The sequence below is a fragment of the Peromyscus maniculatus genome, chromosome 18, assembly GCF_049852395.1.
Source record: "Peromyscus maniculatus bairdii isolate BWxNUB_F1_BW_parent chromosome 18, HU_Pman_BW_mat_3.1, whole genome shotgun sequence".
In the NCBI taxonomy this organism is placed as follows: Eukaryota; Metazoa; Chordata; class Mammalia; order Rodentia; family Cricetidae; genus Peromyscus; species Peromyscus maniculatus.
Window position 1 is genome coordinate 13,097,451 of NC_134869.1, and position 144,179 is coordinate 13,241,629.

Genomic DNA, 144,179 nt, shown 5'->3' on the forward strand with positions numbered 1-144,179 from the left:
GGGTCTTTCACTAAGCAGAAGTTCACCGTCTGGGCTAAGTCTGGCTGCCCACCGAGCTCATGGGTTCTAGCTGTGTCCACCCTCCCGCACTGGTGTACAGGCACTGCAGCCATGCCTGGCTGTTGACGCAGGTGCTATGGTTTCAAACTCAAGTCCTCCCGCTCGCAGACCAAGCACCCTTACACACCGAGCCGTCGCCCTGAGCCTCCCTTCTGCTCTCCTCTCCTCTGCATTCTAAGCGGTTTTTCACCGTGTCTGCCTTCTGACCATTCATCAGATATGTTTGGTCCCTTGGTTCTAGTCTTACGTTACCTGTTCTGTCCACGTGATTTCATCTGCCCAGATCGCTTCAGTTACAACTTGTATTAGCCCCAATTCTGTGGTTTGTAAATGACTGAAAACATGGAGTTAAGCAAGAGTGAGCAAAATTAAAGACAAGACAGATGTTTTTTAACCCCTGTAACACGCCTGCCTTGATCAAAGGTCTTAAGTAAGGTCACCAGGACCTCACTATATTCTTTTTGTCTCCCATCTCTGTTTCCATTTGAGTTGGCATTGCTTTTAGTCCAGGTCCCTTTAGATGGGACCTGGAAGCTTCCAGAATACATGCTCACACTTCTGGTCTCTACTGAACCATCATCGATGTCGACAGTATAGACATGTGGACTTCCTTAAGCTGGAGTCACACCACCATGCCTGAAGGTAGGATGCGGAAAACTTTACTCACTATGTGACGAGTATTGTTCTTGGTTCTCAAATACAATGGGGAACAAAAAAGTCCATAGTCTCATGGAGCTGATATTCCAGAGGGAGATATAGATAATAAACAAAAGAAATGGGTAAATATAAGCTGTTGAATACTGGCATAGAAGGAGGATGGTGCAATGAAAAGGGACAGGAGTCCTAAAGGGAGGGCAGAGATTGCTTCTCCAAGAGTATTGAGATGGCGCTAACAGCTGGTTAATGGACTCTTAGTAGGCAAAGCGAGTAGGAATCCACTATAATTCCAAGCTCTACTTCTTACTGTTCTACCCAGTTGTCTAGTGGACACCATTTTTTCATATGGAAATGAAAACATCTCAAACTATAGTTAGTACCTTCCTTCCCTTAGTTTGTTTCATATTTCTTTTCTTGAAAAAGGTTTTTTATACATATTTAGTAGGAGTCGGCATCTCTAGCCTCTCATCTTGAAGATTATAAATATAAATAGTAGAATGGAAACTACAAAAAACATCGGAAAAGAGTAAAACATCAGGAATGCACATGTTTCGAATGTTGAAGATCGTTGGAAAAGGGTGGGCAGGGCAGAGAGAGGTCTTCCTGATAAGTCTTCTCCAAGGAAGTGTTCTGGGTAAAATCCTAAATTTAGAGACGATGGGCTTTGCCCATTTCTTCCAGTTTCCACCTGGTAGGCATATATACAGGCAAAGGTAATTGTCCCAGCTAAAGCCACTTACCAAATCCTGCTCATTTCACCTTTTTCATGTGCCTAGGATGCTCCCAGTGGCTCACATGGCTGCGGCCACTTCTCCAGTGCCTGCTCCACCATCGTTCTTTGCTTTATCTGAACTCCGTCCAGTCTTCTTTCCTCTAGTTTTGTCGTCTCTTTGAATCCTCTCCGGGTTATTCCTGAAAAGGTCTTTGATTTCTAGTTGGACTGAATGAAGGCTGGAGATATCTGGTCAGATCTCTGAAGTGAAGCCACTCGGCCAGGTTATGCTTTCTCCAAGTTCAGCTGCTCAAGTGCAAGGATGAAGGTGGCAGAAATTGAGTGGGGTTCATATTGACAAAAATGGGGAGAAAGAAATGGACAAGGTAGATCTATATAGAAGGTGGATTAAATGAGCGAATCCTGGATTTCAAGTTGGTAAACTGGCAACTGAGACCACAAGGAGATTATGAACAGGGAGGCAGGGAAGCAGCAAACAATGGGGACCCCAGTGGTGATAAAGGAAGATTGGAGATGGATTACTGTATGATACAACATATGAAGTGGGATGGATTAATTGGGGGTTTTGGAAGCAACACAGCTAGTAGTCTAGAGTATGAGAATTGAAATTAAAAGCTGAGATAGGGTGGAGGAACGGAAAATTAAATGCAAGGAGATAAAGGAGTTGAGATACCTGGCCACATGACTATGTAGATGGATACTAATGTAATCAAGAATGTTAATAAAATCATTGATGAAGGGAATATTAGTGTCTAGAGGATAAGTGTTTAATGAAGGAGGGTACTGACAGAGAAGACCACAGATAAGGGCATCTGTGGGAGGAAGGTGGTCTGTCCCAACAGCTTGCAACCCAGAGAAGTTGGAGTTAGAGTTGTAGAAGAACCAGAGCTCATTTGAAAATAGTCAAAGAAAATGGAAGACAACTATCTGTCCTCTCCAGACTCTGTATATGTGAGATACAAAAAGAAAAAAAAAAACGCAAGATGGATAAAATCAATAAGCAAATGGGTCCCAGAGCAAAAACAGGGAAGTAGGAGCAGATGAAGAAGTGGGAGATTTTGCTGATGATGTGCTATGAGTTCCAGAGAGCAGAGTGAAGAGGGCTGGGGGAGGTGCAGATGAAGACAGACTGAGATGTGCAGGATAATATCGAGGATCTCCGGGGTGAAATGCAAAGAGAGATTAAGTGACGCCAAGTTCATCTGTGTGAAGACAATGAGTGATAGTTCTGACTGCAGCCTCCCTTTTGATACTAGCACTAAAGGCAGTTTAGGGGGGAGGGAGAGGGGTGGGAGGCAGCACAGTCTTGCTAGGACACATGAGGAGCTCAGGAGTCTCCTGGGGAACACACAGCAATGTGTACCACACTCGCAGTGAACTGCAGCCTTCCCAGGGACTGTTTCCATTTTTAAGGGAGGTCGTCTTCCTGAAGTACAGAGGAGAGAAATTTGGAGCCACTGAATCCTGCCTCCTCTAGGCCCCATTTATGAGTCCACCCCATTCTTCTGCCCCCGTCTCCACTCCAGACAGCTCATCACCTAGCAGGGATGTCCAACCCTTGGCCCACAGGTTGTGAGAACATATATACATTTATTTCACATGGCATTGCAACACCTTATCATTTATGAAGTTCATGTTCAAGAACCACACACACACAAAAGTTCCATAGTGTTTTATGTATGTTCATGATATTGTACTGAGCCATATTCATAACAATGACCAAGCTAGCCTGTGTGCTATAGAATAAACTTGAAAGCATTAACAATGCAACCAAAATTATAGCTGAAACTAATAATTACCAAACTGTCAAAGTCAATGCAATAATGATCCCTATATTAAATGTCATAGCCTCTAAATTATACTAGTACATATCACAAAGGCTTGATATGTTTTTTATGATTTTGATTGAATTTGATACTTTAAATTCTTTGAGGAAACTATCAAGGTTGAATATTTAAATTCAGTGTCCCTGTCAGAGCAGTGAAAAGGACGATAGATTTGGTAGCAGATGGCACTCCCAAAGGCTTGCAGTCATATGTGTTAGCTGGATTATTTCACAAGGCTTAAATAAATTTGAAGACATTGAAATCAATTCAAACAGGTCACCTTGGCCTTGACACAACTTTTCTACCAATGACAGGTCATCAGGAAACTTTATGTACAGATGGCACATTGCAGCGGATTCCAATAAAGAGGCTTTAGAGGTTAGCAATTTGTGTTACATATGTACAAATACCCTCATAACACAACATTATTCTGTTAGCATTTTTTGTGCTAACTCTAGGAAGTGGGTATTGATATATCCTAATTTGGCAAGTAAGAAGAGTCCAGAGTTGAGATAATGTGTTCAAAGCCCCCAGCCAGTAGTTCTGTTGGAATTTCTTTCTGGTCTCTTCCTTGTTTATTTTGAGATGAGGTTATGCTATGTAGCCCATGGTGAACTCAACTCCTGGTCCTCCTGCCTCTGGTTCTTGAGTTCTGGAATTATCATCATGGATCACCACAACAGCCTCAGTCTGTCTCAATCCGAGACAGACTACAAGGCCAGAAAGGACAGCTGACTTGCTGGAGGCCAGAGAACCACAGTCATGCCTGGAGGTCTTATCCCAAACTCGCTATTACTTATTTTGGGGATCTTGTTTTTCTTTTATTAACATAACACTTTACTCTCTGTCCTTGAATTATCTTGAAGCTTGGCGTATTTCTCAAAAGTCTGTTTTAATAATTCTTTTTATTGTAATGTGGTCTCATTTCTGAGTGCAGAAATCTAAAAGAATACTTTCCCCAACAGTTCCCTATCCTGTTTTTCCATAAAGAGCAGCACTAGAGAACATGAAATACCCATTTCTTCTTCCTTGTTCTCATGCCCAGTTGGGGTCATTGTACCCAATTATTATGTGCGTTAATTCTTTATCAGATCTCCCTCTCTCCATGTCCATGAAATATGGAATTAATAGAAAGTTGGACTTTATACTGTTTCCAACTCAGGTTCCTTCCAGTTAACACTTCAACAGTCTCCAAGCATTCTGGTTTTTAAAATTAGAATGCACAGTACCAGATTTCCTTTCTGCATTTACACACATACACTGTGATTTGGTTAATCCTTCTCTCCCCACCGCCCTCCATCTCCACTCCCTCTCCACCTGTATGGTAAACCCTCCAGTATTCCTCCCTCCACTGCCATGTCACAGGTGTGCCCTACCCTCCTCACTGCCCTCCTGAGGTGTCTTTTGTCCCTCTTGTGGCCCCTTTTTAGTTCAATGACCTTTACCTACATTTGCTCCCATGTAACTGCATATGTGTGTGCACATGCGCGCGCGCGTGCGTGCGTGCGTGCGTGCAACTTAACATATTTTTCAACTTGATTCATTTTTCTGCAAATTTCAGCTCCACATTTTATTATGACTGAATGAAATTCCATGTGCATATGTACCACATTTTCATCACCCATTTGTCAAGTGATGTACATCTAGGTTGGTTCTATTCCTTTGCAGTTGTAAATGGAACAGCAATATACATGAAGATTTAAATGTCTCTGTGCTAGGGTACATAGTCCTTTGGGTATATCCCCAGTGATGGTACAGCTGGTCATGTGGTGGTTCTAAACAACTTCCACACCTACTTCCTTATTGGCTGCACCAATTTAATTATTTGCACCAACAATGAAAAATACTTTCTCCTTCCCTACAGCTTTCCAATATTTGGATTTTCCCAATTAATCATAACCATTCCAAATGGGGTGAGATGGAATATCAAAGTATTCTTACTTTGTTAAATTATGGTTAAAGACGTTAAATGCTTTTTTAAATATTTACTTTAAAAATATTCATTGTCATTGTGTTTCTTGAATTGTGAAGTATCAAAAATGTTCTGCTTGTGACATTGGCCTGAAATGATCTTCCCTGGCTGCAGGTATGGCCTTCTGCTGTTCCTGTCTCCCCAACCCAAGCAGCACAAAGGTAGGAATTGTTTAAAATGTTGGGCCTCCATTTTCCTGGGCTCTTCCTTGAGGGCAGGTACACAGGCTTCTCCCTGAGAAGGGAAGGTGGTTGTGGGTTTCAGAATTTGAAATCAGTGTTTCCAGCACTCAGGGTTAAAATAAAAAGAAGCATGCCTCTGCCTTTGTCTTCAGGGGATTTGAATTTGTTGACTTCCTCTAGCTCGGTGATTTTCAACCTTCCTGATGCTGTGACCCCTTAGTACAGTTCCTCATGTTGTGGTGACCCCCAACCATGAGATTATTTTCGTTGCTATTTCATAACTATAATATTTCCACTCTTGTGAATCATAATGTTAACGTCTGAAATGCAGGAAGTCTGATATGCACCCCCTGTGAAAGACTCGCTTGACCCCCACACAAAGGGGTCAGGACTCATGGGCTGAGAACAGATGCTCTAGATGTCTTGAGAGTTTTAGAAACTGACTGGCTGATTATCACTTAAATTGGTTTGTTGTAATTTCTTGTTTTCCAAAATAGCTATCTACCTGCTTCTAACAAAATTTTGGCACAATTTCATAAAATAAATTATTATTCGTTACTAATGGGCCAAGATTATTATAGTTATGAAGTAATAATACTTAATGTATTAATGATTTGCATTCTAAATTTTAATAAAAAATGAATCGATGACTCAAAGAAATCAAAACTACATGTTAATAAAAAGATGTCTACGGTCATAATGTGCTCAGAGAACTGACTGCACACTACTGTAGAGCATCACAACATCCACTTTTAAGTGGCACTTTGGATTCTCCACCTTGAATGAAAACGCTTAATTTCTATCCTATTGGAATCAGATGTATAGAAATTCTAAGCACTCATAAACCAACTCCCTACAATGTCAAAACTTTAAAATGTAAAATGTAAATGAAAAAATTTAATGAAACAATGGTGTGGCTGGGTGGTGGTGGCACACACCTTTAATCCCAGCACTCGGGAGGCAGAGCCAGGCTGATCTCTGTGAGTTCGAGGCCAGCCTGGTCTAGAGAGCGAGATCCAGGACAGGCTACTAAGCTACACAGAGAAACCCTGTCTCAAAAAACAAAAAACAAACAAACAAAACAAAACACCAATGGTGCGGTTAACGGAAGGAGAGAATGAGGAAGCGGTTAGCCAGGGCGGAAGAAGGAAACTGGGGGAAGTACCATGGTACCTGTGTGAGAATGAGGATGCTAAGGACTAGGGGTTCCGGTTGCTGTGTCAACATTCACAGCAAACGCTTTCCCTTTGTGTTTCTAGGAGGCGTCTTATCAGCGTAGCTCAATGCCGTGACCATCTCGGCACTTGGTAGCAGGACATGGTGGCTGAGAGCGGTACTTGTAAAAGTGTGTGGATGGAAGTGACGGCATTTAGGACTTTCTATCCCCAAACATGGTACCGTGGCCTTTTAAGAAACAGTGGAAGCTGCAGGTCTCTCAAACCCCACCAGTTTACTTGGCTAGCCTGCTACTGCCGCTTGGTTTTACTCACTCCGTTGTGCTTAGTTCTTTTTTAAATTATTTGTTTCTTTTTTATGCTTATTTTCCAGCCTCATCTTCACTACACACACACAAAGACTCAGACACACCCCCTAGACTGTACGCTGTGTGATATCTGTGAAGCGGTCCTGATCTTCATGGGATCCTCAGTATCTGCAGCTCCCACCTACCTCGTCTCATCTTTCCTCTCTTGATGGTCATGGATGAAAACCTGCGTCATCAGGCAGGAGAGTAGCAAGATTGAAGGAAGTGGGTTTCTCAAACAGGACTCAGGGCTGGCACTGGGTCACACAGTCATTAGACAGCCAGTGTTCTGGTGCCCCTCAGGGGAGGGCCTCAACCACATCACGGGGTGCTGTGAGTGTAAGATCTTGACCCAGAGTTAAGTTGCTTGCTTTCTCTCATTAAACTAGCAGTGGCCGCCACAGCTCTTCGATAGGTGGGCTATCTTGTGCCTTCAGGAGCCAATTGTTTGGACAGATACGTCACAGGGCATTGCCGGTGTGTAGGATGACTCCATAAGCACGGACTGATGAAGGTGGGAACGGTGCATGGAGGAGTGAACTGAGTGGTCACCCATGGCCCATTCCAGACAGAAAGGAATCCGTCCCACATGTTCCAGACGAAAAGGAACTGGTGGGGGAAATATCAAAAGTGGATACTGAGTGAATCTGCACATACGAAATGTAAGTAAACATATCTTTGCCTCTGTGTCATTGGTTCCTAAGGAATAGTCCCCTGTGTCCTTCCTTCTCAGGTCAAACTTTGATCAGGTGCCATTGTTATCTTGCTTAAAAGCATAAATGAATATAAAAACTAGCAATAGCAATTTGCCATAGGATATGTAGTTCACCTGACATGTATCCATTCTTTAGTACGATTAGTGAGTGAAGGGCTGTCTTCCTGCCCTGTAGAGAAAGTTCTATAGAGTAAAAAATAAAGTGGATTTTTATTATTTATCTAGCTCTTGGTATGTTGCATATTATGAATAGTAACTGTTTTGTGAATGAAACCATGGGTAAATGTATAATTGAGTGCATATGTATTTGCATACATGCATGCAAAAAGACAAGGTACAAAGAGAAAGCGATACAGGAGTTCACAGGGATAAGCCATCATTTCTAGCTTCCGCAGTACATGTGAGGTGTCTTGGGGCATGTCACAGAAGAGATAACAGGAAGTTTGATGAAACCCAGGCAACAAATATGCTAATCTTTTCATCTAGAGAACTGGAGGCCAGGTGGAGATGAAAAATCCTTTAACAAGAGCTCAAGGTACAGGTAGGACAGGGTAGTTGCAGTCCAGTTAGTCGTACAGTGTGGCCGAACACCAGATGAGTTGTGTAAAGACCTGTGTTTTCTTACGATGCTCAGGTCAAACTTAGCAGCAGAGTGGGAGATGCTGCATTGATTCTATAGTGTCGCCAACAGGAGGTGATGGAATTCAACACATCACCAAGAACATTTTGAAGCAGGTTTCTGTGGTCTAGAAATCTTCATGTCATGTGCTTTATATAAATGTGAGCATTCTTGTGTGTGTGTGTGTGTGTGTGTGTGTGTGTGTGTGTGTGTGTGTGTAGGCCGAAGGTCAGCATCGGGTAACTTTCCTTGATCACTTGATTTTTTAAGTCAGTGTTGCTCACAGATTCAGCTACTAGCCATCCCCAGGGATCCTCCCATCTCTACCTCCCCAGCTTTGAGATGAAAGGTACATGCCACCTGTCTGGCTTGTCATGTGGGTACCAGGGATCTGAACTCAGATGTTCTTGTTTGAGCAGTGTTTTATAAGCTGAACCATCTCCTCGGTTTCTTTTTTGTTTTTGTTTTTGTTTTTTTTCGAGACAGGGTTTCTCTGTGTAGCTTTGCGCCTTTCCTGGGACTCACTTGGTAGTCCAGGCTGGCCTCGAACTCACAGAGATCCACCTGGCTCTGCCTCCCGAGTGCTGGGACTAAAGGTGTGCGCCACCACCGCCCGGCTCCTTGGTTTCTAATATACCATATGCTTTTCGTTTGTAAGACAAATCAAGTGTATTTTGCCATCAGCCTATTATTAGCACACTAGCAAGAGTGTAAGAGTTAAACCTTTCAAAGAAACAGCCACATGCAAAAGGGAAGAGTCACTTTTTTATTATTTTTTTTTAAGCAGAAGCATAATTACTTATACAAAACACACATTCTCTTAGAGGAACTCATTAGAAGTTGCTTACAACTAACGGAAGACAGTCTAAAATGGAAGCCTCGAGTCCATGTATCCTTTTCTGACGGTGTGGGCCATTAAAGGGTATGCTTCCATGCTGGGCTGTCACTCAGTGGTACTAGCGAGAGGACCCAGGTCAAATTCGCTTTCCATCCCCGAGGCCTCCTTGACAATGACCACTCAGTTTGGCACCAGAGGAGAGGATGCCGCTGCGAGGCTGAGTGGGACAAAACTATCCAAGAGGGACAGTTGAGTCCTCTTGTACTGTCTCAATTGCTTCTTTCTCCCTTTTCTTCTTTCTTTTCTCTCTTTTTCTCAAAAAACCCTCCTCACTTTTTATTTGGTTTGCTTTGAAAACTTACTTTACTGGAAGAATGAAACTTAATGTTATAATCTCAAATATATCACATTGCAAGTGTGTCTCTGACTCAATTTCTGAAATCAAGCTTCCTGGCCAAGACAAAAACTTCTCCTCTGCTCCCAGCAAAGAATTATAGCATCATGAACATCTGGAATACATATTCAGCTTCTTTACATGATTCCCATAGACCTAATCCCGTTGGGTTCTCGGACTATAAAACGTGTTAACATAGTTACGCCACACACATGATTTTGTCACATAACATTTGTTTAAGAGAGCCAGCGAAAGGCCCGTCTAAGGTGATGAGGTGGCTCAGGGTTCCCATGCAGCCCCGTTGGCCTTTCCAACTCACTTTATGGACTGAACTAACTTGCAGGATCCTGGGGCTAAGTTATTCTCCAGGTAGTATAGATTAATAGCTGTCAGAGTTTGTTCTACAATGGGGTGACCCCAGCAAAGAGCTGCATCCCCCCACCATTCATTGAAGCCATGGCTTTCCCGTCCTGAAGGAAATCCCCCAGGGGAGGGTAAATGCAGTGTTAGTATTGGCATGCTTGTTACATGGGTGCCACTGAAATAGTTCACCGGGGTTCAGTAGAGTCCCTGTGGGAATGTTATCCATTAGCTGCAGAAATGCATGGGGATGGCCCTTGGTGCAGAACACCGATGGCTGTCATTGGAAGCTCTGTGTGACCTCACTTAACATCTGCTCTGGGTTGATTCCTCCCACTGGGAAGATTCTGTTCAGTCCCCAGGGCCTTGGGCTTTATGTCATGCTTGTTTAATATTGGGTCATGAGAGTAGGTTGGTTGCTCTGTTGGGCCTGTGTTTACGGGCAACACGTGGCAAGCTGCCTATGATTTCATTTGCATTATCTGCTCAGTCCCCAAGAACTAGAGATTTGGAAGGGCCAGGTGTCAGGAAGTTTGACCTGAAAAGCCCCTTGGTAGGAACAGAGGCCCCCACTTAGAAGCCTCAGGCTCCTCCCAACTCTGTAAATACTACAGTCATCTTGGGATGCCTCTTGCTTTGCCAACCAGTGGAGTGAGATTAACAACCCTGGCACCTTGCAGAGGAGCTCGCCAAGGCCAGGATGTGGGATCACTACCTTGATGGGAGCCAAAGTGGGCAGAGAGCCTGCCAGTTGGGTTGGCAGGACTGTAAGTCCAGTAAGATCCAAATCTGAAGTCACCATTTTCCTTGGGAAGAATCAGGGCTGTGAAGCCAGGGTTGATTCCAGGGAGGCAGTTGAGCTAGCACTCATTAGACGGGAAAAGGAAGAAAGGAAGGAGTCGGGTGCAGAGAGAGGGGCGGCAAAGAATACCCTGACTCTTCAACCTTAAGAAACCCAGGACAGCAAAACAAAGACGGCGTTTGCTGGAGCCTGGCTCTCTGAGAAGTGGGGTAGTCATCGAGTGAGCCCACGTGTCTGAACCAAGCTTATCTAAGTCACGTTGGGGGTCCGTGGAGTGCTGCTTAGCACTGGAGCTGCTTTGCTGAAGCTCCCGGCGCCTAGAGCTCCAAGAAGACTGCCCTGCAGGAAGCCCAGGAAAGCACAATGCTCTCTAGTCCACATGGAGCTTCAACTCAGCTTTGGGGTTGCGCTCGTCCACCTCTTCCTTCTGGAAAGTAATTGCCTAATTGCGCTGCTCTGAGCGCTTGCTTTGTTGTATTAGAGGCAGCCCAGTATGAGAGAAGGTCTGTCTGAACCAGAATGAATAACTAGACTAAGTCTGGGGTCTGTAATTACTCTCCATACATCAGCAAAAGCACTTAACTTCTCCCAGCTTTCGTCCTGTGTCTCACAAGGACTTCAGGAGTGTTATATAGTCCTAGAATGGCACTAAACCCTCTTTAGTGAAAATGAAAATAGAATATTCCATTAAAGCACACGAGAATTAAATGAGATCATTAAAATAAGATGAGATAAAGAATTGGATATAATATGCAGTCACTCGTGGTAGTGGTAGTAATTATTAACTGACCAGTCCTACTGAAGAGCCATTCAACACCTAGATGTATACTCAGAGCTAGGGATGTGTGGGTAAACAGTTACGACTCGGCTATGACTATGATATACTGGGAACTAGCAACAGATGAGGCTGCCGAAGAAGGGGATGCTTTGAAGGTTAAGGGGAGGGCTTCAATGGACCGAGGGACTCTGAGGACCCACTTCACATGCCTGAAGAAGTGTGAGACCCTTGAACATACAATGTGAGGGAAATGGCTTCAGCAATCGTTCCTTGCCTGGATTCCTTGGGTGGGAGGGGAGACGGGTTAAAAAAAAAAATCCACACACTAACGAGGCATTCATCGATCCGCTGGAGAAGGATGGAAGGAAATAGGAAGGAAAGCAATGGGTCTTAAGAGCATTACGAGAGAGTGGAGGGATACTGGGGAGGTTTGGTGAGTAAGTACCTAAGGATATCCCAGAAGCAAGCCGAGACTAGCCTCACCCTTAGAGAGGTCCAGAGCCCTTGAAGAAGAAAGAGGAAAACTGAGAAAGTCAGTGTGCACCCTCACAAATGGACTTAGCTACTAGAGTTTCAGCTCACATTAATAACAAGAGTGTATATAGCACCTAGCAGCAGAAAATATGTCTTGGTTAACTGCTGTAATACCTGCTCCGTGAAAAAGAAAACAGAAAATGCAAAAAAGCATTATGAGTGTTAACAGTCTCTTGTCCCTCTCCTATGCAGATTGTCACGGCCCAAATAAAGCCAGGCACAGAGTCATCCTCTGAAGGAAAAGGATGTGGAAATGTCTCTCTTCATTGGCCTTACCCCAGATCCTACCTCAGGCCTGCAATTTCTCTCCACTGATCCAAACAGCAGATTGTGTTATGAGGGAATGAACACACTTCATCTTGTCTAGGGAAAAAAAAAAAAAAAAAAACCTTAGCGCAGATGTTTAAGTAGATGCTTGTGTGCATGTGTTGGAGTGGTGTGAATGTGTGTGCTTTATGCATATTTATTTCCTCCTGCGGAAAAAAAAAATTCAAAACACTGTCACCAAGAAGCAGCGCCTTTGTAAAATGTTAATGGTTTAACCAAAGCAAGTGCCACAGAGGGCTTCCTTTAAGCCAAACCAAACAGTAATGAGTGAAGGGACCAAGGACTTGAGAAAAATACACGGACAAAAACTTAAAAATCACAGAACACGGGACGTTCACTTGAGATTTCGTTTGGTAACTCGGAAAAGGTTTTAATTATCTTGATGGTTCAGTTTTAGTGAGGGTACCTTTGAGAGCCCTTGGTGACATGATTAATTCTATGTGTCAACTTAGCTAGGCCACATGGTACCCACATACTTAGTCAAATGTCCTTTACATGTTACTGTGATTTTTTTTAAATTATATTACTTTTTATTTAGTATGTGTATTTACTTAGTGTGTGTGCACTTATGGGTGTGTTCACAAATGCATGAGCACATGCATAAGTGCACACACACTAAATAATGTGTGTGCATGTTTGCATACATAAGTGTGCACATGCATGTGAAGACAGCTTGAGGGAGTTGATTCTCCACCGAGTGGTTCCTGGGGGTACATCCCAGGTTGTCACGAGTGGTAGCAAGTACCTTTACCTGCTGATCCATCTCACTGGTCTTCCTGGAATTGTTTTTAAAGAAATATTAATATTTAAATCAGATTTTTAGTGAAGCAGGTTTCTATTCGTAATGTGGCTGTGCCTTATCCAATTGACTGAAGGTCTCACTAGAGAATGACTGGCCTCCTTGGATGAAAAAGAGGGAACTGTGAGATCAAACTGCTTTGCTTCAAACGTCAAATCTTCCTTGGCTTCCCAGCCTACGGATCTACCTTGTAGATTTTGGAATTCCAAACCACTACATCTTTGTAAGTCAGTTCCATGAAAGGAAAATCCTACATGCATCTATTATATTTCTCTAAGGAATCCTGACTAATGCAATGGTGTTTAAATTGCTTTAAATTAATATTAAATAACTAATGTTCATTCTATGAAAGAAGCTGAGGCCTTCACTAAGCGCCTATAAAATGGAACAAAAATATATTGTAAGCACATTTGTGTTTCTGCTCATGCTGTTGCCCATGCATGGACCAGCCTTTGCTGAGGTCTAGTTTGGAAGTGAGCTTATGCTTCAAGCCCTAACTCACTTCCAGCTTGTGCTAACATCTCCAGATCCTTCCAAAGACCAGACCAAAACACGAGTGAGACTAATGGAGATCCAAGCTATCTAGAAATGCAATTAGCTCATTTGTAGGATACCATTCTAAAACATCTATGGTCTTTGTTCTAAGTATTTGTCTTATGTCTGCATTTGTTTTTCCAACACAATAACATGTCACGTGGTGCAATTCTCAACTACCAGACTTTCATGCATCATCCATTCATTATCATAACCATCGAACATCAATAGTACTATTTACTTAGTACTATGGATGTTTTTTCTTAAGTAGACATTTTTGAGACTTGGATACATATGTTTTAATACTCAACTTTATTACTTATTTTAAGGTCAAACTCAGAAAGACGTTTTTTTTTTTCTTATAGGCAGACTCTGGATTTAACAGTGTGTAGTGTGTGTGTGTGTGTGTGTGTGTGTGTGTGTGTGTGTGTGTGTGTAGCATGAGACTAGAAAGGGCATGTATGAGAGAGAACAAAGTATAGTGATATCTATATGTATGAAAAAAAACAAAGTGAAGCCCATTACTTTGTATACCAACTTTAAAAATAAAAAATTCATTCCTAGAAGATAATAATATGTTTATTCTAAGTCCAGCATCTCTTATCTTAAATAGGAGTTCCTAAAAACATATGCCTAAAACAAACTTTTTAAGTTTAATAATCTTAAAAACTCATGTTAATGGCATTAGATACTAATACCAGTAACACGAAATCAATATTATTGAATTCTGGCTAGAAACTGCCACCTAGAAAGACTTTGGGCTTGAGATCTGCTTTCTCTTTGTTAAATAAGATTGAGGGGTGGGGCGCTTGGCGCTCAAGCCGACTAGGGTCAGATTGAAACTTTCTTCTTGGTAGATTCCGGATAGAAAGAGGGTTAAAAATGGAATCACATCTGTACCTAGTGAGTCTTTGACTCCGGGTGTTCTAACCCACATTTTGAAGACTGAGGTGTGGGGAAACCTGAAGAGCACACAGGAAGCCTGAAGCCAAGCTGCACTTGGGAGCACCTAAATTTAGGTTTCATTTAATACATCATTTTTCTACCTAGCAGTCCTTACACCCGGTGTCGCTCTTCTTATTTATAAATTGAGAGGGCTTGTCGTGTTACTCAGGGGGTTTATGACTTTAAAAAAATATTTTACTTCTATCACCATTTCTTTTCCATACTCTAGGTCTTTTAACTCGGTGTTTTGACTCATACAGCATGAAGAAGACATTCGTGAAGTTTACGGTGGTTCTTTGCCCCTCAACACTTCACCCCTTTTTAAATGACAGTAAGGCGAATATACGCATCTTTATTTAAAAGGTTTAGTTAAGTAAAGATACTGCAGCTTATGAATCCAGGACTTTTCATACCCTCACCCCCACCGCGACCCGTCCCCCACCCCCAAACACACACTCCTTCCAGACACGTCCAGTGAAGATTGAAGAGGCAGTTTCCAAAGTGCCCACTAGAGAGCGCCCACATTTTTTTTTTCTTTTTTAAATTCCCAAGGAAAGAGCCTGTGTGGGTTCTAGCCCTGAGGTTCGGAATTGGAGTGTCCTTGCCCACTTTTCTGTTCAGTCTGGGACAAGTGCAGTGAGCCCTCACGCTCGCTCTCACCACCAGCCCATGCTAACCCCCTGCGGTGACGCCTCCTCTACCATCACCAGGACTGTTGTGCTCCCAAACCCACATTGATTTGGTTTCTGTTTCCAATATTTGTCCTTTAGTCATTTTAGCAGAAATCAAATCCAAGTTTGATGCTGAAACGAAGCACTGATTTCTTCAGTGAATGGGTTTGTCTTCTCATTTCCCCTTCACTGTGGGCGAAACGTCCCTTCGAGCAGTTACAGCAGCTCCCCCGAGCTAGAGAACGTCTTTCTGGGATCAAGAGGAGCCTCCTGAGCAGAACCTTGCCGGGGTCCGCTCTCTTTAGCATGTGGAGTTTGGGGATACATCACTTTCCTCTAAATTCTGTGTTCTGTATACAAGTTCTTCACCTCAGACACAGGACTGCACGCCAGAGCAACCTTCCCTACAAAGAAAGATCCAAGAGCGACACCAAGATCTTCACCAAGGTCTCTGCATGGTGGCCTTCGGGATGCCAGAGCCCCTCCCTCCCTCCAAACCTCCACCCAGAACTTCTCTTCTCCCCTCCCCCTCCTCGCTCCTGGCCCTAAATAGTTCTTCCTTCTGCTTTCAGGTCACGCGTTCCATTATTCTCTTTTTCTTCTCTTCCCTGTTCTTTATATACTTCTCTCCTCAAGCATTCCTTTTCCACTTTCATACACACACATATACACAGACACACAGACACACAGACACATACACACATACACACATACAAACACATATATACACACACAGACACACACATATACACACACATATACACAGACACACAGACACACACACATATACACACATACACACATACAAACACATATATACACACACAGACACACACATATACACACACATATACACATACACAGATACACACACATATACACACATACACACATACAAACACATATATACACACACAGACACACACATATACACACACATATACACATACACACAGACACACACACATATACACACATACACATATATACACATACACACATATACACACATACAAACACATATACACACACAGACACACACATATACACACATACACACATATACACATACACACAGACACACACACATATACACACATACACAGACATACACACATACACACATACAAACACATATATACACACACAGACACACATACACACACATATATACACACACAGACACACACATATACACACATACATACATATACACATACATACACATACACACATACAAACACATATACACATACACACAGACACACACACATATACACACATACACATATATATACATATACACACATACACACATACAAACACATATACACACATACAGACAGACACACATACATATACACATATGCACACATGCACACATACACTGACATTAATGTCAGCAACAGCAGTAAAGACAGCAATTGTTTATATGTCCAACTGTGCAAAGATGCAGTGTGACCTTTGAAGGTGACCCCTCTCTGAGGAACACAGAGAAAATGGGATATGACTCAAGCAAAGAGAGGGGACGGGGGTGGGGGCAGGACCAGGTATCGCCCCATTTTCGGCGGCTCTCAGGCAACCTTCACTTTCTGAGAATGAACAAGTTCACTTTATTTATTTTTCAAGAAAGGTGTCAGAAGCTTTCTGGAGCTGCGGCTTTATGCAAATAGACCGCTCAGGTAGACGGCTGGAGGGGAGGGTTATTTATAACTCACAGGCATTACACATGCAAAAGGTGAAACTGTGAGCCTGCCTCTCCAGAGCGGCTGTTCTCATGATGAGCGCATCTTCGCGGCTAGCTATTTCTGTGGCACACAGTTCCCATATCTGCTAGATTCTTTCTCCAGACGGGTAACAAAACCAGCGTTCAGTAATTTCAGAATGACCACGGAGAGCCTCTCCAGGGGGATCTCCTGGCCCGACCCCTCCCTGGTACTCAGTTTACACCACCTGGAGCTTCAGCGTTAGATTCGCCCCTTGCTCTCCATTCTACGCAGGTCCCGCACCCCATCAGTAAAGGCCCCTTTCATCTTGGAATTGACTCCTGGAGTTTACAAAGAAGATGGACATTTCTCCAGGAATTATCGCCCCCTGCTCTGTTGCTAGCTCACCCTCTCTGCTAACAGGGACGATTTCCCAGTTTGAAATATATGTGAATCACTTCAGGAAATTGCTCCCCCCCCCCCCCGCCCCCCGCCTCCATAGGAAACTGATAGTTCACATCAGAATGTTTCCACGGCGCAGCTGATGACAATTACGCTGCACTGAAATTCAGTTTTCTTTGATTGTGCCATAAACTGGGACATAAATTAAAACTCAATTATCCTTTAAGGGTAATTGGGGTTATAAAACCCAGTGAGTCCCTGTGTTGTTGACAGTGCCCGAGTGCAGTGTCTGATGGGATGGTGTGTGTTCTGTCCTCAAAACAGCCTTTCAGAGGAAGCGAATAAGGTGGTCTCCTCTGCACAGCACAGCATCACTGCGCGACACAGTGCGGCTCAGCAGGGCACACAGCCCAGTGCCCAGAAAGCATCGGAACCAGAGTCACCAACTCGGAGGAATGTAGCGAGCTTCTAGAATGTATGGAGACCATTAAAGCACGCTGCCGTTGCGCTGGGGAGAGGTTTGGGCAGTGCTGGCTGGCCCAAAAAGGCACCCAGTGGTAGAGCAAAGACTCCGGCCTGGACCCGATCCTCCTGCCTGAGAGACTAAGAAACTCTTAACAGGTCTTTGGTTCCGTATTATGCCCATCGTCAAGGTCCCTAAGAGGAGGATGGACATTTTTTATGAAAAAGAAAAAGAGCTACATAAGTTGTCGTAAATCAAGTGCCCCAGGAGGCCTTGCTAGAGGATTCCTTGGGTTCCTCTGTGTGCAGGATTGCCCACACAACCACAGACATGCGGGACCACCTGGGGATGCTGCAGTTTTCTAGGTTCTCGGAGTCAAGCCTACCAGCCCCGGGCCTCTCACCCTGCATTCTCTCCTCCCCCATTCTTGATTTCCCAAATGGGTTTTCACCCCCACCTCCCTGAAAAATTGCTGCCCCTCCCACTCTGCACTGCTCAAAACATGGCAGGGGGGTGCCTCTCTTTCTGCCCGTTTCCTGCTCCTGTTTTGCTTCTCTAGAGGTGTGTGTCACTGAGCACACAGTAGGTACTCTCATCAAATGACACCTAACATCACCCACCACTGGAACAGCCTAACTCCGGGTTTCCAGTGTCTGTGTCTGAAAGGTAAACATTGCCATCAAGTATTGACCACACAGAGGATTGGAACAAGTCCAAACCCCTTGCAAAACCACACTGGTTTCATTTGAGGACATCCACCTCTCCGAGCAGATTTCCAGCCCCGGGCAGTATAACGAGGCAGTGTATAGTTTCCAGCTGACCTCTGTCTCCACTGATGTGTCAGTGTCTTCATACCCCCCCCCCCACCCCCGAGAGTCATGAGAGAGCCAGGAAGAAAGTCAGGCTCATTTCCATCTCGCCTGGGAAACCACACCTAGAGAGACATCCACGGGAAGCACAATGTCTGGTCTGGGCTTTTGTAATCCTCTTTCATAATTCACCTTCTTATCTATTCCCTCTCAAACCCACTGAGAAATAGGTACAAACCATGTCAACAAAAGATCAGAACTTGATTCTCTACGGCAAAGGCAAGTATACATTATAAATAGCGAAGCAGCTGGCTGGAAGCATGCTGCCAGCCACTTACCCAGTTGAGAGATTTGAATGACATCATAACCCTAGAGAGGGTATTGCTAGCCAGCTGGTATTATTTGGAATACACACACAAAAAAAAAAAAATGGAGAAAGAAAACACAGTTACCACACACACACATACACACACACACACACACACACACACACACACACACACACACACACACACAGAGTTATGCAGAAAAATATGGCCAACAGGGAACCAGTGTGTCCCTCATATACTGTTTCCTTGGGGTTACAGAGGTGACAGCTTTGCTGAAAAATAAGATCTTTTTATTTTTCAGTTGGTCCCAGAGCTCAGCATCGTCTTTTTCTCTGCACAAAGCATGATACAGTGTCCTAATGGGAGCCAGCCCACTGCCGCCGCCTGCCTGTCTATAGGTTTTAGGAAATGAGATCATTCCCCTCGCTTAGCAACTAGGACAAGGGGTCACCGGAGCGCTGGCTTCAAACTAGTTTAGCCTGGTCATTTCAGGGTTAACATCGTTAGACTTTCTGGAGATGATCTTCTCTTCCCTTTTTCTTCTTTTTCAAATTTTGTATTTGCCCTAAAATATAAAATTGCCCCCCGTCCCACTTAGATCCCTTAATCCTGGTAAGGTGTATTAGCAGGCATGTGTACCTTCCTGCCCTGTGGAAAGTTAATCAGAGAACAGACCCTATTTTCTATGGCAGCATCAGTATTTAATGTCTGCTAACCCTGTCAGTAACACACATTCTTTTAAGGGAAAAAAAAAATGCTTCTGTGCTCCAGTTTTTAAAAGCAAAGGTATGATGTTATTTGTCACCGTGCCCAAAAAAGTCCTTACTCGATAACTTTGCCAGAAGAGGGAGAGAGAGGAGGCGAAAGCTCCCCCAGCTGTTTCCTGTCTACAGTGTCTGTGTTTTGTAGATAAATGTGAGGATTTTCTCTAAATCCCTCTTCTGTTTGCTAAATCTCACTGTCACTGCTAAATTCGGAGCAGATAGAGCCTGCGCAATGGAATAAAGTCCTCAAAATTGAAGTGTGACATTGCTCCTCTAACATCTCCCATCTCTCTGGATTTCTTTTTGCCTCATTATTCCTGCTCACCAATTCATTTTCAGACTTTGTACTTCAGAAGCAATGGGAAAAATCAGCAGTCTTCCAACTCAATTATTCAAGTGCTGCTTCTGTGATTTCTTGAAGGTAAATATCTCTTATTCTTTGAACTCTTGGGGCATTGTATTTAAGCTGTGCGCTGTTTTCTTCTGCCTGGAATTGTTATTCGCTTTAGAATTTGCATTGTTTCAGAACTGGGAGTTATTTACAAATTGCTGAATGTGCAGTTCTGTGCGAGCTGTGAAAAGAGCTCCGGGAGATGAATGCAATTGCAGAGATATCTGTACGGGTAGAAACTATTGCAAGGTACTCACGCTAAACCCTCCACTTCCACAGGGCTGCCGCGCTGCCGTTTTAAAGAGGTTCCTTTAAATCTTGCCTATGGCTCGGGGCTCGAAAGCATGCATGTGAACTTGGGTTTGCTCTTTCTTTCACAGGTGCAGGCGTTTGCTTTTTAAGACCATGTTCCTGTGTGTCTGTCTCTATGTGTGTGTGTGTGTGTGTAATTCGTCAGGACTTTATGTACGAGGCATGTCATAGATTAAAAGTTACATTTTAGACGGTAGGAAAGCTTTTTAAATATGCTTTTTTTGGAGCCAAGAATCGGGAATTCTCGGCACTTGTGCCCAGAAAGTCAAAGTTAAAGTGAAGTTTAATTTGCTTTTCTGAGAAAGAGCGCTTAGACAACTTGCTGTCTTTGCATATTCAGAAAATTTAAACAGATCCACGCTGTGCTCGGAAAGCAGGCGCGTTCTGGCGGCTGCCTGTCCAACTTTTCTCTTTGGAAGGGGACTTTCGTGGACCGAGTCTGGGCTTGGATTTGGAGCTGCAAGCCTCGTCTCTTGCTCGGAGTGCAGTAAAGTCTCTTTAGGTGAATCTGGCTGCGGCTGCCGCTGTCAACGCACTGACTTCTCCTTTCCGATCACTGGGTCTAGTTCAAGTTTCCACTCTCAGCAAAATTATATCCTTCCAGACTTGTGTTTTTTCAATTTGCAAGCACTTTTAAGCCGCTGCCGCTGGCTCCTTGGAGGCAGTTGCCGGAGGGCTTAATTCATAAAAGATCCCAGCCACAGAGTGCAGCGTCTCTCTGCTGCTTTCAAACGCCGTCGCTAGGACTTTTCTTAGGCAAGTAAGTGGCTTGGGAGTTAGGGAGACAACCTTGTCAAGCACTTAATTCTGGCATCCTTGAGATGCCAACAGGCTCCAGCCACCTTACAGGAATGAAGTCAGCGTTCATATACGCTGTGTGGTCTGGCAGCTGGGATTGCGTCTCCCTATTTAAAAGGCTCGTCCAAGAAACCGTGGAATGTTACCTCGGCATTCACTGCAAGTTTGGAAAATCCTCTCCAAATGAACTTTCTTTCCATGCTGGGGCTGCAGAACATTTCAGAAGTGGTGCTAGCAATATGCTTCAACTTTTTTCCTGTGCTTGCAGCAGGAGATGGTTGGAGGGAGCTGCTGTGTGGCGGTCTTTGAAATGTAATTCAATGAGCACAGGTCAACTGCCTCGAGCAGTGCACACAGGGCACAGGCTGGCTTTGTACTCTTGAGTCTCGAGGTATTTCCCAGTGCTGGAGCCAGGGGAAGGTGGGGGAGGAAGGCAAGGAGCTGGAACTTGGATCACTATTCTGGGTAGCTGAGATAGATAGCCATACAATGGAAATCAGTGGCTTCACTAGGAGGGAGGGAGGGCAAGGGGTGGGGGGAGCGCGCGGGGGGGGGGGGGGGCGGGGGTACAGGGGGGAGTGGGGGGGTGACTCGACTCCCAGCTGTGCAGCTTGCTCATGGTTTGAATGGACAAAAGGCAGTTTACCCAGGCTCATAGCATACCTGCCTGGGTGTCCAAATGTAACTAGATGCTTTCATAAACCCCACCCACAAAACAGCACATGTTTTTAAGTCCTGAGTTTTCTATTCACATCAGCCTCATAATACCCACCCTGACCTGCTGTGAAAAAGACCTGGGACATACCAAAATGACTGCACCTCCAGTGAGTACCTTCTCGTGTCTATTGCCCTCACCCTTCTGCTGGGCATTTTCGCTGTCATCCAGACATCTGGAATCAATTGATATCCCACTTGTTTAACACGGGAAGGGCTTTGGAAACGTGGATTTGTGGATGGTCTTTGAGGAAAGTGTTCCAGGTTAGGGATTGGGTTTTTTTTGCCCTGTCTTTCGCAGGCTCTTCCTTGACCTCTTCCTATCACACCCCTGACCCCTCTCTATTCCTTTTCCTTGTGGTTGACGAAATAAGGGGCCGAGGAAATAATGGAGAACATATGGGAAGACTTATTTAGAACTTTTCTTAGCTCCTAAGCAAGTTCGTTATTGTTTTCTGTTTGGGGAACATGATGTGATAAACTCTGACTCTCTGTGGGTGTGCTGGACTAGTGTCTGAGCTAAAGGAAAATGTACCAGAGGTCCTAGAATTGTAAGTACTGGTATTTATCAGACAGTGTTTTCAGTATAATTCCATGCAGAAAAGAAAGGAAAAATTGGTTAAAGCAATTTTCAGTTTTTAAACTCTAGAGATGTATATGTCTTGCTGGACTTGAAATATCTATTAAAATGTAGTTCGTGACAGCTCATGACAGTCTGAGCGTACGAAGGCTGTGAGACTGAGTAATAGTTCCTGTGGAGTTGGTCCAAACTAACCATTGCAGGTGGCTGGCCTTCGGCACTATCTGAAACTCAGCAGGGATAGGGGGCGGTGTTTCAGAAATGGGTCTGCTGGAGTATTATTCATTCTAGAGCTGACCTGCTGCCAGCGTGTAGGGATGTGTTCTAAGACCAATTATGGGGATTACAGGGCTGCCCTTTCACAAAGAGCCATGGAGCCCTGTTGGGGCGGATCTGGTCAGGTTTCCATGAGAAATGCTCAAGGGGAAACTCCCCTTCATTCTTTTTACAACTAAGAGAAGTGGGTGGATATTAGCTAATTTCTAGGAAATCCTGTGCCTTTGGTTGTGTAGAGATGGAGAGCTTCCATGCCGAAGTCCTACTGAGGAAATGTACCAAGGGCTTAACTGAGGTCATACGTCCTCTATAGCTGCATGCCCTCTTTCATGATGATCTGTAAGCAGAGGGTGTTCCTTTCCTTTACAGATGCTTTACAGCACTTATTAAATATTTATCTGGTGCTATCAGGAATCAGGGACTTGGGTTCCTTGCCCCCTCCAAATGCTAAGCTGAAGATCTAGCCACAAAATTGGAAATTTGTTTAAAATAATGGAGCAAAATTTGCCAGGGATGCAGAACCATTAAGTTGAGAATTCACCCAGGACAGGGAAAGTGGTCATCAACAAAATGTCTAGGTCTCATTCTCCAAACCAGGTGGGGTTGAATGAACTTTCCTCAACCGTGAGATTCAAAAAGAGCTCTTTTAAAATATGTAGCTTCCAGTGTATTTCCATGACCGCTTTCATAGAGTAGGCTACCTAATAACATGTTGGTGACTCTTCCCATGCTGCTGAAAGCATATATATATGAAAGAGGTGAAGCTGTTCACCTTGGGAGCCTTCCTAGAAGGAAGTCCATGCTGGTTCCACAAGCAGCAATATGGAAAACTATTTGTCTGTCTTCCTATGTGTCTGCTTCTACACTTGATCTTAGCCAAAAGGCCGAGAAGCGATGTGTCTGCTTCTTAGAATGAAGAGAGACTTGAGTCACAGGAACCCTGACTTTGGCAGGGATGCCATTTGGCTATCAGCCATTGACTAACTTGTGCCAACCAGAGGTCCCTTGATAGATTTTGTTATAAAAGTGATAGAATGATACATAAATGCCTCCCGGAGATTAAGTCAGAATTCCTGTTGCTCAAGAAAAGCCTCCTGCATGATTTAGGTCCAGTGCTCTGCACATAGAAAATCACTGTCTGTATGGACCTTTCTGATGGTGGAATTGAGAGGGACTTCAGAATGTAGGCACTATTCTTATTTCCTGTTAAAGCTCAGAAAATGATTTCCATCCCCCTGACCTTCCTCCATCCTCTCCTTTCCCACTTGTCACTCTCTCCCAGGCAGGCACAGAAACTAGAGACCCTCTTCCCCAGGCAGCCATAAAACATGGACATTTGCTTCTAAACCTCCCCAGGCTTTCTGGAGAGGAGCCGGCCAGAGCAGAATCTGTTGCCTGCCTTGTCTGGGGGTAGGTCATTGGCCCCTTCTTCCAGAGAGGCCCTGAATCCAGCACCCAGGACTTAGAAATGTCTCCCAGAGGGGCAGAGAATAATCAGTAGAGGCAAGACGTGCCGGGTTTCCCACCTCAGCCTGATGTCATTAAAACCGTAACTGCTCATGCTCCATTAAACCAAAGCAGAACAGCAGCAGCAACAAACAAAAGGTTTCCCCTCATTTTGGAGTCTTTTTCTTGAAGGCTCTCTCCTCCCCTAAACCTTTAGTTAACAAATAAAGGCATCGTGACTTTCTCCTGTCATCCTGCATTTACTATAGAGGTCCAGACTATGACCTTCATGGTGTTTAAGGAAAAGCATCGGATCTTTCTGTCACTGTGCTGTGCGAGAGACAATTTCATTCCTAAGTCTTCATGTTCTTCCTCTCTCTGAATTGCTTGTTTGCTTCCCACTTGTGGCAGGGTTAACTGCTGATGTTCTCAGGTGAGCCACCTCGTCCTCTTCCCTGATTCTTGTTCTCTCTCCCTCCCTCACACCCCTCGCCCTCTGAAAAGCTGTAATGATGTATTTTCACAATACCTTTCTGGCCACTGTAGTATCTTAATAATCTATTGGCAGAAAATGATGCCCCAGTTAATTTAGTATTTTGATCAATATAAATATAATGAATATATGTGATTTGCAGAGAGCCATGTTTTAGAGCATTTAGATAAAAACAGTGTGAGCACAAAGCTGAGAAAACTGAACTTTTGGTAATTGAGATGTTTTATCAGGCTCTCAGAATTGCATGGGAATCCCCCACTGAAATAACTGCCATCCTTTGTCACCCAGTAAATGTTTGTGGCCCTTTTACCCCATTTATTTGTAATAGGAACTCATAAAAACTTCTGGAGATCAAAGGGACTAAACATAGGTTGTTTGATGTCAAGACTGGCTCAGGCCAGGACCCGCAGGGGCCCTTCATGCCACATTGCTCTTCTAGGCCAGAGAATTTTGATGAGTGATGACAAGGAAATCCTGAGTCTGTGCATCCCTGTCCCACCCTTTCTGGACCCAGAAGGATACCTGATCCTCCTTTTTTCCCCTCCGGCAGATAAAGGTACACATCATGCCGTCTTCACATCTCTTCTACCTGGCACTCTGCTTGCTCACCTTCACCAGCTCTACCACAGCGGCACCAGAGACCCTCTGCGGAGCTGAGCTGGTGGACGCTCTTCAATTCGTGTGTGGACCGAGGGGCTTTTACTTCAGTGAGTAACTCTCCCGCACCCACTCCCACCACCCTTCTCTGGGCTACTACAACAGTTCTACAGTATACGGGGTTGTGGATTTACACCTCCAGGGACTGTGTGAATAACTGAATGACTGGCCATGGCTGATAGCCAGCCTCAGCCCAGGATTCCTCCCCTCAACGTATGCATAGCATTGCAGCTGGGCTTTGGCGGGTTTGGGAGATTTAGGGTGGAATTTTCTTCCTTAAGAGTTTGGCTTTAACTGCTTCCTCATGGGCGTTTCTCCAGCTCATGGTCTACCCCCATTCTCCTATCCTTGCTAATGAAGAATAGGACAGAACAGCCCTGGAGGACAGGAGGTTTTGTTCTTAGACCTTTGGGAGCATATATAAACATCTGGAAGACATGCAGGATTACTTTGAGTGTTCTGTGATCTATAATAAAATGATAAGGATTCCCCCACCCCCAAATTCATGTGAACTTGAGAAATAAATTAAATGGAGAGCAAATTAGATGTCTCCATGTGATACAAAGTCACCGGGAGTGGACAAAAGGTGATCTTTGCCAAGACATGTTTGTAAATCTAGAGGCTTCTTCTAACTGCACACTGGAGTGGCATAGCAAAATGCTCTCCTTGGAAATTGACCTTGATATTTTGTCACTACTTCCCTTTGATGTGGTTCTTCCCTGGGTGTCATATCCACCTGGAGAGGACTCTTTGAGAAATTCAGCATCGCATATCTTATCAATAGGTCTCAGACAATAAGAAAGTCAACAGTCCGTGAAAAAGAGACAAAGGAGTCCATGTCTGTAAATAACACACACCAAGTCAATGACTACCAAGGCAAGGGATCACTTGAAAACAATCCACCCCACACACCTCCATCTCGCAGCACATTATAATGCAGTGGAAAACCGAGAGACAGATGTGTACTCTGTACATTTCTTTGGAAGTTTAAAGAGTTCCAAGAAACTGGGGCATGAATCATTCCTCAGGGTTCCTATCACTCACGTGCAAACAGATTACCTCAGTGACCCACCAAGCTTTGCATAGCTCTTGTATGATTCACATTCTAAAAGTCTCTTTTGAGGCAGGTGGTAATGGTGGTGGCGGGTGGTGGTGGTGGTGGTGGTGGGTGGTGGTGGGTGGTGGTGGGTGGTAGGTGGAGGGTGTGTGCGCGCGCGCGCGCGCGCGTGTGTGTGTGTGTGTGTGTGTGTGTGTGTGTGTGTGTGTGTGTGTATAAGAATGAGGCAAAAGTTTATGCATACAAGTCTGGAGATGGGTGAGGGAAGTACTAAGGAGACTGGTAATGCTCATTTACCATGGTTTTAGCAAAATAAAATAAAAAAGACAAGTGACAGAATATCATCAAAGAGTCAAACATGCTTTTAGCTGTTGGAATGGGAAAAATGTCCACTTTGTTCTTCCTGTCAGTCCTTTATTTTAATACATTCACTTAAAATTCTGGCAATGAAATAGTTTCATCTAGTTCTCTGTTGCAGGGTAAATTTATTGGGTGGGTGATTTTTTTTTTAATACCAGACTTGCTTCATCTTTAAAAATGTTCTAGAGGAGGTGACCATGAGTTGTCAACATGACAAATAATGTGTTGTGATCATTCTATAATTTGCTACCACTGATCCACCTTTTCACATTGGAAAGCATGAGCGGTTCTCACCTCTGGTTCCCAAGGACTTGGTCTTGCCTTGGTAACCCACTTGTGCAAGTTCCTTTCATCTGGTTCACTGATCATTCCCAAGCCTCCACGTGCCCACTCTTTAGTGCCAGGTGGAACTGTAAAACTCGTCATGATGTCCTCCAGGATTTCCATGTATGGTCCACGACTACTGGATTCTTCCATGCCTGTGATGTTTGCAGTAGATAATGAAAACTAAGACAAGAAATAATGAATCAACACTAGGTAACTGGCCAATATTTTTATATGTTCACACAGACACTTGAGCAATGAACCCTGACAATGGAAACCAATTTTAATGCACTAAAAAGGTTTTTGCATCTGATCACTACAAAGATCAAATTTTAGTAAATGTGTTTAACTTATACTTAATAACTCAAAATGAAAAGAATCCATATAGCCACTTGATATTTAAAGCAGGAGACTGGTAATGTGTATTTACCATGATTTTGGCAAAATAAAATAAGACAAGTGACAAAATATCATAAAAGAATTCTGGACAAAATAATGGCTTTGTGAAACATGTGCTATAGCCAATTCTGTCATTAAGAGTATTTCATTCTTTTTTAAAATCATATTCTGCCTTATGATCTAAGCTAAATCCCCTGCCTGCCTCTGTTCCTTAAGCACAAAGGTATTCTTGATAGCTTTGTGTTCAGTACCACAACCCTTCTACTTGAGAAAAGCTGGTTCTTTTCAATTGGTTTAGTTTACTTCGGAGCACTGGGGGAGCATCTGCCAGGCAGTAGCAGAAGGTACAACCAAAATGCCCAGAGATGAATGAGAGACTGACTGACCTTGCATTTAGAGCAAGAGTCTAGACAGAGGTTAGGGGAAAAGTGTGCATATCATATGCTGTAGGAGAAAAAAACCATGGGAGAAAAGTGTATATTCTTAAGTCTTTCCCTAAATACCCATCTCATGTATTGCATGTCTTCATGAAGCTCTGCCCTCTGAGTGAACCCCTCAAATAGCCATAGCTATTTATTTTTGAAGATGGGGTCAAGTTCAATGTCTGACTGATACAGTAGTTGCTGGTATTTATAAATTTAAACTGGCATGACTGAATCCAAGTAAACATAATAGAACTGCTTCTGTGGAACCCTCATAGTAAGGACCACGACGAATTATGACTGCCAAATATTTGGGGACAGGCTTCTCAACTCATGCCTATCCAGTTATTTGATGAAACTGTTTCACTTTGCCCCCACTGAATGCAATGTATGTATTCCAACAAGAACTTAGAAGCTGTATTTTGGCCATCCCCAAGCTACACTGATGGTCTGCCTTGTTCCTGAGCCAATTATTCTTAGAGGCAGTAACTGTTGTCAACAAATTTTATTGAGTTTCCTTTCCATCCCCTGAGATTTACTGTGTGTGGCAAAGTCAGCCCTAAGCATTTACAGTCATCAAAGCACCTTTTAAAGGGAAGCACTCTCCACATGGCTGTCCTTCCAAGACACTTACTAAGTTTTCCTCTTATTTCCAAAGTTTGCTTTTTGTGCCCATACCATTTTATTTTAACCTTTTTCAACTCTACTTTGGAAGTATATATTTCTCTTAATAGTGGAAGGAAGTGTCTGATCTGGGGTTGATATCTAAACATCTGAAAGAAATTTGCCTCCATCTTTATTTTTTGTATAATACAAAATATTTAACAAGGAGGGGTTTTGAATCCTGTAAGAATTGTTGTAAGTAAGTTTTTCATTTGTTTGTTTGTTTGTTTGGTAATTCTTGCTTTGTGTAGACTGACCCAATTTTGCAAATGAGTGTGTATTCCTCTCTAGCCCAAGTTCTGTGGGAGCGCAGCAGACACAACCTTCTGGATGATGGTGTGTGAATATCTTCCAGCAGAAGTAGAACAGTTGATCCAAAATTAATGCAGCTTCCTCAGACAGTTTACAAAATGAAGAACCCAAGGAAGAGCTAATTACAGATTCTTCCCCATGTACCATAGACAGAGCGTGTCAATCAGGCTTATGCTGTCTTGGTCCTGTGAGGAGTGGGGTGCCATTGTGGAAGCGAAAGCTCACTAGGCAAGAGCTCTGTATTAACTCACCCATGTGCTGGAACACACACAGAAGAGGTCCCACTATAACTTTGTTTTGTCTGAAGCACACCGCACGGGTAAAACAAAGTGGGAAAAGTTAAGCTTGCCACAGGTATAACTTTTGACAACTATGGTGACTATAACCATTTTAAGATGCTGTTTGGGGACTTCTGGAATTTTTCCCCTTTGAGGTATTTAAGAAGTTGACAGGCAACCAACCACCTTGAATGGTTTCAATTAAGAACAACCAGAAGAAAGAGAGGTTCTGGGGTCCTTTATAGTTTAAGAGTCTATAAACAGTCCCTTAAATAAACTATATATGCTTGACCTCAGGCGGTCTTGGGGGAAGGAGAAGTAAATCAATTAGAAAAGAAAGTTGGAAACCCTTTCTGTTACCCAGATTTATGGCTTTAGTAAAACATCCCTACAATGCATGCTTATTAAGACCAGATCTGAATAAACCAATGACATCCTTCATGTGTTAAAGCATACTGTTTTTAAAGAGTTGAAGTGAAACTTTGCAATTAGCTTTCATTGTTATTGATTGCACAAACCTTCCTAAAGTTTGGGTTATTATTATGAACTCAGGCTTCTTTCTTTTGATATACAAGAGCTCAGAAAACTACCCCCAGACCTGTCAATCATTATTTGTGTGACTTTGGCCGGCATTTAAACTTCTTGGGCTGATATGTCCTTGTCTATAAAGCAAGGGGGGGGGGTTGTTAAAGTAAATGACTTTTAACTTTAATAGACGACCTCTAGGTTGTGAGCAACAAGCGTTCACGCTATTGAAGAAAGGAGAACCCTGGATTTAACTAGGGACCCAGGAACATTTAGCTTCTTTTGTCTTCTTGACATCATTTCGGTTGGTCCCCAAAGGTAGGCAATCCGCTCACTTCAAGAAATGAGAGCCAGCTGCTCTGCTATATTTTAATTTGGGCCTTAGGTCTCCAAGGACAGAACAGAAACTCAGACATGGCCACAAACTCCCAGGTCATAAGCCCAAGGTTGTCATTTCTCTCTGTTACCGAGGACTGTCTGGTGATTGTCATCTTTTCACCTTGCCTCAACTTTCAGAAGCAGGGAGGAAGTCTGTTCATTAGCATGGAAGAGGACCCTATGAATCTACCCAAAGCCTTTTGGCAGCCCATTAGATAGTCTGTCCAACTGAAGAAGAATGGAGTATTCAAAAAGAAACATAGCGACCACTAGCTTTGCTTTGGGGCCAGTGTGGACTCTGAGCTCCATCCATATGCATTTCTTTACACAGCACCCATCTGGGGATGCCAGGCATGCATTTGTGTGAGTGCTGGTCCACGTTAGGGGTGAGTGCGGTCACTGCCTATGGAAAAACTATTCTCTTTGAAATTGATACATCTGGAATTGACCTTATAACCTTGCCCTTATTTTTACATGGAGCTAATAGGCCACAGATATGGTTTGAAAAAAAACCGCATTGGGCTTTTATCTTGACCCACAAATGCTTGCTACTACTTTTTAAAATAGACCCAAGAAGACTCGTCTGTGGGACTAAGAAAATAATCATTTCTGTGTGAAATTAGAAAATAGTTTTCAATTTTATGGCATGTTAATATTGGTTAAGACTGCCTTCTCCTGGATGGAGTGCTATAAACAGGAGAATGAAGAGTTCAAGGGCAAAAATGTTGGCCTCATTTGCCAAAAATCCAGGGTTGAGCTGGAGCCCTGCAACTTACTCTGGGAGACCTTGAGCAAGCTCCTTAACCACGCTGTGCCTCAGTTTCTTCATTTGTAAAATGGGACCTCCTTATAGTGCTGATATTAGGGTTAAATGAGCTAATGGATTATAATCGTAGTTTTGAATGGCGGCTGGCACATAGAAGTACCACACTCATTAGCTAGGACATTTATTTCACTCTCTCCTTTGACTCAGGTGCAGAATCCACTGCGAAAAATAAGATCTTTGAAAAGTCTAGTTAGCTCTGCACTCACATTTTTTTCCACTTTGGGGCAAGTGATAAAATCATTGGTAGTAACAGTTATGGGGATCATCTTAGTACTGATGACAAGAAAAATGATTTGCTTGCACCGCATTTCCTTTTTCAAAATCCATTTGCTCTTCCATTTTGTCTCTATGCCCATTTTGACAGGCAAAGATGATTATTGCATTAGACAAATAAGGAGTGTAAGATATGGGCTGTGGAAATGCTCAGCAGGTCACATTGTCACGCAAGTATGAAGATGCAAAGCCAGATGTGGCAGCACAAGTCTACAGTTCTAGTATTCTAATAAGGAGACGTGGGAAGCAGAGATAGGAAAAGCCCTAGAGGCTTGCAGTCCAGCTAGTCTGACATGTAAGTGACAAGACACCTCACACAGAATAGACACACAACATACACATACAAAATGAAATGAAAGGTATAGAGATTTTGAAACTTGATGGACCAAAAAACCAGACCTGCAGCTTCTTGTCTATATGCAATATGCTCATTTGGTCCCTTGCACAGTTTTGTAGTCTAGGGAAATGCTCCCCAAATCACAGACATCCTCTGGAAAATAAGGAGTAAGAGCCTTGGTAGAAAGCAGCTGGTTTTCAACATTTTCTTGAAATGAGGCCTGGGAGGGGATGTTCCATGTAATGAACCCCTGGGACCATTGAGAAAATACCAGTGGGATTTCCTCAGAGTAAAAAGGAAAAGTTTCCTTTGATTAGAGATAACTAGTGTACAAGAAGTTTCACCCTGACCCCCTCAGACAGTACATGGCCCCTCTCCTGTGAGCACCAGGAAGCCTTACCTATCACTCAGTGGTTGCATTTTCTTCTTCCTCTAATAGAAAACCTCAAATGTTTCCTTTCTTGCAGCTTTTAGTCTGGAAGGTTTTTGTTTGTTTGGTTGGTTGGTTGGTTTTTTTTTCCACAATGAATTACCAAAAGGCTATTTAGTTGGACCAAACATCTCTTGTGGGATACTGGGAAAGTACAGTCAAAAGTTATGAAGTACTGTGATGCACGGTGGGAGCCGTAGAGAGGTGGGAACAGCCAGTGGGTTGGAACACATGATCTCTATCTGTGCAATGAGTGTCTCAACAGGCTGTTAGAGACCATAGTATCAGAAGGTCTCACATCAGCAATGGCGGTAGACATGGTAAGTCCAAGAGCGAGATTGAGCATTATATGACTTCAGTGTTCTTCCACCTGTCTTGTCCAGACACCATATGCCATGCCAGCATCCCTTATGAACTCCATCAGAGCCAATCCCATCTCTCCAGAAGCCTTCCTTTGGATTTCAAAGCCCACAGCAAAGAACCAGATACATTGAAAACAGGCACAAGGTCTCTCTCCCAAGGAGATTCCCCAATTGTCCTCAGTAATGGGCCACAAGGGCTTTGATCTCGCATGTAGCCAGATGTCTTTGACAACCATAGTGGCAAACTGTCCTGTTTGCACTAAGCTGTTACCCTGGCACCACCCCATCCCACACCTTTCTTTGAATCTTCATGAGCTCTTACATCCCAAAGAATGATTTTGGTTGCCTGCAAAGTTCAAATCTCTGATTAACTGTTAGACCAAGGAGACGACATCGCAGAGTTTTGTTTGTCTTTATCTATATGTGAGATCATGTTTAAAACATAGCAAAGAGCTGTTATTTGACATGCAATTCCCTAACTGTAGCAAGTTATATGCCTATTTAATGCATTGTTTAGTCTCACATTGGCTAGAGCCATTTAAAGAGGCACTTGGCAAGCTCTGGGTTTTCATTCTTGGCATAACTGCTCCTCTTAGTTTTCCACTGAACCTTAGATACCAAGAGAAAGCCTGTGCTTGCTTTACATCTGGTGGATTGCTTTATGTAATTCACCAGACCCTTTGCACGGGGCCCTCTGGATTTGTCCTAAGGTAATTAATGGCTTTGCAATATTTGATCAGCAGAAGCGGAGACACAAAGAGAAATTGTGCAACCCAGAAGAGACCACACAGCCTTTTAAATTAAAACCTTTTGCTTTAAATGTTCAGGCATTCTGCAGGAATAGTAATTTCCATTTCAAAAGAAAAAAACGTATGCTGAAATCCCAGGATAAAACCCTGATAATCGATCAAATATATGTATTTCTATCCGTCTTTTAAAGCTACCTGATTAGTGAAAGGAAAGAATATTAAACCCTGCTACAAGCTTGGAAATCTTTGAAAATAATCTTATCAACATTAAAACAGAACCCCAGAGGGACGTGATGTGTTCAAGGTCACATAGCTAATGAGTGGTGGTAGGAGGTATGTTGGTTCCTTTTTTTCTGACCCCAACACAGTTTTCCTCCAGGTGATAGCAATTAATCATGCCTATGTGAAATTACCTGGTAACGTAAAACGACCCGGGGAGGCATAAAATCAAGTTCATCCAAATGAACAGTCCCAGGCAACCCCTTCATTCTAATAAACTCACCTGAGAGTTAACAATTTGTTCCCTTGTGACAGAAGTATTCATAAATTAAAGCCATCCCCTGCCTGTCTGGATCTATGGTGTACAATGCCTTCAGATGTGCTTTGGGCATTGAAGTTCACTTAAGGTTGTAATTTAGGTTATTATTGTATATTATGATATTCTGATCCTCTGGCTACTCTCTCCAACGTCAATTTTGGTAGAACTGCTTTGGAATGACTTAGCTTAGCAAAGCTGCATTCCTAGAAAATCTGAAACAGCCTGATGAGTTGTAAGATCAGTTGTCAGGTTTTTTTTGTTTTTTTTTTTTGTTTGTTTGTTTGTTTTTGTTTTTTTAGATTTCACTGTCTCATGCCAAAAAAAAAAAAAAAAAAAAAAAAAACCATTACACCTGATTTCTTTTCAGATTCTCAAGCAAATACTCTATGAATCCTTACCTGGTTTTCTTCTTTGTTCGTGGCCTTTATGGGGTGCCAGGAAAGGCTATCTGAGGGGCATGTTTAAGCTAAAGTTTGGTTACACTGTGTAAGCGTTGTCAGGCAATTCTGTGTTTCTGGGAAGATGGCCCTACCTCTGTGCCATTTACCCTGATGAAATGGGTCTTTCATCAGAAGCAAGCAATTTAGAAAGACTGTGTGGAGCCAACCACGTGGAGCCAACTCCTGACTCTCCATGAAACCGGGCGAAGGAGCACAAGAGTTAGAACTCTGGGTTAAACGGATTAGGGGACCCTGAGGATGTCTTTTCTTCCTTCTTCCTGCTACTTTATGAGCCCAGGTAGCATGTTTTGAAATCATACTTCATTCTTCAAACAGCCCTTCCTTTTCTTGGGAATGGTATTAGCAATAGGAGTTTCAACTGCAGGCCCTCCTGAAGTGTGGGATCTATAGCTTCTGCTGAAGGAGAGGCCTGTCCAGTGCATTACAGGAGGTTCATAGAAACACAATTGGCTCCCAGCAATCACAGGGGTTCCATCGTCCCAGGTGTAATGGACTCAAGTTACTCCAGATACTGCCTAATATATTTGGGGAGCAAAATTACCCCCAATTCTGAACGACGGGACTAGAAAAACTCTAGAAGAGAAACAGCTAATAAAGTGGAGGAAAATAGTGTATAAGATTAGAAATAGCACACCCCCTAGGAAGCCTTCCTAATGACGGGGTTACGAATTCAGTTCTTAGATACTGAGTTGGGAACGGATGGCCCGTTGTCTGGAGTAAGTAAGCGATGGGAAGACGCAGTGAAATTTTGAAGACTTTTCTGTCAAAACATACAGCTATTTCTATGGGCAATCTGAAATCATTTGCAGGCTTTCCTTCTTGTCTTGTAGCCATAGAACTCATTCATTCTTGGTGAGAGAAGTAAGAGCAAAAAGAAATGGTCAACACGAAGCTGTAGGCTGGAGAAGTTAAACTGAGATCACCTGAAGCCAGAGTAAAGGAAGCTGGTGACACAGAGTCAAGTCACCCCTGTGACTGTGGCTTCCCTTCTTAGACCCTTAATAAATAAGCTCTCTATTCTTCACTAGTAAAAGGCCTAGTTATAAGTAAATGGCCATTTTTTCCCTCAGCCATTGTGATGCCTTTCCTGAATATCACCAGACTCTTTTTATTGTCCAGAAAGCCAGCAGTCCCAAGTTGAGTCTGACCCAAATTACCTACTGAACAGCTCTGTGATCTTGGGGAACTCACTCTGATCTTGAGCCTCCCGTTCCTCCTCATAAAATGTGAATAAGGATATTATTCCTTGGAACCATTCTGAGACGCAGCCACAGAAGGGCTTCGGAAGCTGAAGGGGCTATCCTTCAACTACGTCATTCTTAAGAGACTGAATGAGACACTTAGCCTTCTGTCTTTATTCATGGCCGACATTCAGTTCAATGGTTTGATTTTGGTAAAACTTTCTGCAATAAATGTAATCTAGAAAAGTTAATTCAGTCATGTATTTTCCTCTAACTTCTTAATTAAAGATAACAGCATGCTGGTGTCTCCTTCTCTCTCATCTCCTTGTACTAGAAAGACCACTTGGTAACAGCTTTATTTTCTCTTGTTGGAAGAAGGAGATGAAGCCTCTTATGTTACCACGCAGAGGCTGCTGAGAGTTTGTCCACTAAGAGGTGGCCAGGTCATCACTGAAGTAGCACACGTAGGCAAAAGATGTCTGTTCCCTGGAGTCAGCTATTAGTGAACCCTGCTTAGCCTCAAAACAGAGTGGTCAGCAGAGGGGATTTATTTCCAGGCTGAAAAGTATCTTTCTCCCTCATGTTGCCCAACTAGAGTGTTTTTTTTGTTTTTTTTTTTATCTTTGTCTGACTTAGACAATGATTTAAGAAGCAGCTTTTATTTAAAGCAAGGCTTTGATGCAATAAAAAGTATGAGTTTTATTACCATGTAGACCAGTAACAAGGTGTTTTTCTTTCTCAGAAGCTTTAGAGCCAGTCATTCCTAGAGACACAGAATTGATGTAGTAAGACACTTCTGAAGCACACCATGAAGTATTGGTTACAATTGCTGCTGGATTTCCATCTTATTTTACACCACACTGGGAAAACCAGGAATTAAACTCCCATAGATTTTTTTCTGTCCTTCACAGTAGCCAGAATGGAACACTTAAGGAAATTCCTGATTTGATATTGAAAAAGTCATTCCAAAATCTATTTTCTTCTTCCCATTCCCAAAATAAGCACTTTGCTTTCCATTGGTAACTACTGTCATTGTGAATCTGAGACTGAAAAAATAAAAGAGTTAGGTCTCCAGGTCTACTTAAGGTGTCCACTCTGAATTTTCCCTCACAACTGAGAACTCAGTTCAACACTAAGCCAATGGAGACTTTTCAGAGGCTACCAGACCCTCGCTAGTATGTCTCGCCACTTTGGAAACTTTTATTCCATTCTTCTCTCCTGTTCTTCTCAGTTTAGTGTAAAGAAGCCATTCTAGACCAGGGAAGTGATGAACCCCTGTCACATAATCCAAAAGGTAGATAAGGCAGCTGGATGACCTACCCTCAGAAAACACCACGATACAATTCTATTGGCCCAAGCAGAGCTGAAGAATTGGAGAGCTATGAAGAATCACAGGCAGCAATCAGATCCAGAGAACCAGGAATCAGGTCCTAAAGCAAACCAGGGGGGTCGGGGGGAAGCAAGAAGTACAATTTGGTCATCGACATTCAGTCCTGAGAACTCCTGAACAAGGAGGCACATTCAGTGTAACCTTGAAAAATTCACGTATAATAGTCCTGGTGACCACAGTTCAAGTCCTCACAATGAACTGCTATGTCACATTTGCTGCTTCGTGAATGAAAATACTCATTGAAAACTCCAGGTCCTTCCTCATTCAGAAAACACTTCTCCCAACTTCTACCAATCAAACTTCATTGAGTCTTTTTTTCCCCATCAGTGTGACTATAATACACTACAGATATCTTTGTAAACCTTAGAAATTTGATAGATTGGAGGGTTCAGAAAGATAGGGAAAAGGTTAAAGGGTAACTTTTTTTCTGAGTCAGTTTAATGTGAAGGCACGTCAGCTGGCTGGCTACTTACCGCATTTTCTATTGCTTGCTAGTAGAAGCTACCCAAAGCAAAGAGTGTAGACACATTTGCTGCATTCCTGACTTGCCAACCTTCCATGAAGGTCTTCCCTGAAGGAGCTTAAATTTCCCTATGTATTTTGAGTCTTATATTTATTTCCGTTAAAGTCTCCAGTTGTTCATAGGCTTATTTAGTTTGGCAGAAGGTAATGTTGATTCACATAATGAAGAAATTTGAAGGCAAAGCTACTGAAAATGGATCTAATTTCTTGGGGTAATTTGGGAGAGAGAAATTGATAATTTGTCTCCTTTTTCCCTGGTTTCATCAGCTGCCATACTGCCAAACATTTGTTCCATATGGATGCTTTGCCATTCCTGAAACACATCATAACTCTTAACGGCAGCTCTTTCCTAGCATGGTAGAAGGATAAAGCTCCAGTTGTCTCATTGTTCTTGGCTGGACACCCTCCATGCATGGCTACTGAATGGAAGAAACAGGGTCAAACTGAAACCGTTTTCAGCATGTTCCAACCATTTTGCTGTGAGTCTGGCAAGCACAGCAAATGTTCCTTATTATAAGGATGAATATATTTTCAGCACAGATGCAAATGCTAGTGACTTATACCTTCGAGTTCCACTCTCTTAGTTTGGGTGTAGAAACAATTTTATGTGTTCAGGGATTCTTTCTTTTTTGTGGCCCCTTATCTCCAAGTATGGAACAGATACTTGGAGATAATGTCTTAGACAACCAATGCCATAGTTACACAGTAGGCTTCCCTTATGGCTGATTTTGAAGGCCTTATACTTTCCAAGGCTTTGAAAAGCATTAGTGCCCTAAGTCTGGTTGGTATTCCTATAGGCTCATCATGGTAATGCTTTGCATGAAATTATGGAAGTGTATTTTCATATGTAAGCCATAGGCCAGGAACTATGCCCAAGCACTGTGATGTACAAGCAAGCTAAAGACAGAAACAGGCTTATTTCTAGCTGGTTCTGAAGCAAGCACATGCCACTTGGAGCCTTAAAGTCACTGGGTGGACGACTGGGGGACTTATGCACACTGGAGTCTGGGGTGACTTGTTCTAGAAAATAGTTGGCGGTCCTCATTCCTGAAGAGAGAGAACAGAAACTGAGCAAGCTCAACTTTTACTGAAACTGGATGATGATGTTGGGGTCTACCCTGTTTGTGGTCCAATATACAAGGCAAGGCAGCAGTATCTAGCCCTGATTCCCTCTAGGCACTGGAGTTTTTCTGCAGAGGAAACACAGAAATGCTCTAGCGATAACCTTGTGGCCTGATTTTCTGTGAACTAGAAATTGGAGCTCCCAGTTGCTGTGGCTGCAATTTTCAAACCTGTCACCAGGGCCAGGACCTCAGCTCCAGACCTTAAGATCTTGCCAGTTGCTTTCCCAGTAGTCACAGTTTTCAAAATTAGCCCAGCAACAAAGCTGTGCATGTGTATATACATGCATTCATACATATATGATGTGGCTGTTCACACGTGTATGTTATATAAAATTGCATTGAGTGCAAAACCATCATGGCTCCTATTTCAGTAAAAAGAGAAACGAAAGTGAGGATAATGTATTTCAGTCACCAACCAGGAAGCAAAGGATAAACTTTAAAACTGTGTTGTAAGCACTCTTCCCTCATTAACTTTTACTTGTTACTTTAATAAAAACGTACGGAGGTTAAATTACAGCAGTCGCCAGTTTAACTGCAGAACCATCCGCTGAGCATCAGCTGCATTGCAAATGGTATCCAAGGGAAGATGAAACCCGCCTTGACAGGAGTGTAGCGGAGCCCTTGTACACAAGGACCCCTTAAATATCAATTTTACAACCCAACGATCCGATGGGAATCCTTCTTCTATTTCTGATTCCATCTCTTTACTCCAGAATGTCCCCTGCTTAGCCACATGCTGGTGACAAAAGGGTTAAGTTGGCACAGCTGGTGCACTCACAGACTTTGCAAGCACGTGTCACAAGATGCCAGTCGCCACTCATAACCCACCTGACTATCACGCATGTACGTGAATTGTCTTAAACATAGTCTCTTGAAAAATAGGGTGACATAGTGTGGCAGGGACTGATTTCCTGAGTGGCATCCCTTGTCTGGACTCTTCAATGAATGGATTGTGACCCTAGCATTCACCACAGTGTCCTTGGAGGATTGCTTCATTCATTTATATACCCATCTGCCATTAGCCTGCTGTCTCTGCGTGTGATACGCAAGATCCCTTTGTCTGGTAACTATCTGCTTTCCTCTCACTCAATCCATCACGCACTAACTGTCTTCGTACCATAACTCAGCTAGCCTCTGCTGACTCACAGGGATACCACACAGACTTTATCTTTGCACAACTCTGCAGCTCTACCCCAGACATACCAGAGGCACAAGTCATCCAGGATTTGTAAAATATCAGACTCTCCTGATTAGAAGAAGAACCCAAGTCTGAAATTCCAAACATTGAATAATTTAGAGATCATCAAAGGGATGTTCCTTCAAGAGCAAGTGGAGAATTTGGCCAGTGGCCTTGTCAAGCAGAAAAGGCCAGGTTCCCAGCCAATGCGATGGATGGTTTATGCAATCCCCCAGCATGTTTAGGACAGTGCAGAGCATCAAACCCAACTCTTTAGACAAAGCAAGCTGTAGCATTATAGTTTGTTTTGTACCAAGATCCAGAACAGCTGTTACCAATTCACTGGAATATTGCACATGTGTCCCTCCATCAAGTCCCTTCACTATTCAGAACCTCCTCAGGACTCACCAAACCTATTGCAACAGCCTCCTCAATAATCACTCTGTGTCCAATCTTGCTTGACACCAGGCATCCCACCCAGGAGATTAATCTCTGTAAACACTGTTCTAATCACTTTAGTCCTTTCCTAAACAACTTTCCAGTGACCATGCATGGCTAAATAAATTGAGCCCAAATTCCTCAGTTGACAGCAGGGCATGTTAAGGAATGCCACTAGCTGACTTTGTCCAGTGGCATTTCTTAATGTCTCCCTACAGCAGCGCTCACAAAACAGCAGTCTGTAAGTCATATCCAGCCTTCTTAAGTATTTTTCTTGGCAAAGACAGTGTTTGGATGAAAATTGAAATTATCTGCCATTATTTATTGAACGACTCTTTTCTTCAGATTGGCATGTCCTTTCTGCTTCACCAAAACCTCCACTCCCTGAACTGTCTTATTCTGGTCCATTTCTCTTCTTCATATGACATGCTGCAGTCAAGGAGTCACTGAATCAATTGACTCATGGGGTCTACAGCGGCCCCCTATATCTTCCAACATCCAACCTCCATGACTTGCTACCATGCTTTGTTTTCGTGAACTTTCCTCCTGTTCTCTCAAATGTCACCTCCTTTGTAAAATCTTCTAGCAGATGCCAACTCTCTTTTGAAAGAGGAAAGCAATAAGATTACTCTAGAAGCCTTTATAATATGTTCTATTTCATGATTTTGGTTGTTTGTTTGTTTGTTTGTTTGGTTGGTTGGTTGGTTGATTGGGTTTTTTATTGTTGGGTTTTTGTTTTGTTTTGTTTTTGTTTGTGCCTTCCACCATCTGCTTAGAAAAAAGCTTGTTGAAAGTGAGGGTATTACTTTCTGTAAGAGTTTCCTAGCTCCCTTGTACATGGAAGTCACTGTTATCTATTTTTTTCCTTTGGACCCACAGGCTAGGTTAGTTGTGCATGCCCATAAGAAGGCAGTAACTCATTTAAAATGCAGACATGGCTGGGTTGGATGCTCATTCTGGACTGTTAGGCATTTTCAAGTAGAGAGTGAGAAGTGATGAATCAAAACAAAACTGCTGAGGGAATTTAGGTAAGTAGAACATGATTCTTTTTGTTGGAAGTTTGCTATGATCGCCAGATTAAAACACTATGCCATGCCTCACAAGGAGTAACTTGTTTAGAATTATAGGAGTCAGTCCATCCCTTGGGCCCCAGCTGAAAGTTGTGTATTGTGCCAATGCCAGGTAAAACACAAATACCACTGGGAAAAGGAAATTCAAAGAGCTTTGTCTCCCACATCAGAAGGTGTCTATTTCTGTAGTTTCAAGGTATCTAGAAAGGAATTATCATCTTCACCTTCTCTGAGCACCAGGAAAGGTGAGTTATCTATCATCAAGATTATAGTCAATTTGATGTTCCAAAAATGGATTCAACACAATGAATTTTGATTTGAGTATCCAATTATAAAATGCTGTAGAAGGAGAAGAAGGAGAAGAAGAAAAAGAAGAAGAAGAAGAAGAAGAAGAAGAAGAAGAAGAAGAAGAAGAAGAAGAAGAAGAAGAAGAAGAAGAAAGTGCCTGTTATAAATTTAATTGAAGTCTGCGATATTTTGTGAAATACTATTTGTTTGTTAAAGAGTTAGAGAGGACAAGAAAGCTAAATTAATAAAGTCAGAGAGCACATTATTGTTAATGGGCACTTATCATATTGTCAAAAGTCTACCTTAAGGTCCTTCAATCAGGTTTAAAAACTAATCCTTACCTATATATAGAAATAAGCACAATAACCTAGTATTAAATAGGGTACATTAAAAGTAATATTCCTTTTCCCTTCCACCTTTATATGGAAGATTTTAAATTATATTATTGAATTTCCAAATCAATATCAAGAAATTTTATTTTACTCTCTTTATACATGATCATGTAAGAGCTTCCATTGAGTTATATAGAAGATGGGAGGCATTACTTCTGAGCATTCCTTGCTTAGATCCTTGGTGAAGTAAAGGTTTGGGTATGCTCTATATCCTGAAAGAGGCTAGAAATACTGTGTGGACAAGCTAATCTGAGTTGGAATTGATGGAAAGATCACCTAGGAGTCCTTTCTTTTGTGAACTTGCTGGGCCAATCTTTCCAATGTAAAGTCAATACCTTCCAAATTCTACATAGAGTTATAATGTTCATCTCCCACCTGATCTCTACCCCACAATACAGAGAGGATCTGATGGAGCATATGTGGGCATTGTTAGTTTCTCAAAGCATAAGGATTTCTTTTCTTTTTTCCTAAATTAAGCAGAGATCCAACTGTGTCTGTGTGCACTGAAGTAACATTTATTTTACTACCAGAAAAATGATAATGAATATGAAAAGGAACTCTTAACATGCGCTTAAAAGACCATCATGGAGGGCTTTGGAATAGCTCTCTGTGAGCTGGGAAACTTCAGGCAATTTTCTCCCTTCAAAACAGGGAGACAGCCAGGCGGTGGTGGCGCACGCCTTTAATCCCAGCACTCGGGAGGCAGAGGCAGGCGGATCTCTGTGAGTTCAAGGCCAGCCTGAGCTACCAAATGAGTTCCAGGAAAGGCACAAAGCTACAAAGAGAAACCCTGTCTCGAAAAAACAGACAAACAAACAACAACAACAACAAACCCAGGGAGACAGACATCCCACCTGCCTACCAAACCGTGTGAGGTGACAACTGTGTAGTCATTACCAAATTCTAAGACTCAAGAGTCACTGCTAACGTCTAGAAATTATTTGCCTAGCAGGTTCTCAGAACTGAAGGAATATTGGACTCTGTAGTACATGTTGAAGCTGAAAGTGGGTTAGCTAGGGTGGCCTTCGTGGCCATTTCTTTAGAGCTTGGGGACTACCGTTTCTTATTTTGGGTCATGTATGATTTCTTTTGACTAGAATGACAAGGACAAAAAAAATGGAGTCATTATATTATTGGTCACTCCTTTGAACATTCCACCACCCCTTGAGTAGGGATAAAAGGTTAATTACATATATCTCTCGGGCAACAGAAATGATCAAGGCTGCCCTGGAATACAGTTCCTTCAAAAACTAGGCTTTTGTTTCAGGAAAAATCTCCCACAGAGAAACATGGAAGGCGAAGGAGAACTATAAATAAGACTGTCATTTATGTCAATTATAAATAGATTTGTTCCCTTTTGATTAGAAGATTAACAGTAGCTGAAAGTCCACACTTGAACAGAAATGAAGGAAGAGCCTCTGACAAAATATTGTCACATGCTAACAGGTTTGATAGTATTTCTTCCTGTGGTAGCCTCTCTGCCTTTCTCTAAATGAAAATATTCCTTCTCTTTTCAATGTTGAATTCGGCAGAGTCTTTGAAGTCCATTTCCTCACACTCAACAGTTTTCTAGTTCCCTCCTTACCCGCTAGACTAGACAGCACGCTTGTACACACCCCTTATTACATAAATCAAATGCTAGTATTATGAATTCAAAAGGGGGTACAACAATTTCCTGAGACACTCCCAAGATGACAGCTATGCACTATTACAGCAGTCATCTCTTTGGTGAAGTAAATCCTTTGCCAAGTTACTATGTCCATGCGAGTCCTTATGAGCACCTCTTAGCAGTAAGTAACGTAACCAGGGGCTAACAGAAACTATCGGCAGTGAAAGTCTACCTCTCACACCTGAATGCTTGCTGGATAAGGAATGATCTCCCTTTTCTTCTGAAGGGAGAAAGATCCAGAGGGATCCCAATTCTTCATGACTGGTTTGCCAGTTCCTCGTTCTCTGCTTGTGCTCATGACTCATCTTTTCCCAGTATCAGGGTGAGAAATGGCAGCTTCTTATCCAAGCTGTCTGCTGAGGTCACCCTGGGATGAGGACGGAGCCACTGGGTGCTTCAGTCCTCTACCGGGCGCTCCTCCATGCAATGCGGGGGGCCGGGGGTGGGGGACGGACATCTCCTCTGCTGGGATAAGGGGACAGAACGTCCTGATCAAGTCTTCCCACCTTGACCCATTAAGGGGTTTGACTCCAGCCCCACCCCCAGATGGGGCATCAAAGAAGGGGCTGTAGATAAAGATAGCTGGGAGGTGGGAGCTGATGCAATGGTCAGTGATCTCTCTGGGAAACTCATACACACCTGAAAGGATCTCTTCTAGTTTCACTGTGGGATATTTTTAAATGACGTTAAGTCATCAGCTGAGAATTCACTTCTTGACACAAACAAAACAGACCGGGCATTGGAAAGCCTAGCTCCCAACATGTAAAACTATATAAAACCATTTTAAACATAAAGCCTTAGAACTGCTGATCAGGTTGCTGTGTATGAGTTCTCTCTCCAAGTGGCATTGCTCAACACCCATCAGCTCAGCTCCCATCAGAGAGCTGGCATGCTGTTGTGTAACCCAGACCCACAGCAATGTCACTTTGATAACTGCACTTGCATTCAAGGGTTGAGTCAGAAGTTCCAAGCAAGACCATCCCTCTGAAACCCAAGCCCTTCATTCCTCTTAAAAGTCAAAATACCTTTGGATCTTGTAAGTCAACACTATCAGATCCAGTATTTTCCTAATCAAAACCTAGAAATGGCGCCGTGGGTGGCTGGAGCCGTGTCCTCCATTCCTTTCTTACCCTTCCCTGACACCCCAATCCAAGAATCTTCAGGCTTTGCCAGAGCCGAAGTGACAAAGCAGTTCAAGCTCTCGTGTGGCCAACCCTCAACCTCCCTGCCAAGCACTACATTAATGGCAGACTCTGACTCAGTGGGATGTGAAGACATGGGTCTGAGTACACCAATTTGTTCCCAGACTGTTAGGTAAACAGCAGACAGGAGACACCCTCCAGGCTTCCCTGTAAGATGTCTGGGCTGCATCCAGCAGCCTGACTTTATATCCAGTGTTGACCTCTAATTTGATTGGCCTCTTGATGAGGAATCTTTCACCTCTGCTGAATCACTCATCTGGCTCTGTCTACTGGAACAGTTTTCATGATTGAGGAGGTGAGGCTTTTTTCTATTCTTAAACAAGCTGTCCTAGCATGTGCTCGGAGGTTTCATAAAGAGTGCCAAGTCCTGGCTTGTTCACAAAGGTGGAGATGGCCTTTAGACTCGGTGAGGTCAGACACTGGCAGGCATCAGTGACCAGATGATATGAGTGTTTGTCTTGTTCCTTTGATATTGCTGTCATCTTTCAGGGAAATCTAGGAATAGCAGGAAGATGGGTCTGCCCTTTCCCTTCTACACGTCCTCCTCTCTGAGGATAAAAAAGCTGTGCCTTTCTCAGATCCTGTGAGTCACTCCAGAGGGTCAGTATCAGCCTTGGTTACTCTGAAGGCAAGTTTGTGAAAACTTGCCACAAGGCTCGTGATGTACAATGAGAATCCTCATGTTCCTCTGAAATTCATGGCTGGTGGTTAAGGTGGAATGTAGGATTTGATGGTAGAGACGATCTGGTGAGAATGGGAAGGAGTGTCTAGAGATCGAAGTACCGAATGTGTGGGTAGGGCACACAACACATCTGGGCAATAGTCTAAATATTAGACTTTTTGGCAAAATAAGTCACTGATATAAGGTGGTACAGCATTTAATATTGAAGAACAGTAACTACCACATTCTGTGGGCGCGTCACATGCACAGCACTGTTCTAAGCACTTCTGTGAATCATAAGCACATTTCACTCTCATCCACCACTGTAAAATAGGAACTCTCATTATTGTTATGAGTGAGTTCACTGAGAAACACAAGCACACATTCACCTATGGGAACAGAGCAATCTAAGTGTGACAGTTAAGGTCTTCATACAGGCAACCAACTAGACACCCCTGGTGCCTGGCGTGTCTTAGATCTTTTCTCTCTTTCACTTCCTTTCCTGGATAACCCCTAAGCCTGAAAGCATATATTCTTTGCTTAGTATATTTTCTTACACCATTAGTAAGAAGCATCCCCTACATACTCCAGGCATCTCTTTATTTGTACATAGAAAAAAATCCCCATAGATACTTGTTAAGTATCCATTTATTCATAAACTTCATCTAGCCAGAATTGATGGCATAATCCTCTAGGTAGCCTTAGAATTTGGGACAATGTTTAGCACATATATTAGAAACCACACAATTAGAATTTCCTAAATTAGGCTGAATGCCAGAGCTTCTGGTTGAGGCTTCAAAAATATGCTTGACTACTATAGTGTGTCTTTAAGATTATCTTTTCAAATTCAAATCAAAACCCAAAGACAATAAGTACCTAAGAAATGCAGAGCCTTGCAGGGGATTCTTCCACTCCTTAAGTCTATAACCCATAAAAATGAATTTGGAAAGGCACAGTATAGACATTCTTGAGCTACAACCAAGTACACCATTCCAGGCTTAGCCACACATGGCCATAAAAGAATGCCATTGACCACAATGCTTCTAAAGGCAAAGCAGTGTCCACATGTGGATGATTTGTCTTACCCAGAGCTATGAGGTTCCAAGATTTTCTAGAAGGCTTCCTTCATCCTCATAAAGTTCTCAGCTTCTCAACCCCTAAACCTGAATACCCCCGAGGGAGATTAAAAAACACCCAAGTTAATTGAAACCTTTTTTTTTCCACATTGAAGTCACAAGTTTTCACAGGGTACGATGTGTTGCCAATCTAGCATTTTCCAAACTAACTCTTCTGCAAGGGAGTTGCAGTTTTCTTTTTCAGGCCCATGTCCTTAAATTGCTTTGCAACATAGATGTCTCTAAGGTCCCAATTTCTCTGAAAGATTCCAACCCATGGCTTCCCTCTTTCATCCTAATCTTCCCAGGATTCTTTGCGCTATAGATGAGGTTGGCAGTAGGAAGATGATGTCACCTCCTAAGCAGGCATTGTTAATGTTCGCCATGAGTTGCCTCAACTCAGCAAGTCAGTAACAATAGTAAGGATGTCAAATGGCGTACAATGATCTAACTAACCAGACTGACCTAACTCAAGTAGGGTTCCAGGTGTGCAAAACTGAGTACTGGTAAGGCGCATGGATGTCTAATGAACTGCTATCAATAGCAAGGGTTGTGGTGCTGAACTGCACTGACAGGGTTTCTGTCATAGGTACACACGTGGGCAGTGCTAAACAAAAACCAGAACGGGAAAGAGCCCTGTCTGCTAGAATCACTGATTGGAAAATGCACGGTCTATTTCCCAGGCTTCCTTTCCTTCCCAATGGTTGGAATACATACCTGATCAATCTCCTATCTTCTTCATCTCCCTTTTTCTGCTCATTGACTTCGGCAGCATGCATTGTTGCAGACCCACTGCTGTGGAAAGTGATTTGACTTCCTGCGGTGAGGGAGCCTCCCTGAAAGGTTCACTTTAGGCTCTTGTTTATTCCTCTTATCTCACCTTACCACACGAGACATGCCGCTCCATATCTGCAGTCAGACTCCTTCTTCCCACTTTCCTTTATACTTTGGGACGTTCTGAGTGCACTCCACTCGTCATGAGAAGGCCCACAGTTCTGTAAGTGTCAAGAAAGGATCTCTTGGCACCCTCATCTAGAACTTTGGGCATCACTAATTTCATTACCATGTTGTAGAAACATCATGTTTACCTTGCTTTGTAAACAAATAAAATAGATAATGGAGACAAGTAGTCACTCTCAAAGTATTTGTTTGAGGGATATTGAATGGAGGGCAGTCATCACACATCCTTGAAGACAGAGTACATAAAGAAGTCAGAGAGATAGATAGAACTTAACTTAACTTAACTGATCAAGTCAATCCCTACCCGGGAGTTACACGGTATGTCTACACGATTTCTGAAAGAATACAAGGTAGTCAAGGTGTGTGGGACCACTGATCAAGTTCCATATAGGAGACTGACTCACTTGATACAGCTTTGGAGTGTTTTGATCTTAGTTTATATTCTTACCAGAAGGCTTTGTGATTTTACAAAACCTGTTTCCTGTTTGTCTTTAAATACCATTAGAGCAACCTACTAAAACAGAAAAGATCCTTCAAGGTTTCCTTTAGTGCTGGTCTGTGATTCTGTTTCCCTAGTACCCAAATCCTAACTCTAATTATTAGAGGCTTAAAAGAAATGAACTCAAGACCGTTCTTCTGACAACTTACCCAAGGTATTATGGAAGTCTTATTAAAATTAGACAGAATAAATCAAAAGTAGATGAATAGATGGAAAGATACTATGTTGGCAATGAGTATGTAAATATGGGGAAATGAAACTAAAAGTATCAAGAGAACTTGCCTCAATGGACCAAATAAATTGAGATATATTGTTTAAAAAACAAATAAATGGCAATGGTATCCTTTATAGGTGTTGCTCATGTAGAGAATTAGATGGTGATATTACTCTTAGCTTTCACAGGGAGTGAAGAGGAGATGGAAGAGCCCCCCCCCCAAAAGCAATATTTTGTCAGGTCTAATTTAGTCCCAGGGCCATTGGGAGGCCATTTATCTCTATGTGGAGCATTACTCGGTGGCTATGTTTCCATTCACGGCAAAAGTTGCTTGTGCTATGGGGTAAGTGAGGCTGTACCAAGTCACAAAACAGGTCCCAAAGGAAAACGTCATCCCTGTTGTATCCAAAATAGTCACTTTGCTCTCTGTGCTATTTTCTAACTCTTTGTCATGGAAAGAGCTCATATCAAAAATAGAAGTAGATTTATTCTGGTCCAGCCAGTGTGGCAGTTGTTAAAAGAACAAATAAAAACAAATGCTGGCCAGGATGTGAACAAAAGGAGACCCATATGTACTGCTGATTGGAAAATAAACCAACCGAGATACTATGGAAATCAGGATGGAGGCTCCCCATAAGTCTAAAAGGAGATCTACCAGGTCCAGCTGTCCCACTCATGAGTATTCCCCTGAAGGACCTTGAGTCAGCATATCACAGAGATATTTGCACACCAATGCTTGTTGCAGCACTGCTCACCATAGCTAAGTTATAGACCCCAACCTAAATGCTCAGCAGCAAAGGAATGGATAAGGAAAACGTGGTGTATACACAGTATGAGAAGTAAGTCATGTTGTTTCCAGGAAAGGGATGCACCTGGGGATGATGAAGAGAGCTACGTAAGTCTTACAGACAAATGCCATGTTTTCTCATTTGTGGTTCCTAGATTTTACATAGATACATAAAATCATGCATGTATGTATGACATGAAAGTAGAAGCCAAGCTGTCTAGAGGAACAAAGGGACTAATAAAGGGAAAGGAGAAAAGCATAGTGGGAAGTCTAGTCAAAGAGCACCATATACTCACACAAAAATGCCTATGTAACATGGCACCATGTACGAAGCATATACACAATGGAAATTAAAGCAAAAAATAGATCCTCGGAATCAAAGAGTTGGAAAAGACCTTCTACCTCATAAAATACCTCTGCAGGGGAGCAGTTGCTTCCTCCACATCCTGAAAGAGGCCTGTGCTGGAACTTCTCCAGGGGTGGGGACCAGAAACAACTTCACTGCCTCTTCTATTCTGCAAACAGAAAAGCGCATCAGTGCGGTGTCTCACTAACCAGTAGGACGATGAGATGACTCAGCTGAGCTCCTCCTCTGAACCTTTCTTGCCTGCACCTGCTAAGGCACTTAATTTAATTCTATTCTCATTTTCCTCGATTATTGGTTATCTCATCTCTACTAGATCATTAACACCTTGAGAATCATGGTTTTGACTTACCGATCCATTTTCACAGTGCATAGCATTGGGAGTCAGTAACCTAAATATGGTGGGTAACCAATGATTTTGCCTGCTTTTCAACAACTACAGTTTTTAAATTAACTAGCAGCTTAGCTCTGCAAGAAGACAATTAGATTAGAAGTAATTTTTTCATGTTCACTGAGTTGGATAGACTTTGGGTCTAGTTAATTTTAGTGTGGGGTGTCTTTATTTATTTACAAGGCTTTTATAATAAAGTTTTATTTTAAAAATTTGAAGTTAAAACATTGTCACCAAACATTCAAATTTCTTTACTATTTAATTTACTGAAAATCATTCCTGACACAGTAGACTAAATAATTTTTTAAGTGAATCTGTGAGTGAATAAATAAATAAATGCCTGCTCATAGTGGTTGCTCTCCCCTTTCCCTGTGAAGCAAAGCCTGGCCCAGAATCACCTGTTTTGTGCCTCCTCTTGCTCTGTGCACATACTCTTGATCTATTGTATGTCTCCCCAGAATCTCCATATAAACACATCCTAATTCGATAGGCTAAAGCTGTAGTGGTGCCGTTTGAGGCTCCAGTAGTCTCCCAGTCATCTGCTCCTTTCGTCATCCAAGAGGTGAGCAGGAAGAGTGTCCAGAGATTACACTGGCTTCAGTAAGATGAAAGTCAGTCTCTCACCTATCAGTTTAAAGCCACATCGTTCAATACCACTGAATTACCTGTTATGCAAAGCAGCTCTGTTCCACAATATCCCCCAAGAATCCAGCTCTTGGGCCAGTGAGGCAGCAGGTAAAATCGCTTGTCCTGCAGTCCTGATGAATGGAGGTCAATCTCCAGAACCCACGTAGTGGTAGAAGATGATAACTGACCACAAAGTTGTCCTCAGACCTCCACAAGCATACTGTGGCATGTGTGAATAAACACACACACACACACACACACACACACACACACACACACACACACACACACCATAACACACACAACATACAATAATACTAATAACAAAATTGTTTTTTGTTTTGTTTGTTTGTTTGTTTACAAAGAATCCAGCTATTTCTGGTATTCTATTTCATCATCCTGTGTTGTAGTCCTCATCTACATGGCCACAGATAGTTCAGCATTCTAACCATGCTACAGCCAACAGAAAGGGGTGTGTGTGTGTGTGTGTGTGTGTGAGAGAGAGAGAGAGAGAGAGAGAGAGAGAGAGAAAGAGAGACAGAGACAGAGACAGAGACAGAGAGACAGAGAGAGAGAGAGAGAGGAGGGTTTCTGGTTGACCTTTAAGGAAGAATCCCAAAGCTTTTATATGATGCTTTAAATTTGTATTCCTTTATGTAGAAGTTGAGAAAATGGTCAAATGTAGCTGCAAGGGAGGCTGACAAATGTAGTTATCTAAAGATTAGGAGCTCTACTACCACAGAAAAAAGGGATCCTGGACAATGGATAGGAATACTGTAAGAAGAGATCTCCTTAAGTTCTTTGAGTTATATGAGTAGGATGCCCAACCTTGAGGCACTCACTGTAAAATCTGAGGATGCTTTCATGTCAGTTAGATCTATACTTACACCTTGCCTTTTGGCATCATTTATTAAGCTGTGTGATTTTTGAACCATTTCCCAGGTTACCAATAATTGAAGCAAAACCTCTTTCTTAGGTTCCTGTGGAATGATATGGGATGATCAGTGATGCCTAGCACAGTGGGAGGGATAGAGTAGATGCTCAGATCACATTTATTACTCTTCTAATTCTGCCTGTATGCAAGGCTGGCTCTGCTCCAGGCTTTAAATCAACCTGAGCATGAAAAACATTCCCAAAGTTTCTGACAGCTGTGTTTTCTTGAGTAATTTCACACCCTATCCATTCACCAGATGCATGTGAGCAAATGAGCAGCTGTTCAAGAGAGTGTCGTTATCCTCATCTACCCTTTCCTTCCCATCTTTGCTGGATGCTATTGGACCAGACAGAAGAAACTAATAGACTTCTCAGAAATATAAAAAAAAGAATAGAAATTTGTACAGAATAGGGGATGGGGCCTTTTCAGAATGCAAACAGCATTCCTTTCAATTTTACCCTCTTAATCCAACCAAGAAAACTAATGTGGGCAGTCACTATAAAAGGATTAAGGAAAATGTACCTTTTAAACATTGTTTACTATGTCATAGCAGGTAAATGGTTACAGTTATGAAGTATATCATGATTTCATTTTTTTTTCTCGTTTCATGCTAAATGACTCTTAGGGAATGTTCTAAGAGGCAGTGAGATCTTCCTATTGACTTGTAAGTAGTCAGGAAGTTTCTACTTAAGGTAAGAGGCACTGTAGTAAAATGAATTGGTGCTTAGAAGGATTCTACTATGAGTTCTGGCTTAACCTTTTAATGGGTGAGCTAGAGACACATTATTAAACTTTTCTAAGCTTCAGTATTCTCAACAATAAATGAAGCAAATAATGGTGTCTGTACTATAAGATTCTTATGAGAGATAAATAACACACTCATATCTAAACCAGATATCCTCGGGTTTTTCAGTCTCCTCAGGTCACACCTCTGTCCAGTATCTACATAAGATGGCTCATGATTTCTCTCTATTTTCTGATTTTTTTTTTAATCTTTCCAAGTCATCCCACTTTACAGGCAGATTCCCAACTGTTTTCCATTCCCCATTTTCACTTTTGACTTCTAGGACTAGCGTCATATCACTTGTCTCCTTTGCCCTAAGTTTACCCAAATGATAGGAAGAAGATGGGGGATATCACAATTGTTGTAATTTTTAAAAAAGGAATGGGCAGTAGAAAGTAGAAAGGGGTCATAAGACCTATAACAGAAGACTTGTGGTAATAGATTACCTATAGAAAGAAGTCAAATATAACTGTCAGACTTTGAGTCTGGATAAAAAAAAAAAAAAAGAAATGTCAAGTATAAAAGATTTGACTTAGGTCAACTTGGCTTTAATCAGTGGCAAAAATGTTGATTTTGGTTTTAGAGATAATGAGCCACATATTCCCATGGGTTATTGGATAATAATCCAATGCTAAGAGGGCATCACACAAGAATTGGCTTAGAAGTTTCATCATACAGGCAACAGCTGAAACCCTTTACTCTGCTCGGCAAATGTGAAAGAATAAATAACTTTTTGAAATGGATTAACATGGTCTGGGGAGGTAGCTTCATTTGGTACCATGCTTGCTGCACAAACAAGAAGGCCACAGATCCAGGTCCCCATCAGGGGCTTGGGGTGTGGCAGAGACAGACAATCCCTGAAGCTCACTGGCTAGCCAGCCGTGCTTAATTGAATCAATGAAGTTCAGGTTCAGTGAGAAACTCTGCCTTAGAGACTAAGGTGGAGACCCATTAAAGATCTTCTGCATGTTCATGAGCACATTAACAGCACATACACTACCCACACAACATAACGATGCACACATACATTTTTTTTTCAAAATAAATAAATTAGAATGAAAATTACTATTTTAGAGTCTCAAAAAGATTGATTGCATAAGTGATCTTCTAAAAATTTTTTTCATCCATTAGACCTTAAACTGAACATCTACCCATTATAATTTCTGAAACCATGACTTCAAATCACAGAAATACAACATGTTGCAATTGGTAAAGCCTTTCAGTGGTCTTGTTCCAAATGCTTCCCCTGTGTATGAGAATAACAGCACTGGCAGTAATTCTATTAAAATGTGTGTTCTCCCTTGCTCATTGTCTCACTTCCAGTTCAGCGACTTAAGATATGATTTTTAGACTCTTTATCTTCATCGAAAAAATTCTTTCTAACTAAAGCACAGACACAGGGCGCAAGTAGACCTTGTGGATTAAGGGGTTTACAATTCAGTTCCATGCAAGAAGAATCAGCTGGATTCCTTGAGAGCTGTTTTACCTTCGATGTTCTTATTCTGAGTAACACGGGGATAGATCCAGACTGGACCTCAAACGTCTTGGAGATCTGGCATCCTGTGACTGTGTCCAGTTGCACCCACCTTCCAATCCCACACAAGATGGAGAAGCAGGCTGCTACAGCATGTTAGAAGCCCCAACAGGACAAAAGCTGGCCTCTCTCTGTGGGGGCTGGAAAAGGGAAGCAGCTGAAGCAACACTCTCCATTTCCTTCCAGTACAGAGAAGAACAATTGAGCTCCTCCCAAGGGAAGTCATTCAGAGTTGGACAGTGTGGGGTCTGTCCTGTGATGGGAATGGAGGATCACTAAAGAATAGGGGATCTCAGTGGCCACGATTCTCTAAACACAGACTCAAAGACAGAAGGAAAGCCAAGAGGTCCTTAGGTCCAGTCCCCTGCCTCTATCTAAGCAGATGGTTGTCATCCTACATTTAGAGATCTCCAGGGTAGCAATTACTCAGCTTCCCACTGGCCCTGGTTCAGCCTGTTTCCCCTGTTTAATAAATTCTTCCTGATACTAAATGGGAATACATTGAATGTAGACTAAGCCTATCTATCCATGTTTAGTCCTCAGTGGAGATGAACAAGAGTACCATGGGATTATTATACCCTGTCTTATACCTCCCCACATTGATCTTAGCATCATCTTTCTAGGAGACCTACATCTTAACTTTGTTTTCTATCCAATTAATCATTTCTTAAAAAATCTTGCTGGAATATCTCCAGCTTCTCCAAATAAATACTAAAATAGGGTGAAATATGAGTTCCTACTCTCTAATTAAAACCTCAGCAATGCCAAGTTTTGTGGAAAGATAACTCTCTAGGCTTTCATTTCATAATCCCCCTCATGAGCTCACTTCAGATTCCAATGTGTTGTACTTTCTTGCTCACCCAGAGCTCACAGATATTTTGCTATAGTGCTTGTCTTTGCCAGGTGGAGCCACTTCTGTCCATTTTAAACATCTTTCTGTTTTCAATGACTTGTTCTGAAGTCATTAAAGGTCTCTTTAAATTGTAATCCTACCTTCAACCATTTTGAAGTTCTATTCCTGACTCAAGATTATCTGAAAAATACACTCTTCTATTATTTGTCATGAAGGAAGGAGTCTGGATTTGCACGAATCCTCTGAAGGGTTGGAATATCACTCATTTCTCCCATTCCCTATAAATGTGGTTTAAGTGTGGGAAATGATGCAAATCATCCCTCTCCATTCACTTATGCAATGGTCATCTTTTGAGCACTAATGATGCTCACTAGGGGTACAAGAATGAACAAATCAGCTTCTCTATCCATTCATTAACTCATCTATCCACATATTAAAATGTCTCCACTAAGCACTGACTCTTTGTAGAGCTATTCTGGCTACTGTTGTTGTAACAGTGAGCACAGAGTAAACAGCTCTAAGCTTCATAGACCTCACATTGGACTTAGGGCAAAAGGAGAAAAAGTACAAGTCAGCAAATAAATAGAGAAGATCATGTCAAGTCTTGATAAATGTGTGGAAAGGAACAATAGGATCATAGAATTGAGGGTGGAGGCTCCCTTAGATAGGTGGACAGTAGGGGCCCTTCTTTGAGTAGAATGTGATTACAATTTAAGGAAGTTCTGATATTCTGAACCAATCTCCATTAGCAAACTAACCCTTCTGTTTTCTCTGACCCAGAATTTTTAATGGGAGGTTAATGTTTGGTAACACATTGTTCCTCAGTTAATTATTAACATGCCCAATGGGTTCTTGGAGGACTTTTAATCAAATGTGGTAAACAGGGAATTTTGAGATTCAGAGCCCTGTTACTCGGAGAGGTAACATCTATTACCTCTGAAAAATGGGAGTATGGTGTCACTAAGTGCAGAGCAGGTGACATCAGATAGACTTCTTCACCATGGAACTTCCCATGAGCTAGATACTCTCGATACACATTTGCAGCTGATCTGAAGATTTTTTTGTGTGATATCTCTTGAACAACAAATACTCTTTTATGAGTGCTGACCTAAGGAAACATCTTGGATCTTTGGGTGTCTTTTAACAACATAACTGGCATTTGGGGTAGGAAGTCTGGTGTGTAGGCAAGCCCTAAATATCTTAGAAAAGATTGCAGTGACTGACAGGGTACTGACTGACTGACTGACTGCTTCAGTGTCTCTGTGAGGCTGGGCCTGTCCTTCTCCAGTTTCTCTACACAATGGAATCTTTTAAATTTTTAAGTTTCCTCTCTCTTAGAAAATCCACAGTCATGTAGTTATATAGCATGCAAAGGGTGCCTAATATAACCATAGACTAAAGGATTTCTAAGGAATTTGTATTTTAATAAGCCTTTGCTTTTGGATCATATCATCCTCTATGGGAGTACTTCTCAGCCTTCCTAACACAGCGACCCTTTCATATAGTTCCTCATGTTGTGGTGACCCCCAACCATAAAACTGTTTTCATTGCTACTTTATAACTGTGATTTTGCTACAGTTATAAATTACAATAGAAATATTTTGGGGGATAGAAGTTTGCCAAAGTGGTCCAGACTCACAGGTTTGGAACCACTACTCTAAGTCATGATTTTTTTTAGTAGCCTTTGAACATTTTTGGACCAGGCCAAAGTGTCTTACCACCCTTCAAACTCTTTCAGCCTTGGTGGAGCACTTCCATATTAAGGGATGCTCATGTACACTTCTGTGCCTATGGCAGGTCCTCCCTAGAGGGCCCTTAAAAGTCTTTGGAGAAACCAGTAAGGAAGATGTGGGAGTGTCTCAGCACAGACATGTCAGTCATCCCTGGGGATCCCTAACAGTCTTCTTGTTGAATGAATGAGACCATTTCCCTCTTTCCTATCCCAGAAATAGATCTGTGAAGGAGATGTGTAAAATATCCTGGAGAGGAAATGGCAAGTAGATAGCTAAAAAAAGAAAACCATTAAAAATCCTAATGGGTTTTTTGTTTTTGTTGTTTTGTTTGTTTGTTTCTCAAGAGGAAAATGCAAAGTGGAGCTCAAGGGAAGTTGGAATCATTGCACCAGCCACAGGTTCTGCCTCCTTTCTTCATGCCACCAGTCTGGAGTTGCTGCCCACAGGGCACTGTTTGGTTTAAAGCTATGAGAAGCTCCAAGACAACCTCGTGAGGAGGGCTTCCAAACTAAGAAAGCATCATTTGCCCCCTTCCTGTCACTTCTCTCTGGAAGCAATTAGATTAATTAATCCAGCTTCCACAGCATGACTGATTCTAAGACTTGCTTGAGGTACATCGATAACGAGATAGATAGATAGATAGATAGATAGATAGATAGATAGATAGATAGATAGATAGATAGACTGGTGAATAGAAAGTTATCGTTCTTCTTTTTGCACAATCACATGGCCTCTAGTTATCCCCAAGTTGGTTCTGTAAGTGATCACAACTGGTGTGCTTCTCTTCCAACTTTTCCTCCAGTTCTGACTGGTCCCTGAAAGGATGCTGTGATAATACAGCCCTGAATGTGTGTTGTAAGCCCACCCCACATTTTTGTATTTTTTACTTCTCGATATTACCCTAGTGGGTAATAAAGGTGGAAGGCATAGGAAAAAGTGGGCACAGGCTCTTGTGAACCCCATCTTCTGAGCTTGAGTTTACAACTGAGCAGGGCGGCGTGAATTCCCACCATGGAGTTTTGAACTTAAAAACAAATGGAACTCAGAAAAGCAGCATTCAGTATCAGCGGGCACCGCTGTGTTTGCCGATTTCTATTTGGCTAACTTGTTAATGCTCTAGCTTCCTACTCTTAGACCCCCGTACCTTGTCTTCAGGGGTTAGCTGGAATCCTGAATGGCACAGACTGTCAACGTAAAAAACACAGTGAACGGGGAAAGGTCAACATGTGTCTTTTGTTTCAGTTTCTTCTTTTAGAAGGTTTTGATGTGTTTTTCCCCCCTCTCTCTCTGATTTGCAATAAAATTGGTTCTGCTACGAGACTAACATATGGAATACCTTTACTAGGCAATCAACAAAAGAGATATGAAAACATTCTGGCATATTTTAAGTGTTCAAAATAGGTCTTTTTCAGGACTGTAGTTCTCAATGGCTCCTTCTTTCTATACTCGTTCCTGGGTCTTATCCATACCTAGGCAGCTGATGTCACACAAAAGCAATGGCATCAACTGAGAACTTGCTGGAAATGCAAATTCTCAGGCACTCACTAGCTCAGACTGGCAGAAACAGAGAACTTGGGTGTGGCCCACTGGCCCATGTTTTAGTAGATCCTCCAGGTGATATCAATGCAAGTTTAAGTTAGAGAATCACTGATGTGTGTGTGTATTGTTGTGTATCCTAGAATGTTTTAGTCCTCTTGCACACTAGCTGCTTCAGGAACTGCCACAGACTCATGGCTGTATGGATCGATAACCAGTTGATAATTGGCTGTATGGATCGATAATGCTGACGTACATTATGAACTGCAGGTTCCAGGGGATGAGGGTGAGAGGCAGAAACTGTCTCCTTTGTCCTCTTCTGCATTCAGAGCACCAAGTCCAGGCGCAGGATGGCTGATCACTGACTCTGCTGAATGACATTAACTAAACTCGTGAAGAGTTTACTGCATCCATCACTGGTGGCTGCCTCCTGGGATGAGCCCTGAGAGGTCCAGTAGTTTACTCGGCTCACATAGCTTGAATGAAACAGTAGAACCAATGTCTTGACTCAAAAAAAGTGCCCAAGTTCAAATCAGTTTCCCACAACCCCCACATTCAAGTCATAATGATGATGGTTAGAAGAGTGATTGAAATGACAGCTTTCAAGTGACTGCTGTATGCCACCTGCTGCTCCAAGCTGGCTTTGTGCCTTAATATGATTACCCATAAATACAGGTGCTATTATTATGCCTTTAACAGAAGACCTTGAAATACATACGCTGCTGGTGGTGGTGGTGGTGGTGTGTGTGTGTGGTGTTGGACTCAAACCCTGGACCCCATGCATGTAAGGCCAGGATTTTATTGCTATATTAAATGCTCAGTTCCTGATGTTAGGTTTCTTCTTTTCAGTGCTCAGATGTTTTTCATATTGCTTCTTTTTGTGTGCTATTGTGTGCCAGAGTTGCCACTACATCTACCAATGAGCACGTAGGAAACGCCCACATATCTGAAGTTGTGATTTTAGACAGAGAAGCAGAAGGATGAAATTTCCGTCCTTGAGATACTTAAAACCAAATTGGGAAAATAGGCTGGTCTTCAAAAAACAGAAGGTAAAGGTAAATACATAGTTAAATACCACTTGTTGGTTGTTTTTACATGTTCAAGGAGGTTAATGGAATTGAAACAGAGCAGAGTACACCCCGGACCTGAAAGAAATTCCTTGTGATATACTGGGGCTTGATCACTTTCTCAGAATAACTGTCATCGAACTGTTGAATTCGGCACCCCTGCCCCGCAGTAGCCATTAAAGTTGTCACCGTCACTAGGGTCATAGAGGATGTTGATCTGTCATCTCATTTGTATTTTGTATTTGCTGAGAATAGTGTCTAGACTATAGAGTATGTACTAAATACAAATTTATGAATGAAGGACCAGGAGCAGAAGAAAAATGCGGTAACAGAATAGCAAATATGGTTGCCCAAGTTTCTGTTTAGGCGGGAAGGTAGATTGTCAGCATCCCTTGTGTCCCAAAGAAGGTTGAGCAAGATCTCCATGCTTCATGGAGTGCTTCAGCTCAAAGGAGCATAAGGGCAGCACCTTTGTTATTTGAAAGGCAGACGTCCACTCCTTCACTGGGGTGTAGTATTGGCTCTGCAGCTGTGATCCGTAAGCCCTCTCTACAGAAGAAACCTCCTAGGTCCACGGTGCTTTTGAAAACTAAGAACCAGCATTTCTTGTCATCAATTTCATTTCCCTTGGTTTTCCTCCTACTTAGTAAACCTTTGAATGCCAAACTCAAGCTTGGTTCCACCCCATGCTCCCTTCATAAAAACAGCACCAGTAATTGAAAGCAGAAAGCGGTTCCTTTATTCTGACTCATGGGACACAGGTAAGCTTCCTGTTTGGATTCCTCCTTAGCTTTCTCTTTTCTAACACTAGGAGGAAATCTGGATACAATTATCTGCTTTTGGGACTAAATTCTTTCTGATTCTTATGGTGAAAAGGCAGTCTCTCATCAGAATAGGACTGTCAGATAGTATCCTTTGACTCAACAAATCCATTCCTGAGAGCTCATTCTTATCAATGACCTCTGATTAGAGCATTATCTTTACAAGAACACTTCATTGTTGCATTAGTTAAAACAATAATAAAACTGGAAATAGCCAAAACATCTAGGAATACAAAAAAGCTTGAGGAAACCAAGGATAATAAATCTACCCAATAAAATATCCCACAGCTTTGAAATTATAACTTTGAAGATCAGGTGGCAACATGGGAAATGCTTGCAATAAAACATTAATTAAATGGAAGAAATATAACATAACATTAAATTTTGGCTGTGACTGTAGCTACATAAAAATAATCTACCCCTGGATGAGAATGAGGAAAAATTATTTTAAAAATGAAGGTAATGCAATTTGTTGGGATATTTAACTTATGGGTAAACTTTCATGATTTTTACTATCAGTTAAAGTTGTTAAAACTTTTGAAATTCAGTAGGATTGGAAGTGAAATTGTCTAGCTATGTGACTGAGCTGAGTACCCCCATCTGAAACAGTGTCATAGTTTTATGAATGGTATGTGAGCATCCAATGCCTAAGCTGTGTCCTTGGTTGCAGAAGTTCAAAGACTTCTATCTCATGTCACCACATTACTCAGGAGAAAACTGTTTAATGGAAGTGCTTGAACCCTTGAGTTGAAAGTTCAGCTTAGAAGATCTCACCTATCGTCTTCATGGATATCAGCATCATGTGGTATGGAAGTCTCACTAATGGAGTCAACTTTGGGATGTTTTTATCACCAGAGAATTCTCCCACTTTTAGAGTGTCCCTAGGAGGGAAGCCTGGCTCTGTTACTTAATAGACTAAGTTACTACTTAATCTTTGTAAATCTCAGCTTCCTGTCATATTAGATGGATGCAGGCATAATGCCCACTCCATGTAGATACTAGAAAGACATAAATAAGACATGCAAAGTAATAAGACATGAAAAGTTTAATAGGAATCACTTAAAAGAGATGATGCTATTGGCTATATGTTGTTGCAAAGGCTTTGGTTTTTCAAATGTCACAAAGAAAACAGTGTTTAATGAAAACATTTATAGACTCTTTTGATTTTATCTCTGGATCATTATGTACTGTCCTCTGGCTCACTAGCTAGTCAATTTCCTCTAGATGCCAGTCATTAGTGTTCTTGTTTATATGGAAGTATTGTCTAGACTATTCTGTGTAAGTCAGGTTGAGAATTTAAACTTCAAAGGAGGAAACATAGCCTCCTTAGCAACTCTGACATTTAGAGAAAGGCAGCACTTCAAGTCAGGTAGACAGCCTGGATCAACACTCATGGGGATGCTTCAGATGCCTAACCCAGATGGGGGATATGAGAAGACTCATATGCCAAGAGCCACAGCCAAGGACGAGAGAAGAATGTGGTTTGAAAGAAGAGTGTTAGGACATCCACAGCCTGGAAAGAGCAGCAAAGGGTGATTTGTGGCCTGTTGAGTACCAAGGAAAAGGTTTGGCCAAAGAAGGCACAGATGTTCTGAAGAATGTGAGGAATTTATGACAGTTTATGGTCCCACTGCAAGAAGTGTCTGCCAAAGGGAAGTCTCAGTAGAGCAAGTCTACTTGAGAAGAAATGAAGAGCCTGGGACTTCTCAGTTGACCCTTGTCTGAGTGTCTTCTTGATCCAGAAGCAGGAAAGATGAGAGGAGTTGGATTGGGAGCAAAATGAATGGGTGAACCTTTAGAAGTAGACGCAAGTGTTCCTATTCTGTCCTTTTCCTATTATCCTTTTCTTTCAAATACTTCTTCAGTGACAGAAGCTTACAGTCCAGATGAGTTTGATTTGAATGTGAACTGACACAGCTTCACATGCTGAAGGCCTGGGTTCCCAGCTTGCAGTACTAGTGACAGGTGGTTGGAGCATAAAGGCAATAACTTCATGAATGGATGACGCTGATGATGGTACCTAAATGGACTATCAAGAAGTAGGTCTTGGTTTGAGGAAGGAGGTCACTGAAACATATGTTTGAAGGGCATATCTTATCTACCCATGTCACCATGTTTCCCTCCCCGACACACACACATACTCTTCTCCCTTCCCTTCCCATTCCCATTCTCCATCCCTTCATGAGGTGAAAACATATCTCCACCATGCCTTTCTAGCATGATGTTTTCTGCCTTGACACAAAAGCATCCTAAAAGCAATGGAACCAGCTAATCACAGACTAAAACCATGAGTCAAAAAAAAAATCCTTCCTCCTACAAGTTGCTTATTTCAGGTATTTTATCACAGCCACAACAAGATAACCAACACAGAGAAAAGAGCCTTGAGGTGCTCTCTGTCGGTTCTTATCAGAATGCCTACTACACAAAGCCAGAAGCTTCATTGTCCTCCTCTCTCTCTTATTGTGTGGAAATGGCTAGGAGCCCTTATGAGTTATTTCTAGAAGTTTACAGGTGGAGTTCTTTCGTGAATGTACATGTATTTGTCATGGTGGAGACTGTGGAGACCACACCCATCAATAGGTCCATGGACTTCAAACTGTCCTTTCTTCCAAAGATGAGAAGCTTTGTGTGGGATTAGGACAAAGAAGGTCCTGGAAGGCCAGCTGAAAAATAGAATGAGAGCTGCCCTTCTGTGAGACTATAGATCACAAGAGACAGTTAGAGCCCCATTTCCTGCTAAAGTAGGGACAGATTTTATTCCATGAGTGCCCTAAATGGAGCTTTCCTAAACCTAGATCTGAGCTAAAGTGAGCAGACGGAGGCAGTCAGAGGAAATACAATGGCCCCCAGACAGCCATTCTGGCACAGTGTCCCTGGGCACCAGCAACCTTCCAGCTGTGTGTCACAGTAGGGCTCACATTTTCTCTTCCCCACCAAGCCAACTCATTCGGCAACTGTGAATAAGTTCTGCGAAGAACTGGAAAATGACTTCTGAGGCAACGGTCTCCAGTTCTCAGAAAGGAAATTCGCAGAAGTGAGTGAGTGACTGGTCAGGAGGCCAAAAGGCCATTGCCTCAGACCAGGTCCCAGGGCAGAGCACTGTGGCCATTCTGTGTTTAGGCTTGTAACAAAAAGTACAAATAAAAATGAGATTACTTTATCCAACAGCATACCCCAAAGTGGTTTTTCTATGCTGAATTTAGTGAAATAATTAGAAGAGTCAGATTTTTTTTTCCTGGTAGATAATTATATTTGCTAAAAAGCATTTAATGAGTTTTGGAATGTAGGCATGATATTAGTCCCAGAAGAAATAAAGATGAGAACATCTTCTAACCTGGAGTCAAGCTATTACTTGACCCTCACTCTCCCTCTTTTTCTCTATTCCTCCTTTCTCTCCCCCCCCCTGCCCCGCTTACTCATAGCTCACCTCGTTTGGGTGGGGCTAGGTTGGGAATATAAAGGATCAAAGCTCACAGGCTCCATGATTGCCAAAAGCTTTCAGAGAAACCACTTTAGTTGACTCTGATTTTGTTGCGATGCCCAAAGACATTTAAAAAAGAAAAAAGCTAACATGAAGGAATTTGAAGAAAACACATAGGCCTCTTGATTATATTTAGGAAATCAAATACTAGGAAAAAGGAGCGGCAACCGTGGCAGCAAAAATCCACAGAGAAAAGCAATAATGGTCCAACGAGTCCACCTTTATCTGAAATGTCCTGAAATAATATAATTACTTATTATATGTATTTATAGTATAATGTCTACTATACTAAAAATCTGGCTTCAATCTGTATGCTCCCTTGATGCTTTGACAAATAATATATCCTGACTTGTTTAAGAACTCCTTGTATTTTTAAATATTAGTAACCTTAAAACAAGTTGGTTTGACAGAGAGAGACAGAGAGAGAGTAAAAGAATGAGAGAGAAGGAGGAAGAGGGAGAGAGAGCAAGGGAGCACTTGAAAAACCATGTTTACTACCTCCTACCTGATGTTGTCCCCTGGGAACATGTTGGATAGCAATGACGTTCACGGTGGCCTGCCTGGAAGCCGGTTCACATTACCTAAGGTGGATTACCATGAACTGTAACTAGTCTTTTCTGAGGAAACTACATGTACCCACCTGAAAAGAAGGAAGGGTCTGTCACACAGGAGGTCCATACACCATTGACAGACACTATGGAAACTGGGGAGATAAAACCCCCACTGATTACCAGGAAGTTAAACATTCTGATCAACAATATTAACAACTCTCCTGCCCATGGTAGAGAGAGCCACTTCTTGTGAAGGTGATAGTAAAAGGCCCATTTAAAAGGGAATTATACAGGCCTAGAGAGATGGCTCAGCAGTTAAAAAGTACTCAATGTTCTGCAAAGGACGGGGATTCAATTCCCAGCACCCACCTGGTGGCTCACAGCTGTCTTTAACTTCAGTTCCAGGTGTTCCAACCCCCTCCTCTGACTTCCATGGGCACAAGGCATGATTGTGGTACTTTAAAAATACATGCAGGGAAAACATTCATACACATAAAATTTTAAAAAAAGCTTTTAAAAGTTGAAGAAATTTTTATAAAAACACTTATTTTTTTGCAAATTCCCAATTAAATGAGAGGTATTCTTCTTTATTAACACCTTGGTTAACAATATGTAGCTTGTGTCTTCCTATTGCTTTAATACCTCCCAAAAAAAATGAGTTTCTGGAGGGTTCTTTCCTATTCTCCTCCCAACATACACTTGAACCCTACCTTGAAGGGCCTCCGCAATCCCCACAGACTTTCCTGTCTTTATCTGTTAATCAAGCATCAGAACTTGACATATTCCTTCATTTTTTGACTGACCCTAACTGTCCTTAAATTGAGCTGATGAAACTTGCTTGTATCTGAAATTAATAAGGCAGAGAAGAAACTTCTGATTCTCTCATTAGATCTTCTGCTTTGCTACTTTGCCCTCTTATTCCAGAACAGCATTCATGTGCCAGATGTAAACATTATTTATTCCAAACATGGGAAGCACAGCCAGCTTGGCACTATTGAGAGTCATGTCTTCAGCAAGGGTGCCTGATGTTATCCAGAGTTCAGTTTGGTCATGGGAATGAATCTCTGAGAGTCTGGGTAGCGTGTGAGTCCATGAGAAGTCTCTAAGGCTGAGATCCAGCATTACGCTCAATATACCACACCGCCATCTTTCTCTCCCTGTCTGCGTATGGCTCAGCACCGGGTGCTATGGAAACACTCCCTGGGATGTTTCAGTCTGAAGACATAGCAGGATAGGGCTGTCGTGCCCAACACAACCAGCATCTGAGTACACATCAGGCAGTTATTTATGCCACTTAACACCCAAACTGTCTCCTCCTGCCCACCCTCCTCCTTTCCTCTCTCTGTGTGTTTCAATCTGTCATTGACTCTGGCTGCCTTTTCCTCTGCCATGGTGCCAAGAGCTGTTTCTGCTGCTGCTGTGGAGGCCGTCTTCCAACAGTTTGCTCTTCTGGTGCAGGCCCCTCTTGTCAGAGCCTCCACCTCTCAAGGTTCTCCTTGCAGACATGCCAGACTTCCCTGGCAGTTATCACCCCTTTACCTGCCATCCTGACCCTGTCACACCCACCCCCCGGGAAAAGGTCCAGATGTGCCCCAAGTGCAAAAAAAAACCCCAGAAGCCTCAGGAAAGGAGACTGACAGGGAGCAGGGCCCCTGAGAATGCAGGGCAGGTGCCAAGTTGCAAAGCAAAGAGAGATGATAGACTCTAGAGTAAAACTAAAATTAAGGAGGGTGAGCTTTCATACCCCCTTGGCTGATTCATCTCTCTGTGGCACCAGAGAGAAAGGCATTGCCCTCTAGTCATGAGTGCCTTGTGTTTTGACTACAAGGCCGCTATCACAGCTGAAAGTATAGTAGGATTAACAGTGTATGCATTAGAGATAATATCAATAGCCAGGCTACTATCTCCAGATTAGAGCCAGACTCTCTGCCAATTTTTGTCTCAATCTTTCAGAGAGAGAAAGGCAGGGGAGTGGTGGTGGTGGGGGGGGAGGACACTGAAGCTCACACAGGCAATCCTCGGAACCCTTGTTATCTATCCTTTCTCTTATAGTTTCTACCGCATCCAGGCACAAGTCCAAGATGGAGTAGTGATTAGTGGTCTGGTAATACTGGATACTTGATGACTATTTATTCCCAAAGCAGACCTAGCAAGGAGGAAGCCCTAGTTTTCAATTATCCAAGGGGGAACGAGTATCTAATTCCTAGCCTACCATGAACTCAGCATGGCCTGAGCATCCAGCCTGATAGTCACTAATGAGGGGAAATAACACCATCAGACCAGGAAAAGCAAGGTAAAGGGAGGAAGGAGGTGAGCAAGACAAGAGAAGGACACCTCTCGGGTTGTGTGTTCTGCCCACACTCATCTCATGCCTTCAAACCATTTTGAAGTAAGTTGGGTACTGAAAAGCAACGGTTTTAACCAGTAGGTTATTTGAAAGAAAACCAAGGTAGCAATAGGCAAAGGTAACCATATGTGGCCTTATATTATTAGACCTGATTGGAGGATCCAACCTTGCCGTCAACTCAGGACTCGTCAGGGTGGTTTACACACATAAAGTTTAGATATGCTTCCAAGGGAACAGTTACTCATTCACCTTAATGCAGACAGCCCTTGTCTATCAAGAAAATCTGTTTTGAATGAACTTTCTTTTGGGTAAGGGAGAATGCATTTTAAACAGTGAGGAAGACAATTCTTGCCCAAGTTGCTGTGTTAATCAGCAAAACCGAATCATACAGACAGCCAATATTTACATAGTTCACTGCATGCCAGACATTAGACAAAGAGCTACTTAATCCTCACAGCACTTCTAAGATATTTTTTGGTATGGCAAATCTACTAATGAAGATCTGAATCTTAGAAGATTGGGTTCAAGCCGGGCAGTGGTGGCTCATGCCATTAATACCAGCACTCAGTAGGCAGAGGCAGTTGGATCTCTGTGAGTTCAAGGCCAGGCTAGGCTACAGAGTGAGTTCCAGGAAAGGCACAAAACTACACAGAGAAACCTTGTCTCAAAAAACCAAGAAGAAGGAGGAAGAGGAAGAGGAGGAGGAAGAGGAGGAGAAGAAGAAAAAGAAGAAGAAGGAGAAGGAGAAGACTCATGCAGTTGAATACGTGGCAGAATCTAAACCGTCAGACTCAGAATCTAAACCGTCAGACTCAGTCCTTTGGGCTTTAAGCACTCGGTCTACTGCCTCTGTCATTGTTGGGACAGGTATTACTGGCAGATCTCACTGAGATTCTGTGATTTTCTGTAAGTGGAAGAAATTTCCTAACTAGTTAATGATAGCTAACTTACATAGAAAGCCCCACTGAAATAATTTCAACATAAAAATGACCTCTTGGCATCTGATTACCTTTCACCTTAGACACTGATAAACCAAACAGTCCCCTTAGGACAACAGTTTCTGTGCAGTGAAGCATTTCTCTTGCCAAAGTATAATTTTGTTGGCTGTGTCTATCTCCTTCAAGCCTTGGAATAAGCCCCAAGCTAGTAAATTCTGCTGTCCTGGCAAGATGCTCACCCTCGAGGCATTGTATCAGGCTAAAGTAATACATCATGTTGCTTCCCATTCTGTCAGCCCATTTCTCTAAAGAGTAAAGCAACAATGTTTCTGCTTTGAATCTCAGCTGTTCTTGCCCCTAAGCCTTGCGCTTTGACTCCCTGACCTTGGAAACAAAGGGGACTCCAACAGCCTGCTTTCCATACCTGCCCTTGAGTTGGGGCTTCCAAAAGAACAGGGACTCAAGACAGGAGCAGCCTCCTGATGTTCTGTGTCATTCCTTTGAGACCCAGAGATACATAAACATTGACATGATTGGGTAACAAGGAGACTTTGATCTTTGGCATTATAGAGATTTAGTAGCTGAGACAGGGCTGCTGAGTGGTGGGGGTGGGGTGGGTCACATAGGGTCATGATTCCTAGAAAAGATGACTTCATCCAAACGGAGGAGTGGAACTGGCAAACACTGCCAATTAAAAATTAACACAGACCAGAAGTGAAATCGATGCCTGAACTTGATAGGTTGTCCAGACTGTTTCTGACACATTGTTCGTAGAAAAGAGAACATTTTCTCAGTGTCCACTTTTACAGATGCCAAAGGTCAAGCTTGGGAAAGAGCCTTCCACAGAAATGCAGCCCTGAACACCGGTATTCAGAAAAGGATCAGTCAGGCATTATTTCTAAATATAGGTTTTAAAACTTATGCAAATAATCCTAATTTGAAAACCTTTAATATTGATGAGGATTCGCTTTATTCCCTGATATGTGTGAGTCTATAAGTGCAAACCTGTGTGATCATGAATAGCAAATGATGGGAGCAACAATAAGTTGCCTTTCTCCATCTTTACTAAGCACATAGTCCACACACACCTTATTAATTTATTTCAATTAAATATGACTTCTATACGGTTTTGAAAGTTTACTGTAAGTCTTATGGATTCAGGAAATATCAACCATACAATGTTTGTTTGTTTGTTTGTTTGTTTGTTTGTTTGTTTGTTTGAGACAGGGTTTCTCTGAGTAGACCTGGATGTCCTGGGACTCACTTTGTAGAGCAGGCTGTCCTCAAACTCAGAAATCCATCCACCTGCTTCTGCCTCCTGAGTTCTGGGATTAAATGCATATGCCATCACCGCCCAGCTAACGATGTTTTATATTAGGAATCATGAAGCACGTCAGTTTTCCATAGAAAGCTATCAGAAGTAGGAAATATTGGGAAGTAACTTCCATCTCGGCAAATGAAAATTAAAATGTTGCCAGGAGTTGTAGCATAAACCGACAATCCCAGCACTCAGGAGACTGGAGCTCATGAGTTCAAGATTAAGGCCAGTCCGAGCTATGTAGCAAAACCCTGTCCCCAAGGAAACAAAGGAAGGAAGGATGGAAAGAAAAAAGGAAAGAAGGAAGGAAGAAAGGGAGGGAGGAAGAGAAGGATGGTGGAAAGGAGAAAGAGGGGGAAGGAGCAAGGGAGTAAGGAAGAAAGGATATTAAAATGCTAAAACATAAGGCCAGGGGCTTAGTTCATTGGTACAATGTGTGCTCAGCCAGCATAGGACCTTGTGTTCTATTCTCAGGACAACAAAAAGAATTTATTGGACAGCTGCAAGATTACTTCTTATACAATTTTCAGAACTTTCCTACTAATATCCAGTGCAGATTGAAGTCAACTGAATTAATTTTTATTAGATAAGTTTGCCCACAGACCAGTACTGACTTAAGAATCCAATCATTCAGACTTATTCTAAATTGTCAGTGAATCTAGAGGTTGACAAAAAAATTAACTTATATAAGAAAACTAGTATTCTGATTCCTTCAGATTCTGTGATATTTGGTTACATAATCAATCTTCAGCTAATAAAAGTTAAGGGCCAATTGTTTATTACCTAATAATTCCATCTATGTTTTCTATCAGGTGTGTGACTGAGAATTTTCTAGAAATAGCCTCCAAACCCCATCTTGAATTTTTTTGCCCCTTCATCCTGTTATCAATTTTTAAAAATTAATTTAATTTTAAAAAGAATCTACTTTGGTACCTCTTTCTCCTATTAGCAATTGTTTTAGAGAATTGTTGTATTCTTTGTAACCCAGAAAAGAATAAGCATATATCTTCAAAACTAGGTACATTCCTGTTTTGAAAATGCTTGCCTTTGTCATTATTGAAATATTGATTCATAAAATCAATGTTTCATTCTTTCCAATGGAGAGTTTAAAGAGCTTTTACAGCCAGAAAAGGGGAAATTTCACAGAGAATCAAAGTTAAGTACAGTGCTTCAAGTACATTTTCAGAAAGTGATGAGAAACACAAATTCGTGAAGATGGGTAGAGGTAGCTTTACTCGTGATGGATGGGCAGGACTCTTTGTTCTAGAAACAAAGACCCCAGTTAAATCTCTGAAGTGCATGCTTCTCCTCAGAGATGGAGATGAGTGAGTTGCTTGCATCCGTGACAAAATGTGATACTCAGCTAATTAGTGTAGTTTTGATGATACTACAGTTCTGCCCCAAACCCCTGTAACTAGCAACTTGGCTCTGAAGATTATTGAATTACTCCAATGACCATGCATTATTTAAAGGAAAGTACTGCTATTATAGAAGTCAGATCTTTAACTATTGGAAGTCTATGTGTTGGCCTATGTTTAAAATACAGCAGTGTGTTATGCCTAAACCTTATGCCTACTCAAAGCCCAGTTTGTCTGTTAAGCTGTCTTGGAGCTATATTCTAGACGACGCCAAACCAAGATATTGACAAAATAAATGTATTAGTATAAATTTTCAACGTTAAGACTTCATCAGCAAAACATCTGCAGAATGTTACCATCTAATGGTTAAATGTGTAGACAGTAAGAGAACCCTTGGATTACATCTCATTGTGAAAGATAATGGCCTTGTCACCTGTCCTTTACCACTGCATTGGGTAGAAACAAGGAGAAGTGTTTTGAGCATTCTGGAGAAGACAAATGATAAATGTTCACTTTCTAAGTTTGAAAATGCTTGAAACTCTTCCTTGAAGTCAATGTGTTTCCCAACTATGCTGACTAGCCAAGATTTTCTATAAACTCTCTGGAATAGAAAGGACCACAGTAGTCATCCACTTTCCAATATAGGATTCTGCTCCTAAGGTCAATGACAGGTATTTGTATAGCCTTTACTTAGCTGCTTCCTATAGCGAGGAGTTCATTACATTTCAAGAAAGTCTGTTTTCTTTAACATTTTTATTCAAATTGTTTTAAATCTTTTATGTTAAGCCAATTTTTTTTCTGTTAACCTGATAATTCTGATTCTGCCAATCAGAATAAACATATGTAATAAGTAGTTTTTAAAGGCAATGATGTAGCAACCAGTTCTATCTCATTAAAAAAAAGTGAATGAAATTTGCTGTAATTTAGCTGTGTTTAAGATACATACTTATATCAATAGGTGCTGGGGAGATTTGCTTGATTGCCTATATGACAAATTGTATTGCACTAGGCTTCTGTTTTAGATCATAACAGTAAATACTTTTATTCCAAAAAAGACTTACATGAGATCGTTGAAGGTAAAACCTGAAACTTTTACCCACAACTGTGGTCCCTCAATTGCTGAGAGATGATGATTGTTGAAATCAAGCCTATAGGACACTTCAAAGGATTAATTAAGCTTTAAAAAGCAGCAGGTAAACATTTGTTACATTCATAAATTCTGAATACAATACAATGGGTCCATTGTAGTCATTATGAATTGACAAAGAAAAGCATCCCTCTAAAATTGGTAGCTTGAACTCACTGGTTCATGGGAAAATCCACACATGTATACAACTACTCCAATAGCATTCAAAAAGAAGATACAGTTATAAGATAAAATCAAGCTCCTTAATGGAAAACATTACATAAAAATCCTCAAGCACTCTGCTTCAAAATCCATCAGTCTGTGGACTGGAAAGCACAGCTGCCTTTAGAACAAACTACATCAAACTCTAAGCTCTTCTGAGACATACAACAAGCTAGTTGCTATGGTGGTGTGCTATTCTTTGCTGTGGTGATGGTTATTATTTCAGAAGATGAAATAGACCTGTGGTAGTCTCATGGCTCTTGAGAGTCACCAAGAAGGGTCATGTAATGTATGGAAATGCTTTCTGCTATCCCAAGGTAATGACTGGCATCCTCTTCTTGGGGCAAGTATTGATCATAGAATTAAGATTGAGAAGTGCTTGGAATAGAAATCTTAAATAGGTCCTAGAATCCACAATCTATCCCTCTCTATTTTCAATCCATAAGCTTGAGTTATGAAAACAGTTGTATTTTATCTAGCTGTGTTTGGAAGTTTCTAGAAGGACTCCTACAACTGCACTCCTAAATATCTAATAACTATTCCATAATCAACAAGTAACTCTTTATGCATGCCTTTTAAGAAAATGTGTATATAAACAAAGGACAATCATCCTGAAGGTTACTATTGTGATAGGTATAGCAAAGAGACAGGTTCCTCTCTCCTTTCCCTACCTGCAAAGAGAATCCAAATGTATGCCCTAGTCTTAACTGGCTAGCCAGTTATAAAACTGTATAGAAGTCCTTTGTGGGTTACAAGAGCCATGTACATCCATTTGTGTCTTTCCTCTAATTTATAGTCCCAGGAAAAGATTATAAAAAACAAGAAAACAGAAAACATTGTTTACATTGCCCAGGGGATCAGCTGAATTTCAACTTTGCCAGGGCCTGGCTGGCAAGCAAAAGCCCTGAGTTCACTTCCCTCTTAGTCTTCCACCCAAAAACAAGTAAAAGCATTGCTGAGGCTCCATTGGGGTCAGCCGCCTGGTCCCTCCCCAAGCCCACAACCACAAGCAGCCCATAGGGTCTGCTGTGAGAGAGAGCAGACCCTTCCCAGAGAGAGCACAAAGGAACTCTCTTGAAGTTACTACTGCCAGCTGCCCTGAGAATAAACCTTCCTTATGAGGAAGCAGCAACGAGGTTCCTGTGCCAAGCATCAGGAAAACATTTGGGTTCTTAGAGGATGCCATAAACAGTTGGCCTTCTCAGCAGTGAGGCAGCCAAACTAGTGTGATAGTGAGCTATTGCCACGGACCTCACTCTCCCCCAGTGAGGAAGCTGAAAATGCCGTTGAAAACTTTGACTTTCAGAACCCCATTATTATTGTGTCATTATTTATGTGACTATAAGACTTTAATGCCATGCCTTCTTGGGTCAGGAATTAAGAGTAAGCATATATCAGGTTGTTAATTGGATTCTTATAGGTCAGTGGTTCACAAATTTCTTTCATGAAGCCTAGATATCAAAGGAGAGATCATAAGTAGTCTACCTCCCAAAGGATGTAAGGGAGATGAGAACAGATCAAAATTGTATAACCCAATCTAAGACAACACAGCTTCATGTTATGTATGCTTGATACACTACTATATAGACAACATTTGATTTCATAAACATTGTATGGTGACAAAAAATTGATCATTTGGGTGCATGGTAATTTCTATGTAAGCTTGTTTTACCTTTTCTTTTAATTCTGAAAGCCAGTAAAAGTGTGGTCAAAAACATGATCAAATCAAACCAAAACCTAGCCAAGTAAAGAGGTCTAATTGATTTGCAAATATCAAGGGAGGTTTGATATCAGTGTTCTCCCTGGCATTTAGTTCCTTCCATGCCAGTCCAACAGTTTGCTGTAAGGAAACAGAAATGCTGTTCCATGCTTTCTGGAGTGATTGTGCAAACCCCTTTAAGACACTGGAAAAGATACTCCAAGCACACAAGCTAATAAGTAGCTGAGATCTCTTCTGTACCAGGTGCAGTATATTATTTTATTTAATACATTGTTTCATCTTATCCTCAGTTCTGACAAGAAAGATGTTATTGCCCATTGTACAATAGATTGAGACCTACCGAGCTCAAGTGACTTTTCTGGAGTTACACAACAGTATCGTCTGGGTTCCATGAAGCTTGTGGGCTTAATAGCAAGTCAGTCAAGAGTTTAAATCCTGACTCCACCGATTACTGCATGAATGACCTTAGGCAACTCCTTCAAACTCTAAGTCTCAGATTTCCCCAAAATAAAACAGGGATATATTTCTAGATTGCAAACTTTGCCTCTATGCAATTTGATTTTACAATAGAAATGGTCAAGAAAAGAACAACTGAGCTGCCCTATGTACAAAAACTGTACACATTTATTAAAGTCATTAAGAAGACTCAATTTTTCCAGCATCACGTATTAATTGGTATTCTTGCCCAAGTGTTTGAGATAATGGAATCTAAATAACTTCAGTTGATCATTGCATAGTATATATGTGTTCCAAAGCATCATACTGTACCCTTGCAATATATACAATTACCTTGTCAATTTAACAACAAAACGGTATGTTTACAAAATTTTAAGAAACATGATCCATAAATTTTGTTTTGACTAGCACTCTCAAAGGTCTCTCAACTAAGACAATAGAAAGAAGAGTGATAGGAATGGCCATAAACAGGATCCTTGAACATGGGTTGTTTAAAACATGGGCAGAACAATATAAATAAAAGTGTATGGTGAATGAATTCTTGCACATGAGTGTGTTATAACCCCAGGGAACATACTGGAATCTAAAGGAACATATTAGCTCAGACGTTATTGGAGGTACTTCAAGAAAAGGGTGACATGTTGGAGAAGTATAGAGACCTGATGTAGAGAGAAGAGAGGCATCAGGGGTTAGATGGAAGTCTGTGAACACAGGCAAAGTTGTCTAACTCCAAGCTGCTCTGATTTGTGCAGACAAGCCCACAGGCTATGGCTCCAGCATTCGGAGGGCACCTCAGACAGGCATTGTGGACGAGTGCTGCTTCCGGAGCTGTGATCTGAGAAGGCTGGAGATGTACTGTGCCCCCCTCAAGGCTACAAAAACAGCCCGCTCTATCCGTGCCCAGCGCCACACTGACATGCCCAAGACTCAGAAGGTAAGCATGTGTGGATGGAATGTAGTCATTCTTGAGTGCTCTTCCATACAGGGGCAGGGAGGGGAATGGAAATTCTGCCCTGTGTCTCCTAGATGTCAGGTCAAAAGGCTCCAATCCTGCCAATGGGATGGCTTACAGCTCCATCCTTTGAATCACTCTCTACTCAAAATTATCTTTTTCACTGCCCTGGACAGCCTGACACTTAGAAGACGGTGGAAAGCAAGGACTAACGCTGTCAAGACTCAAGTTGCCCAATAAGGCATCTTTGGCAAATAACATCTCAAGTCCCAGTTATCAATGAAATTGTGATGATAGTATGTACTGCAGCAAGTTGTCAGAATTCAGTAAATATACTCTAAGATGTATTCCATGTCCAAGTGGAATGCCTACACCAAGTAACTGTTAGACAGGATTAACATTTGCCATAATTATATCTAGTAACAAAATTTGTACATCCTGGAGTTCCACAATGGTCCAAATACAGAACGACTCCATACTAGGACCTATTTGAAATTCACAGTGGCAAATATAAATTAAAGGAAAAACACTAAAAATGGGCACACTCTGTTTGGCTGTAGGAATGCTTACATGTTTCTAATGATCAAAACACAAGGCATCCTTTGTCCAAGCAATTGTTGTAAAGCAACCTCAAGAACACCATCTGTGTGACCAGAAACAGATAAAACATAGTTGTATGTTGGCCACTTGATACACTTGTTAATGAATGAATGAGTGAATGAACATTTCAGAGCCTAAGTAAAATCATGGTCCTTCCATAGAAATAAAGAGAAGATAAAAGAAGAAAAGGAGAAAGGAAGGAAGGAACATCCCTCTCTTAGGTGTTCTGAGGAGTTTTGCTGAAGAAAAATGGTGAACATGTAGATTCTATCATTGAAACAAAACTAGCATGTGTGGAAAGCATAAGATAAGAGACCTAAAATTTCACAATGACACCTTTGCTCTTTCCTGGTCCTAAACCCCAGCTGAGGTTGAAGGAGGACCATGATGTCTTAGGGGAGACATCACCCCAGTGAGTCACCTCAGGGGATGCAAGGGGATTGTTCGGAACTTGGTTGGTATATACAGAACACAGTAGGCACAAGAGTCAGAAGGAATTCCAGTGTGTGAATGAAGGGCAAAGAAATGTTCATTCTTTCTAGTTGAAGAGGACGTGGGTATGAGAGACAAGGTCTAAAGCTCTGGAATGTCAGCTCTGGTGCCTGGGTTAGAGACCCCTTTCCAGCACCAAAGCTGGCTCCTTTTTCCTATGGAGCCCAGGCATTCTGGGCAGATTCAAAAACTGTCTTCAGCACAGGAACCATCTATTCTCAATGCAACTGTTTTTGTGATGTTTGCAGTCCCAGGCCCTATCTACAAACAAGAAAATGAAGCCCCAAAGGAGAAGGAAAGGTGAGCCAAAGACACACCCTGGAGGGAAGGAGGGAACAGAAGCGACCCAGCCAATCAGGGGAGAGAAGGAAGAGCAGAGAAGGGAGCGTGGAGCTAGGAAGTGTGAGCACAGAGGCCGACAGGGACGTGGTAAAGGCAAGGATGAGAGAGGAGCTGAGGGGCAATGAAGAAAAGTAGGCCCGGCTGAGCTAGATAACGTCTGCGGTGGAAGGCGGAAGGACCTACTGTGGGATGTGGCGATTATACATGGAAAGAATGGAAAAGGAGAACCTAACACCTCAGAAAGTACCAAGTGACAAGGGACCATCAAGAACAAATGAATTAAGAAACATGCCAACAAGATACACCCTTCCCCTTCTTCAAAAAAATAAATCAGAATAGAAAGTATGCAAATAAAGATCGCATCAGCAGCATGCATTCCAAATTTTGTACAAATCTATTAGAAAAGAATTGCCCGTGTAAATATATGTTCAGAGTTAAAGATTAACCCTAAATTCGCAGCAACATGTATTGTGTCATGGAAGTTCCCAGATTTCTTCCCTGCATTTCATTGGTAGCTCTGCTTCTTAGTCAAGCCCAGGGTTTAGGCCAAAGAGCATCCAGTATTTACATAAAAGACTCTGAGGTAACCTCTAAAAGGTCTCTGAACTTTTATTTTGTACTTTGGTATCAGACATAAAAATTTTATGAGTTTGCTATGGCTGCCATAGCAAAGTACCACAGACTACAGAGTAAGTGGTTTAACCCACAGACGCTTTGTCTCTCACAGCTCTAGGAGTCCACATTCAAGGTGTAGTTCCTTGGAGACCTTCCTCCTGTGTCTCCACAATCTTCCCTCCTTACATATCTCAGTGTCCAAAATTTTGTTTTCATTGAGAGATCAGTGAGACTGGATTGGGGTTGACCCTAATGACCTCATTTGAATTTGATGACCTCAATCAAGACTATATATCTAAGTGCACTCTATTTTTGAGGTACTTGGAATTGGGACCTTACACATGAATTTGGGGGTAGAGGATAGCAGTTAGCCCATAATGAATATTTCTGATATCAAACTATATCATTTGACTGTATCTCCTAGGGAGAACAAAACATTTTTAATTATCCATCTATCCATTTTCTCCCTTGCTACCTCACTCTTTCTACACACACACACACACACACACACACACACACACACACACACACACACACAGAGAGAGAGAGAGAGAGAGAGAGAGAGAGAGAGAGAGAGAGAGAGAGAGAGAGCTAGATGTTGAAATCTCAAATCCTATAAGCTTTTTCTTCATTAGAAAATCCCCTAGATCGTGCTGTTAGCACTGATAAAGGCCTTGGAAGCCATTTGATTCTCTTTGTTTTAAAGACCAGGAGATCTGGACATGGGTAGAAATGTACTTGATTTCTAAGCTTCTTCTGGGCAGACAACAACACTTCATCAGAGTGAATGAAGTACAGAAGAAAGGGACATTGGAAGTCTCCCCCAATTTGGTATTTTTCTGCCAGAAGAAAGGTTGTGAGTACAAGCAAGAATGCTGAATTTTTCTGAATGTGAAGACAGTATCATTCTACTTGCAGAAAGTGGGTCCCAGTGACCTTTGCACTCACTTCCCTTGATTCAATCAGTACAGCAAGATCTTCATTGAGCAAAAAGCAAAAATCTCAAGTTATTCAGATTGTGAATCACAACTCAAAGAGGGTGTAGAAGATGGTAATATTCAGCCATGCTCACGATGACCTTTGGGCTGGTAAAATGACTGAAAGCCACAGTGAAACATTTCATCTATGAAACATACTTCAAGAAGTCCTGGTGTTAGAAAGCATCCTTTCTTGCCTAGTCCTTTATGATCCTGATATTTTTTTTCTACTCCAGGATCACCTTTTCACCATGGCTCACTGAAAATCTTGGATTTCTTCAATATTATAGAGATGTCCAGAGCTCAAAATAGGATTAAAAGGTTCAGTTAGAAATGTGTGTCAAAACCCCCAATGAAAGCTAACCTACTTCTTGTATCATTGCAAACCGATCCTAGATTATTAGGAGATACTACATTCTGTCAAGACAGCAAGCACACTTTAGCACCAGCCTCAGGTAAAAGCTGTCACTAATGCCACACAGATAGCTTTTCAAGAGACCTCAGTTCAGCAAAATAATTCAGTATTTGTGTCCTATGGAAAGGTTTGTGTGGTTGTATCTAATTATAAACTTCATTCTAGTCAAACTGAAACCAATAGGACTTTCTAGTTAAAATAAGTTCTCATAGCCATAGACTCTGTATTGGAATACATTTCTTCTTGAAATGGATTTTATCCATTTAAAAGCAATCCTTAACATGCCTGCCTACATGCCATTGCTATGTAATAGGAATTAGGAAAAAATAATCAAGCATTGTCCTTTCATATCATTTTAGTAGTAAGTAATACTCAAGGAATTAGAGGAATATGCACAACATACAATACTGAGTAGGTGGAAGGATGTATAGATGGATGGATGGATGGATGGATGGATGGATGGATGGATGGATGGATGGATGGATGGACAGATGAATGTTTAGATGGATAAATGAGTGATATAGGCAGACACACTATAGCAAAAAAAGACCACAAAAAGTGAAGAGAACTGTTGAGATTGATTCCTCCTTTTCCTATTGAGGACAGTGAGGTAATCACAGAATAAACCAGGAAAGGCAAAGGAGTTTTATTAACATCTCACATATTTGAAATGTCCTTCTTTAGCTTGAATTAAAATTGCTCAAAAACTTAATGTGACAGTTTGTGATTAGCTAAATACTTCACGGTGACTGTCATCCATCCCAGAGTATTCTTGAAGTAAACAAAGTAGTATTCCTTATTTACAATCCCCATATTTCAGCTTCAAGTGTTTGTGTTGGGGCAAATTGATAATTGTGTTTAAAGCTAATTAAAATACACAAGGAATCACAATTCTGAGACAAGTTAATTGAGGATCTATGACTGTAAATGTCTAAATGAGGCATAAAGCTTACAAGTCGGAGAAGCAGGATAGTATCAAGATTAAGGACACAGAACACCTTTAGAATGCCTTAATGCAACTCAAATCTCTTTTACTAGCAGTGTGTTTACTCATGGGCAAACCTTCTAGCTCATCTATGTCTCAGTTTCCTTATCTCTCAATATGGTAACAACTGAATCTACCCCATACAGCTGTTGTGAGAACTTACTGAAAGTATATATAGATATATCTATATTTGTGCATGTGTATGCATATAAGTATGTGTGTGTGTGTGTGTGTGTGTGTGTGTGTGTGTGTGTGTGTACTCAAAGTGGTGCTTGCACATAATAAGCACTATTGAAATACTAGCTAGTATCACTGTACTTCTGGAAATTAGAGCAATAGAAAAGTTCCCTGGAGTAGAAGTATCACATGCTGCCAAACATGTCAAGCCAAAGTCTGACAACAGTTCCAGTGAGTACATATTCTCCAACATATGACAGAAGAGAACTCAGTGGTCTAAGATTCCTCCCAGCTTGAAGAATACTTGATTCTTTGAAGAATTAGAAATGAAATGGTTAGTCCAGTTCTGCCACATCTGAAGAACTGTTAATATTTATTTCAGGGTCATACAATGGACTTTTCAGAAAAAAAATCATTTTTTTCTCAACCAGTTAAAATCAAATATAATATGTGTTTTCATTCCATGGTGCCTGGGGAAAAATTAACTGTAGCATGGATGCTAGATCTTAATAGTTTTAAGTAAAATTGCCAAAATAAATCGCAGTGTGGGCTATTTCCGGGCTCGCAGGGCTTCCGGGACACTTCCGTTTCTCGGACTGACAATCTAGCAGCACCTTTCTCCAGCATCAGGTCTTTCAAATGTCTCTTACAAACAACCCAACTTCATACAGCTTCAAATTTGTGCTGGTAAGATGTAAGCATTTGCAAAAGGAGACAAAGAACTAGCTCCCCAAGAGTAACCCCTCTTCGAGAATCTCCTGACCACTTCCCTCCAACTGACAGCGGGAAACACGGCTTCCTAAGGCAGCAGAGCCTGCAAGTGTTCAGGTCTACTGGGATTTATAAGGGAAGACAAAAGCTAGTCTTTTTATTTGCGTGCTAGAAGGGAATCAGACTTTTTTTGAAATATGTAATTGATAACACAAAGTTGACTTTTCAGCCAAAATGAAGTTGATAGCCTGAAATTAATGTGAGGGCTTTTGAAAGCAATGGAAAGACTGACAGTTTTGGATGAAGCCCAGTCGTTTTTTAAAAGTTTTAGAATACCCACCATAGAATTTCTTTCCTGACATGCTACCTCAGGGCTGAAAGGCCAGTTATTGGTCACTTTGACCTAAGTAAGAAATGACACCTGGTGCTGGTTAGAGAAGGTTCTTCAGGGGCCACCAAATAGGCAAGAATGAAGTCACCTCCCCTTTTCCTGCTCCTCTCAGAGATTGGGATTGTTGGCCACAACTGCCCCGGGCTTCTGCTGTCTCCTTCCCCTTTCCTTTGAGAAGATTTAAAATCATGTCTATTTATTCTGAGGAGAGGTGTATGCCACGGTATGTATATGGTGGTTGGAGAATAACTTGACAGAGTCCATTCCCTCTTTCCACCACGACAGTCCTGGAGATCAAACTCAGGTTATTAGACTCGGCAGCAATTGCCTTTACCCTGTAAGCCATCTCTCCAGCCCCAGTCTCCCCATAAGTCTCCAACACCCTCTCCTCACTCTGGACTATCCATTCTTATTCTACAACAGTCTAAGCATGACAGCAAATATTCTTACCCTTGTTAAAATGGCTCCAAAGTTCCAAGGGAAAAACTAAGAAATTTTAAATCAAACTTAAGCTGGCTCAATGGCCCTGACTTCTAAGCAAAGATTCATATGCCAAAAGATTTTTTTACAAAATTCTGTGTAAAGTCTAGAAATGTTCACATGGGGCTTTCTGTCTGGCCAACACTAAGAGGTTAAGTAATCAAAAGCCAACTAGCCCTGCCATCTGTGAAAATATGATGGGCTATTTTCACAGCTGTAGATAACAATTATGGCAGGATGAAAATCTCCAATAATTAAGAGCAAGAGTATGGAAGGCCGAGGGTTGGGAAAGATTCCTAATCATTTGACAATGGTGCACTTGGAAACGTGTGATGCTGATGTCATGGCAAGGCATGTTGAAAAGTTTATGGAACATTGCAAGACCAGAAGAAATGAAAGTGTAAATGTAGCAACAAATGCATGGCATCATTATTGTTCTTTCGTCAGTATTAGTTGACCGGGTCACTATTAAATGCTCGGTTTGTCTCTGTGAATAATATTCGTATTCTTCAAAGAATACAGGGCTAGAGGTAGAGGTGCTTTGGCACCACAAAATGATTTTAAAATTTTAAAACTGTTTGCATGAACTGTTCTTGTAGCTTGTTCTGCCTTGGAAAAGCACTAGCTGGCATTCTCCTTGTTTACTTTTATACGCTGAAGGCTCCCATCAACCTCAAACAGATGCAAATCACTTCAACCTGTCATAGTGTTATTTTGTTCATCCTAAAAGTTCGGGAGAGTCTTCCAAGCTTCCAAAATTTCTCTCAATTCAGTGAAAAGGAAAATTCAGAACACAGAGTTTGAATGTTCTGCCCAGATTTGTCACACACTCAAAGAATTGAGTGGAAGAGGGCAACACCCTTTCTTACTAACCCTGTGAACTCATCACTGGTACACTGAACTGACACCAGAAGACTTTTTGGGGCCTCAGGTCTCTCAAGGACATCATGATACAAATTAGCACACACACTAGCTCAGCATTAGTATAAGTCATAAGCCAGTTGGAACAATGGCATTGTGAAAGTAAGAGGAAAAATAACATCAGAACGAATTTTCAGGTGAGAGGTGCAAAAGTCAGTAAAATCACCAGAATCTGGTATTGCACTTTTGAAATGTCACATTTGAACCTTTCAGCAATTCCAAAATCATCTCCCTCAGGGAACAATGGTAGGATTAGGCTTATTTATCACCACCACCATTATCATCTTCATCATCATCATTAATCACAAATAAAAATAGCCAAACCAGTTGTCCATAAAATCCGTCAAAACGACCTTGAACCTCCAGGATTCTACAACACCCTTCGAGGCTGTTAAAGACAATATAAATAAATAAGTACTTTCTGCTGCTTAAGGAAAACAGTCCTTTAGTATTTTCTTCTTCTATTTCCCTCCATCCTTTTAAACTATTAACCAGCAGTTTCTTACATCGCAGGAAGATAGGCTGGAAATCACTTCAGGTGGTTATTTGAAGAGGGAGAAAGTTCTTAAATCAGACTAATCTTGAAATAATGGTAGGATGGATTCAAGTTCCTTGACTTCTGAGCATTCCTAGGGAGACATCATTCATTAAAAGAGAAAAGGAAGAAGAGCTGTGGGCATTCTTCCCCAGCATTCAAGGGTACTCTGCAAAACAAGAAGGTAGCTAATTTTGCCTATAATCAGAAGAAAAGGGGTAGCATTCTAGCACAGAAAGGGTTTCAGTAGTAGTGACTATTAAAACCTGGATGATAATAATAATAGACAGTATTTATTCAACACTTACCCTATGGCAAGGGCTTTGGTGAATCATTTCACTTAACCATCATAAGCATTCCTGGTAAATGCTAGCATTTTCCCCACTGTAGAGATAAGAAAATTAACTGAAAAAGGCTAAATGCCTTGTCAAGGTCTTGCTCTCACATCTGGCCAAGTCAGGACACACACCCAAGATGGACTCTAACGTGTTAGCCAGACACCTCACTCCTTCTCCCATTTCTTATTTAACATCGATTAGGCCACAGTCATCAGTGTAAGTTTTGAGACCAGAGAGAGCTCTGTTACATTTTGCTTTGTGAACACAACAAGTGGCGGTGCCATGCTTGCTGTTGACCTAAACTCTGCCCCATCACTTCTGCAGAAAATTTAAATCAATGTAAACAAGAAGACCAATTCGCTATTGCCTTTTGTTTCTTAAACACGCTGTTTGCATTTAGGGAGAATACAGAGGTAAAGGAATAAAGCTTCCCTTTAAGTGGGAGAAACAAACATGTGCAGAATTTGCTCTAAAACATGTCAGTGTTCTAACAAAGGTAGGTGCAAATGAGGTATCACACAAGCCAGGCTAGAATGATGTTGCTAAGAGTCAAGCTCAGAAAATGGATCTAAACCAAGTGTCTTGGATAGCAAGCCTTCTTGCACACAATAGTAGCCATCTCCCTATGCTTCACAGTCAATCGACCAATGTAATGAGGTCAGTGCTTTTACTCCATTCTTTCACATTATAGAAGAGGAAACTGAGGCAAGAACAAGTCAGTGGCTGTCCATAGTCACATAAGTCTTTTGAGGTGAGGGAGCTGGGACCAAAACTAGGCATGTGAACCCATGGCCTCAGGGAGACAAATAAGCAAGATGTTATTAGGAGATATACCTATGTGAAAGAAAAGAGAATAGAGTTTGGTAGCTTGTGAAAACCATCAAACAGCAGTGCCATCTGATCCCAAGTGAGAAAGAGAGAGAAAGGAGCTCAGGCAGAAATGTCTGAGGCTGATATCAGGTGTTAAGGATAGTATAACAGCCATCAGGGAGTCTTTATGACAAAGTGGCCACTAAAAATGTCTGGGTTCCAAAAGTTTGTATCCCCACTACATTCAGACGCAGCTTAGGTGAGGGGTCAGCCTGGAACAATCCAATCTGTTCAAAGGAAAAAGGCATGGGGAGGGAGAGGAAGAAATAGCCATTCCCATCATATTAAAGGCAGAAGAACGTAGTTTCTGAAAAAACAGTCAGAGACTAGACAAACTGACACAGTGTCCCATATGTCCACACATGTGCCTCTGTCTTAAAGAGTCTGCCACACACAACAGGAGCCCAGGTCTCTCGAACTGTGTTCTCTGTTCTTTCGTTTTAAAAATCACATCCTAATGTACAGAGTAAATCTTGTGATACTCACTCAGCTTGGCTACCAGAGAAGAAAGGCTGATCTGAGACTGTCTTAGAATTGGAACTTGGGATTCCTTGAAGTAAAAAGATGTCAGAGCTGATACCAAGACATCTAAATCATCCTCCACAATGTCGTGTGTCCCCAAGCCAACTAGAAAAAAAAAAAAGAATTACAGCACATCCTTTTCAACAAGTGAAGGGTTGATGTCTGGGTCACCTCTCAATCGTCCACTGTTCTTTTTTATTCCTATTTGCCCTTTTGTGGAGAAGGTCAATGCTGAGTTAGTACTTTGTGCTCTAAAGAAGCTGCTAATATTCTATGTTGGGCATTATTTCCCCAGTGCTTCTTTATAGGAGACCAGGCCTTTCCTAGGCTATGCCATACAATACTTAACTTGTTCGCAGTGAGTGGAAGAAGGCAACATGGTCCATTGAGAATATCAACACTTCCTTCCTCAAGTTTAAAGAGCCTATCATCTTTCTTTCATATTCTGCCCCTTAGGCAAAAATCCACACACACACACACACCAACAGGCGTGGTGAAAATCAGAAGTAATGATATCCAAGGAGTTAGCCCTTGCTAACTGAAAATACTACATTTCCAGACCTCTATAAATAACCATGCAAGTGTGGCCTAGCTGACACTGTGGCCTGGAAAAACACTCACCCTTTTAGCTTAGAGTCTTCTCCCTGAGACTATGAACCAGGTGGACAGCTGATGACATTATGAGCTACTGCTATTAGAAAGGGATATGGACTCTGAGGCACTAGGTTCTGTTCCACCTCTTGGTGTGGTAGGTAGCAGGCTAACAGTTCGGCCTCAGATTCACAAAGAACTGCTGCAAACCCAAAGCAGAAGTCTAGCTTAACTCTAAGAAATATGCAAGTTTGTTTTTCTTTTTTTGCCGGGGGTTGGGGTAGTTTGTTTGTTTGTTTGTTTACCCTTTCAAAGCTTCAAATTCCTTAAAGGTCAAATGGTCAGGAGGCCAGTGCCCATCCTGAGGATGACCATGAGAATTAAATGAGAAAACATGTATGTGTTTGAACTAATCCTTAGCACGTTATCGATGCTCAAGTGATGGCTACTATTATTTCTATTCTTAATTCTAACAGCCCGTTCCTCCACAGCCTTCAGCATGTCACTAAATCTTAGCTAGCCTCAGCCTGGAAATGGAGTGGCTACAAATAAGGTCACCTTGCCAAAGTGGATGCGAGGAGCCAGAGAGAGAATGTACTCAACTGTAAAGCCTCAGCAGGTGTCACACAAGATCACTGTGATGTTTATTGTTATTAACCTTTGATGATCTTTGCCCTCAAAGGGTCTATGGATAACTTTCCAGGGGAAAGTTTGAGAGCTAGGGAAAAAAGCAAATGGCCTCTATTACAAATTAATCCTTTTCGCAGCTCATTCCCTAATAGGCTGGTGAGCCCTTCCTTCAGAAGGGTCAGTTTCTTCCATCAACCCCAGAAAGCTGGAAGACAGGCATTTTTTTTTAAATAATCTTACCTTCTCTAGTGTCAATAGGAAATAATATTTACTCACTACTGTTTTCCTTTCAAAAATCTGTCTAGTTGCACACTAGAAACAGTTTCAGCTGGTTTGTTTGTCTTGGACAAGCTGCCGAAGTGAAAAGTTTTTGCTTGGCTGCCTGTGAAACTGTTTCATAACCCTTCAAGAAGTACATTGAAGGTGGGTGCCAGCTCCAAGGACGGCTGCTCCTAACAGGCCTCCACCTGCAGCCTATTGTCAAGGGTCGCCAGTGTAATTAAATTAAGACAATGAGAGAAGCAACAGATGTAGCCCAGTCTCTGAGTGCTTTTGTTCGTCGCTGTCATTGTCTGCAACAAAGAAATCACATGTGAGCTCCCACCCGCCCGGGAAGAGAGCCAAATGCAAGCCAGACCCAGAGCTGGTTTGAAATGGGTCCGCTGAGCCCGTGTGCTTGGGAAGCATGCCACTTAGAGCAGTGGTGGGTGCGTTTCACTCTACCATCACTCTACGGGACACTGAGGCAGACCCACAAGAAAACCACCAGGGCATGCCTTTGCTCAACCTTACCCTGTCTACCTTCTGCTTTCGGAGAAAAGCAAAACAACCAGAAGGCTAAGATCTGTAAGATGCTCAATCTAAAGCCATTTTCCCCCTTTAGTTGTGCAGAACCCTCACACACTTGAAGAGTGAAGGTCAGAAGATACCTGACTGTGTTCTTTGACAAGTTTGTAACTCAGCTCGAGAACTGGCGATTCAATCCATTATGGGATTTCTTTCACTGTTACCAGGTCATTCATGAGTTGTTTTAGTGCGTGTATTTTAGACTCATTGTTCTTTATTTCTAAGCTAGTGTGCATATTAAACAGAAAAAAATTCAAATTAGCATACTCCCCTACCTGTTGGTTAATTTGGTTAATAGTTTTGTAGACTAGTGCTGTTGACATTTCCACTATTTGAAGTGTGTAGTGAGAGGGAACAAATGGGTCCATGTGCAGCTTCAAATGGGTTGGGAGCTTTAATGATCCCACTCTTCTACCACAGATGCCTCCTTTCATTTGTTCAGAAAATGAGAATAAGGAGCAGACCTTCACTGGCAGATCAATGCTTAATGCTTTGCCCAGCAACAAAAGTACTTTAAGTGAACTTCATAAGAGTATAGACTATAAAAAGGGGAAGTCTCAATATTTTAAACTGATGGCATTTCAAGATGATGCACTCAAGATCCCAGTTTCTTCTGGCCTGCTTTTTCTCTTACAGTGAGCATGGACCTGTTATTTTAAAGAGTATTTTTACGTGAGGATGCCACCTTTCTCCTGTTTGGTCAGTAGGATATTGACCGTCGCCTCACAAAGGGCTAGTTCCCTTTCATGATTCATGAAGGACTCAGTGGTAAAACTCGTGTTCCCGGTAGGGATGATCAACATGTGTCAGAAAAAAATCACCACATGCCTAAGAGTCTTGGTTGATAGGTATTGGTTCCAAGAACTGTTAGTGTTCATCAGTATTAAATCCCCTCACCCTTCCAAGGTCTCTAAAGTCCTTTAGCTCCTAACGGTATTGAGATTGAGTGGGCATTACCCTAGGCAGGGGAAAAGTTTGGCAATTCCGGCTGCTAGTGTGAGGATGACTGTTTGGTCTTGACAAAAGTGTGTCCCCAGTGATAAGGGATACCGTGACTTCTGAAGTGCCATTCTGTACCTGTAACTGTCTATTGCATCTTCTTACAGGACATTCTCTGACTAGAGGAAAATTACCTGCAGCATCCCAAGCTAGATTCTGAGCTTTAACCACCATGAGGCAGATGAGTCTGCTCTCTTAGGACTTCTGTTCTAAATAAAATTCATATTCCTTCACTCCTTCATCATCATCATTTGTTGAGGAAATGATAATGTTAGCAACTCAAAGAACATGGTGTTTGGGCCTTAGGATTGTTACTTTCCAATTAGTACAGCATAACAAGGCCAGGGGAGATGGGTCAGTCAGCGAAGAGCCGACCGCGAAAGCATGGGAATCTGAGTTCAGATTCCTTGGCATGCCTGTAAATAACCGGCAGCCGGGCATTAATGCTGAGAGGTGGAAACAGGCAGACATCCTGAGCTTGCTGTTCAATACTCCAGCCATGGTCAATGAAAAAACTGTTTCAAAAAAAAAAAAAGATTGCAGCTCTATAGCTGTACCCACATACACACCTGCATGCACACATGTGCGTGCGTGAGCACATACACACACACACACACACACACACACACACACACACACACACACCACACACACCACACACAAACAAAGATGACATGATAAAGAGAGAAAGTTAATAACAACATCTAAAAATATGTTAATTATTATGCCTCTGCTCTAGAAAAGGGCATTCATGAATGCTAATGCCTCCGTCTTATAGATCCTGTTGTTCTATTTTGTGGACAAAGGAACTAGGACTTGCACATAAGTTCGTGTGGCTGGCCAACAGAAGACGGTAGAGTTGGAGCTCAGCTCAGGACGTTGTGATTTTTACCTGACTTCCCAATCTCCTACTTCCAAAATGCTGCCTCTCTCCATAGGGGAAAATGAACAAAAATCAAAAACAACATGTCCTTTTTATAAAACAGTAATGTAAAACAAGCTGCAACAAGACAGCAGTGGTAACCTCAGAGTCTGAGGAGTTTGGGGTTTTGTTGCCCTTGTTGTTTGGATCTGGCTTGCTTTGTTTTTGTTTTACTCACTGGGGGAAAAATAAGCTTCCAGTCAGAAGGGTAGAATTCTCAGGATCTCCATCCTGTGAATGAATCTGGGGTAGAGGCAGGTGGAAAGGATGGCATCTTTGTGTAATTATAAAGTAATGGTACACATGCTATAGAAGATCATAGAGATAGTCAAGTTTGGTTGAAGTATTAACTAAAGGTTTGTCCATCTGTGTGTTTCTCAAAGAATTCAAGACTCCAAACCCTCTTTTAGCTTGGTTGGTAGGCATAAGATACAAAAAGTTGAGACCCAGTATTAGAAATAGCAGGGCCCAGTACCCAGGAAGAATCAGTACTAGTCTCCTATAGCACAAGAACAAAGGGAAAGGGGATATAAGTATAACAGGAACTGATTATCCATCTTACAAAGAGTTACAAGAGAGAGTGGAAGTTACCAAAATAAAGAAATGATGAATCTTTAAAGGCATTGAAATACTTCTCATCCTGTTTTGGTCATTGACATTGCATATGTGTATCGAGTTAATTATCTATCACATAGTGACTACTAAACACAAAGGATAAATGAATAAATGTTTAAAGACATAACCAGATATATAAACCACAACAACTTAATGGGACCTTTTCTTCTTCCCTATGTGTAGGAAGTGCATTTGAAGAACGCAAGTAGAGGAAGTGCAGGAAACAAGAACTACAGGATGTAGGAAGAACCTCCCAAGAAGCAGAAAATGATGTGTCACGGCAGGATCCTTTGATCTGCATGAACAACCTGCAAAACATTGGAACACCGACCAAAATAATAAGAATAATAAGTTCAATAACATTTCAAAGATGGGCATTTCCCCCAATGAAATATACAAGTAAACATTCCAACATTGTCTTTAGGAGTGTTTGTTAAAAACTTTGCAACTTGCAAAAGTGGTCCTGGAGTGGGTAAATTGCTGTTGATCCTTTATCAATAACGTTCTATAGAGAAAAATATATATATAATTATATCTCCTAGTCCCTGCCTCTCAAGAGCCGAAAATGCATGGGTGTTGTACAAATCCAGTTGCACTAAATTCCTCTCTGAATTTTGGCTGCTGAAGCCATTCATTCAGCAACTGTGTATACGTGGTTTATGAATTGCTCTCTTATTTTTACTTTTCCCCACATAGCTCAAGCTGCTTGTTTTACAGAGTGTAATGGTCTTGTCTATCTCCATTAGCCCTTTCTCTAACATTGGTATTTGTTGAATTTGGCCTCCTCAAAAGCAAGAGCAAGTAAGTAGTCAATTGGCCCACCAAGTTTTAACCCTCCTGACTTCATCTGTGGCATTTGTACCAAATATAAGTTGGATGCGTTTATTTTAGACACAAAGCTTTATTTTTCCACCTCGTATTACAAGAAAAAAAAATTAGAAGGACAATAACTGCAACTTTGAGGCCAATCATTTTTAGGTATGTGTTTGAAACGTAGAACATCTCTTCAACTCTTGGTGGTTCCTTCAAATGATAAGTTAGTATGTAACCTAACTAGCGATTGCTCTTTTTATTTTTTTCCATAATAGAGCACTATGTAAATTTAGCATATCAATAATACAGGCTATATCAACCAGTATGTAAAACTCTGTTGTTGTTGTTTTTTTAGTACAATGGTGCTATTTTGTAGTTTGTTATATGAAAGAATCTGGTCAAAACGGTAAAAGGTGAAAGCAAAGCAAAGATGAAAGCCTGGAGCCTAAGATGACAAAACTTAGAAAGGGAACTGACAAAAAATCCACCCTCTTGGGAGACACAAAGGCCTCCCCAGCTATGCCTTCCGAGAGGAATTTAAGACACAAAGTCCACTGAGACACACTTGGCAAGTGTGTCCAGAGAGGAAGCTATGGCATGGGAAAAGCAAGAGGCTAGGGATTTTAGGAGTCCTGGTTTCTTTTTATCACCGAAGAAACAAGGATTTGCAACTTCTGCCACATGGACTCACCACCATGTGACCTTGGTCAAGTCACTCCACCTCTCGGTGCCTCCGTTTCCTCATCTGCAAAATGGGGGGCAATATGTCATCTACCTACCTCAGAGAGGTGGTATGAATATTAAAAAGATAGATCTTCAGATTTTTCCTCTGGGTTTCCAGGAGGGTGCAACATCAGAGCCCTTGAATTGCTGAGATGCAAGGAATTCTGTAAATAACCCATTGACAGTGTAGCTCCAAGGATTATTCGTCAGTCACTGAGGTGACAGTATGATACCCAGGTTCTAATTGGTGAAGCTGTCCAACTAACTAGTGAAGAGCTAATGACTCCGTCTCCCCAGCATGCTGCAAAGTAAGAGACATTTGATGCATAATTTGGTTTTACTTCTGCATTGAACTTATGAATATAAAGATAAGTGAAAAGAAAGAAAAAGGGAGAAAGAGAAAGATCCTTGCCAATTAAAGAGTATTCCATTTATCTACTCATATTAATCCTTGTAGACACTTAGTATCTAGGAATAACTCTAATATTATCAATGATAATCTATTCAGTTTGAAAACCACATTTTCATTCCCTTTAGCATATAAAAAAATAAATACCCTAATAATAATATCTATTAAAAACCACAAGTTACTTTAGTGGATGTACTCTTATGCCCTTGCTTGCGTATATACGTACTTACTTTATTTTGTGAAAACGTGCTGGCCAGAATTGCTACTTGAGAGGCAAAAAGTTTCCATCTCAGCCCCAAGGTTCTCCCTAGTGTCTGCTTAAAAGAAAGAATTCAGCTTCCTGCAGATGTGCAGGATACATTCAACTGGGCATTGATAACCAAAAGAACCTAGAATAGGTCCCCTGTTTGTGGAGCAAGATTGTCTCCCTCTTTAGAACAAAAAATTATCCAATATCCAGTTAATCTTATGTACAGCCTTTTCTCTTTTGCAGACTTCCTTAATATTCTCACAAAATGTTTAAGAAAAACAAAAACAAAAAACAAGACATTTTTAGTTTTCCTTCTGCTGGGTTGCCTCAAGCATCTCTGAATAAATGAGAAAGTGCTGTTCAGTAAGACCCTCAGAAGGATTTGGCGAGCGAGCTGAACATGCCCTATATACATCATGGAGAGACGTAAATGGAATATTAGGTCCATTTCACCATCTCTCTGTTTCCCAGAGGTGTGGTGGGAAAAGTTGGACCTTCCCATACCCAGGGTGGCAGTTCTGACGTTAGTTCTTGTTTCCAGTGTATACCTTTTAAAGTTAGTGATTCCAAGAAAGCCTTATAGGCAGTCTTAAACAGATTTGTGGGGTTCCTGCCATGGTTGGATATGGTGATTCCAAGTGTCTGTCACATGTTTTGTTTATTTAATTCTATACATAGTCAAAAATTCTCTCAATGATGAAAACTTAAATATGCAATCCTTTATCCAATACATAATTCTCTCCAACTGAATCAGAAATCAACTAATAAAAATTAATAATACTAACACATCATTATACTCTCAGATGAATGAACACTGCAAGATAAATCTACATAAACTCTGAAAGCCAACTGACCATTATATGATAAATCAGAATGAATCAAGATTGGTAGGAAATGACACTTCAAATTTTACAACTCTAAATTTTGTAAGCTTTGCTACGGAGTTAAATAGTTTAGTGTCTAGAAATGGGGCAACTTTAAGAAGTTCACAAAAGAATTATAAAGATAGGTAGGAAGGAGTTTTCATTTGATAGGCTTATTCCTGATTTAATTAAAAATACTCAGTACCTAGGTCAAATTTTGGTCCTAGTCGCCAAAGAATATCAGTTGTTTGAACATTGTAAGGTGAATCAGTTCTACTGAAAAAGTTAACACATCTCTCAACTATAATCTACTTCCCTAGAGTAAAAAAACCACTTTTTTAATCCCCATCCTACATGTATGCATACACATGTGCACACACACACACACACACACACACACACACACACACACACACACACACCACCTACTCACCCTAAGAGACTCCAAATGGAATAATAAAAAGAAATCATTTCCATGAAAATCTTATGTTTAATAAAGGCAGCCCTGCCCCCTTGAGACTCCTTCCCCTTCTTGGAATATCAATGCAACATGTGGAATGTCTGTGTAGATGAAACCATCTCATACCCCATGGCTCCAGGATTTCTGCTGCTGGTGTGAGCACTTGGAGGGTATAAGGAAAAGAGGGTGCAGCATGTTTTGCTTTCCCATTTATTCTTTGGCCAGCTATGCCAATGTGGTGCTATTGTTTCTTTAAGAAAGTACTTGACTAAAAAAAACGAAAAAAGAAAAAAAAAGAAAGCATAGACATATTTTTTTAAAGTATGAAAACAACAATCCTATAGATAGACGGCTTAATAAGATAGTATTAGATCTAGCCACCACCTTTCAACTTTATATCACTAACAAGTAGAATATTGTTCACCAAGTTGTGAGTTTGGGGGTTCAGAGACAGAGGATGAAAAGGTGTTAAAGTCTGAAGACTCCATTATTTCGTTGGCTCTCAAATTCAACAAAATTAGCAATACTTTACCCAATCTGAAATGTTGCTCAATAGCATGGAGTCAAAATGGGAGGAGAAAAAGAACTTGAGGCAAACGGCAGAAGAGGATTAAGTTACCTCTTGCTTTTTGTTGGTTGCTTGGGTTTCTTGTTGATTTTTGGTTTTGATTTTAGTTTTGATGTGCGTGTGTTGCTTACATGTGCTTGCATGTGTGTGAGCACGCATGTGTGTGCTCCACTCTAAAACAAATGCTCAGAAAGTGGAGAAAATAAAAGCAAAGATTTTAAGAACATAGACTTACCTATTACTAGAAAGAGCTTCTGCCACATCCTCTAGGATATGCACTAAATTCTGGTTTTTAGAGGATGCTCTTCCACCAGACGCCTCAAAGAGTGCTCGCTCCCCTAGAAACAGTCATGGATCTCATTGGGAAAGGTTGGAAAGTATTTTCTTGTGAGATGGGGGTTATCTACCGACAAAGAAAGTTAAGAACTTATGAGAAATTTTTTAAGAAGATGGCTGACAATCTGTGAAGATTTTCTTTTGTTTTGTGTTGGTTTTTTTTTTTTTATCTTATACAATCTTTATGAATGAAAGTCTTAATGTTCAAAATGACTTGGTCTTTTTTTCTCTTTCGGAGTAGAATGGAAGATAATAAACTCATATCCATTCTTTATAGGCTAGCTAGAAATGTATGGTTTGGCTTATTGAATCAGACTATTTTAAATGTTCCTTTCTATTTTCAATCATAAAAGATTGTCTAGAGGAGGCCCTACTTGGCTCTTCTCCCATGAATAAGCATTCCCATTCAAAGCACATTGGTTTTCCCATGTTTTCAAAGATGGATGATTACTATTAAGGAATTATTCACCTTAAAATACAGTAGAGGTGTGAGTCTCTGTCCCCACTCCCCAAAAACATCATGAAGTCCTGACTCGGAGGGGGGTGAAACTAAGGGAAATTTTTGTTGCTTCTTTTGTTTTCAAGGCTAGTGCTTAATCCTATAGTGCATATTTACTTACTGCTATTGTGATACTCTATAAGACTTTCCTGTTAGGTATTAGAAAGTGATACATAGATACCTTCTTTGTGTGGTTTCTCTTTAAAAGAAAAGAGACAAGACTGTCTGAAGCTTAAGTGCATCTGGTACATGATAACCAAGTCACATCTGGTACTATCTATCCCCTCTTTCCTATCATTTTAAGGAAAACTTTCCTAGAGAAGACAGAAGCCCAGGGGACTTTTGAAACTGTCTTTGTTCCTCACAGTCCTTTTTCCCCCCAGTGTCTGCCTCAGACTTTTATAGAGGCTGGCCAGAGAAAATCTAATAACTAAAGGACTGTCTTTTAAAACACACATTTCACATGCTCCCTCTTAATTTATGATTATATTAATTTCAGACATGATTTTTCTTTTTTTAATCTGTCATTAATATGGGTTTTTAAGTAAAAAAAATTAACCAAAAAAAAAATGAGAAGGAATACAAAAATCCAAATGTCACCACCCATTGAAATGGAGCTAAAATGGAAATACTTTCTCCTACCTGAAACCCAGGCTAAATCACCTTCAACATGACCTTTCACAGTCTTTAGAATCTGCCTGTGTTTAAATTGCCTAGGCCTAAAAGTAAGCATTATTCATTTTCTTTTGCCCAAAATGCACTTATGTAAAGTACGAAAATGAAAATCAGAACTCAAAAAATCCCTTCCAAACCTCCCACTGACCCTGTTCACCAGCTCATTGTAAAGTTTCTTTTGTTGATCACCTAATCTCATTCTGTTTGAATATTTACCTTGTACCTACTGCTAACCACACTGCAGGAGGACTCTGAAACCTCAAGCTGTCTATTCACAACTCTTATCTGTGTTTATGTATCATTAAAATATCTATTCAAAATATCAAAAATTTCTAAACATCATGCAGTTTATATTCAATTTACATTAAGAACCCCAAATATCATATCAGATCAGATCTCTGTTGGTTAAAGAGTTAATGAGCTATGAGAATTTGGATTACATCATGTATTTTTCTTCATTTTTATCACATTTAAAATAAAGGCCAAGTGTGATAAATAACTTACAGACATTGAATTAATTTTCCTCCTGAAACCTGAAAGTAATAATTGGTCACTCATTGTATCTCTTTTATTCAAAAACATCTTCTATCAAATTAATCCTGATTGTATTTGAAATGATTATTATTCAATTCATTTATGGAAAAACAATATCAGTCCTAATGACTTCTAAAAATGTAACTAACTGAATCATTATCTTACATTTACTGTTTAGTAAGCATATTTTGAAAATGTATGGCTAGAGTGTCATAATAAAATGTTATATCTTTCTTTAGTAATTACATTAAAATTAATCATGTTTGATTAATTGGTTCTTTTGCTGTAGTGTGTCATTTCTTAAAATGTCTACTGTTGCATAGCATTTTTAGTAATGATGGTGAATGCAACTCACAAACACAGAAAACACCCAGAATAAAGAGATGTATGAATTGTATAATATATTCTTGAACAATGAAGTAGGCGGATGAGACCAACCCCATTCACTGTGACCCAAAAGTGAGTTATAACCCATGATGCAAGTAGCTAGGAAAACATTTGCATTCCAAGAGATCCACCCACATCCTATAATGAACACACACAAATAACACTGGATGCACTCCCATATGAAGAGATTTTATAAGAATATGATTTCTCACCACTGAGTTCTTTCAAGAAATCTATTTACTGAATACATACCATGGTGTCACACTCATACAAGTATTAGTAGAAAGACAAGTTGTAGTGTACAGAAATTTTCCTCCTGTTCAAAAGAGTCTGACTCTATTTTCCCTTTTATTATCCTACCTTTCACTCTTTAGAGAGAGACTAAAGTAAATAGGAGCCATGTGATTTGCACTTGGATTTAAGGAAATAAGGCAGATGTTTTCTTTAATATTGTCCCACATATCATTGGTAGCTGAGCTCAAATTAATTCCCAATCTTTGTTCCTTTAAACTTGCCATGGATTTTCACTAACATTCTGCAGTCCCTCTTCCAAATCCCCTGTGTTTTGTCTCCAGTGGCACTGGTCTTCAATGTAGCTCTTCTCCTTCCTCTGCCCAAGATGATATCTTTCCCCTCCATTCACATCCATCTAACCTGGTTACACCTTTTCTGAAATGGTTGGTGGATGATGAAGGGAGAGGCTGGTAGCACATGATAGAACAGGGTTTCCAACTTGACACCCCTAATCATTATTAGTTCGAACCCATCAAGGAATTTCTGACTGCTCACAGGCCTCTGGATAAGAAGACCCTATCCTATTCTGAAATTCTCCCAGAAACTACATGACTTCCTACCAAACCCTTCACAAGCTTGCAAGGAAATTCCATTATGTTCTGGGAAGCAACATTTCCTCGCAGCTTTAACCTATGTTTGGGGGTATGAGCAGACTGACTTACTTTTTATTGTTGTATATTGTCCAAAGCCATTTTCCTCCCAAAGAGCTGAAGAGAAATTCTACCCCTGGAAAGATCTCCAAGATGAGTTAGGCCAAATCATTGCTTTTCGTAAAAATAACATTTCTTGCTGTTTGATGAGCATCATTGATAATTACCACTAACTGTAATAATAATAAAGACTAACAACAATAAGTTATTGCTGTGATCTACCTATACTGTATCATTTATCCTTGTTTCTTAAAAAAAAAAAGCATCAAGCACTACTCTAAAGACTAGGAATGGAGGCTCAAACACATTAATACACTAGAAGTCAAAGACAGTCCAAGCATACCTGAATATGGTCTGAATATGGTCTTCATACTTAAAACTTCATCATTTCATATTCAATTCAGATGTAAGGACACAGCAGCATACTAATTGACACTTCTTATTCAAGTTTCATTTTCCATTTTAGAGGCAGACTGCAGTTACGTATGTCTTTGGGTCATAAATCATATTGGAGGGCATTCTCGAGATAAGTAAGCATTTCTGCACAGCAGCAATGTATTTAAGCTAAACTCTCAACATTACTACTGCCTCTCTTCCACTTGTTTAGGTTACAGTGTTGATTCTTGATAGCACTTGGGATAGTGTTTGGGAAATCCAAGAGCAAACCAATCTTGGGAGAAGTCAATGAGCGAGGTTATGTCCTAGACCCACAATAGTCCAGGAACAAACAATTCATACATAAGGAAATGTGTAAGTTGATCATGAAGTCTCTTACTAGAGACTTGGCAGTAATCCATCTGCTTTTTCCTCAACAGTTTTCAAATCTGTTGAGGTCTCAATGGCCAATGGCTGAATTGGAGGTTCTGGAAAGAAACATATCTTTATAGCCTGGAGTTTCATAACATCAACATACCTACATCTCTTCCTTTGCAACCCACGTTAGCCAAGTCACACAAGAGGTTCTAAAATTTCGAAAATCTATGGAAACACTCAGAGTTGTTGAATAATAAGGGAAATGTGATTGGCATTTATTGAGCAGGGACCAAGACTTCAGACATTTCATATAAATGATAACCTGTTTAATCATCATCAGAGCCTAGAATACAACTTCAACTTATTATAAGTTCAAAGTATTTTTCCATGGCTTTAACTTAAGCTAAACACTACAAGGATGAAATCGCCATTGACTCAAGGGAAGGTCAACTGTCCCTTGTTTGTAACCTTACCAAGTCTTATCCGCCATTTTGGAAAATCTTATCAACAATGGTGACACTCACTGGGTTATCTGAAGTCTCTGTTCCACACCTGTATCACTCTATGCCACTATAGTTCTTCACGTGGTTACAAACATCTGGTGGCATCATTGTATTTTTCAGTGAAGTAGTGTCAGGCATTTCTTCATGTATATTTTGCTGTACACTCTTTCTATCTCTCCCTACCACTGCAGTTTAAGCATTTCTGCAATGGTTCTCTGTTGAAATTGTATATGGTGACACTGAGTTTTGCTTTGGGACATTAGCATATCAAAAATAGTCATTACTAAGTTTATGGTTCTAAGTTAAAGCTGAGGACTCCAGGACTATCAATTATGACTCTTAATGGAAAATAGGTTACAGAGCATATGTCCCCAAGCAGTGAAGTCTTCAATACAAGGCTGAACTGAAAACCATCTCCAGTTTATAGATAGAGACTAATTCTCCTTGGGATCCAACAAAGGAAAATGGTTATAGTTATTGCAACATCTGGTTTCTAAAAGTTCTTTCCTTCACCCCGTGATGGGCTGAGATGACTTTGAAAAAGAATACAGCAGTCACTGAAAGCAGAAACAGGTGTAAATTGGATTTGAAACAACTGCAGCTGTGCATCAGAACCAGAAATTGCCCTTGGATTTCAAGTAATGTGGGAAATGTTCCTCTTCTTGGCATAAAGGAAGAGCTAAAGATTGAGAAACCCTCCTGCCATTTCCTAACTAGCTTTGCTTTTTGAACTCAATGCTCCTGCCTATTCCCAGCATCCCGTAGAAAGGACAGAGAAGAAAGTTTTTTCTTCCAAATGGAAATTTGAGGCTGGAGTCATAGGCTCTAGTCATAGCAACTTCTCTATTCCAATGCTGTAAAGAGAATCTAACATTCCACCCCATAAACGTGGAACTATTCTTCCAAACCTCAAATCTCTAAAACATGAGAAGGGGTTAGATGGGTTTTTGGAGATACTGAGGGAGAGAACAGTAGGAGAAGCAGAGCCACTGTTCATGATCGTGCCTCCCTGATTTATCTGGCTCAAAACTCCCATTTAGACTCCCTTATGTAACCTAAAATACGCACAATTAGAACTACCCCAGAATCAAATTTCTCTTCATTTCTCTCTGCTTTAAAGGTCATTTGGAAATAGACATTCCTACCCTTCTCCCATAGCCAAACATATTGATTCTCTTAGACTGTGAATACCGAGAAGACGCCTCTGGTATCTCTAGACCCCACAACTGTAGTAAAAACTGCAGTGAAATAATGTTCTTCTGACTGTGTTAGAATGCGATGCCTATTTGCTCCCTCACACGACTATTTCTCAACATTTTTTTTTAATCTGTTTCCATAAGGAACTATATTTCGTAGCACCTCCTGTCCCTGGGCTCCGGTTAAGTGTGGCCAACAGGAGGCACTCACAAAAGACAGAAGGCTTTAGGGAGGAAGGAAGTCGTACAGTTTCCCCCTTTCTATCTTTTTCAAAGTAGCACTTTGGTGAGTAACTGCATATCTTCCGTCCGTGGTCTTTGCCTCCCGGAACAAGAAGTACCTGTCCCTCCTGACAGACCTATGTCTATCCTCTTGTTGTTTTCCCAAATGAAAGCACGGCTCCTCTCTGGCTCTCTAGCCCTGGGTGCGGTGATTTTTTGACGCTTGTTCATCTCTGGTTGCCTCTTCCCCTTTCACTGCTCATCTCTTTATCAGCTACGTTAAATTCTGCTTTCAAAACCTGACACAGCTCCTGCTTTCTTCGGGGGACTCCACACAATACAAACAGAAAGAAGAGGGAAAGAACACTGTGAGCTGAAGTCAGGCAGACTGCGGCTTAGATGTGGCTCTGACACTTTCAGCCAGGTGCTGAGGGCAAGTCACTGCACAGAGAAACGTCATTGATAAGGTCTGAACGGTGAACTGTGATATAGAGATACAAATGTAAGGGCAATTCAATTCATTTAGCCCAATAATGATAGTAGGTTTGCCCCCTGGGGCTTGTGAGTTTCACAATCATGGATTCTTGTCCAGATTTACAATACAAGGCATGCGTTTTTCTCTTGTGGATCAGACCAGAGAGCTAATCAGAAATCACTTGGTTAGCCCCATAACACTCATGCTACTAATTTAACCATGGGAATATCTGGATAGGCCAGTCATTATTTGTAGCTCACAGGGCTCACAGCTGGATACAGTTGCTGATGACTTGTCTCCCCCAGCAGCCACCACAGCACCTTCCAGGACTGTGAAAGCCAGTCAACAGGGAAGTACTTCCAGGTGAGTACCAGCATGGTGTCTCCACACCCAGGGACTAAAGTGTGTGGTGTCTGCAGCAACAGGGTTCTACCATCAAGTTCCAGTGGGAAACTAAGGCCAATAGCAGCCAAAAACCTGTATTGTTTGGGACACTCCTGACCAACAATTTGAGAGGAGGTATCCCACATCTGGCATTGGGCGTTTTATTTGACAACCTATGGCTTCTAGAAGAATCACTGTCGCCTGTGTAGGGTAACTCTAATTAATTAATTATGTCATATAAAAGAGTGTATATATATATATATATATATATATATATATATATGTATGTATATGAAGTTTATAAAATATAGGTTCCCACATTGATTTTCAAATACTCTTAGTGTTGGTTATCCCTCCTTCCCATACCCTCCATCTACAGGTGAGTCCTCTGAACAGGAAAGGGGGAATAATCATCATGATTTTGATCATCACTGCTTCTTCTGTTGTTATGAAGAATGAGAAAATTGTCAGATATGGTGGCGCACACATTTCTTCCCAGCCCTTAGGAGGCAGCGGCGAGTGGATCTCTGTGACTTTGACTTCAAAGTACAGCCAGTTCCAGGCCAGCCAAGGCTTTAAGGTAATATCCCTGTCTGAAAAAGAGAGGGTAAGGGGTGAATGAGAGAAAGAAACGACAGAGGAAAGCCATGGCTGCTCCTCGGTCTGGTGGAGGAGAAGGTTTATTATAGATAAAAGGGAGAGCACACCCAGGGGCAGGAGCATCTGGGAGGGTCCAGAGTGGACTTGACCCTGAGCAGGGCCATGTGAGGAGATCGGGGAGGGAAGAGCCAGCCAGATCAAGAGGCCATGAAAGCAAACTACCGGGTAACTAAAATGGCTGGATTATATAGGGAAGGGCAGCTGGAGGAAGGGCAGCCCAGCCCTTGAGCTGGAGAAGTTTGGAGTAGGGTATAAGGTAAGCCCTGTAACAGGTAGGGACTGAGGGATGCTGGGAGAACTTGGAGGCCAGGTCTGCAGCGATATGTTAATGGGAACCTCAGCTAGCCATTTGTCCTAGGTTTGAGACCTAACAAGGGGTAAATTAAGTATGTAAACGTCTCACAACAGACCCCTCTCCACTGGCTTTCTCTGGCTTTTCCTGTGCATGCACTGACTCATGGCCCCACTTTTCCTAACACTAACCAAGTGATTAATTTCTCTCCCCAATCAGATTCTTCTCCTTGGCAACAGCAGGGGAAAGTGATGGTGGGATTCTTGTGCCATGCCACCCAGCAAACCCAGATTTCCAAGTCGGGCATTTTCTTGCTGTGTTACTATAGTTCTTCCTGCTTCCTCACCCCAACCTGGGCGGTAGAACCACAGCCGCTCAGGATCATGATTTCTAACTTCTTTGACCGTGTCAGGGTGTTCCATACATCACCCAAATATCGGTGCCTGTCAGGGCAACCAATCCAAATAAGCAATGTATGTGAATCACGTGCTTCTCGTTATGCCCAAACACATAATTTTCCCAAACAGTTTAATTAAATTCATCAGCATGCAACTGGAGTTCTTCTGCAGTTACTCTTTACACTTAGGCATTTATTCCACAGCATAATCTTCTAAGATATCAATCTTGAAGTGGTTTAATATCCCCGGTGTGACAAATACTAATTCCCTGAAAGAAAAGGCAATCTGTTTTCAAGTCCCCATTAAACCATGACGATTTCTTATGAGTCTTTCAAGATACATGAAATATTCTTCCAAATTCTCTTTAGGGGAGGGGGTCATTCCTATGGGACCCTGCAAAGTAACAGTTGGCTGGAAAGTAATTTGAGAGCCCCTAAGATTGATTTTTGAAAATGCAGTATCCATAGAAACAGGCTTCCGATGCTACCCCAACAAGCACTGTTAATGGCTTGTATGGCAGAGACCTACCTCAGGGCTGATTGATAGATGTCATTGTTCCTTTCAAAGGCATGGGATATTGGATGCTGTACCCTCGTATGACAAACGCACAAGAATTTTAGACGTGCATGTGTATTTCTCAGAAAGAGTATCTAGCAAGCTGAAGCAGCCTGATGCAATGGGGAAAATCTGTCAGTGAAAGAACTGCTTCCAGTCTTCAGGGCACACTTGCGCTCTCCAGGATTTATTTGTACATTAGAAAGCGGGTTCTCAAAATCAAACTACTAATACTCCAGCCCGGGTAAGGAGACACTTATGGCAAAGGCCCATGCATTCCTGGATCACCACACTGGACCAAGAGAGGGAGACGGGAGTGGAGACACACGTGACAGTGCCATGTGCATCTGGTTACGATGCCGATGCCGTCTCTGAAAAGATGCTCTCCCAAGAGCTGAATGAGAACAGCAGACAGGGCTTCTCAGAGAAGCAGCCCAGATGAACCCATCTGAACCTGTTATTCCCGTGGCCTTAATGGACTGTACATGGCCACTCACACTTTCTCACCAGGCCCTCTTGGGACAATGCTTCTTAGTTTTGAGAGAAGTTAGACGAGATGAGGGGTGAAGTCTGTGAACCATGAAATGCTGTTTTCCTCTTTATGAAACTAACTGGCTCTTCTGGGGATCAAACCCGTGACCTTGGGCTCGTTAGCACTTTACTTCAACCGTGCCCAAAACAAATACAAGTTTGAAGCCAGAGGAGCATCAAACCACACATAAGAATGTAATCAACTAAGCCACAGGGAAACATATAAAGTAAACACATTCTGTATAGGCAAAAAAAAAAAAAAAAAAAAAAAAAAGTTTGGAAAGAACCTACATTCTCTGAGACCCTTCATCATTTCAAGGCTTACTGGAAATTCCCACTTAGACATCTTCTAACACTTTGTCTTCAACCCATTTTCCTCTCTCAATGTTTGCCTCAAAAAAGCAGTTATCCATCTGGAACTTTCAGCCTGTAGCACCATCACCCAGTAACTAGTTCAGAACCTTGAAGTTGTCCTTCACAATGAATTCAACCTCCCAATACACATTTAGGTTAAATTAGTCCAGTGAGGGGACTGTTCAAACACCTGTCATCATTTCTGCTCCTACCTATCCCCAAAGCATCACCTTAATCCACCCCTTATCGCCTTCTAGGCAGTTGCCATAGCCACATACCTCCTCTACTCTCTTCGGTCCATTGTGAAAGTTAGTCACAAAAGTCTTGCTTAGCCAACTCAAATTCCATTACTATGCAGTACATTTTCTTTTCTCTTCACTGTTATATCTTAACAATCCATATACATCCTGCCTTTGCACATCACTTGTCCAACCATGTGTCTCCTTTTCAAACTTTTCCATGTGTTTAAAGGCAAACCCTTGGATAGCCATGTAAAGACATGATCCATATTTCACTTCTGCTATTCTAGGATACTTCAAACCCTGTGGATTCTATTTCTGTGGAATTCCTGGATCCCATATTGCAATATTATCTGGCTATCCACTATCTAACACTAGGTTGATTTTGTTCTACAACATTCTTCTCTACTAATCATACTATAAACTCATGGAAGGCAAGGATTTGGCTTTTATGTCATAGGCCACTTTAGAGACCTAATATGTTCTATTCTAGAAATGTAGCTATAAGGAAATCAGATTTACATTACAGTCATGAAGAGATGGACAGTTAGAATAATACATGAGCAAAGTTTGTATCAACTTCTCCTGCATAGATGTGGGGGGGGGGATGTCAGTTCCCTCCAGATAGGGTACCAATGAAACAATTCCACCCAAGTCTGGCTTGGTGAACCAACAACTCTAATAGAGGTAATTTAAAGAATCATGGGTAACTTCAAGGTGGCTAACCTACAAAGAGAGCTCCCGGAGCACCTCTCAGTGATGGGTAAGCACTTCCATCTCCTCAGGGAGGTGAGGGGCTCTTCCTGGAACGGCCTGCTTAGCCACCTCCTTAGCCATCTCCTGTACTACTTCATGAGCTCTTCCTCCCCTCCATAGAGCAAGGCTAGTGGACTTAATCTTGTGAGACTCCCACATGAGTAGTCACAGCTTCACTGAGTTCAAGACAAGAACCAAATGACATGCCCAGGGGACAACATTCCACAGTGAAGTATTGACAGAACTGAGAGTAAAGAAAACAGGAGACACTGTGATTAAAATGTGAACTGAATTACTACTATTAATTCACCTCTTCTCTCGGCCAAGTAATGAAACAAATGAAGTGAATGTCTTCAAATTATGTGTGCTTGCATGCACAGCCTTATTGTTTATATATATATATATATATATATATATATATATATATATATATATATATGCAGAAGCCAGAATTCAACCTTGGTGTTGTTTCTCAGGTGCCATTAGCTTGCGTTTTGACACAGGGACTCTCACTAGCCTGGCACTTGCTAGACAGTAAACCCCAAGAATTCCTCTGCTCTGTCTCTTAGCACTGGGATTACAAGTATGGACTTCTGTGCCTGGCTTCCTGTTAATTCTAGGGATCAAATTCAGGTCCCCAATGCATGGATATCAAGCACCTCACCAGTTAAGCTATCTCCCAGCCCCAGGATATTGAACATGTGCAAAATAACTGATTCCCCAAATCTGACCAGAAAATGTTGACCTATTATCTAGGATCTTCCCCTCCATACAAGCCTTGCCAGACTTGCATATTCTTTTGAAATCCTGTCCCAATCTTCTGTGTGATCACCATCTCCAGTTGTAATAACACTGTCCACTGCAGCAGGAATTGCATTCTCAAAATATGGATGTGTATGACTATAAAATACCAGATTTCAAAGACGTACCATGACTAACAATGATGACAACCATCAAGAGGTGACTTTTCCTGGGGACGTGTGCACAGATGTCTGTTCACCCCAGAGAAGCAACAAAGACAGACCAAAGAGACAACTCCACCCAAGTCCAGCTTAGTGGATCAATGAGTCCGCTGGGATTGCTCACTTACAAGAATGTGGATGCCGGGTGGTGGTGGCACATGCCTTTAATCCCAGCAGTCGGGAGGCAGAGCCAGGTGAATCTCTGTGAGTTCGAGGCCAGCCTGGGCTACAGAGTGAGTTCCAGGAAAGGCACAAAGCTACACAGAGAAACCCTGTCTCAAAAAACCAAAAAAAAGCCGGGCGGTGGTGGCGCACGCCTTTAATCCCAGCACTCGGGAGGCAGAGCCAGGTGGATCTCTGTGAGTTCGAGGCCAGCCTGGACTACCAAGTGAGTCCCAGGAAAGGCGCAAAGCTACACAAAGAAACCCTGTCTCGAAAAACCAAAAAAAAAAAAAAAAAAAAAAAAAAAAAAAAAAGTGTGGATGACTCAAAATAGCTGCATTCCCAACAAGCCGGGCCCAGCATGGTGAAGCTTCATTAAGCTGCACCCCTGGGTCCCCCGACCCCACCCCGAAGGACTTACAAGCAGTTCAGCTATGCAGAGAGCATCCTCTTCCCACCAGGCGTGACTGCTTGCTTAACCTTGAGGGATAGGGGAACAACCTGGGTGACTTTCAAGTTTCAGGAACTTCCTGTGAGCTTTAACTTGTTTACTTCCTTAGCTTTCCACAACTCATTTACTTTCTAAGTCTTAACAACCCTCTCTCCACTATGGACCATTTCAATTCAGAGGAAATTGCTACACAACGCTAATTAACATTTCACGATGCTTGTGTGTGTTGGAAGAAGGTATGTCACTTCTAGTGAGTTGAATGATATTGCCAAAATATGTTTCACCTGTGTTTTGCTTCGGGTTTCACTTTTTTAAAGGGGCAACTAAAAAAAAAATTCATCACACGCAACTTACACTTTTGGGCTACTCATGTTTTAAATTTTCTGTTTACATTTATGTCTGTATCTCTGTGGGGGTGCATAGGGCATGTACCCCAATGTACATGTGGAAGTCAAAGGACAGCTTTCAGGGACCAGTTCTCTCCTTCCTTCCTGTGAGGTCAGGTGACTGAACTCAGGTCATCAGGTTTGGCAACAGGTGCCTTTACCCACCACCACTGCCACCACCCTCGCCCCTCCCATGCCCTCGCTGTGTCTGGTAGAATTCGTCATCTAACGTATCTACCAGCCACCCTGATAGCCAACCATCACAGCATGCCACCATTGTGCTTGGTTCTCCCCTTCTACAGCCAGGACTTCCACATGGTGAAGCTGAATGCACCTTTTCTCTACTCAGGGCCACCTTACAGTTTGGCTTTCCCACTTCCATTAAAGACTCTTTCCCAACATTCCAGACTCGAAAAGTCCTGAGTCTTTAATCTTTTCTCATAGTTTTTTTTTTTTTTAACCTTTTACCAAGCCTTGGGCAGTTTCCTCCCTTCTTTCTGTTCAGACCACTACCTTAACATCTCTAAGGACAGTTTCTCACAACTTCTATGCCTTCTTCTCTCTGTGCCCCACATACTACCTCTGTATCAGTTGTCTTCATCCACTACCAAAATCAAAGCATGAGACATTCAAAGAAACCTTTGGGATCCTTACAGGTTCCTTTCAAAGAGAGATAGATGAGGATTGTAGGAGTTCTGTCTGACTGGTACAGATTATTCTATCTCTCACATGCACAATCACATCTAATTGACCCGACAACATTCTTAGGGAGCTAGTCCTATTAGTAAATATGTTTTGCAGATGGAGATCAATGCACAACACTGTGAACCCAGTCCATTGGTCCCAGAAGCCTCATTCTTAAGTTCTGTTAAATTATTAAGATAACTAGGGAAAGGCCTCACATTCTTCTTCCTTGAAAAATTGCTTCTCTCTAGACAAGTAGATAAATCTTACTGTCTAGCAAGTGGTTCAGATGAAAAGTCTGAGTTATTTTTCATCTCTTTTTTTCTCTCTTATCCCAAATTGAATCCATTAACAAATCCTATAACCTTTCTGATAAAAATATATCTCAAATCTAATTTCTCATTATCTTCATACATATATCACCATATAGATGTCCCCATGGTATACTCAAATTTTAATTTGGTTCTTTACTAATATGGTGAGTGAACTGTATCCCTTGGTAAGATACATTCAAGTCTCCCTTAAACACCAGTGACAGTGAGTACCTGGAGATGAGCATCTTTGCTGGTGGATTAGTTAAGACTCTCAGCACATAGTAGGCTCTAAATTTGGTGATTAAGGTCTTTCTGATAGCAAAGAGAAGGACTGGAAAAGAGGAACACAGACACAGGGGGGAAGCCATGGACAAGGGTGACCAAGACTGAACTGTCGTTACTACAAGCCCAAGGTGCTGGAAACTGCCAGGATTTGACAATGCAAAGAGGAGTTCTTCCCCTGCATTGAGAGAGAGAGAGAGAGAGAGAGAGAGAGAGAGAGAGAGAGAGAGAGAGAGAGAGAGAGAGAGAGAGAGACCCTGCCAGTGCCTTGATTTATCCCTACGGCCTCCAGAACTGAATCTGTAAGGAGAAAATTTCTGTCGTCTTGTGTTGCTTTATTATGGCAGCTCTAACCAACTACTGTTCTGTCCTGCCCCATACCGTCTGTTTGTCTGCTTGGTTTTTAGAGACTATTTTATACTAAAGGCTCAGACTAGCCTCAGACTCACTATGTCAAGGTCTCCTGGAACTCACAGTGCTTCTCCAGCCTCAGCCTCCCAACTGTTCACGACAGGCACCAGCCATCACATGCGGCTCATGTCTGTTCTTAAAACAGGCAGTCCATGTATCAGTTTCTTCACTGAAGATATAGAAGTATAAATTCCATCTTAAAAGTAAATATTAGAAAAAAACTGCAAAATCAACAACTCTTCTTGGATTCGTAAGAAAGAACTCAAGACAAATCATAGCCCCCAAGATTGGAGACAGGTGAATGTAGACTCACAAACAGAAACTGTGGGAGGCAGGGCTAAGGTAGCAAACCATGGACTGTAAATGACTGAGACCTGGAGACTTGGCACCTACCCTTCTGAGAGTTACAAACTCCAGGCAGCTCTAGGATCCCCCTACAGTATTCTGACATTACTGTCAGAAGCTCCACCAGATCCCAACAGAAATTTCAGAGAAAAGCCTTCTCCTCCTTCCAACACAGAAGTGGGCATAGCACCAGGATACACTAGCAGATCAGGTTAGGAGTTATCACAATTTAAACGATCTAAATGAAACATCCCCCACCACTCTGCCACTCCTGGAGACAGAAAATCCTGAAGAGTGTCTATGGGGCTCACAAAACACTAAGTTCATCACAGGACTGGGCGCCATTTCCCCTCCCAGTCTATGACCATCACACCTTTATAGTCCTGAAGACCTATTACAGCAGCTTCTTTTACCCAGCTATCAGCAAAGATTCATGGAATTCATGGATGAGCTAATTAACAGTTGGGCTGAGGCCTGGGAAAAATCAGATTAAGATTTTATGAAGGGTCTAAGATTATCATCTGAACAATATAAAGCTGATAGCAGAAGCAACCACCCTGAGCAATCTCCATATGTCAAGGAGTACACAAAGAGTTTAATGTTTTGTCTCCATCAATTCTCACTCGACATGACCCTATGGGTTACCATAATTTCCTACTGAGTAATCCTAGCTTAGAATGGTTAAATAGCTTCATTACAGAAAATGGGAAAAAGAATCTTACCTATAATTCCTGTGAATCAACATGAAAATATGGATAACCCATTGAAAAATTGGGAGAAGATATGAATGGAAAGCTTGTGGAAGTGAATCCATCCACAGTTACATGGAAAACAGAGTGCTACTCTCATTTCTAAGCAGAAAATCAGAAGCTTGAGTCACAATGAAATGCCACTTTTCCAAAATATTGGCTAACTTTTTTTTTTCAAGGCAGGGTTTCTCTGTGTAGCTTTGCGCCTTTCCTGGAACTCACTTTGTAGACCAGAATGGCCTCGAACTCACAGAGATCCGCCTGCCTCTGCCTCCCGAGTGCTGGGATTAAAGGTGTGCACCACCTCCACCTGGCGGCAAACTATTAAGGTTTTTGAATATCGATCGAGTATTGATAACAGTGCAGGAAAACAGCTGTTCTCAAATCGTGCCTGTATTCACAGTGAACAGTAGCAAGTGAACAGAAACTGTTGAAATTTTAAACACCCATGTGTTATGAACCATCAGATTTATTTCTACTCTTAGGGCAGCTCTCCCATGTACATGCACGAAGACGTTTATTGCAGCATTTTTTTTTTTTTTTGCCAAATCAAAAGCTGTGAACAGCATTAAAGTCCACAGTAGGAGATATTTAGCTCATAGTTAAGCACCTGGGGATGACTTTTCTTAGTTCACTTATACTGGTGTAAACAATGAGCTATCTATAAATAATGAAAATTTATTTCTCAAAATTCTGGAGTCTGAGAAGTCCAAGGTGAAGACAGATGTCAACAGATTTGCTCTCTGCTTCAAAAATTGTGTCTTCCCAATGCATCTTCCAGGGCAGACAGAGATAGACAAAGAGACAAATGGAAGGGACTAAGCTACCTCCTCCCAGCCATTTGATAATGCCCGGATCCATTCATAAATGATGGTTTTCATGAACTGATCATCACTGCTGAAAAGGCCCTGACCAGACCACCATGGTGAGGGCATCTCAATGACGTCACTGTAGGCAACATGAAGACTCTAATCATGAAGACGTTCATGATCATGAATAGACAGAAGCCTTTGAAAAGAATGGGGGAAAAAATCTCCACAAAGCATATAGTCAGACTTTCAATACACAGTGTTAAATGAAAAGCAGGGTATAAAAGAATATCCAAAAAAGTATATCACATACACAATAAACAAAGCCAATTTGTTTCCTGTTGAAAGGGTAAAGGCTGGGTTTTTGTAATCAAATGATTGTATTTTTTTTAACCTTTTTGTTGTTGATGTTGTTTTGTTTTGAGACATGGTTTCTCTGTGTAGCCTTGGCTGTCCTGGAACAACTTCTGTAGACCAGGCTGGCCTAGAACTCACAGAGATCCACCTGCCTCTGTCTCCTGAGTGCTTGGATTAAAGGCATGTGCCACCACTGCCTGGCTGGTTTTTTATTTTTATTTGTGTGTTTGATTTTTGCTCCATTCGATCTGTACTGAGAGATTATCAGTTAATGAAATAAACAGTATGCTTTTGTCTCAACAAATAAATTAAGAAATTGTATGTATGAATAGGTTTTCTTTGATTCCTTGTTCTCACTTCCCAGGCATTTCTCGAGGCCATCTGCCTGCTCTGAATCCACTGCAATCAAGCACTCTGATCTGTCACTGGAACAAAAGTCTGACTGTCCATTAGAACCTTATGGGCCCCACTCAAAACGGTTCAGAATGTCTGGAAATTGAGACCATAAAATACCTATTTTTAGCAACTTCCCTAAGTGTTACTTTTCCGGTTAATATGTGTACACATTTGGGATCCTATATAGAAGACATCTAATGACCTTCCTTAACTTTAAAAACACTCCCAACTAACAGAAGAAGATTTTTATCAACTGTTTGTGATCCAGTAAGACAAGGATTAATCAGTGTGAAGCAATTAAGGGCTGTGGAAAGAACAAATGCATTGATAACAGCTGATCCCATAAGAATGGGTAAAAAGGTGCCCCATTCAGTAGTGGGCTATAGATCAAGAACTTTGCATATCCCATGTTGAGGGACTGCCAGGGAGAAGAAAAACCCAAAGCCAAGGAAAAGTTGTGTAAGAGGAAACTTAAAAGACAGCTATGGAAGCTTGGAAAGAGGCACATATGACATAAAGTGTCATTTATTATTTTCTAATCACAACTCTATTTAATGAGGAGATTTGGCAGGGAGGGACCCCTGGTTGGAATGAAGACGCTTTATTAACCAGAGAACCCAGTAGAGTATATGGTAGCCAGATGAACTGTGCTGGCCTTTCCTAACTTACCAGCTGTTTCCTCTCTGTTGAATAGAAATTGCAAATTTCAACCTTCGAAACTCAATATGAAAATATTCTTCAGACTCTAGAGAGCATGTCAGGTCCTTACAAGAGAAACAACTTAACAGTGACTTAATGATACATGCCCAGAATACAAATTCAAGTGGCCAGAGGTGGAATGTTCATCAGCCTAATGACATTCACAGAGTTATTTTTATGCTTAATCAGATGAGTCTTGGGCAGTTTTTGAATATGGAAAGGATGATACACAAAGGTTGGCGCCAATTTCTGGTTATGCACTTTGCTCTAAAATTGGCTTGGGCTGGCTGAGATGCTGATGGGAAGGGGTTCTTGGTGAGACCACAATGAAATCTGAAGAACTGAAGGGGATGTCAGTTCACTCTGAGTGCCCGGGTTATAAAAGGTCAGCTAGATGACAAAGTGACAAATTCTCATGACACCAGTTAATGGGATTTTGCAGGTTACAGATGGAGTCAGCAATTTCCATTACTATTTCTTGGATAAGGAAATGCTTTGAAATCCTCTACTAAAATTGTAATAAGTGACTGACAACATAAAAATTAAAACCTGTTTCTCTCATTTGTTTTTACTCTAGACGTACAAATTTGGAGTAAAATATAATTTAAAAATTTTTTTAAATACCTAGGAAATAATCTCAGTGAAAACATTTCTTTCAAAATTTAAAAAAAAAGGATTGCCAACTTTCATTTAAAATGAAGAACACCTAAGAAGTAATGGGTCCTATAGCCACAGCTTTGAGAATCAAGCTGTGAGTTTTCTATATATGTTTATACTGAGAGTAATGCAAAATCACAGATTCCCCCTGAATTTGACATCCTTCAGAATACCCAACTTTCATCTTCTTACAAAGTCATCTGTTGGCTTCTAGGAAATACCTGGTAGAAGAGAGAAGAGAGGGGAAGACCCCATCAAAATCTTACCAAAGCTAATTCATTTGTTTAAAAAAAAAAATCACTTTTTCCTTGGCTAAAGTAATTTGGTTTGGCTTTCCACATGACCCAAATTCACCAGATAATTACCAGTTTTCTGTTTCTCTTCATGTCATTTTGGTCTGGCCTTTGAATCCTGGGTGTACCCACAGTCCAAGGAATTAACTGAAAATTTCCCCTGACATTATTAAATCCATATACCATGCAGTTTATGGCCTGCTGCAGGACCCCAGCTTTCCAGGACCAGCAGATATGCTCTGGAGATTGACACGGCCCCCAAGTCAGGTCAAGGGAGAAGTGTTTGTCGGATAGACTAATTGAAGTTACAAGCTACCTTAGGGAAGAGGTATGCCTACCTTAAGAATCATTTAGTAAAGGGCTCCACAATTACTTAAAGCATTTATAAATCAAGGAATAGAAAATCAAATGAATAGCACCCAAAACATTGAAATAATGAAATACAACTCCTCTTTGGTTATTAAAAAAAAAAAAAAAAAAACCAAAAAACAAAAACCTACCAGTTTCTCATCTCTTTAAGTACACACTCAGGCACACACACACACACACACACACACACACACACACACACACACACACACTTGTGGCTGAGCACAGGTAGCAACATCTCCAACCAGCAGTTCCTGTACTCCACTACATATGAGACATTGCTCTAACAAAGTCCTCCCCGTGTATTAATTCACTGAGGCAATGCAAACCCATGTGGCAGGAATTATGATTGTGCCATCTGAAAGATAAGGAACCCAAGGCTCTGAGCACCTCTGAAACTTCCTCCAAGTTTCCTAGCTAATAAGCGGGGAGAACCAGGTAAAAGTCACCTGGCTCTAGAGCCCATACCCTTAACGAGCTTGCTCTGTGAACTTTTAAATTAAAACGTAAGTAACGGGACTAGTCGGGGCACAAAGTACAAGTACCAGGAGCTTCATTTTACATCTCCAAGGAACTTCCAGACTGGGTCTATGCTTTATAGTGTGTGTTAGTGTCCTTGGGCATTAAAAAGAGAGATCTGACAAGGTAGCTCAGATGGAGCTCAGAAAAATCCAGGGTATTGTTTCTGCTGAAAATGTACAGATGGGCATGCGGGCAGAGGTTTATAGAAGATTCACAACAGAAAAGACCATGAAGAGCAGCTAACATAGCCGCTCAGCAGCTCCCCTCCATGTGATCCCCTTAGGTCTGTCTTCCACATCCTGGTATTCAGCCCACCACTCCTCTCCTTCTCCCAATCAGCGGCTCTCCACCTAGTAGCCTAGAGAGGAAATGCCATAACCTGGTCCTTCTCTTATTTGCCAGCTCTTACGTCATAGATCTACACCTCCCCTAAAAGACCCTTCCCTTTATTCTCAAAGATCTTTTCTTCTCTCCACAAAAACCTGCCTCTTGTCAATTAAAGCTGAAGTATCAACTCCACGCTCCTCTTAGGAGACCCATAGTACTAGCTTCCTTTTGCTTTTCTAATCTAAAGGTCGCAACTCCTTAAAGCAAAATGGATGCCCTTCACAAAAGGCTGCAAGGGGAAGCCAGGATTGCTAAAAGCAAGATGGATGCCCTTCACAAAAGGCTGCAAGTGGAAGGCAGGATTACCGTTTCCAGGATGAAAGCCTCCTTTCCGTGCCAGTCAGCTAGACCACTTAGTTAAAAAAGCCAACAACACGTAATAACTCATCTCACTTTGCTTCGGTTTGCCTGTGTTGTTCCCCACCCAAGCTTGAAGAAGTCACCGTTCCCTGTGGCCTTTTTTGCCCCCCAGTGGAAAGGAACTCTGGGACTTCATTCTTGTCCTAGGATTAACATACACTTCTGCTGTGAACTTGAGCTGGCCACTGCACAGGATGATCGATCCCAGCTGCACAATCTGTGGAACAAACATCCCACATAGTATTTATGAGGCAATAACTGTGGACTGTCCACCCTCTGGGAGGGTGTACTGGGTTACCTCATGTGGCAGACTGAGAATCTTGAGAGCTGGGGTGATGTTTTGTCCCAGTTTTATAGCTCCCGAATCTTGGGATTTTAATCGCCCAGGTATTGTGCTAAACTCAGATTCAAACCTATAGTTGTTCTTCAGAACTCTGTGTCATCGGCAGCTAGCTACACTGTGCTGGATTCTGTGTGCTGTTTGTATACATTTATATTACTATCAAACAGCTCAATCTTTTAGAAAAGAAATGGGTGAGAAAAGACCAAGTGGGAAGTAAATTGATGGATGATTTACAGGGAATACCTAACAGTTAACCGCCAGTCTTGGGGCAGGGTCATGGGGATCTCCTCGTCCAAGAAGATTTGGGCAGCAAATGTGAGGAACAAGCAAATTCTCTTTGGTTGACCAATCTGGGTTGATTGCGATGATGGGACAATTTCTCACCCTGCTCAGATGAGACCAGTGTTGCAAAATCTTGAAAGAGGCCAAGGCAGAGAGACCACAGCATTCTGGCAAAGCTTTGGTTTGCAGTGGCTTCTCATGCTGAAATGATAAGGCAGGGAACTCCAGCACTGAGTGGGGGTGGGGGGTGGGTGGGGGCAATGCTAATTGGGCAATGCACAATGAGCCATATGCAGACCCTTGTATCCCTGACACAGCAGAATCCTCCCTTTGCTCTGGATGGCAAAGTTGTTTTCCCACTGGGCATGTGGGAGAGAGATGACGCACTGACAGTAACTGGGACCAGGTGGGGGCGAAACAGGGGTCACTTCCAAGAGGCCTGTTAAAACTTTCCCTTTTAAACTTGGAGGCAATAATACTGTGCCTGCCCAAGTGAAAACCTATCTGTTGCTATGCGATCAGTATACACCTTGCTTGGCTACTCAAAACTCTCAATGAAGATCACAGCTGTTATTTGTGTGCATTCGGAGACTCTCCCACTGCCATGGCAAAGGAACAAAGGAAAACAACCCTGCCTGTGGCTACACCTGCAACTGGGTTGAATGGTGGCTGATGTCAACTGCATTCCTACAGACCTAGAATAATAATGATGCTTTTCATTGGCAGGGAGCTTTACATTTTGGGCTGTCCCTTTGTGCTACCATTTCCACATATTCACCAAACTCAAATACAGTATGCTATCTTTCTCATTGTGAACAATACAAGGGGTACTTTTCTGCAGCATGAAGATAACCAAACATTTCAGAGACTTTGCAAATATGTGTTCCAAGGTCATTACAATGATGCCAGGATTTTCTGCTCAGCAATTTCTTCATTGTAACAACAGCAGCAAACACACACACAAACCTTCTTCCCATTTTGGCTTAGGCTATATATATTGCTCTCTTTTTCTTACTGCCTTATAGGAATTATTTGGACATTTCTTGGTATGAAATCTTTGTCAGATGTAATTTGTAAATGTCTTCCAGTTGTAAGTTGAATCTTCAATGCATATACTGTAATTCACTGACTCTAGAACTGAAAAACAATGCTAGCCATTCCTTCCCACTTGAAGACAAGGAATCCAGAAAGGAGCTCATGGAGCTGCTAAATTAAAGTTGCAACACATTCGACTTTCTTCTGAATAATAGCTAATACCCTGTACTAACAAGTTATTACCCTGTAATATAACTTGTAGTCATGAGATTCACACTCAGCTGTGAAAAAGAAAACAATTGGTGCATATAACAACATGGATAAACCTCCAACAAAACTACATAGTTCATTTATACAAAGATCAAAGCTAGGCTACAAACCTGTGGAGGTAGAAATTAGATTTCTTGGAAAAGACAGCAGCAGTAAGAGAGCATTAGCTCATGGGTAAAGTTTCCCCCTGTGGAACAGTCTACGCCATTTTTAAAGATTCTTTGTGATAGTGTCTGGCTATGCAACCCAGGATTTCCAGGACTCGGCAATCCTCCTGTCTCAGCCTTTCAAATGCTGCAATTATAGGTCCGCACTACCAATCTCAGCCTTAAAATGGACTGTGGGTCCCCCTAGAGGAACTCAAGGTTCTCTAGAGGAATAGAACCATTAGCATGAATACATATTACAGAGAAGATTTATTAGATTGCTCTACAGGATGTGGGCTGGGTAGTCCAACAGGGACTGAGTACAGGCTAGAGAGCCTAAAACCTGGTAGAAACTCAGTCCACAAGGGTGGATGTGTCAGCACTCACAGTCTGGTGTGGAGGCCTGGGTCTTCAGTCTATGTTGTAAGGGCGAAGAAGCTAGATTCAGGTGCCAGTACAGGATGGTAGCAGCAGCAGCAGCAACAGTGGCAACTTAGATGCTCTCATCACCAAGGAGCCAAGAGGAGCAGGTCAAAGCAGCCCCATTTGTCTCTCAGAACTCTTTATAGGAAGGGAAGATACTCCCCACTCTGAGGGAGCATCCTCCACCTTAGTTAATCATTCCAAGAAATACCCTCGCAGATCCCTCCAGAGGCACGTCTCTTAATTGATCCTGGATCCAATCAAGTTGACCACCAACTCACTGTCATGATTTTTATCTTTTTTTATTTATTTATTATGTATACAGCATATATGACTGCAGGCCAGAAGAAGAGGGCACCAGATCTCATTACAGATGGTTGTGAGCCACCATGCAGTTGCTGGGAATTGAACTCAGGGCCTCTGGAAGAACAGTCAGTGCTCTTAATCTCTGAGCCATCTCTCCAGCCCATAATTTATATCTTAATTTGTGAGATAGTTCTGTGGATGAATACATATAGGTAAAAAAGTTTCTAAAGCTAGAAACTTAAAATTTGTGTGTCTTGTATGTGTTAAATACATAAATATAAAACAAAGAAGAAAAATGCTAATAGATTTAACTATTCTTTACCAATGTGACAGATGTAGCCAAAAAGAATAATTCTGGCCCTCAAATGACTTTTAATCTGAATTATTCTTTCTGGCGGACTTTTTACTAGTACACAAACCAAGAAGCTGCCAAATCCCTACGTCTTTGAATAATCTGCCTTTCTTGAAGCAGCTGTGGGTTGGGCTTATTGACCTTCAAAATCTCTCCAAGTTCCAAATTTTTGGAATTTTTTTTAAAAAGATGCCAACATGTATAATCTCTGAGTGGGAAGTAGCATCAGCCATGTTCTGGCTCTTATCTAATATGTTGTAGGGAGTTATAGTGTGCTTGGAGACTGAAAAAACCTGCCGAAGGCTGTGCCTAGAGCATTTTGTATGACAGGCAAACACCACATCAATCAATTCAGCAGCTACCTTTAGTATCTGCCCTGTCTGCACAGAGTTAGACACTGCCTTGGGCTCCCAGACTCCAAAACACCACAGAAGAAAACCAACCAGTGCAGTGCTGTGCTAGAAGAGCAGTGAGCTGATCCTCTACATGTTCATGTGAGGACACCAACAGATGGGGTCTGAAGACAAAAGAAAGACGCCTGAGCAAGGTCGATGAACCAAAGTGACAACCACAGCAGACCTTTTCCATATTCAACCGTAAGACCACTGGTCTCTTCTTGTCCTAACATTCATGGTTTTGGAACTCTACATTATCACAACAGCAGATCGTAACTTTAGTAACTCATCATGCAGCCTAAAATATGTGAGTCAGAACTTCCTATTTTGTAAATTCCTACTTCTATTTTCACAAAAATTTTAGGCAATGTCCTTTTCAATTAATTTAGTCAGCATGCCAGGTTAATTGGTGGTGCTTTCTTAGAAAACCAGTATAGGTACCATGCATGACATACAATGTATATCTCAAATGATTCACTTGGCTTTCAAAGGATACTAGAGTATACACAGGCATAGAGAGTGTGGTGATTCATTGTGTCCCCCAATACACTGTGTCTCCCAATAAAATTTACCTGAGGATCAGAGGAAAAAGTCAGTCACTATCGTAAACATAGAAGTCATGCAATGGTAGCGCACACCTGTCACTTGGGAGGCAGGGATCTGTCTGGATCTCTGTGAGTTCAAGGCTACAATGGGAACAGAGCCAGGTATGGTGATACATGCCTTTAATCCCAGCACTAACCACAGAGGTCTGGAGGTCTGTGGAAGTGACAGAGCTGGGCAGGAAGAGGTAGTGATGTAGCTGGGCTGAGAGAACAAATGAGAGAACAGAACAGCAAGGCATATAGGCATGGCTGGACAGGAAGGAGCTTGCTTTGGAGGCTGCAGAGTTGGTGAGGTGAGGTTAGCTGTGGCTTTTCCTATTTCCCTGATCTCTCAGGTTTTCACCCCTATATCTGGCTCTGTGATTTTTATTTAACTAGACCGTTTAGCAATTCATCTATAAGAGAGAAAGTACAATACATGGTCCTGTCATAGTACTACCACTAATTATCCATATGACATTTTTTCCTGGGCATTTTTTCTCTCTAGGTCTCTGGGCAAAGGGCAGGGAGGGGGAGTGGCAAGGTGGCTCAGTGTGAAACAGCATTGCTATGAAGCCTAAAGGACTAGGAAGAGGATGAAGGACAGAGTTCATTCTCTAGGATGCACATTAAAGGTGGAAAGAGAGTATTGACTCCACGGAGTTGTTCTCTGACCTACACATGTACATCATGGCACACACATGGACACACACACACACACACACACACACACACACACACACACACACACACCAATGAACAGAGATGTTTTATTTATTTTTTTTTTAAGCAACTTTTGAGGCTAGTTGGGCCTGGTTGGTCATCTCAGGGCTCAGAATAGAGAGTGAGGATACAGAGTACTAAAGAAAAGGATGAGGGACAGAAAAGACAAAGAGAGAGGAAATAAGATCAAGGACACTTAAGAGGTCTATATGATGAATTGCTACATAGGGCCTGGTGGTATGCCCTACATGGGACTTCCCACCACTCCCTTTTACCTGTACCCATGATGTAGCTGGTACTCTCCTGATCATGTTGGACCACTGCAGTTCCAAAACCCCAATCCACCCCAAAAACTCCACAGTGCCCCAAACATACTGTAATCCTCACAAAAAAAAAAAAAAAAAAAAACACTTCCTTTTATTTCTGAACCTCTTGGACTCACTGGATTGTATGATGCTAAGCTTGGCGCCCACACAAATGTGTAATCTCTCCCACCACCACCAACCTGCCAGAAGTCTTGCCTTCTTGAACTTGCCTGGCTCAGTGTTTACCCAGACGCAGATGAAGTTTCTAAAGTGGGGTACAAAATAGATACTGTACCTCTAGAGAAAGAAACAGTTTTAAAATCAATGACTGCGGCACAGCGGAGCCCACTTTCTGGGAAAGGTACTTGAGTATCCCCGTCTCCAATATGAAGAGTACATAAGTCAGATTTGGGTTCCTGACATCACTGGCTGGGGTAACTAAATAGAAATTTAACTTTCTGGGAGACACTTCATTTTCTCTATCATCTGCAAGACCAACTTGCGAGTTGCAAACTCCCTAACATATATTGAAAAAATGTCATGAGCTTCTCACATCCCTGTTACAATGTATAGCTGGTCCCCATGTACCTGCTTTGCTTCCTAAAGCTCATACTCTGCACCTGAGTCCTCCATTTTGGATGTAGCAGTTATCTGCATCAGAAACACCAGAGAAACTTTTAAAATCTAGACATCTAGGCCACGGCACATAATCATTAACTAAGAACCTCTGGAGATGAATCTGGCATTGATATCTTATTGATCCTCCTGGTCATTATAGTGTACACAGAGTGATAAGTATTGATTCAATTACTTTAAAAACCACAAAGGTGTAGGATGTGGTGGCACACACCTTTAATCCCAGCACTTGGGAAGTAGAGGGAGGCGAATCTTTGTGAGTTTGAGGCCAGCCTGGTCTACAGAGGAAGTTCCAGGACAACCAGGACTACACAGAGAGACCATGTCAGAAAAACAAAACAAAACAACAAATTACCTTGTTGCTTATTGTTATTAAATATTGCCAGATGTCACTCCTGAGATTCCAAATCACCCTGACATGAGATTTCGAAATGTAATTTCCAGGAATCTCCCCAAGGAATGATCATGGTGATGGTTAGAGGTCACCCTGGGGAAAACCGTGTCCTTGTTCCCTGAAACACCAAGTATTCACTCCTTGGTTCTCTCTTGGTTTTGCTCTTTGATGGAATGCTCGTTTCTGCCTACCTCCCTGACCTCTGAGAGAACCTCTAATCCCAAATATAGACTCTTCCCCAATGACTTTTTCTGATCCTTCCTTGGAAGAATTTATTACTCTCCATTTGAGTTTCCATAGCAGTATACACATGCTTCTGCTAAAGCATTTATCACACCATATTATCCAGCCAGCACCTAACACATCACCTGAGATGTAACTCAATCTGGCAAATGTTTATTGAATTAAGTGAAATTGTTTGTGGGATTGGTCATCATATCAGATATCAATATGTGTGCGTCGAGACTCCAGATGCCGGAATGGGGCACAGCAAAGATCCTGTTGCAAGAAAAGAGAAGATAGCTGGACACAATGAGGCAGCTTGGCAGAAATACCAGGACCAGGATGAAGGCTTAATTCCACCAACACAGAGTGTGTACCAGAAACATCAGGTTTGTTTCCTGACCCCTTCATGGTCAAGGACAGCGACTTAAAGTTAGAAGCAGATATGAAGCCAGGCCATAATGGATAATCATAGCACCCGGACATTTGTTATATAAAGTTAAAATAAAATAGACTGATGAGGCAAAGCCTCATAGACTTATAATCACAGATTAGATGTACTACGAATCTGCAAGAGAGACTGGAGTGGGTTTTGTGCTCTCAAGTTTGTAAACTAGCGAAGTCAAAGCTGCAAGGGCTGGGAGTGGGGAGAGGCTTCTAGTGCAAAGAAGCCTGGCACCCTCGGGTGCCTTCACCTAGTGGTCTGCCCTGGCTCTACTAAGTTGCTACTCTCATGGGAAATGAGAAAAGTTGGAAATTTAGGTAACAGTGACCAAGGTGACTCTTAGTTCCAGGAAGCTGGGTCTGGCTTTAAAGAACCTTCATCCCTGAAATGAAGTTAATTCTTTTTTTAAATGTTTTTATTAAGAAATATTTTTATTCATTTTACATACTAGTCAAAGATCCCCCTCTTCCACCCTCCCGCCCCTCCAGCCTCCCCTTCCCAACCCACCCCCCATTCCCTCTTACAAGAAGGTAAGACCTCCAATGGGGAGGTACATTTAGTAGAGGCAGGTCCAAGTCCCTTCCCCTGCCTCAAGGCTGTTCGAGGTATCTCATCATAGGTAGTGGGCTTCAAAAAGCCAGCTCATGCACCAGAGATGGATCCTGATCCTACTGCCAAGGGTCCCCTTAAGCAGATCATGCTACACAACAGTCTGGCTATGCAGAAGGCCTCGCCCAGTCCCATGCAGGCTCCACAGCTGTTGATCTAAATTTCATGAATTCCCACTAGTTTGGTTTGGTTGTCTCTGTAGGTTTCCCCATCGTGATCTTGGTGCCCCTTACTTATAGAATCCCTCTTCTCTCTCTTGAACTGGACTCCTGGTGGGAGTGCAAACTTGTACAGCTATTTTGGAAATTAGTATGGCAGTTTCTCAGAAAATTGGGAATCAATCTTCCTCAAGACCCAGCTTTGCCACTCATGGGCATATACCCACGGAATCCTCAATCATACCACAAGGACATGTACTCAACTATGTTCACAGCAGCATTATTCATAATAGCCAGAACCTGGAAACAACCTAGATGCCCCTCAACTGAAGAATGGATTAAGAAAATGTGGTACATATACTAAATGGAGTACTACTCAGCAGAGAAAAACAATGACATCATGAAATTTACAGGCAAATTGATGGAACTAGAAAATATCATCCTGAGTGAGGTACAGACTCAGAAGGACAAACATGGTATGTACTCACTTATAAGTGGGTACTAGATGTAAAGCAAAGGATGAAGTTAATTCTTGCAGAATTCAAACCAGATTTCCTATGAGCAGGATAACCCCTGAGATCAACCCAAGAATAGATTACAACTCATAGAGCCTCAAGGAAATGGCTAAGAATGGATACACAGACATTCACTCACACTCACACATAATGACTAACATACATTTCAGTCAAAACAATTAATTATGGCCCAATTAAAACTCTATTCACCAATCTTGGTTGAAAAGAGCGCCCATTGTATGACCATCGCTACTGGGGGGAGGCTGCTATTTCAGAAGTATGAGACACCACAAAAGAACACAGAAATCTCAGTTAGCTGGGGGCGACACACCACACCACATGAAATAGGCAGACTTCTACAAACGGAATACAGTAGGACATGTCAAATCCCCAAATACTGGTGACCACTGATGGAGAGGAGTGTTGGTTGGAGAGCAGAGAGTGAAAAGATCTTGATATCCTGCTGGGTTAAAGGACCTAATACTAGAGTTACAGACCTACATGTGGAGCAATGAAGCCACAGCAAAGACATGGTCTTTAAGGGCACAGGGTAAGGCCTAGGAAATCAGTGGGAATTCCTGGGCCAGTTCTGAAGCAGGCTGGTGATTTGGACAGCACAAAGCGAAAGGGTGCACCTTTAACTACCATGAAGAACAGGAGCATTAATCCTATACCATGTATCACTAGAACCAGCAATGTGAGCAGCAGTGTCCGCCTCTGCTCCCTCAGGGGAAAGATCAGAACCTCCCAAAGGAAAAGAAGAGTGGATTTAGGGGGGCTGCAAAGGTGAAGCCCTCACTGTCCCCAGGATGCATCACCTTTTCAGTGCCGCGGAGCTGAAAATATAAACAGAGAACTCTAACTTGAAACACTTGACCTCAATGCCCAGTTTTTGTTGGGGCTTCACAGTTGATGGATGGATGGATGGATTGCTAAATGAGCAAGCAGAGGCTTTAGAGCACACTTCAAAAACTGATATGCAGAAGCAAAAAAGCTCCTTCATCAGAATGCTGATATAAAGCCCTTCCTAAAACATGCCTGCTGCACAATTGAGGATAGCACATAAATGCATAATTATGAAATGTCAGTTAAAATTTTCAATAACATCCAGGATACAGAAATACATACCACTTAGAAAAAATGTTGAAAAAGAGAGAGTTGATTTTATAGTTAATAGAATTGGATAGAGTCCTTCTTCTTTATTATCTCTACGAAGGGAAGGCTCCACGTGATAAGGAACAGGAGGGATGGATAAGGACATTTTCATTTTCTATATCATAAAGATGCATTTGTGCTCCACATTGCAACAGCATATACATGTTAGTTATTACTAGCTCAGCACATGCACCACCAATGATTTCCTTCTTCTGAGTTAACACCCCCAGCCCAGATGCCCCTGGAAGAGCAGCACAAATTTGACATCAACATAAATTAATGTAACCTTACTTTCAAGAAGTGCCTGAGCCCGAACACCAACAGAATGAGGGAAGAGTTGCAATGTATGATGATGAGAGAGGCCCAGACATCAATGCTCTCAAAAATGTGACTGACCACCTGGAGGGGCAGGAACAGAAGTCCCACTAAGACTCAACTCTGAAATGGCTGACTGTCTTCACCTCCCCCCACAAATAGTCTGCCTGCTAAAGATGAAATAAAAACATATTTTCATGATGCTTATCCTCTAGTTCCTCAGGTTGCCAGCCCACAAAGGACAGTTAACAATGAGCTCCAGTATTTTTGACGCACAGCCTTTCAAGGTGCTGATTTCAAGTTTGTATTATGACTCGGTCACCCCACTGTTTTTGTAAATCCAGCTGTTCCCAGAATTTGTGATCAGACCAAGGATTTCCCTGGCTATCGCCCTTGACTTTACACTATGTTTCTTGGTGAGAAGCACAGGTGTGTTGGATGCTGCGCAGTACACAAAGCGTCAAGAATATTGACAGGTGATGAATTTGGTAGCACAGGAAGGAAAGAGGAGAGAAGGGGAGAGGAAGGGAGGGGAGGAGAGGGAGGGGAGGGGGAGAGAGGGGAGGAGAGGGAGGAGAAAAATTCAAATCCTGCATGTTTTAGAGCCTACAATACACTACTTATCCCCCCATAAGGACGTGTCAATTGAAACTCCTTTATTTCCAGTTTTATTTATTTTTAATTTTTCTTTACTCTTCAGAATTTCATGCATACAAACAAGTATGACAGTACTCACCCCATTTCCTCCTCTCATCCCCCAACGTGCCTCCCTCCCGACCTCACATTTTTATTTTGTATGACCCGCTAAGTCTGGTCAGTGCTGCTCGTGTGTGTGTCGGTGTGGGGCCGTGCACTGTAATGTGGAAATCCCATCAGTGGCCACCCCCTCACAAAAAGAGAATGATTTCCCCTCTCCCAGAAACTATCAACTGCCAATGGCCCCTCAGTAAGGGCTGGGACCTGGATGTCCTCAACCCTATCACTCTGTTTTGGGGAGTAACTAGTGTGGCCACTTTGGAAATCAATCTGCAGATCTCTCAAAAACCTAGAAAAAGATTTACGATATGACCCGTCTAGAGCACTCCAGGGCCCATGCTCAGAAGGACTTCACATCACCCCCCAGAGATACTTCCTTGCACATCTGTGTTCAGCTCACGAGAGCTAGGGAAACGATTTAACCTTGATGTCCACCAACAGATGAATGGATAAATAAAGTGTGATGCATATAACGAAGGACTGTTACTCAGCTATAAATAAAAATGGAATCATTCAATCTGCAGGTAAATTGATAGAACTGAAAAAAATATATATTACACAGAGTGAGGTAACTCAGGCTGAGAAAGACAAACTCCATGTGTTCTCTCCTATGCAGATCCTAGCTCTGAATCTTTTGTTCTGTATTTTACCTAGAGCACACAGTGGAAGCCAAGAAGCCAGGAAGGGATCTTTGAGGGGGAGACACTAAGGGGATGACATAGTATATAGATAAAAGGAAACTGGAGAGAGAGGACACCAGTGGAGAGGCTTGAGCATGTGAGTATGGGAGATACCAGGGGTGACAAACCTCTCACATGACTCACTGTTCAGAACAGCCGCAGACAGAAGTACCAAGGCTGGTCACACAAGCGGCAAAGGGTGGTGATGCCAGCCAAGCCTTGGGGAAGGGAGGTCCGCCAAATCCAACTGGTACACCAGCTCCTACAACTATCATCCTTCACATATCAAGACCACTGAGCAACACTGAGATGAACTTGGCCAAGATCTGTCATTCGGAAAGTTCGAGCATATTGATTTACCTTCTGCTAAATATCCCGTGGGAACTCAAACAGCGCAAGCGCAGGCCCGTTCTAACAGCGCATCAGAGTCAAGTGCGCCTGAGCACGGAATGGGCAGCTTTGTGGGTCAGAGCGCAGTATTTGTTTAGGAATATTCTGCAGCCGTCGTTTAGTTAGAAACATTAGAAAAACAACTGCTGATCAAAAAACAAAACATGTCAGGGAAAACAAATGCCTTTGGGAACCAGAGACCTAGATCAGGTTAAGATGATAAATGTGTTAAAAATGATCAGAGCTCAGTTGACGCTGACATGCATGTCATCACCACAAACACGGGGGCGGGGGGGAGACACACATGACACTCATTCTCATCACTGAGCGCTGCTGACGCCCCCCGCCCCCATCGCTTCATTATTCCAAATCTGATGGAGCTGTTGTCTACATTGCGCATCTCTGGAGTGGATCTGTGTGGTCCCTGGTGCTCTGCGTCACTGGCTTGTCTCTGTATTTGTGTTTATTTCTCTTAAAGTCTTACATCCAACATCAGGCTGGAAGGATAATATAAACTTTATAGCCTGAACCAAAGAAAGCAGAGAAATTGGGGGCATCAACTGTAAACAAGATTTGGTTTGGTTTTGTTACTGTAAAAGAAGTTAATTTAACCAGCTAGTAGGAGGGTAGTCTTAAACAATGTTGACTGATGTTTACATGAAGCAAGTCACTGAGCCATGGTAAATACTCGGTATCCTTCGTGGGGTCAAAAGTTCAGAGGTGGAAGGAGAAGAAAGCCAAGAGCTAAAGGTTTCCCAGTGTGTGGATGAATCTTAGGTCCAACGTAAAGCTCAAACAGCAGAGGCAGGGTAAAGCATCCGAGAATCCAATGCGAAGAACAGACACCGTCTACGTCGTCTACGACAGACACCGCTCTGCTGTAGGGACTTGGGTACCGAGGCAAGGGCGAGCTAAGATGGAGACCGGTGAGACCAAAGCAGCACATGCCTCCCTGGGATTAGGGTGACCCCGGATGGATTAGCAAATCCATTTAGAAATGTCACAGGCATGGCATGGGCCACTCAATAGCAGGACCGGCAAGATGGTCCAGTGGATAAAATCTCAGTACCAAGCCTGATGACCTGGGTTTGATCCTAAGAACCCAGAGGGTGGAAAGAGAGAATCAACTCCTGTGGGTTATCCTCTGACCTCTACATGTGTATTCTCTCTCTCTCTCTCTCTCTCTCTCTCTCTCTCTCTCTCTCTCTCTCTCTCTCTCTCTCTCTTTCTCTCTCTCTCTCTCTCTCTCTCTCTCTTTCTCTCTCTCTCTCTTTCTCTCTCTCATACAAACACACATACTTAAATAAATAAATGTAAAAAATAGTTATACAAATCAAATATTTACTAATAATTTATGAATATTTACTTGAAAGAAACCCTTTTCAGGCAGGGTTACACAAAGAAAACCTGTCTGGAAGGGAAAAAAAAGAAGAAAGAAAGGAAACCTCCCTTTCGTACAGTTTTCTCAAAGATGAAAGCAAATCCTCACACTAATGAGATGGATGTGCTGTTTATTTTTGTAAAGAATTAAATACTGATTGAATATCTGCTACCGTAGGACATGGAGCATCTTCAACATTGTTCAAAGTTGCTCCACATTTTGCAATTTTAATCATAATACTGAGACCACATAATAAATTGTGTAGAACTACACTGTTCCACACAAATATATGGCACAAAATGGCAGAAATATGTTTAGGGCCCTTTCAGAAATTGTGGGAAATTCTGTTCTAGTCTCATGACAAAAATCTATTAGACAATTGCTTCTGAAACTCTCAAGTCATTAACTGTAGCTAGAGTTTTCCTGCCTTGCCCACAGTCAGGACTAATCTTTGTCACCCGCCAGTCCCACAGCTGCTCAGACCCAACCAAGTAAACACAGAGACTTATATTGCTTACAAACTGTATGGCTGTGGCAGGCTTTTTACTAACTGTTCTCATAAATTAATCCATTTTCATAAATCTATACCTTGCCACGTGACTCCTTCTGCCTTCCTATTCTTTCTTTTCTCCTCTCTGTTAGTCCCGCCTATACTTCCTGCCTAGCCACGGGCCAATCAGTATTTTATTTATTGACCAATCAGAGCAACACATTTGCCATACAGAACATCCCACAGCAATTAACTCAAACATCAACTGTTAAAATAAAATATTCTAAAATGATAAAAATCCATATACTTGCTAATTTGGTACTTACATGCTGAGGAAGGGCAGTAGGAAAATACTGAAAGTCTCCGATTTCTGTAGTTAAATCATAAGAGCAGCAGAAAGCTTTGTATGGACAGTGAAATGCTGTGATTCATAACATACAAGAGTCTACACCTGAGCCGAGGTGTTTCGGGGAGAGGTCCTGAGCATTAGACACAGCAATACGTGCATGCCACAAGCAGTGCACCTGCTGTGCGCCCTGCAAGAAGACTGCAGTGATGCTGCATGATGCAACTTGCATGACGCAAATGCTTCCAGAAACACTTCAGATTTATTACATGTTTATTTATTACAACTTATTACATTTATTGCATGATTTTTAATTACATCTTGTCTGTCCCATTTTGAGAAAGTTTTTTGTTTTTGTTTTTTTTTTTTACTGTCTCCAAATGTTTGAGACCTGCCTTCCCATTCTGTCACACAACCGCATGTCAGTTCATTACCGCAGTTTAAAGAACTGTACTCTGCAAGGGCTGAGAGCATGGAGAAGGAGCCAGTCAACAAGAGCGGAAATTGTACAAATAAACCAACAGAAGCAGCCACTGCTGGGAGCCTCGTTTGAAGGCTAATGAAGAGGACGATTCTGAGTCATTCTGCAGTCCACTTTTCAATGGGTGCTTTCCACTAAACCAAGCTACCTGAAAACCAGTTGGCAAGAAAACCTGAGAAATATGATGCCCTGCAATACTGACGACATGAGCTTTTCAAAGGAACCAGGAGACACAAGAGCTCACACCATGAAGAACGTGGACTTTGACCCTCCAGTGGAGAAGAGCCTTGAAGACCAATACTGGAAGCTGTTAAGGCTGAGGACAAATGGGAGGCACTCAGTCCCTCCCAACCCTGGTGGCTAGAAAATGAATCATCAATGCGTGTACAGTGCCTGCTGATTATTTTATAACCTGGAGTTGACTCAGATGTGGATGCTGTTACAACCTTGTGGTGACCTCTCTGGGCTCTGGTGTGATGTGGTAGATGATCAGAGAGGCACCTCAATGTCCCCTGTCAGGACCTGCAAATCCTGAGAGCTTACACTTGGGAAGTGCATGCTGTCTGATATCACCCCTTGCCTGGGCTAACATTATATCCTTTTATTTGACTTCAATAAAGTGTTACAGGCATATAACATATGCACAGTGGTCCAGTTCTCACCAGTTCCTCTAGCCATCCCTGTGTAAGACCAGTGGATGGCTTAGTGGCTTGACTTTGGAAGAGCCCGAGTCCAAGGAAAGCAATCAGAAGCTGGAAGATGAAAGAAATAATAAACAATGGACAGGGCAGTACATTGAACGTGCCAGTTTGGCAAATTAGAAGAAAATTCATTGATTTCCAGCTAATTCTTTGATACTCACACTAAGCTTCCTTGCTTTCTTCTGGAGCAAGACCCCTCAGGATGACTCTGGCAAAATGAAATCCTACCATTCAGCTTTCTATAGGAGAAGGAACCCTTTATGGGAGGGCAACATAGGGCAGGTATAGTCTTGGCACTTCAAACACATGGGTCAAACTCCCGAAGGAGGTGGAGCATGGTACCCCCACTTACGGTAGAGGAAACCAGAGCTAAAATAATTAAGGAAACTTCATAAAGATGCAACTACTGAGTCAAGAATGGAATCCGAGGTCACAGCATCTGAGACTTTCCTAGGAGAAAACATTTGTAAAGCCCTCCCCAGAGGGAGAAGGCAAGAGAAGGAATTCTTGGGATCTGGTGATCCAAATCAGGAATATCAGAGTCCCTCGAGATTGAATCGGGATTGATTCAACAGGGATTCAGAAGAATTAGAAGGCAAGAATTGAGATGATTCTAAAGCATTATCAACCATTGTCTCTTCCAAATTCTATGTGTATTATCTTTGGATTACTGGTGACTCTCTAGTTCCAGATTATGGAAAGGTTGTGACAAACAACACAATGCATTTATATCAAAGCAACCCACTTAGCCGGATCCCTAGCCCCATCTCTGAGGGCTGTGGTAGGGGTCAGGGTGGAGGAGTGACTGGTCCTCTTGCCCACTTGATTCTCCAGCATAGGATACCTCTCCTTCCCCTTCCCTCCACCTTGACACCCACTGGATTCCCCCACTGGCCAAGTAGGCATCAGCTCTGGACTAGGCTCATTACCACCTGACAGGGAATATTAAGGTCTCAGTTTCCAGAGCTGACCTGGAATACCATCTGCTGGTAAACTCACCTCAGAGTCAACATGCTTCAGAGCCAACAGCCATGAACTCTATAAAAGAATAGGCTTGTTAAGGTGTGGGACAATGCCTTCCTAGCAAGGCTACCTGCCGCTTACAGGCTCATTTGTCTGCTGGTCTCCCCTGACATCGACTGGCTTAGAAACTCTGTGGCTCCCTCTCCATTTAGACCGTTGCATTTCTGCTTCCCGATCCCAAGTTAGGCTATTATCTTAGAAGCACAGTAGGACAGGGACAAAGGCAGTTGGAACCGTCCTTGCCCTTTGGGTCTCTAGAGAAGCAGGGTTTCTTCCCTGTTATCTGTCTTTTCCTTCCAGCCTATAACCTGGGCTGTTTTAAAGGATGCCCCTTTTCCTGTCTGTGGACTAAACAAACCGGGCTCCCCTCTAACTTTTGGTCCCTAGAGATTTCTCTTTATCCCTGACTGTATCCTCTATCCTCTCTAAGCTCATCCCTCTTCCCGTCTGAGTTTTTCTCCCCTTCCCCCACATCCAAACACAAGAGTCCTATAAATCAGCACTTGGACTACACAATAGAAGGAAGCTAACGGTCTTTACACTTGTAAGTGAGTCATCCATGCTCAGTGCCTCTGTCCATTATTTTAGTTCGCCTTACATCGGCTCTGTAAGGTGAGCACTACCTTACCCCCTTTTCCAGATGGAGAACTTGAAACTCAGGAGAAGTCATCATGTTTTTTATAGGCAGAAAGTGGCAGAACAAAAAACAAACAAAAGGCGTGAGCAGTTCAAAACACAGACTGAATTTCTCAGACCAGAAAGGAGATGCATTTAGGGAAGACCTTTTGTTTCCGTCTTCTAGGTGGATAGTACTTACATTCGTCAGAGGAATCTAGGAGCTGCAATGTTTGAAAGACATCACCGAAGCTTGGTGGGCTTAGAACAAGAAAGATTTCTTTTCTTTATTCCTGGTATATTGGGTGGTCGATGAATTTCACCTCATTATCTTCACTCAGAACTCAGGCTGGCAGAGCCATCCTCTAAGATGGTGCTGGTGCCCTAAAACCTTCTACCTGAAGGTAACAGTCAACAATTCTGATTCTATTTATTGGTCAAAGCAAGCATGTCCACAATTTGGGAGATGTGGGAAGATGTATAATTACAAGGACCATCTGCTAATAATTTACCATAAGGACCCTGGATAAGTAAGAAATCTGGAAATATGGATGAATAGGTCTAATGATGACTTAGTCCCAAGCTCAGGAAAATGCCTTGTGGGTCTTCTGACCACTCCAACTTTATCATTTACACTTTTTGTTTGCTTTGTAAACAAATCCTGTTATTTACAGTTTGTTTTTGTTAGTTTTTTGGGGGGTTGGGGGTGGATTTCTTTTTTGAGACAAAGGTTTCCCTGGCTGTCCTGGAATTTGCTCTGTAGATGAAGCTGGCCTTGAACTCACAGAGATCCACCTGCCTCTGCTTCTGAAGTGCTGAGATTAAAGGCGTGCGCCATCAGAGCCCGGCAGCAATGCTCCTTTTCAGATCACTAAATACACTTTGTTTCATGTACAAATTACACAGTTGTACATTTCATACCATACTAATAAAATCAATGTCTAACTAACAAGTGGAAAATGAAGACTCTGTGATATAATAGACGCAGAAACTCCTAACATATTTCCTGCTACAAAACAAACACTCAACAATTGTTAGCTCCCTTAAACATTTAAGACTCCAATTAATCTTTCTATAAAAAACACATCCATCTCCATAACTGCCAAACACTAGGGAATGCCAGAAGCCCTTCTGGCTGCAGTAGTCCTTCCTAGACACACAGCATGCTGTTCAACTACAGCGGCAACAAAACGGAATGGGCTGGGGTGACGGCTCAATTGTAGAGAGCTTGCCATGCAAACACAAGGACCTGAGTCTGAGTCTTTACACTCTATATTAAAAAAAAAGCCAGACATGATGCTCTTCCACTGTAGTCCCAGAGCTTGGAAGGCAGAGAGAGCAGACCCCAGGGCTCACTGGCCAGTCAACCTCACCTACGTGGTAAGTTCTAGGCCAGGGAGAGACACTGTTTCACAAAGCAAAGTAGACAGCGCCTAAGGAACAACACCCAAGATTGCCCTTTGGCTTCTGAATGCACCCATACACACATGAACATGCACACATACAAATGAATGAACATTTTCCAGAGCTCTACCCGCAGGGAGAAAATGTGAGATGTTAGTTCTCTGGGTCACAGTTATTTTCACACAAGCTATTCCTCATTAACTGGACTTGTTTTGGATATTTACAATGTGCCCTAGTTATCATTGCCACCTTCCTCATACTGTTGCACTTTTATTCAGAATCCAGAACATAAGGACAAGCGGAAGACAGTAGGAGGGTGTTTTCTCAGGAAGAAAAAGCAAAACCCCATGGGCATGCTGGGGGTTTCCTGTTAACTTCTAGAAAGGTAGACATGGCTATTCAGTGGCAAGATGCAAGAAGCCCCACACAAAAGTGAACCAGAGTAATCCGACTGTAGATCTTGGAGGAAATCCATGGTATGAGAGCAATTACCTTTGGGAATTTAGAAAACAAACAAGGCCTGTGCCAGCAGCATAATTCTGCTCACCCTTTTTCTGATTCCAACCAGGATAAAAGGAATGCCAGACTATTAGTCTACGAGGGGAAAAGAGGGGATATTGTTTACACGTCTCACCCATGATGGAGACACTTTGATGATGGAAGACCCTCCCTGACTTTATTCTACCTTACTTCACCCCAGATAGGAATACCTTCAACTGAACCTTTTCTTCTTCATTTTCCACTATGAAGAAATGCTTGCTGGGAGAACTTTCTAGCCGGATACCCTTGAATGCACTTCCTGACGAAGTGGGAGATGAGCCAGCTGCCAGTACAGATGTTGAAAGTACTGGGAACAAGTAGGACTGATTGTAATAACATGTTGCCCGGGCTGGAGAAGCGCTCTGGTAGTAGAGGCCCCGGTACAGTGTACAGGCAGCGTCTAGCTAAACAAAACCGAGACAAAAATGCGGCCCATGGCTGTAGCGCAACGGTGAGGCTCACTTGCTAATATGTTACATGTCATTTGAGCGCTGAAGAACATCTCTTGAAAGGAAATAGTATCATTGCGGAACACTGAAAGACTTTGGCTCCCAGACTTTCTGCCTGGCAGTTTAAAGAAGTTGTATAAGCTGTGATTTCAGCCATAGAGAAGACTCCCAGGCAAAATACATATTGATTTACTTTTTAAAAATTCTTTCATTTTCATCATTTGAAAAATGTAGGGCTTTTCAGGGTTATTTGTTTGTTTGTTTGTTTGTTTGTTTGTTTTTTGCTCTCAGCCTTATTCTGTTGTTAAAATAAAAAGAAAGGCCATGTCAGTATCAAGTCACTAATGCCTTATTAAGAATCAGTGAATGTATTAGAATCCTCCTCCAGAGATTAGCAGCATCCTATGACAGCAAAGTGAAGCAGGAGAGAAAAGAAAGGTGCTTCACGTCTGCGGGGCTTTTACTGTGCATAAGAACTGCTTGCTTTAGACAGAAGTCAGAGGGTGGGAGCCATGTTTCTGAGACTATGATGGAAAGAGGAGATCAAATGAAAAGAGCAAAGATAAAATTAGTCTTTGTTCCATATTATTTGTGTATGAAGAGGGGTGCTGGGGACTGAACCCACTGTCCCCGACATGCTAAGCAAACGCTCTACCCCTGGGGGATACACCCAGCCCTATTCCATGTTTTGACTGTTAGTGTTTGTTTCCATGTTAACTGAGTTATTTAGTTTTGTCCTTTTTAAGCTGGGGTTGTAAATGGGGTTGGGGAATAAGGCCGAGAGATGACAATGTTTTGGACCAAAGATGAAATCCCAAAAACGAGCATTGTTGTCTTCTTTTCACTGGGTATAATAGACTAGAAAATCACCTGGTGCATGGCAGATAGATGGTAAATATACGAGCGAATCAACGGATGAAAATGAAGCTTTGCAAACTAAGTCAACAGTCTTTCCTTTGAAGCAATCACGTAGTAGATTGTGTGCTTATCCTAACCACCCCTTGCTCAAAACACATACAAACAGTATCCCAAGGGCTGTCAAAGTAAGTGAAAAAAGCCAACTTAAAATCAGCAGTGCTTCTGTATCATCTTCCTTGGGCGACACACTGGAGCACCTAATATTTGGTGCACCTAATAGTGGGTGGATTTTTCAAGTTAGTTTTTATTTTTCAATCAAAAAATGATCTATAACTGAGCATGGCGGCATATATCCTAGGGTCACAGGACTTAAGAAGCTGTGGCATGTGTTTAACATCAGTTAGGAGCTAAACTGTAAGACTGTTTCAAGAGAGAGAGAGAGAGACAGGCATTTCCTTATGTATGGCATAAGAAATTCGAAAAGAGGGTCTTAACCACACCAAAATAGTCTAAGGAATTGTTTGACCAGTTCTGTAGCCCCTCACATAGCTACTGTAAAAGTAAGTTTGATATTTATTTTCTTACAGAAAGGCAAGTGGGAAGAGGGACTTTTTTTATTCAAATCACACCCCTCACTTATTATCCACGAAGCATATCTAACATAAAGACAGTGCCCTACTAGACTAGAGTAATAATGCATGCATCTCCTTGATGTTGGCTTAACTTCTCCTTCAAGATCTACATTAGCAATGGATATTACATGTATATGGCAAGGATTCCAAGACGTCTATTAATCAGCATGCCTTATCTCCATGATACTTCCACTGCCTACCCTGCTCCCACTTGGATATTTGATGTTTATCTCAGATTCACATGTCGAATAAAGCCTTACGCCCTCTTGTTTTCTTAACGTTGTCAGTTGTTGGTTCCTCCACACACTCACTCCACCCCACTGCTTAATCCAGAAGTCTTCAGTCAGCTTCCTACCCTCTGACCCCATCTATTAGCAACTCTTGTAGATTCTTGCTAGCTCAAAACAAAAAAAAACAAAAAACAAAAAAAAAAGCTGCCCTTCCATTTCTTATGGAGTTATGTCCTCAAAAACCTCAGAACTGCATTGAACGCACCGAAACTACAAATCATTAAGCCTAGTTTGTCTTTTCTCAATATTACATTGAACACTTACATTAACCTATGTCAGGTAAAAATTACCTGACACAAAGAGGTTTACTTTATAATAAATTATTGAATGTCTCATACAAACACACAGGTATTTTGCAAGTATAACATACGAAAACACAAAATTCAACACTCACCTCCCCAAAGCTGGCCACACGGTACAGCAACAACTCTTTAACTTCACGATAGGAATTGGAAGGCTGCTTGGGAACTGATGCTTTCTACTCCTGTCCATCATTGAAGAATATATCCCACTGCAAACTACTTAGCCAGTATAACGACCCCAAATCAAAATCTAAAGTGTACTTTCAATGAAAGTGTTCACTTTCGCATCATTGATATGCTGAGCTATCTCAAGTGGAGCCAGAACAAATAAGAGATCTGTATTCCCAAACCTACACACGCTCCTCTCCACCACCCGTGAGAAGATCTTCGCCCAGTCAAGTTGAAACATAAAACTGGTTATCACACCAGTTGCATCCAACACTGACCTTCAGAACACACTCTGATGGTGGCAGACATCATTTATGTAACCATACCACTGGGTTCAGAAGAATGTGTCATGAGGACAAAGTTACAAGTAGTGAAGCCTATATATAATCATTAGCTGTTCTAAGGAGTGTGAGTCACTACACACTATCTCCAGAACAGGGCCAAGTGTATCCTTGAACAGACAAAAGGTGATCTAGAAGAGTAGATGTATATTATTCTGGTCAGCCTTGTGAAGGGGCAAAAACGAATGGATAATAGCACCAACTGGCTGTCCTTCTTTGCTCTTTCCTTTTAAAAAGCACAAAGCTCATTGTAAAAGAAGCATTATACCAACTCAAAACTGTTTCGTATCCGACCCCCATAATTATTTTAACTACGTAGCATAGTCTGCACACAGCCAGTAATTAAGCCATGCCACAATGAAAACAATCCCGTGAAACTAATGACAAATGAGCTAGACAGACTGCTCTCTTTGGCTTGGTGTCTGAATACAATTCTATTCTTCAGACATCATTAAAAGCTTCCAACGTATTTTTAAATCCCTGGCTGTCTGAGGATCAGTGGGGTCAGGGAAGAATGGGCAGTGACAGAGAATGGGAAAGAATCCTGAATGAAATTTGGGCTGTCCGGAAAAGCTTTTCATCATTAAAGAAGAAAGTAACTAAAAATGGTCCTTGGGAGAGGTTTTTTTTTTTTTTTCTCCTCTACAAAAACTGTTGAATCAGAAAGCCAGGTAGCTTGGCTGGACTATAGGAACTTTTTAGAAGATTGAAAGACATGACTGATATTTCCCCATTTAGACCAAAGTTCCTGTGTGTTCCTAGTTAGAAAAGATGGGGGGGGGGAGAGAAATAGTCTCAAGTTTGATGTCAAATTCTCCATTTTTGTACAATAACCCACACAAGGCCAGTGGCACCATTGGCGTGCACGTATGCCCATGTTACTAGCTGGGTTATAGATTGTTTCTTACTCCCAGCTAACAGCAGGAAAGGTGGCGCAAAAAGCCGTGAGGTACACAGCAACCAAGAAAACGTCTGTATATAAAAAAAAAAATCACCAAAAATAGTTATGTCAATTCAAACTGATTTTCTTCTGTTGCAGTCTGAGGCTACCATGACTGAACGTATCAGTGAAGATCACCATAAGAGGACATTCACGAGAATGGGGTTCAAGATGCATGATCATCACCAGTTTACATTAGATCAGCTGTTGCTTGGATTTCTTTAAAATCATTCACCTATGGTTTGGGGTCTAGCTCAGTGTTAGGGCCCATGCTCCGCACACATGAGGCCATGGGCTCACTCCCCTGCACCAGATACAGACACACACAAAAAAATGTGACCCTGAGATGTTAGCCTAAACAGCAACACTCCGGGCAGCAATCTCAGCATCCTAATGGTCCCTCAGAGTGGTTATGATGGACACGTCCGCTGGAAAGCCACTGCCTTTCAATCTTAGCATCATGACTGACAGAAAACTATAAGGATTTGAATATCCGTTAGGCATTCCAAGCCTCCACCTCAATGCCAATCTTAGCCTCCCCATGTACTAGACATGTGAACACAACAGAAATAAATTTCCAGCTGGGCTCAAATACGTAGAGGAAGAGAATGACTGCTACATCCATCTACCAAACCAAATCAGAGAAGAAATCTTTTTTAGGGGAGAAAGTTAAGGAAAGAACTAGGCTATTGGGAGGGCGAGTTAGGGTACCATCACATGTTGGATCTTTAGAATTAATTAGCAACAGATTAAAAACTTTTGATTTCTAGTCACCCTGAATATTCTTCAGGACTGGGCACTATTCATTGCCTGTACTGGCATTATACATGCGTATTCAAATAAGCAAAACTACATTTTAGTAAGTTTGTGGCCTATGGGAAGTGGCACTATTTGAATGCATTTTCTCCCTACGGTTTCACTTAGCCATTTAAATTACCTGACCACTGGCCAGGCTCCTTGACTTAAAAGCCTTGACTTCCTAAAAGTCATGAACTTAATTCCTTCACATCTCTGTTCATCCAACATTATAAACCATGCTTCCCTCACATCTCAAGCACTGTACAAGAAGCTAGAAAATTAGTTCTGGGTATGATATCACTATGCCTGGAGACAGGTTTTGCTGTGGGATGGTCTGTATGTCAAATTGCTCTGATTGGTCAATAAATACAACACTGATTGGCCAGTGGCCAGGCAGGAAGTATAGGCAGGACTAACAGAGAGGAGAATTGAGAGAATTCTGGGAAGTGGAAGGCTGAGGAGGAGACACTGCCGGCCGCCACCATGACAAGCAGCATGTGAAGATGCCAGTAAGCCACGAGCCACGTGGCAAAGTATAGATTTATAGAAATGGATTAATTTAAGATATAAGAACTAGATAGCTAGAAGCCTGAGCCATTAGGCCAAACAGTTTAAATAATATAAGTGTCTGTGTGTTTATTTTATAAGTGGGCTCTGGGACTGGTAGGGCTTGGTGGGAGATGCAGAGAAATACTCCAGATACACAGGTTTATTGAAGGAATACTTACACACAAAGAATATTTAAGCACACACTTGGTAGGTTCTACAGGATAAGCAAACATTGAGTACTGTACATGGACAAGATGCCACAGTCTAGTCCACTTCTCAGGGTTATTGAGAATAATCTAATAGCATTGTGCCCGAGTACAATTTATATACTACTAACCTAACATGAACCAAGCCAACTCTTCCAGGATCAGCTCACTCTGTGATGGAAGAGTGGGTAATGATCAGGATTCATTTGTTTGTGATTGGTCAATAGCAGGAGGATTTGAAAAAAAAAAAAAAAGCATAAACTTGGTCATCTGAATTGTCTGATAGCTGACTGCCTTTGCTGGGCTGTATTGTAAATCTGTGTGTCTGTCTGTCTGTACTTCCTAGATGACTGGTGTCAAGGCCTCATGCTCGGCAAAATCACTTGAGCATCATGTCACCTGCTTGCTTCTGTGTTGCCAAAGTGATACCCAGGCTTTGCACAAACCTTCCCTAACTCCCATAACTAGAGGAGTTGATTTCCTTTAAAAAGTCAATGGAACCAAGTTGCCAAAAGAGTTTCCAGGCGAATATGCCTGGAATTCGGGGTTTTTGATTTGTGTTTCAACAAACTCTGGGCAAGCTGCCCTACTGAAATTACCATTAAGTTGAATTTATGAGCAAGTAACGCTGCATTTCTCTCCTTAACGATTGATCTTCTGTATCTGTCTGGGCTCGGCCATGATCTGTGTGGGCAAAGAGTAAATCACTGGCCCCGCTACGCTTGTTCTGTGTGCCTTGGGACTGGTGGGGATGCCAAAGCAAAGTGGGGATCACAATGCTTTGTGATCTATGTCTCAGAAGGGCAGAAATGTCAGTCTCAGGATTTGCAAAAGAATCAGCCCAATAATTGATAACCAGTGCACTGGCATGATCCTGTGGTTGGAATGTCTTTGAAACAGTGCCCGAGGGGCACAAGAGATTAGAGGTATTCTCCTGCAAAGACTGAGTTATGTGACCTGGAGTGTAGTCTCACTTTGCTCTTCCACCTGAGAATGTTTGTGACAAACCCTTGACTCTGGTGACGCCACCATTTGTCAAGTAGGTCGAATAATGGCTGCAGCACAAACGGAGCACACAAAGGATGAAGAAACGCCCTCCAAAATCTGTTATTTATTTCGATGGCTTTCCTTGACTTTTTAATGAAAATCAGAGGCACTAATAAAACCTGATTTCAATTCTCAGCCCCAGTTATGAGATGCTGATAGCTTTTTGTTGTTGTTGTTGTTGTTGTTGTTTGTTTGTTTGTTTGTTTGTTTTTGTGCAGCAGAGGGAGTCAACTTGGGATTTCCTGTATACCAGGAATGTGCTCTCCACCAAGTAGCTCCCTCACCTTCCCTCCTTCTTAAGATACAGTCCTACCACATTCCCCATTGCAGCCTTGAAATTGCTCTGGCTCGGGGAGAGTATCACAGTGATGTTCCCTGCGGCATCACTGTGGTTGGATGACCTCCAAGGCTAATTACTAATGTCACTAGGAAGTTGGTGCTGCCCGTGAGTTCTTCTCTAGGTGGATCTCTCCACCGGTGTCTTAGTCTTCCTCACAGCATGGAGACTGGCTTATAAGAATAAACATCCTAAGAGGTCATTTGACAGAGCCAGGATATAACTCTAGATCTTACTAAGTCAACTGTCAGTTTCAGATCTGTCCCTTAATGAGCTGATACAGCAATATCACTGAAATTTTTTTATTGATCAAATATTACCTTGACCTCAATCAACTTCAGTATTGCAAATAAGACCATTCTCTCTGGTATATGTGGTCTTAAAATCCAATGCTTTCACATAAACATAAATGATAACATTCCATTTTTAAATTAACCTATGAATTCTCTGAAGACATGGAATTTATATATATGCATATACATATATATATATATAATGCATACACTATACAAAATAATGCTATACACACACACACACATATATATATGTATATATATATATATATATATATATATATATATATATACAAACTCACAGATAATTAATGGCATACAGGATGATGTAAACCAACTTGGTCTTACATAGTTATCAGACTCTCTTAGTAAATAAATATTCATCACTGAAGCATTTGTTAATCTGATAAAAGTTAAACAGAAGCTGTGGCCACTTCCTTCCTTCATCATTAACTGAGTGGTAATCTCAGACCACAGTCTGCCACACAGAAATACTCATTAGCAAACAAGCTCCAAATTCTTCATATAAACTCTTCCCATGGATTCTCTATTCTCTGTCTCATAGGCACTCCCATGCATTTTACCATAGCAGTCTAAGAAAATTCAGCAAAGCTTCAAACTGGACAAAGGAAATATCTTGATTGGGTAGAGATTCACAAAGTTCTGTACACCAGACCTAGGTACACTGGGCTTGTTCTTAAGATGGCAAGCTTTGGCTGATCTCAGAAGCCAGTGACTAGAGATGTTGAGGCTCCTTTAGGGAACTGGAAGAGGACTGTGTAAAAGCTGGTGTAAGATGCCCCAGTCACTCTCTGCACCTTCAGCCTTGAAGGAGGATGAGTCGTGTTAGGTCAATTTGAGTAATTAACATGCTCCATAAGGCCACCCTTATAGCACCATGGTTTGTTTGATACTTTTCCTGGTCACAGGGTAAGTTTTCCCACAAATCAGATAGGCCAAGGGAGCAATTTTTTAATTAACATTTTTTTAATTAAAAAAAGTTTTTTGAGAATTTCGAAAGAAAGATGGCAAGCTCTGAGTTGGCTCAGTCTTTCAATTTTGTTCTTCAAGGACAGCAACCTATGTTTGCATTGCTTTGTAGTTACAAACATTACATGTTTTTGCCATTTACTTCTTTCTTATGAAACTCCCTCCTTTAACATACTCACACACAACAGAAGGGGAAAACAACACTGGAGTATTCATATGTGTCCATATGAATATTCATAATTATCATTTACATTTAACACTCCTCCACCCAACCTACTGACTATGGGGGTGCTTGATTTGTATTATTTCATATGGCATCCTTCAAAAATATTCTCTTGTAAATATATATTAGAATTAAGTTTCATGAAGCTCATAAGATAACAGAAGATCACTTTCATTTTCCTTCTCTCATGGTATCTCTTGAACTCTCAGAAGTAAATTGATAGATTCTCAGGAATTAATCTAGTTCATCTACATCAAACACATCACACTGCACTATAATAAAGGTGTGTTTTAAAGGTAAAGGTTTAGAGACATGTGAAAGAGCACTGTTGTCAGTAAATGAAGAGTTTTTATTCAATCAATAATCTGTTGGCAGAAATGACTCAAAGTTAACTAGAAAAACCAGGAGTAAATTTTGAAAGAGATGAAATAATAATTCACATTTGTCATAAAAATCAAGCTGAAATAAAGGGTTTTTTTAATGTCTAGAATTCTTTTTGGAATTACATTTTATCCTTTCAAAACTGGAAGTGTTCCTGGGTGTGTCCAGAGCTCACCTAATTCTTCAAGCAAGCACAAGTTGAGGAAGTTTCTCTCCTACACACAAAATCTCCTTAAGGTACTTTACATGCATTCAAGCAGATCTTTATTTATAATACCTTACTATAAATTATTTTTTCAGCCTAGGTGCATCATGATGTATCTAAAAGAAGTTTTCTCTTATGGTGTATCTTCAAACCATGGCAAAGGGTGTTTTTTTGTTTTCTCTTCTCTAGCAAAACTGAGCCAAATAAATATTTTAGACCTGAAATCCAGGATGCATACTGATTTTATAAAATTGTTTGACTTTGAGAGCATTTGTAAACATTGCTTTATGATCTAAACACCTCCGTTATATGATGTGTTCTAAGTAAGTCTGATTAATGGCCTCTTTTTGTGGATTTAACTATTTTGTTGTACAATGAGACAAAAGAAGCTCAGGGAAGCTTGGCAACTGTCCAAAAGTCATGAGCCATGGAGCTGAATGGCAGTAGAGATTCTTTGGGGTCCACAAGGGCTCTCTTTCCTCTCAGATTGAACTCTTTCCCATGGTTTAAATGTCACATATTTAAATTATTAGCTCCCAAGTCAGAAGAGGGGCTTCTTTTTCCTGGATACATGTCAGAAGTAAGGAGAAACCGAGGTAGAAAATAAACCTATTTCAGCCCTTCTTGCATTGCCTTTAATTTCTGAAGAAACATTTCCAATTAGAGCAAAATAGTCTCTGTGGCTGGAAGTTTCTCCGGTCCCACCCCGCCCCGTGGTCCCACAGTCCACTTATAAAATAACCACTCAGAGGCTTATATTAACTACAAACTGTATGGCCAATGGCTTAAGTTTCTTGTTAGCTAGCTTGCTATCATCTTAACTTAATCCATTTCTATTAATCTGTGTTGCCACGTGTTCTGTGGCTTTACTGATCTGCTGGCATGTTGCTCCTTGGCCAGCAGGTTGGTGTCTCTCTAGACTCCAGCATTTTCTTTCCTGTCTTTCTCCTTGGATTTCTGGCCTGCCTCTAAGTACCTTGCTGTAGGCCAAAGCACCTTATTTATTAACCATTAACCAACGGGAACAACATATACTCATAGCATACAGAAAGACATCCCCCAGCAGGTCTCTGCGTCTGTTGTACAAGGCAACAAATCTATGAGTAGTATCAAACCAGTTGAGTGAGTCCACAGACTGCGAATCCCTTATAGCAAAAGCGCCAGAAAGCAGTGAGTGCAGCACAGCATCCATCCCCTGGGACTACTTGTGTTGTCTGGGGGTAAAACCATGATTCTTCCAACCTCAGGTCATTTTTGCCTGCTCTACCTTTTCTCACCACTGCATTTTCCCTACCCTCTTCTGCTGGTTTCTTTCTGGTAAGACTTTGCCATCCTATCTTGGAGGTAAAGCCAAGTTCTCCCACAATACTTTTGTCAAAAAGCTCTAATCACAATTGGAATTACATTGTTAATGTTGTCATTGACAGTATCTATATTCTTAAATGTTGAACTACTAAAGATTGAGAACTACAACATATATTGGTTGTATCTCCATCATCTCACTTACAGCCTTATACATGAGTGCATAAGAGCACAGGTGTATACTCTTTTGGGGGGGGTTCAAACAGGGTTTCTCTGTGTAGTTTTGGTGCCTGTCCTAGATCTCACTCTGTATACCAGACTGGCCTTGAACTCACAGAGATCCACCTGCCTCTCTGCCTCCCAAGCATTGGAATTAAAGGTGTGCGCCACCACTGCCTGGCAAGCATAGATGTATACTCTTACTCAATGTATCTCTTGAAGTCTTAGCTAGAGAAATAGGGCAAGATAAAGTGACGAAAGGGATACAAATAGAAAAGGAAGAAGTCAAATTACCCCTGTTTATAGATGGCATGCATGGTCCTATATGTAAAATACCCTAAAGATGCTACCACAAACCCCTGGATTATTTATATTTTTAATTTAATATCCACTTTATTAACTTTTTCCCTCATCCTTATTTCTTTTCACTTTGTGTTTTTGGGTTTGGTTTCTTCTTGCTTTTCTAAAACCATAAGGTCCATCCATTATTTCTTTTCACTCCAGGGCCAACTCTCTGATGTTTTAAGTATAAGTACCTGCAGCTGTAAACTTTCTTCTTATTACTGCCTTGTGAATCCTAAAGGCTCTGGTAAGCTGCATTTTCACTTTGATTCTAGGGATTTTAAAATTTTGCTCAAATCAAGAATATATTATTGAATCTCCACACATTTGTACAGTTTCTCTTACCACTGATTTCTAGTTTTATTCTACTATGATTTTATAATATATATGAAACAACTTTGATTTGTTTGTATGTGTTAAGTGGGTTAATTCACTTGCTAATACTTGATTTGTGATCAAAATGTAATCTAATTTCGAGAAATTTCCATGGGCTGCTGATAAAAATGCATACTCCAGAGCTGTTGGATAAAATATTTCTGTAGATGTTTATTAAATCTATTTTGTCTGTGGTGTAGTTTAACTCTGAACCTTGAATACTGCTAGAGGAAAGCAGACAAAATACTTAAAGGAATACACATAAGCCAAGACCTTCTGAAAAGAACCCCATTGGCTCAGAAAATGATTACAAGAACAGACAAATGGGATCTCAAGGATTTAAAAAGTCCCCACAGCAGAAGAGGCAATCGTCGGAGTGAAGAGATACACCCCATAGAATGGGAGAAGACCTGTGTCAGCTGCACATCTGATGAGGAACTCATAACTGTTTCTAGAGTATACAAAGAACTAAAATGCAGACATCAAAATCATCCAAGCAACAAGTGGACACTTTAATTGAAAGGAATGTTCTCAAAGGAAGAAATTGTAAAGTTCTGTAGAAAACTTGTAAAATGTCTTTGCTGGCCCTTTGGGCTTTCAAAGTTACTGTTCAGCAAGCAGGTGATGTTTGATGGGCCTGACTTTACAAGTGTCTTCACTTTGCTCTGCTGCAACTTTTGCTACCTTTTCTTATTGTGTGTTTTTAGTGTTTGAACTGTATTATGTCGTGGGGAGTTTCTTTTCTGGTCCCTTATATTTGGTCTTCTATAGCCTTTTGTTTGTCAATGGGCAACTCTTTCTTCTTATTTTTTTCTTTCTTGTATTGAAAATAGATTTTTAATACAATATATTCCGATTATATCTTTTCCTCCATCTGCTCCTCCCCACCTCCCCTCCTATCCAGATTCATTTTTTTTCTGTCTCTCATTAGAGAACAGGCATCTAAGAAATAATAATCAAATAAAATACAATAAGATAAAACAAAACAAACACATGAGAATAGAGCAAAACAAATAAACAGGAGAAAAAGAGCCCAAGAAAAGACACAAGATACAGATGCAGAGATGCACTCAGGAATCCCATAAAAACCCCAAACTCGAAGCCACAATAAATACGCAAAGGACCTGGATGGTGTGTGTGTGTGTGTGTGTGTGTGTGTGCGCGCGCGCGTGCGCGCGCACGCAAGAGACGGGGGGAGAGAGAGGGGGGGCTTTTTTTAAAAGAAACAGAATTATGCCACTACATTATGAGACAAAGAACCTCCAAGTTTGCTGCCCCAGAGAGACTCCCTTGAAGAAAACTAAGTTTTTGTTTGCAAGTGGTTCTCAGTTGGAGATTGCTTCTGGGTTAGGGATAGGGGCATGAGTCCAGTCCTCTTTTCATCTCTAGGACCCCATCTGGTGCAGGCTTGCACAGGTCCTGCGCCTTCTGCCTCAGGCTCTGTGAGTTAATATGTGCATTGTTCCTATTGTGTTTAGAAGGCCTTCTTTCCTAGGTGTCTTCCATGCCCTCTGTCTCTTACACTCTATCTCCATTTCCATGAGGGTGCCAGAGCCCTGAGAGGAGTGATGCAATGGAGACATCCCATTTAGGGATCAGAATCCCCAGGTCTCTCACTGTCTGCATAATGTCTAGCTGTGGGTCTCTATATTTGTTCCCATCTGCTGCAGGAAGAAGCTTCTTTGATGATGGCTGAGCAAGACATTGATCTATGAGTACAGCAGAATGCCATTAGGAGTCATTTTATTGCAATGTTCCTTTAGTAGAGCAGTAGTATTTGGTTTTCTCCTTGGGTCCCTGGTCTATCTAGTCTCTGGTTGTTGGTCATCCAAGCAGCATTGGGTATGGGTTCCATCTTGTGGAGTGGGCATTAAATCAAATCAGATGTTGGTCGGTGACTGCCACAGGCTTTGTGCCTCCATTGCCCTAACACAGCTTGCAGACAGGACATCACTGTAGATTGAATGGTTTATAGCTGGGTTGGTGTTTAAGTTTCTCCTTGGGTAGCATGCAGAGTTCATTCCAGTTCTGAGAACACTGGCAATGGTTAACTCTCTACAGCTTTGGACATTTTCTTCCATGATTTTATTGAAAATGTTCTCTATGCTTTCACTATGGTGTTCATCTCCTTCTTTTATGCCTATAACTCAAACATTAGGTGTTTTCATGGTGTCCCACAGCTCTCCTATGTTCGGTTCTTTTCTTTAAAATACATTGTTGTGTTGTGGGATATTTGTACACTGTGTGAAGATGTGTTTGC

General features: G+C 41.6%; 1 protein-coding gene and 1 long non-coding RNA gene across 12 annotated transcripts; one reads left to right on the forward strand and one right to left on the reverse strand.

Annotated features, from left to right (window-relative positions):
- Nucleotides 1–19,819: 19,819 nt before the first annotated feature.
- Nucleotides 19,820–94,279, forward strand: Igf1 (insulin like growth factor 1). 11 transcript variants are annotated; one of them, XM_042263643.2, is made up of 6 exons: nt 20,992–21,036; nt 21,995–22,066; nt 25,302–25,458; nt 73,705–73,886; nt 75,245–75,296; nt 88,062–94,279. In XM_042263643.2, the coding sequence occupies exons 2-6, from the start codon at nt 22,052–22,054 to the stop codon at nt 88,085–88,087; spliced, it is 432 nt and encodes a 143-aa protein (XP_042119577.1). In that variant the 5' UTR covers nt 20,992–21,036; nt 21,995–22,051; the 3' UTR covers nt 88,088–94,279. The 11 variants fall into 11 exon arrangements, with proteins under 11 accessions (XP_006979919.1, XP_006979920.1, XP_042119573.1 ...); XM_006979857.4 differs by lacking the exons at nt 20,992–21,036; nt 21,995–22,066 and adding an exon at nt 19,820–20,162; XM_042263639.2 differs by lacking the exons at nt 20,992–21,036; nt 21,995–22,066 and adding an exon at nt 20,227–20,381.
- LOC143269412 (uncharacterized) lies at nt 26,859–43,788 on the reverse strand. Its single transcript, XR_013045810.1, has 3 exons — nt 43,535–43,788; nt 36,604–36,713; nt 26,859–27,332 (listed from the first exon to the last, which is right to left on the reverse strand). It is a non-coding gene; the product is annotated as an uncharacterized LOC143269412 (long non-coding RNA).
- Nucleotides 94,280–144,179: the final 49,900 nt, after the last annotated feature.

Coding starts and splice junctions, on each gene's coding strand:
- Igf1 (XM_042263639.2), top strand. CDS start 20,295: ATGTGCAGTTCTGTGCGAGCTGTGAAAAGAGCTCCGGGAGATGAATGC. Junction 20,382..25,301: donor CGGGTAGAAACTATTGCAAG/GTACTCACGCTA, acceptor CCCCTCCGGCAG/ATAAAGGTACACATCATGCC. Junction 73,887..75,244: donor ACATGCCCAAGACTCAGAAG/GTAAGCATGTGT, acceptor TGATGTTTGCAG/TCCCAGGCCCTATCTACAAA.